The following is a 135,917-nucleotide window of genomic DNA, read 5'->3' as shown; positions in this document are numbered from 1 at the left end:
GGATGCTGCTCATCTTGGACGTTCCTCCAGATCTTGTGCCTGCTGATATTGCTACCATTATTGTTGCGTTCTCCTCCTGATTCTCTCCGCTGGTGCGGTCTGGCACGTCTGTCAGACCATGGCACATATATACTTCATCCATACACCATACCTCGCTGCCATGTGAGCCATGTACTTCACTTTTTTGGTTGGTTGTGCAAACGTTCTTGATCGGTCAGAGTGGTCGCATGCCTCGCTTCTTTGTTTGTGGGGCAGGTCGCAGGTCCCATCTGACACAATTTGCATGTAGTCATAGAGTTGTTGCTTTGACAGGTGGGCCACTTCCTTATTAGGTGTCTGCGTGTCTCTTTCCTAATGGTGGGTGTATTTTAGCGGGGTAAAGGGTCTCTAGATGGATGCTTATTCTTTCTCTATTTCTCAATCTTCCTGCTATTACGTTCCCCCTCTCTCTCCTTTTGCTTCTTTCTTTCACTATGATACACTTGTTGTTATTCGGTTTGTTGGGTTCTGATCCCTTCTTTGGCGTCTTGCTTGTCGCTTCTTGTTTGCTCCGCTATCCGATCCAATGTCGACGTTGGTTATCCTCCTTCTCCCTGTATTGTTTGGTTGTTCTATGCAAGGTTCTTTTACTGATTTTGCTGCTCTTTTGGTGTTTTTACCATCTATTTAGTGTGCACGGTTTGCACGCGGTGGATGGTAAGTTCAAGGGCTCCTGATTTAATTGCTCAGCAAGCTTGGAGGCTGCTTGGTTAGGAGGTGAGAATTTTCCCTTATGACTGTGCATATGTGTTGTTCCAGAATCTTATATCACTCGTTCCTAAGATTCATACACTGCTTCGATTGGTGCGCACGTGGTGCCATCTAGTAATATCCAAAGCATCTCCTATTCAAATGGCAAAAAAGAGAAGATATTATGCTCAAGAGGAAATGAGATAATTCATCTTTCAAGGAGAACTAAACTTCTAAACCACATTTTTAATTCTCTTGAATAGCAATGGTTCTATTTAAATTTAATCTCCATTTTCCTCCATTTAAATTTAATCTACTTTCATTGTAATATGCACTAATAAAATACCCATACTTTGCAACCGAATATTAAGTAATGATAAGCTATTCACTATTTTGCAAGCCATTGGGAATGAGCCAAATAGGCCTAGACTTGAGATCTCTTAAAACACCCGGTAACATTTTATTTTGGTTTTCTCAATAATTGTTTTTTTCCCTCAAGAGACACATGTAGGGGGAGAGAGAGGAGACATGCGTAGAGATGGCAGCGGGGAATTCACCATCGGGGGTCACCGTCCCCTTCGATCGACCACCAAGGTCAAGATCAAGGCGGCTTGCCCAGCCCTAGATTGCAATTCACTCCACCCTGCAGCCTTCTATGAGAAAGCACAAGAATCCACTATCAATCTTACCTATTCCCTTGCGGAGGTTAGACACCAACCTTCACAACTTGCTCTCGGGCGATCCACACGAATCGGAGGCTCGCGGGCGACGCCTATCCGTCTAGGTGATCAATCTCCAAGAGTAATAGGCCACCTTGACTCCACATGCATCCATTAACGCCCGAGAATGAACACTCTATCACTCACTAACCTTAACACTCTCTCTAAGACATGATCCAACGATTAATCTCTCTAGGAGGTGTATTGGGTTAGTGGGGAGGCTTGAGAGGTGCTAAACTTGCCCTAGCAACTAGAAAACTCGAACAAAAAGCCTCTCTAACGGCTAGAACTCAAGAGCCCCTTTTATAGGCTGGCAGACGTCACATAGCTGTTGGAAAAGAAACCTAACCGGACTGTCCGGCTAGGGGGCCGGACCGTCCGGCCGACACTTAACACATTCACTCCGAGCAGGGGCCGGACCAAGGTCCGGACCGTCCTGCCACCGGACTGTCCGGCTTGGGGCCGGACCGTCCACACACTTGACTTGAGCAGGGGCCGGACCAAAGGCCGTACTATCCTGTCACCGAACCAAGGACCGGACCGTCCTATCACCGGACAAAGGGCCGGACCAAGCAGAAACCGGACCAAGAACCGGACCATCCTATCACCGGACCAAGGACCGGACCGTCCTGTCCCTGCTTCAGGACAAACAACATAGGCTATAACTAGGGATGAAAACGGATCAAATATGGTCGGAAACTAGCTCTATTATATTCGTTTTCATATTTTTTTTCGGAATCGGAAACTCGGATATGAAAACGGAATCGAATATTATCGAATACAAATACAGAGCGAATATGAATCGAAACGAATATGGTGACGAATATTAATCGGAACATAAAAACCTCTTAAACTAAGCTTCACATATCATTGAAGAAATATAACTCATTATTTTTAATATAAGTATATAACTTATCAATATTTTTAAATATAAGTGATTACTAATACCATAAAAAGAAAAATCCGTGGCGGTTGTGTGGTTGTAGATGCCTAGACTGCTTGAAGCTAGTTAGCCAGAACCACCTAAGACTAACACTAGTTGGGCCGTTGGGATGGTTCTTTAGGTCGAGCTGATTTGATTGAATGGTTAATGCATAGGTCTGGATATCCGGAAAAAAATCTGGATAGTATTCGACGGATATCCGAATCCGACGGATATCACCTGTACCGTATTCGTTTCCATATCTGAAGAAAAAAATCCGAATTCAATTCCAAATCCAAAAATTTTCGAAGCTATCCGACCGAAGTTATCTGAATCCGAAAAACAATCCAGTCGGACGGAAATTATCCGAATCACTTTCAACCCTAGCTACAACTGGACCTAAACTTACTCCACTCGGCTTAGGCTTACTCCAGGATGCATGCAGAGATTCCAGTGACCCCTCTTAGTAGTACGGAGTTCCTACGACTCAAAAAGAAAAAATAAAATACGCCTTCGTCTTCGTCTTCGTAGAGCCATCGCTTCGGGTCACACATGCTCTAAGTTTGATCAAGTAATCTTTCAATCAAAATGATCTCTCATCTTCTCTGCAATCACAACTCATTAGCACACACATGCTTGGCTAGCATTGTCATTAATCATCCAAAACTTCGTTTAGGGCTAGATGCACTTTCAATCTCCCCCTTTTTGGTGATTGATGACAATTCTAGTCAACGCATGACAATAACACATCACACATGCAGAGAAGCAATAAATCTAGCTCTCTCTAGATGTGTGCTACTTTCAACAAGCAATTATGCATGAAACGAACACACAACACATAGCAAGGAAATTAAATGCGAGCTAGCCTACAGTCAATACATCCCAGCAACACAAAAGTTCAGAACACAGGATAAAGGGGGGGCCGGACTGTCCGGCTTCAGGGCGGACGGTCCGGCCGACACAGACTCAGAATCATTTTGACCCCCTCTCAATTCTGCAACTTCTCCCTCTTTGGCATCAATACACTAGAAAAGGGAGCAAGCAGGGGAATGAGATGGTTAATCCTCATCTAACGGGACAATCTCAGTGGCGCCAGAGGCGATGCTCGCAGTGTCATCCTCTATTTGAATCTCATCACTCTTAGTGGCCTCCGTCTCTGCAGCTACTTCTGGCTGAGCTGTTTCTTCCATCTGAGGTGCACCAAACACAAACTCCTGCTGAGTAGAGTGGCCACCTGAAACCTGAGGCTCTGGGGTCGCCTGCTCTGGAAGCTGTTATGCCTGCTGTTTTGGCTCCCCCTCTGCCTGTGCGTCTCCCTCCTCATCGTCTGCTGTCTCGCCCTCATCAGACTCGGCCTCCTCTGAGGACTCCGCTGCAGGCACCTCGGACTCCTCGTCGTCCTCCTCAACGTACTCCTCCTCCTCGGTGTTGACATCACTATCAACAGGAGCAGGGCGAGAAGAGGATGCGCTGACGTCACGGACGATGGTACGAGCAGCCTCATAGGTAGCAAAGGGATCCTCGTAGACCTCACCCTCGGACTCAGAGGGAATCTCATGCCCATACTCACGCAGAAGCTGATTATCTTTCTTTCGTTGGATTTTACTTTCACTGTTGTCTTCTTGCAGATCCCAAAAATAGCAGAGAGTGCTTTCTTGAAAGGAGAAAGCGATCCTGAAGATGGGGGCTCAGGAATCTGTGAAGTGGAGGGGCGAGCTGAGGCACAGGACTTTCCTTTCGCTTTGCTGACTTTGGGGAGAATGGGCTTGTAATTGCGGTGAGCACAGTCAGCTACAAAACGCAGACCAGTGACTGTCTCAATCATCAGATGCAGGTATGGAGCATATGCAAGTCCACGGGAGGCATCCAGGATGATCTGCTGCAGTTCATACCAGATATACTTCATGATGCTGAAAGGAGGCGCATTCTCCCTCATGCGCAACAGCAAGGTATGGTGCCTGGAGGTAAGGGTTGTCTTGTCGCCGCTCTTGGGCGAAACAGTAGTCTTCAAAAGCTTGAGTAACAGATCGTAATGAGGAAGGAGCCCCTTGGTCGAGCCAAGTGCCCCTGCCGGCATCCGGTCTGTATACAAGGTGCGAACCACCTCTGAAGACATTGGGACTCTGCATGTATGCTGGGCTTGTTCAGATCGAGTGCATCGAGTCCCAAGATGATGGCAAATTGTGACATGATCTCAGTATACTCTTCCCCTTCAGTCAGCCACCGCATCTGCTGTTCTATCCCATCCTCCGTCTCCTCAAAAAATACAGTCGCAAAGAACTGTCCAATCAGCTCCTCATTCTAATCCTTCTCCAAGCACATGATGCCACCGACATCCTTGTCGATGCACATCTTGATCACTTGCTTAGCTACCAGATTAGTAGAAGCCTGCAAGTAGTCCTAATCCACCCATTTCATCTCTGTGAGAGAATTGGTCCTGCCGAGGAACACTGAGTTGTACCAATCCACTTGCACCTGGGTCTTGAAACGGTAATCTGCTTAACACAGGTACTGCTGTTCTGGAGCCTTCAAACGATCAACTCTGGTCTTTCCCATGCACCTCATGTAGTCAATGCTCTTCCTTGGAGTCTCAAACTGGTTACAGTGCATCACAACCCTTCTTTTCCGTAGCTCAAGGGGGCGGCCGCTCGACTCACGACAGGAAGGTCGAGAGGAGCTACCACCAACTGGTTCCTTCCCCTTCTATTTTTTGGATTTCTTGGACTTTTTAGCTTTCTTGGCTTTCTTGCTCTTGGCAGGAGGGGATGAGGGGGAGACAGGTGAAGCGGTCTCTCAACCTGTCTGACTGCGAGTGCGGGGATGCGGAGGAGACTCAATCACAATCCCCATGGAGCGCTTACGGATAGCAGCTCGCTTGCCTCCCCCTTTGGTTGCCACCTTCTTTTCTTTTGTCATTTTCCTTCTTGGCAACTCAACAGGAGAGGAATCCTCATTGTCTGATTCTGTAGATAGCTCCTGACGAGCCTTCTGTAGATAGTCATGACTGAGGACAAAAAATGCAAGAATCAAGAAGCATGAAAGAATTGAAGTATGGTGGAAGGTGGAGCCAAAGAATTAATCGGACTGGCTGTGGGTCGGACAGTCCGGACAAGCACACAACAGTCCGGTCGGAGCTCACTGTCTAGCCAGAGAAACTGAGCCGGACCGTCCAGTCCAAGTGCTCTGCCAGACCGAGAGGGCCGGCCGGACCGTCCGGCCTTGAACACCGGACTGTCCGGGCAAGAATAGGTGGTTGAGTATGTGATTTTGGCCAGTAGATCGGTAAACTAGACATCTAACGAAGTGGTTTTCTATGGTCGAAAGTTGTTAGAACCTAACAGATTTAGAGATCGGGTTAAAACAAGGTGAAAACCCTAGAAAGAGATTGAAACCAATACCTGGAGTTGGGGAATGTCGATTCCGCGTTCGGGGGCGTGTTCCTCACCACCAATGCAGCGAAAAATCGCCTCTTTGGGGTGAGAGGGAGTTAGGGTTTGAGGGAGAGAGGAAATGAGAGAGATTTCTTCTCTCTGCTCGGCCTGGGGGCAGATAAGGAAGTCGCCGGCCGGACCGTCCGGGTAGGGGCCGGACCGTCCGGCTGGGACTTTGCGAAGCAGGCCGAGGGGGTTGGCCGGACAGTCTGGTTGGGGGCGGACTGTTCGGTCCAGACTAGATTCTGGTGGAAGTAAAAGAGGCTGAAGCGAAACTGACTCTAAGAAGATTTGGCTATTCAACTTGAGAATCAGATTAAGCAATCAGTACAAAACTATGATTCTCAAGTCAACAACCATTTTCGCAATCTAGAAATCAAGTTTTCGCAAAGCACTCAACAATTTTCGCAACCAAGCTTGAAAAAAACAAGAATTTTGAAATTTTGTTTGGGAATGTTTGAGCCTTACTCCTGGTATTTAAGACCAATTCTATTTAATAATTGACCTCTAGAAATACGAAGACTCATGTTGTTCTAACATGTGTATGAAATTGACTTAACTATTTGAAAAGTCAAGCCGTTTTTTATGCAATGTTGCGAGAATCCAAGATATTTAGTTCATTTCTCAACTCACAAAACTTTTTCTCATCTAAGGGCTTGGTGAAGATGTCCGCTAGTTGGTGTTCGGTTCTCACATGTGTTATGGAAATGTCTCCTTTGGTTTTATGGTCCCTCAAGAAATGGTGTCGTATATCGATATGTTTGGTTCTTGAGTGTTGGACTGGGTTGTTGGCTATTTTGATAGCACTCTCATTGTCACAAAGGAGGGGATCCTAGTCATGGTGTATCCGAAATCTTGGAGAGTTTGTTTCATCCGTAAGAGTTGGGCACACCATGCACCGGCGGCTATGGATTCGGCTTCGGCGGTGGATAAGGCGATGGAATTTTGTGTCTTGGATGACCATGAGACTAGAGACCGCCCAAGGAATTGACAAGTCTCTGTGGTGCTTTTTCTATCAACCTTACACCCGGCATAATCCGAGTCGGAGTAGCCCACTAGCTCAAAATTGCATCCTTTCGGATACCAAAGCCCTAGGTTTGGAGTGTGAACCAAATACCTTAAGATTCTCTTAACGGCCACTAAATGACATTCTTTTGGAACAGCTTCAAAGCGAGCACACATGCATACACTAAGCATTATGTCGGGCCTAGATGCGCAAAGATAAAGGAGGGAGCCGATGATTGAGCGATATACCTTGATATCTACCTCCTTACCATTAACATCAAGGTCGAGGTGTCCATTTATCGGCATTGGCGTCTTGATGGGCTTGGCGCTGTCCATGTCAAACTTCTTAAGGACATCTTTCAAGTACTTTATTTGCAAAATGAACGTGCCATCCTTGAGTTGCCTTACTTGTAAGCCGAGGAAAACTTCAATTCTCCCATCATGGACATCTCAAACCTTTTGGTCATGATCCTACTAAACTCTTCACTAAATGAAACATTAGTTGAGCCAAATATTATGTCGTCGACATAAATTTGGCATACAAATAGATCATTCTTAAATTTCTTGGTGAAGAGAGTAGTGTCAGCCTTCCCGATTTCGAAACCGTTCTTGGTTAGGAAATCGCGAAGACACTCATACCATGCCCTTGGTGCTTGCTTGAGCCCATATAGAGCCTTGTGTAGCTTGTAGACGTGGTAGGGGTGCTTTGGATCTTCGAAGCCCGGCGGTTGCTCCACATATACCAATTCGGAGATTGGTCCATTGAGAAATGCGCTCTTGACGTCCATTTGGTATAACTTAAAATCATGGTTAGCGGCATAAGCTAATAGAATGCGAATGGACTCAAGGTGAGCAACCGGTGCAAAGGTTTCACCGAAGTCAAGTCCTTCGACTTGAGTGAAACCTTGGGCCACTAACCGTGCTTTGTTTCTTGTGACGATCCCATGCTCATCTTGCTTGTTCTAGAAAACCCACTGGGTCCCGATGACATTTTGCTTGGGCCTTTCCACTAGAGACCGCACTTCATTTCTTTTGAAGTTGTTGAGCTCTTCTTGCATGGCCATTACCCAATCCGGGTCTCCAAGCGCGTCTTCCACTTTCACTAGTTCCAAAGATGAGACAAACGAGTAATTTTCACAAAAACTTGCAATTCGGGATCGAGTCGTTACCCCTTTCCTCATATCACCAATGATGTTGTCCACCGGGTGATCCCTTTGTACTGTTTGATAAATTCGAGGATAGTGCATCGTGGGGGTCGGAGCCGATTCTTGCTCACATGTGCCCATGACATCAATCTCATCCCTAAGGTTTTTATTGCCACCATCACCATCAACTAGTACGGAATCATCTTCGGTTGAGGATTCTTGTTGAACATCTCGTTCTTGCTCTTGCTCCTCCTCAACCTCCCGGGGTCTTACATCATCAACTGCCTTGTTGTCTATATCTTCCCGTGAAATTCCAATTCCTGCATCATTCACTTCAACTTGCTCTACTTGAGAGCCATTAGTTTCATCAAACGTCACATCCCTTGAGACTTCAACAATACCAGTGGTTTTGTTGAAAACCCAATAGGCACGTGCGTTTGCCTCATATCCTAATAGAAAACCTTCATCTACTTTGGATGCAAACTTAGATGATCTAGGCCTTTTGTTAAGAATGAAACATTTGTAACCAAAGACACGGAAGTAGGATACGTTTGGCTTTTTACCGATTAGAAGTTCATATGCAGTTTTCTTGAGAAGCTTGTGAAGGTATAGACGGTTGAGCGAGTGGCACGCGGTGTTGACGGCTTCGGCCCAAAAGACATCCGGAGTCTTATACTCATCAAGCATTGTCCGAGCCATCTCGATAAGTGTCTGGTTCTTCCTCTCCACAATCCCATTTTGAGAAGGATCATATGGAGCGGAGAACTCGTGCTTGATTCCCTTTTCATCAAGAAACTCTTCAACTTGGGTATTCTTGAATTCTTCTCCATTATCACTCCGAACTCTTTTTATCTTCACTTCAAACTCATTTTGCGCTCTCTTCGCAAATTTCTTGAAGATTTTTTGAGTTTCGCTCTTGTCATAGAGAAAGAAGACCCAAATGAAGCGAGAAAAGTCATCAACAATTACTAGACCGTGTTTGTTACCTCCCAAGCTTAGATAAGCTATTGGTCCGAAGAGGTCCATGTGAAATAACTCCAATGGTCTTGTAGTCGTCATGATGTTCTTTGCGGGGTGGAAGGTTCCAACTTGCTTTCCCGCTTGACAAGCACTACAAACTCGGTCTTTCTCAAAAATGACATTAGATAAGCCAAGAATGTGCTCCCCCTTTAAAAGATTTGACAAATTTCTCATCCCGGAGTGACCAAGGCGTCGATGCCAAAGCCATCCAAGAGTCGATTTGGCGATTAAGCAAGATTTAGAGTTAACTCTATCATTGTCGAAGTCAACAAGATAGAGATCCCCCTTTAATCTTTCCTTAAACACTTCCGATTTGTCATCTCTCCTAAGCCCATTACCTTTCCTTTGTTGTCATCTCCAAAGATAATGTCGTCGCAATTTCCTCCATTCTCGTCGAGTGAGATAAACATACTCCTTTCTCCGGTCATATGCTTAGTGCATCCGCTATCGATCACCCAACTCGAGCCACCGGAGGATTATGCCTACAAGAAACATGTCAAGCATTCAATTTAGGTACCCAAACTTGTTTAAGTTTGGGTCCCTTAACAATAGTGATCAACTCCTTTGGGATCCATATGCTTGGCCTTCGCTTCTCTTGACTTGATCCAATGAATATAGCAACCACACATCCACGGTTGTCCTTCATGATCACATGAGAGCCATAGCTAAACCTGATTCGAGCTAAATCCTCATGAACTAAGGAGAGCTCAAAGTCAACCTTTCTGCTCAGCTGGGGTCGGACTGTCCGGCCCGTAGGACCAAACTGTCTGGCTTGTACTCTCTGCCAAGCAGACAACTCAGGTCGGACTGTCCAGTCATTGGGACCAGACCGTCCGGCCGGACCCTTCTGCCAGACCGAGAAGTCTGATCGGACTGACCGACCCAGACCAGACTGTTTGGTCTGCCCTCTCTATTGAACAGAGGGGCCGGACCAAACCGTCCGAGCCGGGTCGAACCGTCCGGCCTGCCTTCTTTGTTGAACAGAGGACTCAGGCAGGACTGTCCGGCCCTGTTCGGACTGTCTGTCCTCAGGGCTGATTTTTATGTCATGTTCAGCAGTTGACTCCCTTTCCTTCACAAATGCAACACATGGTTTACCATTGATCATTAATCTTTTTGGGCTTGCATTTGAGTCGAGGGAATATCCAAGACCCCTCTTATCCTTGTTGTTATAAGAGGTGATTGCCTTGAAGAGAACATCCTTGGATTGGTAAGTTCAAATGCATCTAAACTTTACCAAGGTCTCCAACCTCTCATTTTCTTTCTTCAACTCTTTGAGAGCTGCATTGTTAGTCTCAACAACACTTAAGTCAATAGTTTTGCATTTCTCACAATCAAGAATAGTATTGACTATTGTGTTGTCCTTAGAGTTGGAGAGGTTGTGCTTAAGATTGTCAATTTCATTCTCAAGACCATTGTGCCTCACATTCATGGACACAATAGTTTTCTCAAGGATTTCATTGACATCCTTAAGATTGGTTATGGTTTGATTTGCTAGCGTGAGCTCCTTAGACAAATCAACCAACTTTTCATCCTTTCCAGCAAGGACCTTTTCAAGAGAGTCATTTTTTATCCTATCTTGAATAAGGAGATCCTCTTGCCTCTCGAGATCCTTCCTTTTCTTCTAGCACTTTTATAAGTTTAGCGATATGAATGAGAGCGGGTTTGCTAAAATTTCTAAGCAAAACATCATTATTATCATGGTCTATATCATCATCATCACTAGAGTTAACATGATGCTTGGGAGCTAGATATACCTTGCGCCCTTGCGCCATGAGGCACAATGCCGTATGATCACCGTCGTCGTCGCTCAAATTGGAGAAGAGCCGCTCCGTGCTTGATGACGATATGGCCATGGTAGCGACGCCTTTGCTCTTGGAGTCGCTTGACTTGGGCTCCTCCTCTTTGTCGGTCTCATTGTCGCTTGAGAACACTCTTCACCGATGTGAGCTCTCCCGTGCCTTTTCTTGAAATACTTGGTCTTGCCCTTGCCCTCCTTGTTCTTAGCGAGCTTGGGGCAATACGCTATAAAGTGCCCAAACTCCTTTCACTCATAGCATGTTTTCTTGGATTGCCTCTTGTATCGGTCCTCGTCCTTTCTCCCATAGCTCTTCTCGCAGAGGAATTTCTTGAATTTGTGAACCAAGAGAGCGAGTTCTTCATCCTCACTCTCCGAGTCACTTGAGCTCTCTTCTTGAAGCTTGGAGTTAGTCTTCTTTGCCTTGAATGCAATCTTCTTGTTCTTGGCTTGGGCGGCATTGGTGGCGTATTTCTTAACTTCCTTGGCTTCTTCCTCCAAGAGTTCATACGAGATGATCCTCGAGAGCACGTCACTTGGAGTCATTCTCTTGAAACCGCCTGACTCACGGATCAAAGTCACCAAGGTAGGATTTCTTGGTGAAATTGCCCGGAGCAAGCGCTTCACCACCACATGACCCGTCATGTCTTCACTCCCAAGGCCACGGATCTTGTTCACTATGACCATCATCCGATCATACATCTCTTGAGGTGTTTCATCATCTTCCATCACGAACCTCCCTAGCTTGCCTTTAAGAAGTTCAATCTTGGATTCTCGAACCCATCTTGATCCTTCATGAGCAATACGGAGCGTGTCCCAAATCTCCTTGACTTCATCAAGTTGATCAACCTTGTTGAATTCCTCCGGGCTCAAGGAGTTGAGAATCACGCTTGCCGCTTGAGCATTGCGGTGGATGAGGAGCTCTTGCGCCGGAGTGAGATCTTCTTCATCTTCCGGCATATCCTTCACACCTGTGCACACAACTTTCCAAACACTTGGATCCAATGAGATTAGATGAGGTCTCATTTTATGTTTCTATGTCCCATAGTGAGTAACATCAAAGGAAGGTGCACGGCCGGAAGAGATATAAATGTTATAAGATAAAGTATTGAGTTTAGAGTAATCAAACTCAATAGAGGCTCCCTTTTTAGTAGAGCCTTCTCCACCATCTTCATCTTTACGGTTGTTGTTGTTGGAAACATCGCTAGTCTTGTCTCCCATCTTGGATCACTTCAAGCTTTTAAGCCTTTTCAGAAGAATAGACTCTGATACCAATTGAAGTTCCAGAGAGACAGCCTAGAGGGGGGGTGAATAGGTGTCCTGAAAAATCTTTCAAATCACAACGGTCAGTACAGGGGCCGGACCGTCCGGTCGGTACTCTCGGGTTGGGCCGAGAGCTCTGGCCAGACCGTCTTGGTTAGAACACCGGACCGTCCGATCAGTGAAAAATGCAGACTTAACAGTTTACCTTTTCGGTGATGTTCTTGGGAACGTGATGTGATTATGTGTGTAATAAAACAGTAGAAAGATCGCAGGAACAAACAGAACACGAAATCATAAGAATAAAGATACGAGAGATTTATCCCGAAGTTTGGATCTTTCGATCCTACTCTCTGTTGAGGCGCTCCTGCGAGCAGGATCTCTCTTGATCCTTTCCCTCTCTTGGCTTCCTCCCACAAGGCCAACACGGGTCTCCGAATTCACAACTAGGGACTAGTAACCCCTTTGATCGACCACCAAGGTCAAGATCAAGACGGCTTGTCCAGCCCTAGATTGCAATTCGCTCTACCCTGCAGCCTTCTATGAGAAAGCACAAGAATCCACTATCAATCTTACCTATTCCCTTGTGGAGGTTAGACACCAACCTTCAGAACTTGCTCTCGGGTGATCCACACGAATCGGAGGCTCGCGGGCGACGCCTATCCGTCTAGGTGATCAATCTCCAAGAGTAATAGGCCACCTTGACTCCACATGCATCCATCAATGTCCGAGAATAAACACTCTATCACTCACTAACCTTAACACTCTCTCTAAGATATGATCCAACGATTAATCTCTCTAGGAGGTGTATTGGGTTAGTGGGGAGGCTTGAGAGGTGCTAAACTTGCCCTAGCAACTAGAAAACTCGAACAGAAAGTCTCTCCAACGGCTAGATCTCAAGAGCCCTTTTATAGGTTGGCAGACATCACATAGCCGTTGGAAAAGAAACCTAACCGGACTGTCCGGCTAGGGGCCCGGACCGCCCGGCCGACACTTAACACATTCACTCCGAGCAGGGGCCGGACCAAGATCCAGACCGTCCTGCCACCGGACTGTCCGGCTTGGGGCTGGACCGTCCACACACTCGACTTGAGCAGGGGCCGGACCAAAGACCGTACCGTCCTATCACCGGACCAAGGACCAGACCGTCCTGTCACCGGACAAAGGGCCGAACCAAGTAGAAACGGGACCAAGGACTGTACCGTCCTGTCACCGGACCAAGGACCGGACCGTCCTGTCCCTGCTTCAGGAAAAACAGCATAGGCTACAACTGGACGTAAACTTACTCCACTCGGCTTAGTTTTACTCCAGGATGCATGCAGAGATTCCAGTGACCCCTCATAGTAGTACGGAGTTCCTACGACTCAAAAAGAAAAAAATAAAATACGCCTTCGAGCGTCTTCGTCTTCGTAGAGCCGTCGCTTCAGGTCACACATGCTCTAAGTTTGATCAAGTAATTCTTCAATCAAATCAAAATGATCTCTCATCTTCTCTGCAATCATAACTCATTAGCGCACACATGCTTAGCTAGCATTGTTATTAATCATCCAAAACTTCGTTTAGGGACTAGATGCACTTTCAGCAACCGTCGGTCGGAGAGGCGATGACTGGCCGACATGGTGGGGGGTGTCCGGTGGAGAGGCGGCGGGTGGTGCGTCACGGCGGCGGACATGGGAAGATGTGGGCAGGCGGGGCGGCAGACTGACTGTGGAGAGTTAGGGCTATCTCTTTAGAAGCTATATATATTGTGGTTATTAGGCTTCATTATTTGGGTCAAACATATATAAAGTCAAGAATTGATCCCTTCTATAATACAAAACGGCCCACCGTCGGGGACGAGGATAGGGAGTGGTGCACCGTCCCCGCCATCTTCGACGGGGATAAGTTTTATACCATTCGATCCCCATGGGTTGATATATATCAAGCATCCCCGTCTCCTAATAGATGAATTCACTGTAGGGATTTAGGGATCGGTTTTCCATTACCATCTCTCGACATGCAACTACATTAGGCAGTAGAGAGGTGATCTGTGACACCATCATTTAAAATTGCATCGTCTCAGAGACTTGGAGAGTGAAGATGGTACATGTCATAAAATTCTAGACACTTACACATACTTAAAATGATATTAAATAAAAATATTTGATAGGGCTACACTAATAATACAGAATGCATCGCAACTTTTGTTGCTATTGGGCTCATTCGCACCTCTGGGTGCTAATAAGTCTAATCACTGCACGTAAAACAAAAAAACCATTATTAGTATATGATTAATTAAGCATTAGTTTTTTAAACTTGATAAATTTGTTTTTTTAACAACTTTTATATAATTTATTTTTTCAAAAAATATATCATCTAGTAGTTCGGAAAACGTACACCCGGAAAAAGAGAAAAAACTTTAGCTATGCTGCCTGCGAACCCATTACGTTTAAGGGGTAATATTATTTTTACAAGGCAATGAAAATATCAACCGCATAAAGAGCAGACTAATATATTGTCCCAGCCTATCCATCTCAGATAATTTCAGATTGTTAATGGTAGTGCATGATTCACTTCTTGACAAATACGCTATGCAAGTGGAGACGTTGCTATGTTGTAGCACATGCTGTACACATGCGAATGCCACAACAATATATACAAGATTAGGACTCCAATACACATAAAAAATATATGGATATGGCATTTAGATCAACACAAAATATTTTAAATGCTGCATATATGTGAAATAAATGCAGAGGTGATTGTTTGGCTTATTCATCCAGGAAAAAATAAATGACATATTTATAAATACAAAATTTTATATACATGTTCTTAGTGATCTAAATGTCAATGCTAAATATAATCTATGATAAAAAAACCAAAATATACTCTAAATTTAAGACTGAAAATTTAAATTTTGGTTTATAAGTATAAAAAAAACGAAAAGATGACACTGATATATTTTGTGATATTTGAACCAACAAAAAAATATGCAAGCAGCAAAACATTCCATGAGCTCACATCTGATCGCGCACTTCCAAAAGCAACAAAGAAAATTCAACATTCCCAACGAAAATCAATGAACTAACTAGCCAAATCATTCGTTCTAGACAAAAGAAAATCCCACCGAATACAATTCCCCCTCCATTTCCTAACCTTTTAGCCCTTTTGCCATACAATTTCATCTGTCATAAGCTTTTTTTACTGTTTAGGGGCTGTTTGTTTGGAGTAACTTATCCATAACCATAAGTCCCTCGATTTAGTCTCTTTTAGTCTCTAAAATACTAAACAGAGGGATTAAAATAGACTAAAACTATCTAGGTCCATAAGTCTACAGGAGAGGTGTTAAAAGGGACTAAAAACCTATAGTATACTTACTCTAGTACTCTATGTCTATAGCTAGGTTTTAGTCCCTTTTAGTCTCTCCAAACAAACATGGTAGGACTAAAAGGAACATATGTTTTAGTCTTAGGACTAATTTTAGTTCTAGGACTTATGGAAACAAACAACATCTTAAGCCTATCACTGCACATCAATATCATACTTACCGTTGGAAAAAAAATTGTTTGGTTCGTCAACACAATCGACCTCGTATGCCACAGCTCAAGTTATGCACGTTTAACTAAAAGTCAAGCTTTGGGCCTGTTTGGGGAGCTTTAGGCCCTGTTTCTTTCAGTTTAAGATTATTATAAGCTAGATTATTATAATCTGTAGTAGAATAAGTTATGAGTTGTTTCTTTTCTAGATTATTAGAGCCTAGATTATTGGGTTTGCAAGTCTAAAGAGAGTGGAGTGGCATAGTGGATAATTTTTCACCCAATAAGCTAGAAAAAGCTCACCTAAATGAGCTTATCATATTATAATAAGCCGGGCTCCAGATTATAATAAGCTACTTCAGTAAGTTGTCATTTCAGCTTACTCCCAATAATCTGGATTATAATAATCCTAAGATGAAAGAAACAGGGCCTTAGATTCTGAGAACCAGCTGCTTGATAGCCAGCTTCTGAGAATCTAAAGAAGCTCAACCCAGCTTCTGGATTCTTAGTTCATTTTCCAAAATATGGAACTACATATTCTTAGAAGTTGTGCATCGTTTGGAACATTTCTCAAAAGCTACGGCTAGGAGAAGTTTCCAAAAAGACCCTTTGTCCTGTTTCAATGTTAGCTTTTGGGTAGCTTGTGTGGCTTTTAGCTGTTGATGTAAAACCGGTAAACCCGATAAACTTCTGGTTATCGTTTATGACTTTAATGAAAAACAGGGCTATATAAGCTTGGTATTAAAAAAACAAACTAAATCAGGTGTTCATTTAGTTCATGTCATAATGTGATGAGATTCTTTTATTATTATCATGTCATAATGTGACAAGATTCTTTTATTATTATAAAGGTTTCATACATCATTGACTCATATAAGTGAGATAAGTTTATAATATTTTAGCTAAAATGTGGCTTCAATTTTATTGGCCATAAGTTTAGATATTACCTAAGATTGTAAGACAATCTTAATCTATTAAACTAAAGTTATATATATATATATATATATGTCATCCAAACGGTTAAAGACTATCGGAAAACCACCGGAGTAATCACGAGATGCTGCAAACCCGCTCACACAGACACCACACCACAAGCCCAGCCGCGAGTACGCCGCAGAAGATCCGAGGAATCTCCGACCCGTCTCCTCTCGGCCGCTCGGCTCCCCTTCCGAGGTTAAACTCCCCCACAACCCGACACTCCTCCGCTCCCACTCCCACTCCCACTTTCCCCACTCCTCTCCTCGCCGCCGCCTCTTCTTCTCGCTGCCCTAGCTCCTCGCTCCCAGCCTCTCCACGGCGACGATGGCCTGGCCGCCGGCGGCGCTGCTGCTGCTGCTGGTGGCGGTGGCCGCGGCCGCCGCGGTGCTGTCGCCGGCCGTCGGGGTGGCGTCGGCGTCCAACTCGGAGGGGGACGCGCTGTACGCGCTGCGGCGGGCGGTGGCGGACCCCAGCGGCGTGCTGCAGAGCTGGGATCCCACCCTCGTCAGCCCCTGCACCTGGTTCCACGTCACCTGCAACCGCGACGGCCGCGTCACGCGTCTGTGAGTGACGCCGGCGAGCTCCTCCTCCTCCCCGATCTTAGCTGCCGGTTTGATGCCTTCGTTCCGTAGTGCTTTCTACTTTTTTTTCCCTCCCTTCCGTGCTTATACGAGCCGCTGTCCCTTCCTCGTTTTTGGATGTGAGATCTTTGTGCTAAAACTATAATGCTAGATGGAGTAGATGGAGCACTATGTTTTAAATGTGCATGCTACATCGGTAAGTCAATTGCGAAATGTAGGTGATATCTGTGCGATTTCTCTTCTGACCTGAGTTGTTGAAACTTGAAAGGGATGTTGGCGATTTAGGGATTAATAGTTCATTCGGTTCCGGTGAAACCGTGATTTAAATGGCAAAGAACGCAGTTTGTAGCTTATAATTTGATTTCAAAATGTTGTGCAGTTATCGTTCCAACAACAATTTAATAATTTATATACTGATTACAGGCATGTAGTTTTGGTATTACTAATATTTTGCATGTTAACAATGTCAACATGTTATAATTAGCTGATGCTACCTATAAATGGAATTCGGGATGTACTCCCTGATCCTGTGAGGAAATATTGCTTATGCAAGCTATACTTTGCACTCAACCGTTGCAGCATCTTACTGCTTTTACCATATGACTGGGTTTTTGTGGTTTCTTATATACTCCATCGTAGTGATGCAAGCGAGCTGACCCACGAGCCCACATATAGACCAATAGACCATTATTGTGGGCTGGCCCACAGGTTGACCCACAAAATGACCTATATGTGGCCTCGTGGGCCAGCTCATTTGCACCCTTATTCCATTGGCTTGGATTCTTAGAAGCTATCTATTCGTATAGTTTTTTTTTTTTTTTTGCATGGTGAAAGAAAGAAATTGCTTCATAGAAGTGGTTTCCTTCGATGCAGGGTTCACCGTGAGTCCTTGACGTCATCACTCTACAGAAAAATATATAGTGGAGATTTGTTATGTTATGGTTACCTATGTTCTTGGTTCAATTTTTATGGCTTCTGTCCATCTTCATATTTTGCTCCCAACATAAAGATATAAACTCTTTTGTTACGCCACATGTGTATGTTGATTACCTGTCCATGTATATGACACATATTTTTCCTTTTGTTCCTTTCGAGATGTTAACTATGATATTCTCTAACAATTTTGTATCTTGTAGAGACCTGGGTAACTCAAATTTGTCAGGACATCTTATTCCTGAATTGGGACACCTTGAGCATCTGCAATATCTGTGAGTCTTTCTACATATGAATGCTCTCTATTTTCTGGAGTGTTAAAATGTAGAGTTGATCAGCAAAGGTTCTCTGATGGTGGTGAACTTGTGATCACTGACACTGATAAGCTAAAACTTGCATGGCATGTGAAGTTTGCATTACATATATTCAGCATTTGCCAACACTGCCAACTGCTTGTCATGTAGAATATTCTCCCAATTAGAGCTAGATATACTCCTATGTTGGAACCTGTTTCCTTTCTCTGTCACTTGTTTTTTGAACTCATAAAGCTTCTGTGGAAGTCATTTAAATAAATATCAGGGAAGTGCTGAAATATAATTTATTGACTTACTGATTTGATCATCTCACTTCCTGATAGTTTCCTTTTTCCTAGTGGAGTAGAAATAAAGCATTTTTGGAATACTATTTTAATGAGCTGGGGAAATGGTTCTTTTTGTTAGTAAAACGATAAACCAGAATCTAAACGTTGGGAGTCTTGTCTGTATGCAATATAAACTCAATACTTTCTCCCTTATCCATTTACTGTGCAAATCAGCCTAGGACAATGGCATTGAATTGTCCTCTCTATGTTTTTCCCAATGAGCTGTTTGTTCGGAGATTTGTGCTGAGATTGCATCATTAAATTTTGTATCAACTTGTTTTATAAAACATGCTTTGATCATCCTGATCTTCCAATGATATTTTACTGAGATTGAGCTTGACATTCATGTTGATGCTCTAACTAATTTGTGAAAAATTGTTGCAGAGAGCTGTATAAGAACAATATTCAGGGCACTATCCCAGCTGAGCTCGGGAGTCTGAAGAGCCTTATTAGCTTGGACCTGTATAACAACAACCTTACTGGAACCATACCGAAAGAACTTGGCAAGCTGAGCTCCTTAGTATTCTTGTGAGACTAGATACTTTAGTTAACATATATATTCCTGCACCATTTTCGCACATATGCAAGTATCACTTTGTTTAGTTCTTTTTATGCATGGTCCATTGGTCCTTTTATGCTATGTTAATTATCATGTTTTTTTTTAGGCGGCTTAATGACAACAACTTGTCTGGTCCAATCCCGAGGGAACTGACAAAAATATCTAGTCTCAAAGTGATGTAAGTGCTCTGCATCGCTGTATTCACATAATTATATGGCTATTTTACATAATATTAATGATACTTTATCTATATATGCTTCCAGAGATGTCTCGAACAATGATCTTTGTGGCACAATTCCATCTACCGGGCCTTTTGAACATATACCACTGAACAAGTATGATATAAATGCTCGTTACCAATTTATTTTACAATTATGTTGATTCGTTTTGTGCATTTGCAATGTTCTGCTTCGGCATAAATGAGAGGAATTGAGACACTCATTAGCCATATTCCATCAAGCCAAAACCAAATCACTTGGAAGTCATAAAATTGATTATTTGGGAATGTCAGCTAAGTTTTTGTTGTGCAGCTCATCTTTTGCAACAATCTCATTTGATTATTATCTTACACATATTCCTATGTCAAATAAAAAAGGATCTGCTCTATTATTTTTTTTCTGGAAATCTTTATCTACTATGCACCACTCATTTGTCCTGTGGTATGTCACAGATCTGCATTATTATTATTTATTTCTTTTTAGTAAACAGTAATAGTTGAACAGAACTAACTGGCAGAACAAATGGCTTATGAAGTGTCATGGTTTTTTTCCCTATATATTGTGGACTTCTTCATTTGATTGCCATCATCGCTCCAGTTTGCATTGTTTGTAAGCCATTCCTTTTTTCATCTTTGCAGCTTTGACAAAAATCCAAGGCTGGAGGGCCCCGAGTTGCAAGGGCTTGCAACATATGACACAAACTGCTGAAAGTGCCAATCAGTTCCCATTGTCTGTGTGATATAGATCGATAGTGGATTAGCTTTATCGGAGTACCTGGTCAATGTGCAAGCCTGGTTGCTTTGCTTGTACGAGTTACTGCAAGTAAGGACTAGGCTGCCGATCAATACATGTAGTGTAGATAATATTTATCGCAAGTCTGAGGCCCTCAGGCCTCAGCCCTCTAAACCGATGATACCTGGTAATGTATGGTTGCTTTGATGAAAGAAGTCTTGATATTTATTGCTAGTATTTAGTTGCCCTATTCAGGTTTTGTTCAAAATCTGTACCCTCATCTTTGACTATTGAGATGCCACATAGATACAGGTATCACCCAAACTGATGTGCTGAAATATGTACCCTTTTTGCTCCCTCAAATTATAAGGCACGCACATATTTTTAAATTCAAAGTTCATAAATTTTGACTAAAAATCAGTCTAAAGGTATAATATGTTTATTGGTAAGAATATAATATTGTTAGATTTGTATTTGGATGTACTTCGTATGCCGTTGGTTTCACTATGAATAATGATACACTACTTTGAGAGATTGAGAATTACAGTTTGATATTGAAGACCATGCAAAGTCAAACTGTGCCCTTATAATTTGGGGCAGAGTAAGAACTAAAGGCTGGTTGGACTGAATAGTATTATTCTCTTCATTTGTGCTTAAAATGTGAGAAAGTCTGAAAAATGTTATTGACAATCGTATGAAGAATTTGTCTGAGAAATGTCATCGTCGTTAGGGTCCCATCCATTTTTGCCGTTAAATACACCGTTCATACTATATCAGTTAACTGGAAAAATATTGATAGAAAACTAACGGTGATGATATTTTTTAGTCAAATTCGTTTGTACGATGATATTTTATAGAATCACATTTGTTAATGATATTTCTTATAATTAAATGTTTATCAATGATATTCGGTAGATTTCCTCTTAAATTTGTTCACATGTGGACATATTTGATGTGCTTCCTTTGTCGTCCATGGCCTAATGGAGCGTAATTATACAAGTATGGACAATTATACTTGGGAATACATATCATACAAATTGTTGATGGAACCATGCTCATCGAATGCTAAGGGCCATATATCAAACAGTTAGATTCACAAGAATCAGAGGAGATTCCCGAGTTTCTAAACTTGTTAACTACACTTTACAGAGAAAAAAAAGCTGTTCAAGAAAATTGTGTAACAAGTAAAAATTACTATAGGTGTATGATGGATGTTGAATTCTTCTGCTAAGCTGTACAGAATACCTATACTTAAAAGAGTCCTATAAAACTGGCTGCTGGTAATTGCTCGACTCATCAAAATTGTGCGAAGATCCTGAATCATGCGAAATTGGAACATTTGTGGCTAAAGCCAATAACTGCCTGTCCAATGCTGCGTGCTAAAATTTGCAGTCTGCAGTTTTTTTTCTGCAAGGAGTTGAGCTTCACATGGAATGCGGCTGTTGATCGAGATGCAATTTTCATCTGACCAGACACCAGCTACAGAACTGTTATGTACTTTCCATCTGGAACTGTAAGGCAGAGACTATATACAGACATCAATCAATAATTTTTTCGCCGGTGGAGAATAGGTTCCAGACCAAAGTTCCAACCAGATAAAGCACAACGGATACTTTGAAGACATCATCCCAAGAACCTGCATTTATTAAGAATAGAGATATAAATCACATAAAAGACTGCAAAAAATTGCAGCCCATCGTTTGACCTTATACTTTCGCAAGTCTGTTTTTCACACTTGATTGTAAAACCAATCATTTTTTAACCTAAACTTTTAAAACCGGGACGGTTTTACCATAAGACTAATTTTAATGGTAGTATTTACCATGTCTACGATGACAATAACATTGTATGCTATTTTAGCTGCTAATATGGCAGTGACTCAACATGCCAAATATTCTTTCCCCTAATTTCTTCACACAATATAGTGAAGAGACAGAGGGATGTGACAGGAAGGATACAAAACCGTATGATATGTGAGGCAATGCCAAGTTATTGACCAACATAGCTCAAAATTACCAATTTGATTTCTTAACATGACTAAAAATAATCACGGGTAAACTTTGTCCAGTTTTAAAAGTTTATGGTGAAAAATAGCTGGTTTTATACTTGCACGTAAAAAATAGACTTCATCGGAAGTTCAAGGGCCAAAAATGGGCTTTAAAGTTAGGAGATGGGATTTCACGCCAAACCGTGCTGCAAGATGTATCCTGTTGCTGCTGTGCCAAATACACCAGCTAAAACCCCAGCTGTGTTAGAAAGACCAAGTAGCACACCCTGCAAGGCAGAACATATGAGTTCAACTGAAGCTATAATGTTTCAGGCAGAACACTGAAAGTGCATTATTTGATGAAACATTGTGCTAAAGAGTAGATTACAGCATATCGAGGACCGATATCTTGGTGGTTCGAGTATAGACCAGACTGCGAGAATGCATCAGTTCCCTGAGAATAAGAAAGGGAACATGTTATGCTTGAAATGCCAAGGTCAGATCTTTGGATGGCCGTTCAGGTACAAAGCATAGTTATCCTATGACATAATAATGGCAATAGACAAGAAGTCAACCAGGCAATTACCTGGCTACATGCCATGCACAACACTGCCATTGCAGGTGAGTCGATATGGCTCAGTTGTGTCAGAAAAAATGCTGGCCCTAAGAATCCAATTGATTGCATGACCTGCAAGAAGTGGGCATAAAGAAGATGAATCACGCAACTGGATGGATTATGGATATGAAGTAGGTTAAGCTCCTCATTGTCATCTCCAAGCACCATTTCGATGCACAACTTCAATATTCAAGCATGCTTTGCCAATGGCAGAACAATGACATCATACTCAGTCATTTTGTTTGAACTTGATAGCTCCCCAGGGAATGGGTAAATTTCATGACTTCATTGGTAAATATATACACCTGAAATGCCAAGGGATTAATTTACCTTACGAACTGTTGTCACTGATAATCCTCTACTGACAAGAGTATCTGCTATCCAACCACCAAAATTTGCAGAAACTGCCATAGTTAGCCAAGGGAGAACACAGAAAAGGCCGGATTCCGTGAGGTTGAATTTGAGAACCTGTTTTTAAATATTATTATATACAAGGGTATGCAGTTCAGGATCCTCAGGTGAATACTATAATGCTGATCATACCTGGTTGTAGTATGTAGGCATCCATGTGAGCAAGATGAAAGTTCCCCAGTTATGGCAAAAATGAGATACTATAAGCGCCCAAACAGGCGGTTTTGATAATATTAGTCCCCATGGAATTTCTTTAACAGGCTCTCCTCCTGTGCTTTGACTGGTTATAAGCTTCTTCTCTTTAGCACTAATTCCAGGATCCTCAAGTGGACTACTATACGCCTTTTAAAGAAGCAGGCCACAAATTTAGGAGATGAATAAAACTATTAGAAAAAGCAATGCAGTAATTCACCAACACTGAGTGAAATAATGAACAGAAGACAGAGATATACCTTTCTTGCCCATGTTGTAAACCAGACTACCCCCAGAGACCCAAAGGAGTAGAAGACCGATGGCCAACCAAGGTTATGTATCAGCAGTGGGGAAAACGCTAGTCCTGTCACTGATCCAAGGTACATTCCACTATATACAAGAGCCAATGATCTGCTTCTCTCTGATACAGGAACCCATTTCGAAAGGATATTATTCATTGCCGGCATGGCAACTCCCTGGGGAAAGGTTTAATATGTTTACCATATCAATACAAGGTGCATAAAAAATTCAAATACTGCAAAAGTTACCATGACTAAGAATGCATACAAAAGAAGTCAAATTTATTTTGGTGAATTAGAACTGAAGTGATTTAGTCAGGTATGTTCTGCTAAACTGCTACCCCTTGTATTGCAAAAGAAATCCCCTCTTTGAAACACTGAAACAGTCTGAATAATATACAATGATGGAAGGTGTAATAATACCCTGCGGTACTGTGGAAACATGAAAAGGAATTTTGGGGCACCCCAGATTTTCAACTTCACCATAAAGTTTGCCCCACATAAATTCTATTTTCTTCCCAAATGTTCTATAATTTGACTACAGTTCAATTCCCCAAATTTTCAACTTCACCTTGAAGTTATCCCGACATAAATTCAATTTTCTTCCCAAACTTCATTTGGCTACAGTTTAATAGAAACTTCTGATAAGGGGTCTACATTAGCATTTGCACAAAACTTCTATGACATCGGAAAATGTACTTCTTTAAATGCATATGAAAATATACTTAGTTGGATATCTCTATTTGTTTTAATCACATTATGTTTTCACCCTAGCCCCATCTCAATTTATATCATGGATTTGCCACCATGGATCACCAGTTCACCACCAGCCATGCCCACCACTAGCATCGTCATCACATGCCCTCATGTCTCCACCATTACCTGGATCTCCTGCTCACCCCTTTCCTAAAAGTAGATAGATATAATTTGAATTAGCAATGCTCACCTCACCAATTCCCATGAAAGCGCGCGTCACAAGGAGGAACGGCAACCCCAACTTCGCCGCAACCGGAGTAAGAGCTGTGGCTATTGACCACCAAACAACACCGAACCCAAGAACAGTCTTCCCTCCAACTGTATCTGCCCATATTCCTCCTGCTATCTGAAATGACAATGCATCGAAACCATGGGATCAAATGAACTCCCAACTGCTCTTCCCTGAATCCTGGATACAGATTCTCCTGGACTATTAGTACTGCAAACAGACCTGAGTTAGCAGGTAGCCCCAGAAGAAAGAGGACTGAATGAGACCAACAGTCTGCGGGTTCCAGCCGAATTCTGCGGACATGGGCAAAATAGCAATGCTCATGTTTACCTGCAAATAGTGAAAAATGTAAATATCCCAGGAAAGATTCAAACTGCCAAGATATCAAGAAACTGCATCTTGTAATTAGGGTTTGGCTCACCTAGGGCATTTACATTATCAACCAATCGAATGGAATTAAAAACAAAAACAAACAAAAAAATGGAATGGAATGGAATTGTGGGGAAAAGAATCTAGGGTTCATCAGGGCGTTTAGACATACGCGGTCCATGTTGCAGAGGAGGAATGCGGAGAAGCAGAGGAAGACGATGGCCCAGCGCTTGGGGAACTGTCCCTGCTCCTCTTCCTCCTCCGCCGCCGCCGCGGCGTCTGCTGCCTGCGCCGACCCGGAGAGCAGCAGCCTCCTCACCGACGCCAGAAGCGCCCCGGCCTCGCCGTCGTCGCCGTACCCCCCGTGCCCCGCCCCTCCGCCGTGTCGCGCATCTCCCGGGCCCTTCCGCGGCGAGGTGTCCGACCGGACGTCGGTCCCTCGGAGCGCCCGCCTCCGGAGCATCCTAACGACGCATAGCCCACCCCCAACTCCCCGGTACGGCAGGCCGCCGCATCCGCATCCGCAGCCACCGCCGCCGCCGGGGTCGAGGAACCGGCGCGAGCGCGGGGCCGGCGGCGAGCCGGGGCCCCGGAGGGAGAGGGAGAGCGGCAGCAGGTGCAGCATCATCGCCTCCCGTCTCGCTCGTCGGCGCGCACCGCGCCTGCCCAGATATTCTTGCTCGCTCGCTCGCTCGCCGGCCTAGCTAGGACGACCACGTGCTGACTGCTGCGTGGTGCGCCGGCCGAGCACGCAAGGGAGCTCAGCTCAGGCTAAGCTCGGCGTCGCCTCGGCCTCTGGCTCTGGCTCCAGGTGAGGAGATGGAGACGCGCGAAGATCTTTTCCTCTCCCTCGCGTCGCGTCGCGTGGCAGGTCAGTCAGCCAGCGCGAACGGAGGCGCGGCGTGGCGTGGCGCGGCGAGGCGTGGCGAGGGCGAGTGGCTGTGGTGAGCCTGGCCTGACCAGGGAGAAGATATGCGCGCGCGCGCGCGCGCATCTGGACGCGAAGGTGGCGTTGATCTCACATCTACTCTCGCCGACGGGCCGGAGGACGAAGGGCCTCTCTCTCATTTGGGCTGCGGCCCAGTGGATTATGCATTTATGCGCACGCGCGCGTGGATGGACTCGTTGATTTTTTATACACGTTTGACTATTCGTCTTATTTAAAAATTTATATAATTATTAATTATTTTTATATTATTTGATTTATTGTTAAATATACTTTTATGCATATATATATATATAGCTTTACATATTTGACAATTTTTTTGAATAAGAAGAATAGTCAAACATGTATAAAAAGATCAAACATTTAAAAACGGAGGTAGTAATTTTGTGTGGTCTAGACGAATATGTTTACGTAGTACTCCTTTCGTATTTTAACATGTGACGCCGTCGATTTTTATCATCCGTTTGACTATTCGTTTTATATAAAAAAAGCTTTTGTAATTATTATTTATTTTTCTTTTGTTTGGATGTATTACCAAATATATTTTAATTATAGTTTATATTTTTAATATTTGCACATATTTTTTTAATAAAAAGAATGATTAAAAGTTTAATAAAAAGTCAACGGAGTCATCTACTAATATATATACACATATTTAGAAAAGTGAGTCGTAAAAAAACAGGTTTAGAACGTACTAGTCAATTTGACCTCTACGATTAATATGAAAGATAAAAATAATTACATCAAATAGTCGATCGGCCAGTGAGCCGATAAGACCAGCCAATTATCCTATGACCATCATAGTAAGGCAATTAACTATGTTATAAAACACAACATGTGCAACTGGCAAGGATTATCAACTACCACGAACTAATAATTAACTAAGATCTATAAAATATCCAATCTATCTTGCCTGCTCGGAGTAATCTTTATAGGTCAGATCAAACCGATGCAGCATCGGACTACTCCCAACAATATCATATTAGATACTAAATAAATTAGAATTAATTATCATTAAGGAGTTGATTAGCCGATAACGGTCACCGGGAGATAGCAAACATAAAGTTACAAACATAAAGTTACTGCAAAGACTTTCTAACCTTGCCTAAAAATATGGATCTAAATGAATCTAGGCATATATATAAATTAGATACATTTATCAATTGATGAATTTAGACAATGTTAAAAAGTCTTACAATATAAAACCAAGGCAGTTACTTTGATAGGTCGAATCAACCAATGCAACATAAATTACTTAAAATGATCGACCGGATAAATTAAAAAGGAAATAAAAAAAACAGTCGTCGCTCGCCTCCGCCGCTCGTCCCCGCCGGCCACCGCCGACGCCACTCGCCCCCCTGTCGCTTCTCCGATGCCACACATCCTGCTCGCCGCCCGATCCGCGTCGCCGCCGTGCCGCTCGATCACCTCCGCCCTCGGTCCAGATCAGACAGTCGCAGTGCGCATCACGTGTCACCGCCAGAGACTGTTGCGGCGCCGGAGAGGAAGGACCATGTGCGGGCCATGGCATTGGGCTGATCTGTTCTAGCTTTGTTGTTGCTGGGCGGTTGCCGGCTTGTCGCCGGAGTGCCCACGGCCGACACCCATGCGAGGTCGAGGCAGTACTGGTAGTGGGAGATGACGACGTTCATATCGGCGATGTAGCCCTTGCCGCAGATTTGGTCGCCGTAGATCGAGCACGTTCATGGTGGCGCCGAACCCCGGTAGCCTCTTGGTTCTTGGTGGCCGGGCTTCCAGTTGCCAACGAATGAACGAACACGTCGTGCGCCGACGGCTGCTTCTTCTTCATCGGCGTCATCCACCGCCGCATCCCACATTGCCGCCATGAACGCCATCGTCGCCTTAAGGTTTCCATTCTCACCCATATCCTGAAAATCGATGAAAAATTAGATTGTCTTCTACTATGAACAATTCAAATTTCTATCTCATATTCTATATAATAATTACAATAATATCTAAATTTTGTTTGGAAATTCTACGAATTGGCATAAATATATATTTTTTGTCCATAAGCTTGCCATAAAAAACTTAAATACTTTTAGTAAAGTGTGTCCATACATTGTTTACAAATAGATACATATGTTGCATAGTTTCTTATAACTCAAGTAAAACTTTGAGATTTGAATACCTCGTAATATTTTTAAACTCGTATGCACCTAAAATTTTGATAGAATGTTACGTTTAACATGATAATAGAGAATGTAAACTCACATTAGCAATTTTTATGCAAAAAATTAATTTTCTATTCTCTACTTGTGTGAAAGAAAACATGCCATATGAAAATGCTGCAAGGAATAGCAATTAAAATATAAAAAAATGTAATTAAATAAAAGATCATGATTTTACAAAAAAAAATCCAAAAAAACCATCAGATTTGGATGCATTATGAGGGGAAAATACTAATTACAACTTTTTATTCCAGATTAAAAAGATAAATGTGAACCATATATGTGTTTTTCCCCCAAGTCACATGATGGGCCCGCGTGTCAGGCCTGGGCCGACGGCCCAAGAGTGCAAGAGAACGGAGGGAAAAGGGAGCAGGCCATGGAGGACTTTGGTCCACTGGTTACAAGGAGCAATGGGCCAAAAATGGCCCATTCGTGAGGGGAGAGGAAAAAATATTTTCTTTTTATTTAATTACTGTTTAGAGTTTTTAATTAACCAAAATTAGTTTAAATGCTCTGAAAATTAAAATAATATTTTTTTTAATCATTTGGAGTCATAATGAACATTAAAATAATATTCCAAGAACAAAATCTTTTGTTGTGAGAGATTTTCAGTTAGGTATAGTGCTTCAATAATTTCTAAATAAATTCTAAAAATGCATCGAAGGGTGAATTTATTTAGAGGAAAATTCCTGGACGTTTTAGTTTACCTGGGAAATTTTATTTTCCATGTTTACTTCACTTGTTAATTCTTTTACTCTTTTAATATAAATTCTAGAAATAAATTATTATTTAATCGTTTTTCCCATAAAATAAGAGTTTCAACAACTCCCCGTGACATTTGATGATTGGCCTCTTATGACAAGCTAAATTTCATCACGATACGTCATTGGGTCAGTTTATGATGATTTTTATGGTAGTTATAGTGATGACCTTATTTTCGTCACTAACCAGCACTGCCTATACTAAACGTTATAAAATAGGACTGCGTAGTAATGAACTGATCCAATGTCACGAGAAATTTGTCATAGAAAATCATATTTATTGCCGTGCCGGGTGGTGCAGCGGGTCCTCATGGATCCCCTCGCCGGCCACGCCGTAGTTGTAGTTCCTGATCATCCGAATCCAAATCAGCAACATATAATTCTTGGTGACAAATAGACATGTGACTCCCCATAGTGTTTCAGTCTCCGCTAGAGGCTCGTGTGCTTGCTTAATGTTTAAGAAATGTGCTGTTGCTGCCGTTTTCTTTTCCTATATTGATGTATTTAAGCAAAATGGTTTTGCATCTTGCTGCATTTTATGTTTTGTCTTTTGATAAGAATATCTTACTCTAGACATATGCATGTCCTTGCAGTCTAGACAGATGTTGTCATGAACTACCTATGTAGGCCATATACCTCAGATGTGAACTCTGGTTAATTACAACCACAAGTGGCTTGGATATTTTGATGTTGTGATAACAGGGAGGTTGATGTCCTCTAATTGTTCCTGTTTGTACTTTTGTTTTGTTGTTGATATCTGTTCTGAGAAACTATTCTGATTCCTAATCTGAAGTCCCTTTTATCAATTCAGCTCATAGCCAGGGTTCTTCCATGATGGTAACCGTGCAGGACTGTTTGAAGTTGAGCCTGATTCTGGAAAACTTTTAAATGCTGATCTACATGTTAGTAATATAACTTTCTAATTACTTTTTTTTTATATAAACTACATATTTCTAAAGCTCTGAATCTTTTGCAAAGATTGGAAGCCCCAGATCGGGTCAACAGCCCTCAAGACCAGTTCACAAAGTTTACCAGTTATTTATTTTCCTGACAGAATTAATGTTCACAATAATTTTGGCCATATAGTGATTTTACAAAGTATTCAGAGGCCAAAATGACTATTGCAAACAATCCCTAACCAGTTAAACATTCTTTTTGAGGTGTATAACCAGTTAGCATTAGTTCTATGTTTGATTTTTGTGGCATGTTTTGAACTTTTCATCATCACACAAAGAAATGGAAAAAAACACATGTCGTTAAAAAAAGAAACGGAAAAAAGAACGCATGTCGTTGCAAAAAAAAAAAAGAAATGGAAAAAGAGAAAGAAAAGACGCACACAAGCAACGCCACCGCCGACGCCGCTCGCCCAGACAATCACAGTAGAAGGACGAAGCACAATGACTTATGGTTAGACTATTTTTTGCTTTTATTAGGATGCAATCAACTGTTTAGTTTAACAGACATCATGTTTCTATGTTTGAATGTGAAAATTAGTCCATTTTACTCTTGATATGTTACTTTATGTTTATATGTGTAATTATTTCTAAGGCTTGTTTGTGTTGGTTAGTTTAGTATACAATAACGTTAGTGCTTTAAAATAACTAAATACCTTTTTAAATATAATTCTGTTGCAAAACACGTGTATTTAACTAGTACGTACTGTCGTGTTTTTACATGTGACGCTGTAGTTCATAATCGTGTAGTCCAACCGTGAACCATCATCAATCACTGAAAACTGTCAAAGTGTAATGCTGGCGCGCATGCACTAATTAGAAGGGCCCTTGGAGCAAACAAGAAAGATGGGGATTTTTTATACGATTGAAATCTCATGAAAAAAATTTCTTCGGTGCTCCTTCGGAATAAAGGAATGAGTATTTGAGATTCTTACAAAATTCATACAATGGCTGGTTTAGAATTTTGGAGGATTTTTAGCATGAGGTTATTCATGAAAATATTTTTTTTCACTCTCTCTGAAAACCTATAGTTTTCCTATGACAATAAATCTAAACAATTCATGTGTTTAGAATGATTCAATTAGACACGCCATTTCGAGTTCTAAGTTTTTTTCTAGCTCCAGAGTTTTTGGATTACTGCATGGTAGAATGTTTTCTCATTATTTTTAATTATCTATTTCGTAGAATTTTTTAAATATATAACATAAGGATTTTTTGTATTAACTCAACAACCCCCACTTCCCTATATGAAATATTGATGATTATTCTATACAACAATAGTCTATTTGTATTTTAATAGATGATACAATTGATTTCATATTACACGTTTGACTGTTGGGCTTATCAAAAAATTATATAATTATAATTTATTTTATTATGATTGGATTTAAAACTGAATATATTTTAAATATAACTTACATTTTTTTCTATATTTGTATAAAATTTTGATAATACGAATGATCAAATATATAATAAAAAGTTAACAACATCATCTATTAAAATATAAAATATGAAAGAAGCAAAATACAAAGGATTTAGTATTTAGGATCTTTGATATTAGATTGCACCTGTTACAAATTGCTAGGACTATTTTATAAGAAGAAGAAAGTACCAAAAACCCCAAAATAGCAACTTTATTTTTCACTCATCTCATACATATCAATAAACGAAGCTAAATGTCTAGAAGACCTACTTTACTAAGCCCCGATGCAATTGTTATATCACTTATGGTTCTAATATATTTGTTCTATACTTTCAAAAACTCCAATCCAATGCAATAATTGCTCAAACATGAACGTATTTTGAGTCAAACAAGAGGAGTTAAAACGGATCTTATGTTGTGAGGGAGGGAGTATTGATTAGTGGGTACACGAGGAATATTTAAGGGATAACATTTCTTGATTTATGGATTGTTTTTATGTAAGATGTAGAAGTTGATTTATTTTAAGATAAAATATAAACTCTAGTTTCACCTACTCGTTGGTTGCCTTATTGGCAGGGAAAAAAACAAAACGTCAGCAAAGATCCTTTTTTTTTATGAGTGTCAGCAAAGATCTTGATTCTGGTAATGATACGGTTTTTTTTTAATTCACACGAGGCTATACTAGAATTAACAACTATTCTATCATGGATACCTAATACGCACTTATAAATTGAACAAACGTAAGAATACTCGCCAAAACGAAGAGGAAGGAAATTCTAATGTAGATGTACTTCTTGGTCCGTCGTTGACTCTCAAGACAGAAAGAGGCAATATATCATATTTTTCGTAGTTTGACATAGATTATTTGAAATAAACACCGGATTAAATTCTATTACAGAAATAAATACTCTTCACAAAAAGATACTTCGTCCGTTCCATACCGTAAGATATTTTAGCACTATCTAGATTTATCCATAAATAAATGAATATGTTATATATGTGTTAACATCCATATAAATCTAAAAAACGCTCGAACATCTTATCTCTATTATTATAAAAAGAAATAATGATTCCGCAAGAATCTCGACTACCCTAGGCCGCTAGCCGCTAGTCCGAGCCGAGCCACGCCAGGCTGCCCGCGCAAGTTGCTTTAAAATTGTATCAATTTATTTTTTAAGTTTGCACTATTTAATACTTAATTAATTATCCACTTGTGAGATATCTTGTTTTTATGTGATCAACGTCCCTTCTTCAAACTCAGCGTACGTTCCAACTTGGAGCAAAACAGCCAGGCCCAGCAGAGAGACATCGCACTGCTGATAATACAGGTTAGCTGTTACTACCTGATTACAAGTTGATATATCAGTGTTAGGAAACCAAACAGAGGAAGAAAAGGATGCCCCGTCGTCCAGTTGCTGCAGGGAGGAAAAAAAAACAACGATGCTATACGTACATCCCATCCTGGCCGTACAACCCACGTACGACCGGGACGGATGCAGCAGCAGTCGACAATGGGCACCGCATGCATACGGGACGGAAGGCAACATGCGGGCCGATGGAAGCAGCCGTGCCTTCCCGGTGGTACGCGTAGCATTTTCGAAAAAAAAATACTCAATCGAGTATTTTCCATGTGGGACTAGCTGCCAGGCGTATGCCTATTTCTATTTAATGCGTACTTGTCGCACTGAACCAATCAATCAGAGGGCCGCAGAGGGCCCTGCCACCTTCCGCGACTGTGAACCGTTGATCTACTCGCTCGTATATTCTCTCCGTTTTATACAAGTTTGTCTTATTTTTTTTATATTATAAGATTTTTAAGTTTGTCTTAATTTATTTTTTATTAATGTATATGTTTTATATATATATAAGATTTTTTAGCATATATATTAATCCAAATAAAACCAAAAAAATCTTATAATATAAAACAGAGAGAATACTTCGTATCATTTTTTTCTATTTATGCTCACAAGTATTGATCATTCGAACACTTTTATAATTTTCTAAGTTTATTTAAGCCCATTGTAACATACAGATGTTTTGCTAGTCATATAAAACAAAAGTAATAATACAGTATTGCCATTTTGTTTAGCTTTCCATTCGTTCCCAACTCTCATTCCCTTTAATTTTCTCCCCCTTAAAAGCTGAATATATCTCACCATTCGAGAGGCTATGGAATCATCGATCGCGAGCAACACGCGTCTAAATAGGTTCATATCTTATTAACACTAGACACAACGTAGAAAAGGAAATAGATAAAGTCTTTTTGATGGAGGGTCTAATACCTTAGAGATTAGCACCCTTGTCTTTTTGCTTATGTTTATATTTATAAGCTAAAATTAAAAATTTTAATTTTTAGCATTAGATTTGGAGTTGATTTTGTAGTTTTTTTAAGTTTATTTTTCAGTCTTAGCTTTTAGATCGCTAAATTTATATATATATATATATATTATTTTATTTATAAATTATTTTCATCGTAAATTTGTCATTGGGTTTTTTCATACAGAATCTCCTGTCCAAGGCCCTGGGGTTGTACTGCACGCGCCTAGTGACAAATGTGCTTATCAATCCCATTGTTTAATGACAAATGTGCTTGTCCAAGACGGTGAGATGTACTTGTCAATCCCATTGTTTAATGACAAATGGTGCTGATACTATGGGCCATTCCTTCCCGAATTGTTTACTCTGTCCATACTAAAAATAGAAATATTTCTAGTAATCTAATTTTGGATCACAACATAAGTATTTTTATACTGATTTTTATAATTTCAAATTCTATAGCAGATCAGATGCTTAGAAAGATAATATATAAATTCAAAAATTTAAAAATTAACCACTGATCGACTAAAATGGTATTATTTTATACTGTTTTAGTTAACCTAAAAATACTTATATTTTATTTTAGAATGACCGTGTCGATTCATTTGTCTGCTACAACAAGACAGAAGTCAGATATTTCGATCCGTGGGCAACTGTGTTTGTCATCCTATCATGGTATTATTAGCATGATATCGTATCAATTCATTTTAGCACATCAGTGAGTTGGAACGAAAGCAGCTGGTTTCCATGGTCCAAAATAAGTTTAGTTTTTTGTGTTTGATATAATGTTAGACTTTTTATTTTATTTAAAATTTTTTTGTAATTAATATTTTTATTGTTATTAGACGATAAAACATGAATAGTAATTTATGCGTGACTAATTTTTTTTGAGCTTTTTATAAATTTTTTAAATAAGACGGATGGTTAAATGTTGAACAAACAAAAAATAAAGTTTTTTGGGGCAAAAATAACATATAAAAAGTTTAGTGAGAATGGACATGAAAAATGAACACATGGCCTCCGTCGTGATCGACGTCGACACCAGTACCTCGAAAAAATATGAAGAAGAGGAAGAGGACAACTATTATTTATATTTAATTAATCATGTGCTACTGATCATCAACCAGTTTTCCAACCCATGCTCACTTGTTTTTCGCAAGTATGATTTTCGAACTGCTAAACGTCGTATCTTTTGTTAAAAAATATTGTAAGAAAATTATTTTAAGAAATCATATAAATCTATTTTTAAGTTTTTTATAACTAATAATTAATTAATCATATGCTAATTTACTGCTATGTTTTTATACGCTGTTAACGGTGAAATTTTTTACTACATGTTCAAAAATGATATATACACACACACCTGAGAATAAAGAATATAGGCATTTGTTTACAAGAACAAAGCTCTACTGCAATTACAGGAACACCGGCCCATGCATGCACTTTCCAAAACAACGGGAAGAAGATTCTTCTAGAGTTAAGAATATAAGCATTTGTTTACAATTAAGAAGATTCTAATGGATGCGCAGGACCACGCTGATCGAGAGCCTGGAGGGAAACTACGTGAAAATAAACTACAATACGCACCCGTACAGGTATGACAATGGCTGGATTGTCCACGTACTACGTGCTCGATCGATAAAACGTGATCGCTGTGCAACCTGGCGACGGAAAAAATGAACGCGGTCAGCATTGGGGAATTTAACTTTTTGCCACTCTTACGAATGGTTAAAATAAATTTATCACTCATCTATGATATGTGGACCCTCATAAGTCTATAACATGTGGATCCGATGACAAATCTGTTATGAACATTTGTAAGAGTGGCAAAAAATTAAATGCCCCATCAGCATTCGGCAGTGTGGCAAAATTCCATCATTCACGGGTAGGTATGTTCAAGTTTATCCGGGTCCAGCTGAAAAATCCTAAACCCAACCTAGTATGATCGGCCACCAGGCTAAACTTAAAGAAGTTGGACTCGAAAAGAAGTCAAATGGCTTATAATATGAATTTTGTATTGATTAGATCATTTTTATAAGTATCTGATTATCTCTAAAATAATTGGAATGATTGAAATCATGAGAATGAGTGAAAAATATTTAAATCATAGTATAAAATTTAAAATTTAAAAATACTAGAACGGAGAGAGTATACATACTATCATGGTAATCCACTAGAACGGAGGAGAGAGGGGTGATGCATGGTTCATGGCCGTCTGTTAGTTAGTAGAATAAACCTGGCTAGGGCGCACTAAGACATGGGGCTAAGTCTCTGAAGCCAATTGGCATGGCATTAATTGAAGTATGAGGGTTCAACGCCAATATGGGTTGCGTTGATCATAGCCATATCATCGTGCCATGAGGGCACCATTATCATCGCCTATAGGCCCGATGTAATGATGCTGTATGTTAGTGTGTAATCATGACATCTGGCTTCATTTTAAAATAAGCTTTAAGCTCGAACCATTTTCTAAACAAGTTTTTCAAAAAGTTCAAACTGTGAAATTGTTTGTATAATTTGAGACATGAAGAGTAGCCATGGACATACAGTTACAAGTGGAGCACATCCAGTGCCACATATGTATTACAATGTAGTCTATTATATATCTATTCAACAGTGCACCGACTACTTTTACTTATTGGACAAATTCTATGATCCAGAATCATCTGCGTTAATCCAACAATCCATATCGTTTCCTATTGATAGAGTTTCTATAAAGATAAAAATATGGACTTTTCAATTACAAACTTTGTATATATTAAAGACTTTATATGCATTAGAAATTATCATACCAATTATAGAGTTTTTATATATTAGAAATTATCTTTCTAATTAGAAACAGCACAAACACTTTGTGTGTGTAAGAGGCTTTATATAAAGACAAAGTTTTCAATTATAAAGTTTATGTGTATGTGCATTATATACCTTTAAAATCAAAGTTTGACCACGGCATCCATCCGACTCGCGCGGCACCATAAGCCGGATGCCCAGATGTCTAAATCACTAAGAATAACATCAAATAAATATTTGTTAAGTAGGAATTAATATTTTGAGTTTTAGGAATATTGTGTTTACACCATGCTTAAGGTGAAATAAGTGAATTCCTTAATCGATGACGTATTGCTGCATGCATGGTATTTTCTTAATCATCGAATAGGAAATATGCACCTCTTCAGATAAATAATGAATGTGAAATACAAACAGTGTAAACATCACATATAATTTCACTTCATTAAAACGATGTAGTATACTTTTGAACTAAAAAAATAATGTTAAATATTTGCTGATATGTATTGTATGGTCAATTAATACTTGATTTAAATTTCTTTTCATGTAATACAAAGGAAACAATGATATTTATTTTTAAACTCACAAAATATTAGATATTGAATTACATGTTATTGAAAGTTGCACAATCGTCATGTTCATTTGACATATCCGAACAATAATAATTGTTTATTTAATATAAGAAGACAATAAGTTGTATGAGATGCAAATCATATTTGCATAAAGTTTAAACAAAAAAAATTGTGCTAATATAGATAATATAAATGAGTTGTTTAATTAAAAGTATTGTTATAATGTGTGAACTTGATTTTGCAGTGACTCTGAAATCAGTGTCTGGACACTTGGTCTTGCTGGAATTACTATACAAACTTAAAAACATGCATTTGCAATATGTGGTAACATATAATTAATTTTACAAAACTACAACAGTCATTATTAATCGGTGGCTCACAGCTATTCTGTCCGAGCTTATTTAGATAACTAAAATAAAAAATACTCGATAGATAGACAACTTTGAATGCTGGTTTATGAGATTACGTTTAAAAAGATATTAGGATATCTTACTAGCATCATTAAACATAGCAGTAGCGTTAGCACGTACCGATATATCACCACTACTGCGTCAATCAAACGCAGGGCCATACTGGTCCAGGCCCAGACAGACCCAGACACAGGCCCATCCTCCGAGCACGTGACGGCTATGTTTAGGGGTTGTGGGGCTAAATTTTTTACCAATGTTTGGATACTAATTTGAATTTAAAGTATTAAACATATACTAATAAAAAAACTAATTTCACAAATGAGTTTTAATCCATGAGACGAATTTTTTTAATCTAATTAATCTGTAATTAGTGCATGTTTACTATAGCATCATATATACTAATTATGAATTAATTATGCTTAATAGATTCGTCTCGCTAATTAATCTAATATTATAAATAAGTTTTATTAAAGATCTACTGCCTTAGAGCAGGAGCCTATCTCACCAACCATGGAGACGTCGGTTGCGCGCGGCATCGCCGCCTATAATAAGAGCGCGCGCTTGCCAAGCTCTCTCCACCGCTCCAGATTTCCACCGTCTCCTCTCTCTCTCTCTCTCTCTCTCTCTCCTGCACACCGCTAGAGGCGGCAGCAGCAGAGATAGAGAGAGAGTGACGAATGGCCGGCGCCGGCGAGCAGGTCGGCGACGCAGCGGCGGCGGCGGCGCCATTGCTGGCTCCGGCGGGGCGGCGGGCGCGGGAGGGGTGCCCCGGCTGCCGGACGGAGGAGAGGTGCAAGGCCGACCCCGGCATCCCCTACCTCAGCTTCTTCTACATCTGGATCGTCTCCCTCTGCGCCTGTAAGCTAATTTACACAAGCTCTATTATTCATTTCTTTCCTGCTTAATCTGTTTCGTTTATTATACTATTTTTTTTTGTCTTTGCATACACTCTTTAAATCCGTTTTATTATGCATCTGATTAAAAAAATAGAGCAACTTTTAACCCATCTGATCTGCGTGCGCTTTCTCTTCTTGGTCGATCAAATCGATCGATCTCTTACTTAACTGTGTTCTTGGAGAGTACACATATATACGTGGCACCTTCTAGGCGCACTCAACTCAGCACTCACGCACGTACACCTGTTCTACGATCCGTGCTTTATTGTGTACTATCTATATATAATATGTATATATATATATATATATATATATATATATATATATATATATATATATATATATATCTTGCTCCCTACACTTTGTAACCACTAAAAAATATATATATTATATATAAAATATTGCTGCTAGCATAACTACCTCTTGGCTCTTCCTTCTCTTTGCCTGGCCAAAGTATTCGTTTCTTTCTTCTCCCCATGCTGATGCATCACGCATCCAGAACGAACGAGCTGCATGGGGAGTTGGGGACCAAATGCAATATAAACAAATTAATAATAACTAATTTTATTTTAGACTAGAGGAGCAATTTACTGTGCAGTAAAAAGAGGGGCCATAAATTGGTTTTAAGCATGCATGGTGGGGGTTGAGCAAGTTTAAGCTTTAAAGAAGGGTAATTAAAAACGGCCTCGAGCGTAAATAATAAATAAACCATTCGTTGAAGGAAACGAACAATTTTGGACAGGAGTTCGATCTTCGTGTGAAGAGAGGATGCATGCGACTCGTCAACTGCCCCTGCTGCCTAGTTTCTAGACACTGACTAGTGGGGCCCTGTGGTCAGTCTAAGGCAGTACACAGTCCGGGCTCGTTTCAGTAGGGGCAGAATCAAAAGAAAGTATGGTCTTCTGTAAGTTGTAGATATAAAATATCAGAAAATCAAAAGAAAGTATGGTCTTCTGTAAGTTGTAGAAAACCAGAGAAAATTTTGCGTTCACTTAAACCTCTTGGAAAGTTTTCTGGTGTGAATTAAAATTTCTTGGAACAAAATAAAGCCTCAGTTTGTTGGGGGCAGGGTGGCCGTGTGGTGGTGTTGAAGTGGATTGAACGAGACACAAGCCACCAAATTAAAGCTTGTGCACTTGGCACAGAATTTTCTTTTAGGGTAGGCATCCAGTTCCCAATCCTCCAAATTGTGTCCACCATGAGAATAATAAGTACCCTCGGTTGCCATTTTCAATCTATTCTCTGCCACTGAACACATAGTCCGTCCTCCTCTCTTTGAAACAACGTCTATGAATCGATAGGATTATATATGTATATAAATTTTTTATTTATAAATATACTGTTTGTTTTTCCATGCAATCACCCCGGTTTGCTCTACTACTTAACAAAGCAAAAAAGAATATTTTCGAATTCGGAAGGAGTACATCAGAATGTAAAATAATTTCTATTTTAAAACAGAGATAAAACTATTCTCGACAGAATTGCGCCTCATCCACAAGTGAATACAACTAGGGTCGGATAACGAGCCAGCTCGGCTCGGTCCAGCTCGTTAAGATAACGAGCTGGCTCTACTCGTTATCGTAACGAGCTAAAAACCCAGCTCGGCTCGTTATAAAGCTCGAGCTGACTCATGAGTCATGCATAAAAAGTTATCCTAAATAATTTTTTAATAGGTTATACAAGTAAATTTTTATTTCAAAATGCAAATCATATAAAATTGTATTTAAATATTAAAGTTTGAACCAACAAATTACATGGTGAACCTATGAAGTACGGAACACATGCATTCTAAGGTGAAATCAATGAACGCCGGTGAATCTTATGTCTAGCTCGTTAGGCTCGTGAGTAGCTCACGAGCCAGCTCGAGCTGGCTCGTTAGAAAAATGAAACGAGCCGAGTCGAGCCGAGCCGAGTTTGTCACGAGTCGTACAAGGTAAAATGAATATTTTCGAATTCAGAAGGAGTACATCAGAATGTAAAATAATTTCTATTTTAAAACGGAGATAAAACTATTCTCGACAGAATTGCGCCTCATCCACAAGTGAATACAACGCGTACTAACTCCGTTCCGAAATAAGATCATTTTTTAGTTTTTTGATACAATGTTTTAACTCTTCATCTTATTTGAAATTTTTTTACGATTAATATTTTTATTTTTACTACTTTATGTATGACTAAATTTTTTAAATTTTTATATAAATTTTTCAAATAAGATGAATAGTCAAATGTTGAATATTAAAAAACGAAAATAGTGTTACTATGGAACGGAGGGAGGACATAACGTTTCTGGGAAGCTAGTAGTACCAGTAGAACTTTATGTCAGAAGGAACGGCAGCGATTGGGCAGGCAAACTCCAACGTGCGAAGCTTCCTGGAAATTTACCCTGGCTGTGCCCGTGGCCCTGACCGACCAGCGACAGCGACGGATCAGTAGCGTCGTTTTTTTCTTTTTACCGCCCGGTAAATATAAAATCTGCAGTTAAACGAGGGCCACCGACGACAGACCGAGAGACAGATATTTCGTTGCACGTACCGGCGTACGGATGCAAATCTTTTGCCGGTTTTAATTCCAAAAACTTTTTCTAAAAATATCATATCGAATTTTTTATACCTAAATAAAATATTAAATATATATGAACAATAAAACTAATAACATAGTTATGGGGAAAATCGTGACACGAATCTTTTAAGCCTAATTAATACCGGATTAGCCATAAGTGCTACAGTAACCAATCTGTGCTAATGACAGATTAATTAGACTCAAAATAATCGTCTCACGGTTTTCCGACAGAATTTGAAATTTATTTTGTAATTAGACTACGTTTAATACTTCAAATATGTGACCCTACGTGTTGAGGTGACATGTTATAGAAAAATTTTGCGAACTAGACGCTGCCACAAGGACTCTAGAGGTCAACGATATTTCCGCTTGATCTCGAGAGCATCCTAACCGCTCATCTATCTCATCCTCTATCCTAAAAATAGAGGATGTATACTGTAAATTGAGCTCCAATAGAACGGTCATCATATCATCTATCTTTAGATGACATCCATATTAGGAGAGAATCTTCATATTTGGATGATCTCTCTCCATCCTCCAAAGAGATATAGAGAATGTCATATATATAGATGATCTAGTGGGGTACAAAGAGATATGAAGGATGAAACTAATTTAGATGATTATCCAAATAAAGATATGGATGATCAAATTTAGATGAGCTGTTGGGGATGCTCTGAGGCCCGTTTTAGATAAAAAAAATTTTCTAAAAACATCACATCAAATCTTTAGACATCTAAATGAAACATTAAATATATATGAACACTAAAACTAATTACACGGTTACGGAGGAAATCATAAGACGAATCTTTTGACCCTAATTAGGACATGATTAGCTATAAGTGCTATAGTAACCAACATGCGGTAGTGATGGATTAATTAGACTCAAAAGATTCGTTTCGCGGTTTCTAGTCGAAATCTGAAATTTATTTTGTAATTAAACTATGTTTAATATTTTAAATATGTGTCTAAATATTTGATGTGATGTTTTTATAATTTTTTTCAAACCAAATAAGGCCTAAGCGGGAATTTAGGACCTGTTCAGTTCCCGAGGAAAATTTCTTGTGGTTACGTCGAAACTTTTTATTGATATGAAAAAAATTTAGACATAAATCTTTTAAATTATTTAATCCTCGTTACCACATACAAGTTGGTGTAGCATTTATGGTTAATTATGAACTAATTAGGCTTAAAAGATTTGTCTCACGATTTTCCCATAACGGTGCAACTAGTTTTTATGTTAATCTATATTTAATACTTTATTTAAATGTCTAAAGATTTAATGTGATGTTTTTGGGAAAAAACTTTTAGGAACTAAACACACCCTTAGAGGGCGACATTTGTTTAACCTACTTAACTTGTTTAGGGTTGTTATAATATTTTAGGAGCTAAGATTTGGTTAATAAAAATTAGGCTACATTTTAGTTAATACATGATAAATTTGCCACTTTATTATATCACTGACATATCAACCCCACTTATTGAAATTTGACTAACTTGAGTCATTGACAAGCTAAGCCAACATGTGAGAACCCCTTAGTTTTTTCTTAATTAGGTTTTACAAAACCACATTTATTATGGTCTACGTCCTCCCTTCCCGATAAAATATCAGTTTCTAACAACGAACAACATTCGAGGTGTCCACCTACATCCTTAAAAGTTGATTCTTTTTAAGGACCAAGAGAGTGAGATACATAAAAAAATAGAGGTTTTAGTGATTTTCGCAAGTTACAAATAACTCTAAGCATTATGATAGAAGAGTTTTACAAAGCCATATCATTAACTAATTTAATGTGATACAGTAACAAACTAAAAATGCTTAATTTTGTACGGTCTATACTACTTTTGCAATGGGATGGTAGGGACCCAACCATCTATTTTGTTTTCATTACCAACTGCTCTATGTCACTTAGTGTTAAAATAATAGTCTTTCTATATATCATTAATATCTTATTTCATCTCTATAATACAAGTTTACCCCTCTCAAGGAATCTATAAAATATTTGATGTGCCGTTGCAAAGCATGGGTACTTTGCTAGTATATCTATAAATAAATATATAAATCTGACATAATCTTCTATTTAATTTACAACTTGTAATTATATTACATCAAAGAATGATTATGGTTTTATGAAACTCTAATACCATAATACTTGTAGTTATGTGCCATGTAAGGAAAACTAGGATCGTGTGATTCATAATACCTGTGATTTTAGGGTTCATTGACACGATGTTGACGTCGAAAATGTGATCGATGGCGTGTCACATACGAAGGCCTGGGAGTCAATCTTAGATACCTCCAGTGCAGGACCTAAATTCTTAGAAGGTGCGCGGACGTGCCAGTGATTTTGATCCTGCAACTGACAAGATAAACAGTAAAGCAAGTCAATCGGCTATCGAGCCGATAGGTAACGAAAAATCCAGCCGATCGAATATTGGTGTAGCAGCGTTTAGCCGATTGGATGAACGATCGGCTGTAAAAAGCTTGGATCGGCTAGATACTCAAATAGAAATAAACTTGAATTAAATATTAGACCAACGTAATCCGTCAAGTTACTTATTAATCTTAGTCGATCGGACGAGCGTTATATCGAACTAGACGTACAGAGATAGACTTAACCAAGACAGTATTGCTCGAGCACGATATAATTATAGGAAACATGAAGATGGATAAGGCTAATAAGTAAACCGACAAATTATTTGGAATAGACAATGAATCATATGTCACGATCGGCTAAAACCAACTTGCATGTAATTCTCATAAGTCGATGCAACATAAATAACTGTCTCTAACAGAATCAAGCCGATTGGTATAAAAATAACACAGTAAGACAATCGGCTACTCTATTGATGCAAATATGATAAACATGTAGATCGGCAAAAATCATCGACTATAGACGGGAGACAAACAACCAAGATCTATAAAATGTCTAGCCCAGATTGCTAAGAATAACCATAGAAGATCGGACTCAACCGAGACAGTTCAAGATTACGCTTAGCAATGTCATGCTAGATACTAAACAAATCTAGATTGCTATCAAGCCAATGAGTCGATGACTGATAATTTATTGGCTGGTACTCCGATAAAACAGTGAGCAAAATACATTGATCTGATATAAACTATCTGATAAACGCAATCTACTAGATCGGACCGAACCGAGACAGTACTAGATTGAACATGTCAAATATCAAACCAACATAGATTGCTCAAAATGGTCGACCAGATCAACTCAAAACACAAAAGTGATATAAGCTAAAACTGATACGATAAATACAATCGCATAACTAGATTAGAAGATTGGACCTAACCGAAACAGTCCTAATCTAGCCAATGCGATTACCGTGGCCCGGTGGAACGTAGGACTTACCCCTACGCTGGAGATCGAAGCGATGCAGCCCCGTGTCAGGTGCCAAGTTCTGCCGAAATTGAAAACCTCGGACAAGAGGGTGGCGATGCGCCGAAATTTGATTGATCTGATTGTAGATGATTTACAATGACCCCGGACATACATATTTATACCCTCGGATGAATAGTAATCCGTATCGGACATGACCCCTAATAGATAAAAAGAAATAACAAACTCTATCTCTCAACATGACACGGTTTCTAATAGATAAAAGGAAATAAACAAGTCCCGATCAGACTCTAATCTCTTAGAGATAAAATCCTAACTAACTCTGACTACTAGATAAAATTACGCCGCCAAGCCTTGGTCTTCATGATTCCCTGTTGAATTCGAACTCTTCAGGATAAAATTTCTATCGGCGATTGCCCCTTTTCCTATCCGAATCCAATACGAAAATTTACCAAATTTGGGTGTTAACACACGCAAGATTGCTAAAACGTAAACTTTTAACATAAATGTAAGTGTAAACTTTTAACATAAATGTAAGTGTTAAACAAAGAATTACAAAACATGAGAAAAATAAATGAATGATTATTTGATTGGCTAAGGGCATGTTCAATGGTAGAACCCGTTATGGGCTTTATCTCAAATCACGTCAGTAGAAAAAACTCATCATACAAAGGACAGTCTCTCAAGCTGATTATTCATAAGTATAGACTAATTAATTTCTCGTTTGCATTCTATCTGGTCAGCGCCTATGATAAGAATCAACACACGTACCAAGCAGATTTTTTGGCTGTCTACTCGTTTTATACAACAATGTTTTGTCAAGTCCATGCAAAACAACTCATTTTCTCTCTTCTATCGTCACTCTTTCATGTCAACGAACATGCAGCGATAGAGATGGCAATAAGAGTCTTTTGTACGTGCCCTAACATGAAAAACACAGGAACTAGATCAGTGATAATGAGTCAAAGGAAAGTTTCCGTAGGTCGAACTTTGTACTAACTTTCCTCTAAAATCTTCCTCTCTCAAACCATTCCATAGCAATAATTTAATAGGATCCTTTGTTTCAAACGATCAGATAGGATTTGTTTTTCTTCTACAGGATCCAAATTGTACAATTTTCTCTGTTTTGATTTACATATCAAAGATGCCCTTATAGTTTACTCTTTTTTCCTACCTAAGTAGACACGTAAGCCTTGTGATTATGTCAAAACGATGGTCAGGACAAGTTCTTGTACCGGCAGAAAAATCCGATCGGACGAATGAGGATGGCCGGCCGTACATCATCTGGATCGATCGTCACTTGTATCGTTCTATCGCTGTTCGGAAGTTGAGAATCTCACAGCTATGACCCGACACAGTACTGTCTGAACTCCCTCTCTCTTGGTGTTAAATACACTTTTTAAATACTTTTAAAATAAATATCCTAAAATTTATTTTTAAAATATGTACAGTCCGACGCGACAAGATAATGTTGTTGTCTTTGTAACACCAGCGTGGTCGGCATCGCTAGAAACACTATCATCACACCTATAAATTTCGAATTACGATATAATAGTGTTATATTAGCACATCGGATGGTACTGCTAAATAGTGTAGATTTTGAAGATAAGTTTTGGAACAATTCATTTTAAACACAAGTCTTGAAAATGTGCATTTACTAAAAGAATCATCATGGATACATTTTTTGATTAAAAAAGAAGTTAGCCATTTCTAACACTTAAACTTGATTCGCCATACTATTTCTTTACCTTACTCCCCGTTCTAACCAATTACAATATTTCCCTAATTTAGTTTCTTCGCTCACGCAGTTATATCAACCCGATCACAATTTTCTAAACCTAATCTTAGTTTCTTTGAAAAATGGTAAAAGTTATATTGTTTTAAAACGGAGGTAGGTACATTTTACCTAAACGAACACGTTTTTACCACAAATTGTTGTTGATTGGCTACAGTTTTTAATTAGCGAGATTATGGCCGGGGTGGTGTGGTGATCCATGTGCCTGCAGGTAGGGAGGGACATGTAGCCTGTCATACATTGGTTGGGTGGCTTGTGTCGTGTCACCTACAGTACTACGTATACGTGGAGGTGAGGAAGTCAATGAGTCCCTAGGCAACCGTCCAAGAACCTTGAACTATGTTCATATTTTTTATATTTTAATAGATAACATCGTTAATTTTTTTATATATATTTAATTTTTTCCTTATTAGAATAATCATAATTATTATTTATTTTGTTGTTTTTTGATTTAGTACTAAATATATTTTAATTATAACATATTTTTCGTATATTTATGTAATTTTTAAAATAAGACAAATAGTTATACATGTAATAAAAGTCAACACGTTATCTATATTTTAAATATAGAGGAGGGAGTACTACTTTAAGTATTATACTAGCTTTATTTCAAACTATAATTATTTCGAGTATAGATTAAAGAGGTGTAAAAAGATTTTTCTTTTATTTCATTGATCAATTTTTAAAATTTGAACTGATTAAATTCTCCTTCTAAGCATATATTGACTCGTTGAAATGATTGGAATTGTGAAAATCAGTACATAAATGATTATATTATGGGATAAAACTTAAACATTAGAAATACTTATACTTGGGATGGAGGTATTATATAATTAGCATGTTGGAAAAGATTATGAACGGTCGTACGATACGATGCAGTGTGTGCCAGGGCATGATATGGACTTGACTGGCCGTATCAATGGAGTGGCTGATATATGGCACCGTTTGCTTCCCAAAAATTTTCACCCAAAAACATCACATCGAATATTTGGATACCTAAATAGAGTATTAAACATACATAAATCGAAAAACTAATTGTACAGTTATGTGAGAAATCGTAAGACGAATCTTTTGAGTCTAATTAGTACACGATTAACCATAAGTGTTACAGTAACCCACATGTGCTAATGACAGATTAATTAGGCTCAAAAGATTTGTCTCGCGGTTTCCATGCCAGCCGTGAAATTCGTTTTTTCATTCTTGTCCGAAAACTCCTTCTGACATCCGGTCAAACGTCTGATGTGACACGCAAAAATTTTCATTTCACTAACTAAACACCCGTGTGTCCACTTCTATCAACCGGGTTTGATGGGTGCATGGATCACAGCATAATATGCGATCACGATGTGATCTCATTTCAGTCAACAAATATAATACTAACAATTTTGATGCTACGGAATGGCATCATAAGGCGTGAAATTTGACCTTACAAATATTAAAGTATTGTCATATAAAACAAAAAAAAAATTGATAGGACAAAACGCCTTCTGAAAAAAAAAAGAGAATAAACTTAATAGGTGTTCGTACATAAAAAATTATTGTTTGTAGTAGTTAGACGAAAAGGACGTGCAGTTCATAAGCTTGTTTTTTAGATAGGTCTATTAAATAAGAAGCACTTCCCTCGATCACTTGAACGTTTTTTTATACTACCTCTCCCAAAACAAACTTTATTTTTTATTTATGTGTTCAGCGTTTAACTATCTGTTTTATTTGAAAATTTTATTAAAAAACTCAAAAAAATAGTCACGTGTAATGCACTGCTTATATTTTGTTCATCTGATAACAATAAAAATATTAATCATAATTTTTTTAAAAATAAGACTAAGAATCAAACATCGTATCTAAAAATTAAAAGATAAACTTATTTTAGACGATAGATATAGATTGCAACTATAGAATTTAGTAGATGAGTACACTACGTTGATGTTCACAATGGCTTATGAAAAAGAACAAGTGGGATATGACATCTGGGTGAGGGTGACCGATATAATAATGAGAAAAGGTGTAAAGATTATATTAAATAATTCATGCAGTACGCTACTACGTTACCAAATAAATTAGTTTATGGAAGATACAATGTGTTTCATACTACCTCCATATAATAATCTTATTTTTCGTTTTTCCATGTCCAACATTTGACCATTCGTCTTATTTGAATTTTTTTGCGATTAATATTTTTATTATTACTAGATGGTAAAATATAAATAGTATTTTATATATGACTAATTTTTTTAAGTTTTTGTATAATTTTTAAATAAGATGAATGGTCAAACGTTGGACATAAAAAAATAAAAAATAAGGTTATTATGAGACGGAGGAAGTAAGTTATTGCATGGGATGCGATGAAGCGCTTTTTGATCCGGTAGGTGTCAGAGACTTGTATATCATTTTATTGAACCGAGATTTTGATCCACGTTGGTACAAATCTTGTATGTGACTACCGAGGATTTAAAGCATTTTATTAGGCTGGTAGTTCGTCACTTACCTCGTAGAAGACAATCAAGGAGAAAAAACCTTGTAATATTTGTTCGGCTTCCTTCTTATACTTTGGATATTAAGATTTAGGGGTTGTCTCTGGTGTATTTTATTTATAGTAGAATTTAATTCACACCGTATATCTGATTAAATTATACTACCAATAATATTAGGTGTATTAGATATTTAAAAGGGTAATATCGTCTTTTTTACTGTGATCCTAAATTACCTAATGGGCCGATTCAGAACTGTACGTCACAGTGTGATATTAGACTGAACTTTTATCAGCATCTTCCGGAGAAAGAAGGGGTTGAGTTTAAGCTGTTTCATAATTTCAGTGGTACATTTGGAACATAAATTCAATTTGGCATGAAACGAATAATTATTGCAAAACTCTTGCTACTAAGTCTGTCGCCGGTGTGGCCGCGCCGCAGAAGAGGACGAGGCTGTCGCCGACGTCACCGCACCGCACAATAGAGGATGGCTGGACGATACAGATTGGACGAAGAAAGCTGGACGATGAAGATTGAACCAAGATGATATTAAAAGCGATCAAACAATTAACATATAAAAATTAAATAATTAACAAAGTACAAAAATACCATTTTAAATCAATGGACGAGATTAGTGGCAGTATAATACTACCAGTAAAATGCACCGGAACGTTCCCCTAAGATTTATTATTGGTAACAATGGTAGGCCCAAAGGGATCATCATGAGTTCATCAGCCAACCATTTTTTAAGGGTTCTGTTTTCCCCAAACCTCTACATCCAACCATATGTATGCATTCTTTTTAAATTAGAGACCTCAAACAACCCAATCTGAAATTTGCTCATCTTGAGATTTGGACTCAGGTTCTTGGGATGCTACTTATATTACTGCAACCATTAGAATACATACCCTTTCGAAATTCATCAGCCAATCATATGTGTTTTTGTTTTTAACATTATCACTTTACCATGTGTTCCATCTGTTTCAAAATATATAAGCAGTTTTGAGTATGAACCTCAACCATAGTATACCATTAGCTAGAATCAAGAACAATATTGTTTCTCTACATACTTAATACTCTCTCCGTTTCATAATGTAATACGTTATAGCTATGTATAGATTCGTATATTGATTAAGGTATATATTATTTGTACATATGTCTAGATTCATTAGCATTTATATGAATCTAGTCAATGATAAAAAAACCTTACGTTATGAAATGGATGTAGTATGTGCGTGTGTGTGGGAGCAGTGTGCATGTAATTAGCAGATAAGCAAATTCAAAGGAGAGATTCAAGCCAACCCTCTGAAGCCACTGCCTAAATTTAGCCGGACAAAACTAAAACAATGCAAAAGGGAAGAAAAATCTAGAGATCTCATTCTCCTTCGGAGCGTAGGAATTTTACAGGATTTTCACATAAAAAGGTCCTATTCCTCCAAAATTCGTGCGAAATTCCTCTAGACCAACAGGCACATTGTAAAAGATCAATGCTGCAATTAAACACCATTGATCAGTTCTTGGCAAAGAGAGGAGGACAATGCTGCCCGGACACTCTTACAAACCAAGCATCTTGATGTGGATTCAGACAGCTACACCTACAAAGAGAGGAGCAACCAATCTTCCCCAACCAGCACACATCAGGCGCCGTTGTCCGCCATGGCGATGACCGGAGGCAAGGATGTGCCATTGCTGGTCGGCAGGAAGGTGTATCATGAAATCTGCCCTGGGTGCAGGCAGGAGAGGAAGGTGCAGGCCAACGACCGGCCGCCATACCTGGATTTCCTCTACACCTGGATCGCTTGCTTGTCTGCCGGTATGGTGTTTTTTAAGATGATGGAAGTTTTATCGAACTCGATTAATTTCATCAAGGTAATACAATTGTCTGAGAACACTTTCGGCCTCTGCATAGCTAAGATGCACACAGCCATGCTGGTATGGTGTGTGTCTCATCTTTTAGAGGAAGAGGTTCAGTTAGGATGCAAACCTTCATTTGATCATCATCTTGTGAATCTGCTATTTGGATGTCACAAGTTGCTGAATGTACAAAATGGCCACTGCAATTGTTAACGCTGTGATAGTGGTTATGATTCATCTGATATTTAGGAGCGGGTGATGAATCGATGATCGTGATATTGCGCATTTGCGTGTGTCAGCAAACTGGTAAAAATCTTATCAGATAAGAGTCTGGTTGAGAGCCATGGTATAGGTTCAGGTTCCTTAGGTGGTTCTTTTGGGAAAATACAATGTTAAGAAAGAACTCCAGCTTGCCAATTATTCTTCCTCGGAGGTTGTTAGATAATACTACTAGTTCAGACAGATCTATCAATCGTGGAAGCGTTGTCAGCGAGTCGCCGTCAGTTAGTATCACTGACAAGAGATTCAGTTTTCAAACCATTAGGAATGGTCCAAAGGAGATGCCCTTGTTCGTCCATTCATGGTTATTGGCAACAACTAACATCGGTGACCGTTGCATTTTGGGAAATTTGGGTACATATGATGTCTATTATTGGAGAACTTGTCATAATGGCATGACAGAATCACCATATGCATTGTGATAACTATTTGTTAGTCTCATGTATTTGTCGAAAGCAAATATGTTTTTGTTTGTTCAATTCAGTTGTATCAAATGTTATTTTAGCTCTATCTGACTAATACTTCGGTCTGTTTCCTTTCCAGCACTACCAATCCAGTCGTTGTTCCCTTATCTCTACTTCATGGTAAGAAGAAATATTCTAAAGTTGAACCGTGGTGATGAACATACACATCAAATATATGAATTCCATATACTATATTGTGACTGATTTTTATTCAATTTTGTTATGATGCCACAGATCAGGGACTTGAAAGTGGCAAAGCAAGAGCAAGACATTGGGTTCTATGCTGGTTTTGTCGGTGAGAATCATCTCCTCTCACGGCTTGAAAATTCACTGAAAATATGATATTAGCAAAACTTGAACTAGATGTGTTGATTAATATGAAGTTTTCTACATTACCATAGAATTGTTAGATTGTTTGTGTTAATATTGTTAATTCACTAGTTAATTACTAGTTACTAACTGAATGGTAATCCGTGTTTAAGGGGCTGCTTATTTCCTTGGAAGAACTACCAGTGCTGTGCCATGGGGCATGTTTGCTGACAAATATGGGAGGAAGCCATGCATTGTGATCAGCATCCTCTCAGTGTATGGATCACTCAGTTAGACCATGAAAAACATACTTACTCTCAGCTGAACAAAAGTAAAATCTTGTTTTACGCTTTCCAGAATTGTCTTCAACACACTCTTTGGCCTCAGCACAACTTACTGGATGGCAATTGTAACTAGAGGATTACTTGGATTACTCTGTGGACTACTAGGACCAATCAAGGTAATTTACAATCTTGATCGCTGATGCTAAGCACATGACACTGAATTTTTGCATATTCATATCAGCATCATGCATTGTCCAGGCCTATGCTTCAGAAGTCTGCAGGAAGGAGCACCAAGCTCTTGGAATTTCTCTTGTAAGAAGAGCTCCATTCTTGTTTTGCATTTCAAGCTTCTAACGCATCTCTATAGGAAGAAAATTTAAAAGATTCTCCTATTTATATTTACTAATGGATATTTATTGTCAAACATTATGTTACAGGTCACGTCTTCGCGAGCAATAGCTCTGGTTGTTGGACCAGCTATTGGTGGATTTCTTTCACAGGTGAGGTTAAATACACTTTTATGATGGAACAAAAGTTAAAGTTTATAGAGTTACTGAAGTAATATTGGTCATGCCTCACTTCATCAAAGTTGACTTGTTATGAGAGTAGAAGATAGAAAGAGACATCTGACAAAAAAATCCAAGAAATATTTGGTTTGATCCTTCAAGTTCATGAAACCAGTGCTAGGCTCAACATTGTTGGCTTGGCTAATATTGTGCATCTTCTATCATGTATCAGCCTGCAAAGAAGTACCCAAACATTTTCTCTGAAGAGTCTATATTTGGGAGGTAAATCATCATTCATATTGCTTCGCATTAAGAAATCTTTGTATGGTTGAAGAGTAGAAGATAAATCTGTCCAAGTTTTCTTCTGATTTTAGGTTTCCCTACTTCCTCCCTTGTTTCGTCATATCGGTACTAGCAGCAGGAGCATGTGTTGCTTGCATTTGGCTTCCGGTATGTCACACCCTAACCCTATGATTCTTTACTCTGAATCTACTCACTAGAAGCACAAAATACATGTAAGACAGCATACATTTATAAAGTTTCCAGTGTAAAGTAAGTTGCTTAAAGTAAGCCCTTTGTTCTTAGGAAACCCTTCACATGCACCATGACGACAAAGTAGAAGCCATTGATGCACTGGAGGGACAAGATGCTAAAGAATCAGAATCAGGGAGAATGGGCCATACAAAGAGTTTGCTCAAGAACTGGCAGCTGATGTCAGCAATTACCCTCTACTGTGTCTTTTCTCTCTATGATACAGCTTATCTTGAGGTAATATTACATTCAGAAACAGTCTAAAAATTTTATTATGCTGATATCCCATAGTATTTTCTCCTATATTGAGAAGACATATTAGCAACAACTGACCACGTTAATGTCATGTTTAATAATGTAAATTCTATCTTCAGATATTTTCACTCTGGGCTGTGAGCAGCAGAAAATATAGGGGGCTAAGTTTTACATCCCAAGATGTTGGTACCGTGCTAGCTATCTCTGGTATGTGTGATTTTTTTCAAGCTTTCGTGCATGATCGATGGAGAGAAAACCAAATCTTCAAACATGTTTTTATAGGAAAGTAATCTTCAAAACAAATTAATAAATTAGCACCATACGTAGTATACATCTTTTCCTCTTTATGTATAGGTAGCATTTTGTCTAAATTCCTCCCATCAATAACATTTGTGTTTGAATTTATAGGTTTTGGTGTTTTGGTCTACCAACTTGCGATTTATCCGTTTCTTGCAAAATATGTTGGGCCAATCAAGCCATTCCGCTATGCAGCAGTAAGCAAGATGCATGTTTTGTGTTGACACATTTCTTCTCAGTGTTGAATCTTTTTTTTGAAAAATACCAAATGCATGTTTGATTCGCAGGTCATGTCTATACTTCTCCTTGCAACATATCCATTCATGGCCAATCTGTATGGTCTGGAGCTCAAAATACTCATCAACATAGCTTCGGTTTTGAAAAATATGTTTGCTGTGAGTTATTTCTTTTTAATATACATTCTGGACCATTAAGCAGGTACATTAGGGAAAACTTCCATTTTTATTTGTTTAGGGATTGATCACCCTTCTGGATCCATCCCTAACAACATAAAATTCATGTTTCTGAATCCAGTTAACAGATTTAGTTATGTTTAAAGAAAAGGATTACATCATTTTAAAATAATAAATGTATTATTAGGTAAAACGAGCTCAAAGGAATTCATTACATGATTTTATAGCTTGTGATGCATCTTTGTATGTAACAGGCTACAATCACTATTGCGTGCAATATTCTGCAGAACACTGCAGTGGTATGTATGACAATCCCATCTAGGGCATTCTTTTTTTTGTCTCAATGCATTCTCTCTGAAATCATCATGTAATACTCTCGTACATCTCTAACAAAACATGTACAGACACAAGAACAGAGAGGAGTTGCAAATGGGATCTCTGTCACTCTGATGTCCATCTTCAAAGCCGTAGCTCCAGCAGCAGCAGGAATTTTGTAAGTACTATTCCCTCCATTGTATATTATAATATTTTCTGTCATTGTCTGGATTTATTTGTGTGCTGATAAATCTATACAAATCCAGAAAGTTTTATAATATGGAATGAAGGGAGTACAATTTTTCTTTTACGGTTAGAAGTTCACGCTTCCTCTCTTTTTCTTCTTGGAAACAATCAGCTTATTGTGGCTTGTTGCAGGTTTTCATGGGCTCAGAAGCACATCACCGGGTTGTTATTACCAGGTAAAACACATGGCTCTTCCCAGCAATGTTGTACTTCTCGCATTACTGTTGATGGCTATGCCTTCACTTCTATCTTACAAAGGGAAAAGGTTTTAAAAATATCATCATCATGGAAATAAACGAGTTGCAAAATACCATTATCTATTAGAATAACATGCGAGGCTTAGATCCACATGCCAATGACACGATGATCTTTTTTTTCAACTTCGAGATTTATGCAACGATACCAAGCAAATCGATCCATCATTATCAAGTGCGCCATGCTAGTTACCTGACCCATCATGCTACATGCAGGTGATCAGATCCTGTTCCTGATGCTGAACATGGTGTGTGTCATTGGGTTCATCCTAACATTCAAGCCATTTTTTGCCTTACCGGATGAGATATGATGGTGTGTAATTAAGAACAAATTCCAAAACTCGTGTGGTTTAGGTCTGGATTCCAATCTGCATGGATTCATGTATTGTACCTTGTTCTGTTCAGTTGTGTAAGTAAAACTTAGAAGTAGGCGATCTTTGATTTCTATCCAAACCATGAAACATTGGATGGTTGATGCCTAATAAGAAGTTTACCTCTTGTTTCGTTGATTCCGTGCTACCAAAATCTTTGTTACATTAATGGCTGAAGAAATATACCTACCCAATATGCTTACTGAAGGAGATTTCAGCGGGCAGGGAAAGGACAAAATGTCTCACGTTTTCTACGCATAACAGCTAAATAATGTGTTTTTAATCTATAGAAAAAATTGCTTTAACAATCATATAATCCATTTACAAGTTTAAAATAATTAATAATCAATTAATCATGTGCCAATGGCTCACCTCGCTTTGGCTATCTTCGTCAGCTTCTTTTTTCTCTCGCTCTCAAACTCACCCTATGGAATCAAGAACATTTTATTCATGCATAATGATAACATGGAATATTTAAAGGTCATGAGTGCATGGTGAAATCAGAGTTTTAGAAGTGGTTGACAAATTGTCGATACAAGAAGAAGATATTGTACCACCCGGATTAATATTGGTTAAAATGAGGATCTGCAGAAGTATGGATGGTGTTTGATTACCAACAGGATGGGTACACCCTTATTACCAACAGGATGGCTACACCCTTAAAAAGTCAAAACGTGAGGGAGTAATTGAATAAACAAAATCACAAAAGGTCATAGTAATGATCTAGAAAATCTTTCAAGGAAAATAAGCATTATCTACAAGAACCAACAACTGAGAACTACTTGAAATGAATAGGAGTGTTTTTTTAGATCAAACACTTTATTGTCCATGAATTTGTAATTACCTGATAATAAAAACACTTTAAGGGAGAAGGGGATGGCTTGCCTGACTTTAAAGTGTTCTTCCTCTTCTTATAACCCAGACAGCTGACATTTTCTACTTCTTGCAAGTTGCAACTTGGCACGTTCGGACGTTCGGTTCTCCGCAGTTATTTGTAGCTAAATTGATGCCTGGATTAAATTACTCGTATGCTAGCTCCGTTTCTAACAGTTCATTATCAGAAATGGTCTGGGAGAAAAGAGCATGATATCCTTCATTAGATTAGTGGGAAATAAGTGGAAGAATTTTGAATGTGTGGTGGTTGGTCCGAGAAACAATACTCTATGAATACTAATTATGTTGTAAATTTTGAAGCCTGTAAATGTTTACATTTAAGAAAATATAGTTTCAGAGGTTGGAAGTAGCCAGTTAGCAGACAGATTCAGTTCAGGACAAAATGTTTACATGGCGCGCAAAAAAGGAGTGGGATATAATCCGCCAAACGGAGTACCGGGTTTTAATTAATACACAGACGGTTGTTTTTCTTTACCCATCCAGGAGCCTATCTCAAATGTGTAATGTACGCACCAAAACACTCGCTGCATTTACCCACCACAACAAAAAACAAGCAAGCAGGCAGAGGTGCCCAGGCATCCTGCTACCTCACCCAACCCTGTTGGACACCGTTTGATAGATGGACTTCAGCTGTGTGTTCCACTTGTCTATGGCTTGGTATTTCCTCATTCCCTTTGACCTGCAAAATGCAAATCGGATCACATTCAGAAAAATCGATCATGTAGAACATTGTGAAAAACATGGGGAATACGCACCTGTCACCGCGTTCTAGTAGCTTGTTCACCTGATCTATGTGACCCTGGATGCGGTTATCCAGAATGAGCGAGACCAAAAGCTGCTCCACATCCTTTTCTGGGAAATTTAGCTCCTACATGCAAAGCATTGATACAACAATAGATGCTAAGATATATGTACACTGTAAAAAAGGCAGACTTCACAAAAAGTAGACCTCCATGAGGAGCAGCATAAGGTATACTGTGATTTTAAGCGCACATGATTTCAATTGAAGTGGCATCACCTAGTTTTGGCACACAACAACAGAAAGATCAAGCTTCAAACATATTTCTTTCAATTTCCTAAAATAGCACAGGTATATACCCAGGTTCCATGTTACTAACAATTTTCATACAGCATTTGTTATCACTTATCACAGGAAATTTATCGTATTCTTCTGGTGTTAGAGAAAATGCAGATTGCCTGGTGTTGGGCAAAGGACAGATCGTCAAGATAATAAAAATCTTAATCTTTAACTCACATCAAGTTTCGTCAGCAAAATTTATTATGAACATTTAAGTGAGAATAATCACCTGTGAAATGAATGGAATCCTGATTCTTGTATATGGCTTAATAAGCTTGAGCAGAACTTGAGTTCTAATGTTCTTCAATAGGTCCTCAATGTAATTACGGATGAAAGGGTCATCCATTATTGTTCTTCTATTGCTCTGAGTTTTTTAATGTAAAAATCACATCAGAAATTCAGAATCAGTAAACAGAATGAAAAGCTTAGAGTAATTGCAGAGAATAACAAAATGGATACTGTTTAAGAACAAATAGCTTAGAATTATTGCAGAGAATAACAAAATGGATACTATTAAGAACAGTGACCTTTAGGATCTTTTCAAATTCCATTATGTCATTCTTCTGATATGCTGCAATCAAGTTTGTCATGGCGAGGATCTCAGGATCATTTTTGTACCTGAAATCATCAAAGAATTACAGGGTGGCATGAAATGAAGATACATGATTTAAGAGAGGGTAGTCAAATGTCTTACGGCTTGGCCTCTTGCCCATCAAAGGGATTCACTTCAGATTCCATCAACATATTTGCAAGAACAAGATATCTGAAAAACAGTACAAAAAAAAAGGATGAGGGGGTTCTAAATATATCAGTATATGAGGTTAAGATGGAAAACAGATGCAGATGATTTGATTACTTCAGGCACTGAATTCTCCGTGGATTGCCAGCTTCATCATAGTTTTTGAATGCTTCAAAGAAATCAGTTGCAGCATCTGCCCACTGTCTTTCAGCCATGTGCATCTTTCCACCACATTCACGAATTATACCCATGATTCTTGGATGAGGTATTGCTGATTTGATGGAAAGAGCCTTCGTATATAGTTCCTGCAGCAAAGGTTCACTTCAGAAAGTGCATTTCGTTTTAAAACAGCCTATGGTAGGATTTTAGCATGGTATAACCCAATATGGATCAACATATGAACATAGTACTATGAAATGAAATAGGCTAAACACGATTAACGATGCTCAAACATATATCCAAGAGATGTAAAAAGACAGGCTGCGCTTTCTAAGTTTCATTTTTTAAAGATGTAGAAAACCAAAAAAATTATCGAGGAAGTTGTGTATAGTCAGTATATTATCTGATTTTGGATAAGCATATTATTGCAAATTATAATTGTATACAATGGAAAATATCCCGGTATCAATCACATAATGACCTACCCAAATTATTTTGTCAGCTCACCTTAAATATAATTTGTTGAAACAAGCAACTATCCAAGAAGTTAGTAGGCAAATGCATGTCACTTAGTACATCTAACAAATGCTTTAACAGCAATAAGCAAAAGGATGAGAAGTTATCTTACATTTGCGTATTGGGAGCAGAAAACTGTGGTCTCTAACAAATATACAGCTAGAGTACTGCAAAATTAAACAACTAATACAAAATATTGAAGGGTAGTAACCTGTTTTCCATTGAAGAATCACATGTAAAAAGATAATAGCAGGCAAATGTTTTACCTTGAGTTTTTTGTTGTTCTTTGTTTCAGTGTACATTTGGATCTCAATAGCATAGACTTCCAAAAGTTGTGTGCCTTTCTTCTGATCATCAGAACCATCTTCTCTTTGACATGATTTATGCAGTTCCTTCAGAATCTATCATGAAGAAGTTAAAGAGCAAAATAATTAAAGTAATCACTGCAGAATATGTAAGGAAAAACCATTGACAAGAGAAACTTGTATAACCACCTTGCTCATCCGACCATACTCCCCCATGTCAAACCAAATTTTGCAAAGCTTCAGATTTGTTTTAAACCATAATCTCTGCACAGAAAAGAATAACAATGTATTGAGAACAATCTTTTGGTACATAAAAGTTTGGATGAGGCAAGAATCCAACCTCATTTTTTGCCTCTTCAAGTGCTTTCAGTGTTGTCTGATAGAATTCTTGCAGAAGAGAGAAGTTTTGACTAGCTGATCCAGAGACAAAATCCATTATGTTGTTTATACATTTCTCACTGTAGTTACGTGTCACGGCAGATTTTATGTATGTCAGCATCTCCCTATAAGCATCCATCATTTCTTTGTACTTCACAAGTCGATAATACAGCTTCACTGTTTGTTTCAGAGCTTTGAATCCCCTATAAGAAAAAAGTTACAGAAATGACATCAGAAACCAAGAAATGAGTGGTTGTTGAATATAAATCAATGAAGTGGCCAGATGAAGCTATCTTTTTTTATTTTAAATTGTAAGAATTAAGACAATTATCTTGGCATTTTTTAGTAACAGAATATAAAATTTATCTGATTGAAAACCTTTGCAGCATACAGGCACTGTGCTAGCATCAAAAGCATATCAGTACATGAAGGTATGGAGTTCCTGAAGCTTAATAACAGTTAGCAAAGCTCACACATAAGATTGAGCATGTTCATCATTCATAAAGACAGTTGGATGCCAATAAACTTTAGAGTTCATATTGTCCTGGAACTCTATATTGCAGATGGAACAATAACTAAAAACGACACCATTATACCTATATGGTTGATCCCCAGTAAGTGTAGTTCTTGCTAAATCTTTCCCTGGTGAAAGCCACACCATCCCACTTATTCTCTAACTTTAAATGATTATTCAATGGTGTAGACGGGTGTTTAATTCATTCTGCTAAGCCCAGGATATTATACAAGCCCACAAGCAAATATCCCACATTTTGTGAACCGCCCAGAAGGCAAGGGTTTAATGTCTAACCAACAGTATGCCCACAGACGTTCAAGAATGAAATATAGAATGTGAAAGCTAAAAATGCAGCATCATCAGAAAGAATGTCTTCAATAATATATTTCTTTCATTTTGCAGCTGTCATATAATTTGTTGAAAATGACACTTTCCCTGTCATATAATACAAACTTGGCTCCTAATCTCCTATATATTGCTGTCAATTTCCACATCATGGAGTAGCAACTAGTATAATGTTAAAACTTAAAAGGCTTACCATTCAGCCTTTTCAGGCTCCATGCGTACTACTTGATCAAAGCCAGCAAGTGCACCCTCAGGGTCTGTCTCGACCATACCTGTAATAAGATGTTTGAGCAATATCATACAGCAGCATATGCATAAATAGCATTTGTCTCTGTAGTAACAAAAGATGAATGAGTTTATGCAAGAATCACCATGCTCCCATCTCACAGATCATACAAAGTGGTTTCGTTTCATAAATAAGAAGTAGGAGTCACCACAATTCAAACTTCCTCTCTTGATTTTTGTAGGGCATATTTTATTTTGAAGAAGACTTCAAGGTTAAACTTTGACCATTCATTTCGCATGAAATATATTTTTAATAGCTATTAAACTAATATTTTTAAAATATATTGAAAATATGAATGCACTGGTGTATTTCTTACACTAATAGTATTTGTAATTTGAGTAATCACTGGTCAAAATCTAAAAAATTTTACTTTTTAACATCAACATATATATACTCATTTAAAACAAAGTAGTGGTGATGACAGTAAATCCGTAGCAAAGCAAAGGCGTTCAGCCAGTGCCTTAGAAAAATCAACGTAGTAGTATTTTTCATTTTTCTACTAGATAGCACTTGTGTGATTAATCTGGTTCAATTGGTCATCATGAGACAAATGGCAACAACTGTGCTTGAGGATGCCATGGCATCCAACCATGCACCTTGGCATCCCCAAGGCGAGGTAAAGTGTGGTAATCCGGAGTACCAGAGAATACAAGCAAAAAGAAGAAATCGAGCTTACCAGAGCAAAGGAGAAGTATCATTGTATCAATGAAGACAGTGATGACACTGCCAAGTTAATAGTGCCATCTTCCATTCTTCCCTCTTCTTAACCATCTGCTCTTCTATACTTAATCCGCCATAGGCCAGTTGTTCCTTCCCCCGACTCAGCTACTTCATTCTCTAATAGGCTTGTTGTACCCGGTCTTGCTATTGACTCCCTAGCTAGCTCAGAAGGAATGCCTAACTCTGTTGGGACAGATTGGACAACTTTTGCTAACGCCCCCTCCCTCACGCAATCACGTGACACTGCCAGCTGATCAAGGAGCCCACCCAGGAGCTCGGTATGGATGGCAAATGTTTTCCTGGGTGACCACCTAGATGGCTACAGCAAGGTGAGCCTCTGCCAGCACCCTCATATGAAACTATGAGAAGTGGGAGCCTTCTTTCTAAAAATGACGCTTTTGGGCACAGGCAGCCTATATAATATATCCCATTGCTTTCCTCTTGCACACCACTGCACTATCTCAGGTATATCCACGGAAAGAAGGATTTCATAGAATTTTTTGTTTCCTTTTTTTCTGGATCCCATGCAGTCCATTGTTCCTATAACTATGGATAAATTTCCCTACCTATATGGTTGCTGTCTACGAGCGCAATTGCTAAAGAAACTTTAGTTTCCATATCAGTAAAGTGGAGCATAGTGCATAGTACTCTTCGATGCTTTGAGGACAATTGCTCAGGCCCCTTCCTCGATTTTTCCCTTCCCTGATTGAAAAAATGAACCACCACCTGCCTGGCACTATATGAGCTTAGGTATGACATGCAGGCCAGACCTGCTGCGCCTAGGTTCTTAACTAGTTAACTGCCAGAGTGAAGAAAAGGGTGGGTCGGCATTGTCTAGGTGGTGCCACAACAACCATGATTGGGTTTGTGCAAACATGTCATTTTTTTCTTTTGAGGAAAAAAGATAGTACTAAATCCGCCCGCTAAGATTATGCGCATAAATTCGTGAAGCCCTCTGTGTATAACTTGCGACAATAATTCAACCTCCTTAACTGAGAAGAAGGCTATAAAATTCTACATTGATCTATAGATGAAAATGGTGAATTCCAAGAAATCATTGATCCTGGCATTCATGTAGTCATGAGTCATGTAAATTATAACAATGAAGATTATCATTCATAGAAGTGGAAACTAAGTTATTTTAATAAACTACTTCTTTCCAAATGTTCCATAAACATAAAGGCTTAGACAGTTCAATAATTCAAGAAAATGATGCACATGGTTGGCTAACTCTTTGTATTTTAATAGTGGCATGATCTATAAGAGCATGGAACAACAATTGTTGGGTATTTGGTCTTCTTACAAATTAAATTTCCCCTTTAGTTGGAAAGCATTTTTTTCATGGGACCAAAAATTTGGTCTCAATAACAAAAGTAACAGTAGGCTAACCACACAGTTACACAAACTACTTGAAATCAGTGGAAGTGAACAAGAAGTACTTTTGCTTTCTTCCAATTCCAATCCAGAGTATTTGAAATATTTGAAAATACTTAACATTTTCACTGGCACACTAGTTGACATAAATGACAGTTTTCTCGGCAGTTCTCCACCATACCCCATCAACAGAGTCACAGATAAAGTGGCAATCAGACGCAAAATCACTACGTATGCGTCGTAATTCAAAACGGGACCCTCGGAGAACCACTAAAAACCAGGGATTACGCAGCAAGCAAGAGGCTGGCACACAATCCTAGTTGTCTCTCTTCGAACACGATGCTACCACACTACACAAGGTTAAAAAAAAACGGAGCTGGAAGATGGGCAACCGAACCGAACCTTTGGAGTTGTAATACTGGTTCTCTATATCGACGTCCTGCTCCTCGGGCTCGTCGTCCGAGTACTCGAACCCGTAGTCCTCCATGTCCGCATCTGAAAGGGAACCGATCACACCGCGAATAAGGGGGGGCGCGGGGAAACGACAATCCAGCGAGGGCACAAATCGGGAGAGCGAGGTTTACCGGAGCCCATGGGGAGGGGGCGGCCCGCCGCGGCGGAGATGAGGCCACCTGCGCGGCGACGGAGGAGAGGAGAGGAGGGGGAAGGGCGAGGGGCGAGAGCTAGGGTTTCTGCGAGGTCAGGGTTTGCGATTCCGGAGTGGGGCGGGGAGAGAAGAGGAGGACGGAAGGGAGGAGGGATGCCAACTTTTGCGTATAAGCACCTGGGAGGATGAGGTTTTAACACACGATGCTACTCTGTATTATAATTCGCATTATAAGAATTTATGTATTTATCTGAATTCATTCGTACATTAATTTATATATTTCGTATATGGAAATGAATTATTACCGCACATATAAATATAGACAAAGTCAAAAGTCTTATAATATGAAATAGGATGAATAGTATCCAAATGGATAGATAGAGCAAAATCTCTTTTGTGTGTTTCTCTTTCCCTAGATATTGTCATGTTGTGGTTTTTTTTACGAGACAAGCACAAATGCATGTCGACAACGAATTTGGGTGCACGCACTCATGCACATCTCTTCCACACAAGAAGCATTTTTTGTTTACAAGATAGCACATACTTCAACTCACAATAAATCAACATCTAAAAACAAAGACTAAAACAGTAAGTTTGGAAATATTAAAAAGGTAGTATTATTGGTTACAGTTCATGCATGTAAAAAATGAAATACAATTAGTACATGGGCTCGGTAGAAAATTCAACTAACTCAGTATTTCTAAACTTTAATTACTATAGGCAAAACCGAGTTGCACAAACTTAGTACATAAAAACTAGCGTCTTTACCTATTTACACTTTTCACATGAAAAATAACTCATGTACCAATATAAAGTATGCTTATCCGCAGGGTGTAAATAAGAATTTGAGGTCTTGGTGCAAAATAGACAACTAGGCCTCATAATACTATGTCAATGGTGGTGGTGCTCACCTAGGTATGAAAAAATATATAATGAGAGTAAAAACGGAATATTTAGTATCTAGGACGTGCATTTTCATAGTCACTATAAACTACAATGCTTTGAGGTTGTCCTGATTATTGTTCAACATTTATCGGTACCAAAAGAAAATAGGCAAAATTTGCTACAGGGCATCAAAAAAAGTGTAATTAGCCGGTGAATACCATAAGATCACGAATTTGCTACAGGGCACCATAAAAATATGATAATTAGTTGGTAAACACTCCAACTATTATTTTATTAATTTCAGAGTCAAAAATTTTAAAAATGACAAGATTGTCCTCGGTGGCGGGGTCACCGCCGCCCTCACCGTAGCTGGGTTGCTGCCGCTGCCGCCTACTCAGTCGCCCTATAGGCTAGGGTGTGTCGCCGAGACCGACAGGGTTTGGTTCGACTGAACCCAGTCGGTATAACAGGTTTGCCACCAAGGGCAATCCCGTCATTTTTAAAATTTTTACTTCAAAATTAATAAAATAATGGCCGAAGTGTCTACCAGCTAATTACGATATTTTTATGGTGCCCTGCAGCAAATTCATGATCTTACGGTGTCCACTGACTAATTACACGTTTTATCGATGCCGTGTAGCAAATTTTGCCAAGAAAATAAATGTGTTATAGCCAAATTAGTAGGGTGAGAGGAGAACTTTTGAGAACTAGAACAAGAGATCTGAAAACAAGTTTAAACAATGTGCAATGACTACTGCTAAGAACCTTTTAATTGCAATTTTTTTACCTTCCTCCTCATTTATCTTTTCAATTTTTTTCTTTTCTCTTCTCTTTCTTTATTTTCTTTCTCTTTCTTCTTCTTTTTCTTTTCTTATTTTCCTATCCCTTATTTCCCTTCTCCTCCGTTTAAGCCTTATATATAGGGTTGGCAACAAGGCGGATTAAGACCAGATTGGTCAAGAACAGCCCTAACCCCGACGAGACCCCATCCCCATTGATGACATGTGGCACACACATGGATGTGGCAGTTGCATGACGGCGTGTGATAGGCGCTAAGGCGACAGCCACACGAGGGTGCGGAGGTGAGCGTACGGAGCCGATGTGATGGAGTGGGGATAGGCACGCAAGAGTGAGAAGGCATCGAGGACACGGAGGCGGCTGACATGTGAGGGCGCAAGGAGGGTGCAAGCATAGTTGAGGTGAGGGGCAGTGGCGTTGGAAGTGAGTTGAAAATTGGAGAAATTAAGGTTAGCTAGTGTCGAAGAGTTTATATACGATGCTCTGTCAACTAAATGCTAAGATGCTGGGCCTATTGGCCTTCAAAAGTAATTTTTTAGTGGACTAATACATTTTGGGTCCGTGGGGAAAATATTTCTTGCCCCTCCTCGACAGATCCCAGTCTCGGCAGGGAAATTTATCAACCCTACTTATATATAGTGTAATTATGGAATAGTGAACTCAAATTGAATTGGACGTGAATTTCATATCCTATTTAGACGAAACATATGCTTGTTTTCTTATTTAAAAGAATAGAAATGAGATCCTAGCACTATTGCGATTCTATTTTATTGTTTATTGAATTCTACTTGGATTTTTTTAAAATAAAATAAGTTGCTCCATATGTCATCAGTCCCGGTTAAATTGTGTCATGCACTTCAAACCCCCTTGAGAAAAGATCAAGCAAGTTGTGGGAATTTGCCAACCCTACTTACATACTATGCAATTCTAGAACGGTGAATTGAAATTTAATTGGACGTGAATTTCACATCCCATACAGTGAAACATTTTTTTTAAAAAAATAAGTAGAAACAAAATCCTAGTGCCATTGTGATTTTATTTTTATTATTAATGTTATTTCTACTTGAATGTTTCAAAGAAAAAAGCTAACTTGCTTTGGGCATTAGGACCATGCAAGAAAAGATCAGACTGGTTCTCTGAATTTTACATCCTATATTTAGCTGAAACATCTAATTATTTTTTCTTTAGAAAGAGTAGAAACGAAATTCTAACGCTACACTGATTCTATTTGATTCTATTTTTGTTATTAATTATATTTCTATCTAGATTTTTTAAACAAAAGTAAATTGCTTTGTGTTGTCATCAGGCCCCGCGAGAAAAGATCACGACGAAAAAATTAACCCCGCGAGCTGACGCTGGCTAGCACAAGAAAAAAAAAACCGCCAAATAAAGAGCCGGAAATTAACACCACGAGCCCAGGAAAAAAATTAACCCGGCTCGAGTGAAATTGAACGTGTACGGATTGGGTAGAAAAAAATTAACCCGGCTCGAGTGAAAAAAAATTAACACCACGAGCGTTGAATTTTAGCGAAAATGCCATAACGACCTGACGCGATTAGGATTAACTACGAAATCAATTTGGCCCACCACTCTAAACGAAATTGGCCCACCTCTTTTCCAATATTGAATTCGACCCATATATAATTTAGCCCAATTCTGGCCCACCACTTTCCTCGATTGAATTTGGCCGATCAGATAATTTGGCACATCTCATTTCTGAAGGGGAATTCGGCCCAAAAATAAAATTAGCCCAACTTTTTTCTACGGAATAATATGGTCCAATGATAAAATTTTCGAGGGGAAATCGGCCTAGAAATAAAATTGGCCCAATTTAGTCCATCTCCTTCCTGTCTTGAATTTGGCCCATAACAGAATTTGGCCCATTACATTTTCTTGATTGAATTTGACCCATCGGATAATTTGGCCCAATTGTGGCCCACCTTCTTCCTCTCTTGAATTTTACCCATCAAAGAATTTGGCCCAGCACATTTCCTTGATTGAATTCGGCCTATCCAATAATTTGGCCCATCTCATTTAAGAGGGAGAATTCAGCCGAGAAATGAAATTGACCCAATTTTTTCATTGATTATTACGGCCCAATGGTAGAACGTTCGATGGGAATTCAGCCCAAAATTGAAAGAGGCCCAATTTTGGACTACCTCTTACTTCGCTTGAATTCGACCCATCAGACAATTTGGTCCAAATTCCGCCTGGCTTTTAGTGGGCTGACTTCTCGGTGCGCGGGCTGCTAATCTCATAAGCGGGTTAGTTTTGTTGTGGGCTACGGCCTTTCTGGCCTATTTGGTTGTGCCATTGAGAGGAGTCTTGGCTGAGAACGAGAGTGGTAAGCAGGACGAGTACTTTCAGGTGCATCCGCCGTTGGGACGGAGGAATTTGGTAACGATTTGTTCTCTCTAATCCATCCGGCTCGAATTATTACTGTCCAGATGCGCCAAGGTTAAGAGGAAAAATCATCTCTTCTTTCAAATTTAGTTCAGTGCATATAAATTGTTAGGACATACTCCAAATCTCCTTATGCAAACGTTTCATATACGAGACTTTGAAATTATCTTATCATAGATTTTTGGTATGTTAGAAAATATTGTTCCAATTTGAAACATTTTTTATATATTATACTTTATATAAAGATAAATATATACAATTTAAATTATAAAATTACTACGAATATGTAATATATATCTTTAAAATCAAATTTCAATCACAATTTTTTAATCGCACCGTTAGAACACGACAATAATACCATGACACCAATAACTAATCCTAACCCTTAAACTAACACTAACAAAAAACTAAACTCATGCTAATCCAAAACTACCTCTGTAAGGGTGCCACCAGCAAAATGTCCATCTCCCTACCCGCCCCAGGCCATGCGCCAGAAATATTGTGCTCTCCCCCCTTGCGCCCTTACAAAGGGCGACAAGGGGCTAAAGTGCAAAATTACGCCCGTGCACTAACGGTCGTCGCCGCCGCCCTATTTCCGTCTATCGCATCAGCTATCGTGCCTTCCAGAGGACATTTTATAAGACGCCCTCTCGAAGGGCGCGAAGAGGTTAGATTTGTAATATTTTTTGAATGAACATCTAGGTCTATAAATATTTTTAAAAATAAAATAATAAATCTATATTTTCGGTTGAGGAATTTAGAATATAATGGAAAAATTGTCCATGCGTTGCACCGGTTCAAGTTAATTTTAATTGCGTAAATTAAAATAAGTTTTGATAATAAAATGTTCATCGAGTCAGGAATAGTAAATTCTTGTCTATGTACAATTGAATTGGGAAACATACATTGTATTAGAAAGCTTATAATTGAGAATAGAAAATTATGCTCAACGTCGAAAACAAATTAAATAAGACATATGCTCTTTTGACAATAAAGTGAGACAAAGGTACACAACCTGTCATGTCATTTTCAACAAGTTCTCTGGATCCTACTCCCATTGATTTATTTTATTTGGTGTAAATATTCAATTTTAAACAGTGCGTGACGACCACTGCTAAGAACCCTTTAATTTACCTTTTTTATCTTCCTCCTCATTTCCCCTTTCAGTTTGTTACTTTTCTCTTCTTTTTTTATTTCTTTCTCTTTCTTCTTCTTTTCCTTTTCTTCTTTTCCTATCTCTTTTTCCTCTTCTCCTCCTTATATATAGGGTTGGCTATGAGTTGGATTAGGACTGGATTTACGAAGAACGGCCCCAACCTTGATGAGACCCCCCTGACCAGGGCCATATGTGTGGACGGCACATGGCACAGATATGGAGGTGGCAGCTGCGTGAGGGCATGTGATGGCCCCGTGAGGGTGTGGAGGTGAGTGTGCGGAACTGATGTGAGGGGTAGGGATAGGCACGTGAGGGTGAGAAGGGAGCGAGGAGACGGAGGCGACTGGCATGCGAGGGCACAAAAGCGGGTGCAAGCATAGCTGAGGTGAGGGGCAGCAACGTTGGAACTGAGTTGAAAAGTGGAGAAATTAAGGTTAGCTAGCTAGGGTTGATGGGTTTTATATATGATGCTCTGTCATATGAGATATTGGGCATATTAGGATTTAAAAACAGAAATTTTAGTGGACTAATACATTGCAAGGCCGTGGGAAAATATTCCCCTCCCCCTCCTCAGCAGATCAATTCTTGGCGAGTAATTTGCCAACAGTACTTATATGTTATGTAATTATGATGGAATGGTGAATAGAAATTAATTGAATTGGACATGAATTTTACATCTATTCAGGCGAAACATATGTCTGCCTTCTTATTTAAAAAAAAAGTAGAAACAATATCCTAGCGCTATTGCGATTCCATTTTTATTGTTAATTGGAATTAATTGGATTTTTTTAAAACAACAGAAATTGCTCCATGTGTCATCGGTCCCTGGTAAATTGTGTCATGCGTCGTCGAACCCCGATCAAGCCAGTTCTGGGAATTTACCAACCCTACTTATATATTATTCAATTATGGAACGATGAATTGAAATTGAATTGAACATGAATTTCACATCACATAGAAAAGTAGAAACATAATCCTAGCGCCAATGTGATTTTATTTTTATTGTTAATGGTATTTCTACTTGAATGTTTCCAACAAAAAAAAACTAAACTGCTTCGGGCATTAGGCCCATGCGAGAAAAGATCAAACTGGTTGTCTAAATTTTACATCCTCTTCAGTCGAAACATCTAATTATTTATTCTTAAAAAGGTAGAAATGGAATTCTAACATTAGTGTGATTCTATTTTTATTATTAATTATTTTTATTTAGATTTTTTAAAATAAAGGTAAATTGCTTCGTGTGCAATCAGACCCAGGGGAAAAGATCATGTCGAAAAAAAAATTAACCCCGAGAGCTGACGCTGGCTAGCACAAGAAAAAAAAAATTAACCCCGCCAAATAAAGAGCCGGAAATTAACACCACAAGCGCAGGAAAAAAAAATTAATCTGGCTCGAGTGAAATTGAACGTGGACGGATTGGAGAGGAAGAAAAATTAACCCGGCTCGAGTGAAAAAAAATTAAGCCAGCGCAGAAAAAAAAATAACTCCAGGAAATGCCAACGACCTGACGCGATTAGGATTAACGCGCAATCAATTTGGCCCACCGCTCTAAACGAAATTGGCCCACCTCTTTTTCTCAATTGAATTCGACCCATATATAATTTGGCCCAATTATGGCCCACTACTTTCTTCAATTGAATTTGGCCCATTATATCATTTGGCCCATCTCATTTCTGGGAGGAATTTGGCCCAAAAATAAAATTGGGCTAATTTTGGACAACCTCTTCCTCGATTGAATTTGACCCATAAGAGAATTTTGCCCAATTTTGGCCCACCTCCTTGCTCTCTTGAATTTTACCCATAGGAGAATTTGGCCCGGCACATCCTTGACTGAATTCGACCCATGGGATAATTTGGCCCATCTCATTTCTGAGGGAGAATTCAGCCCAGAAATGAAACTAACCCGATTTTTCTGTGGATTAATACGGCCCAATGATAAAAACTTCTTATGAGAGTTCGGCCGGGAAATGAAATTGCCCCAATTTTGGCCCACCTCTTACCTTGCTTGAATTCGACCCATTGGACAATTTGGCCCAAATTCTGTCTAGCTTTTAGTGGGCTGACTTTTCGCTGGGCTGTCCTGTTGTGGGCTTCAAGATGGGCTGCCTGTGAATCCGGTAAGCCGGCTGCTAATCTCATCAGTGGGTTAGGTTTGTTGTGGGCCACGGCCTTTCTGGCCTGTTTGGTTGGCCCATTTGTTTGGTGGGCTGCATGTGTGGTTCGCGTGAGAACGAACTGTGTGGGAAGCAGGACGCGTATTATTATGCCCTTGCAGCTCAGTCCGCCGCTGGGACGGAGGAAGAACTTGGTAACGATTTGTTCTCTTTAATCCATTCGGCTCAAATTATCCATGTCCAGATGCCCTAAGATTAAGAGGAAAAATCATCTCTTCTTTCAAATTTAGTTCAGTGCATATAAATTATTAGGAAAGACTCCACATCTCCTTATGCAAAATTTCCATATATGAGAGATTTTTCTAAATTAGAAATTCGTATGTTTGAAAATATCGTTCTAGTTAGAAACACTTTCTATATATTTTACTTTATATAAAGATAAATATATACATTTTTTAATTATAAAGTTACTATGGACATACAATATATATCTTTAAAATCAAATTTCAATCATAATATTTTAATCACACCATTAGAACACCGACAATAATACGACGATAGCTAATTCTAACCCTAAACCTAACCCTTAAACTAACTGTAACATAAATTTAAACTCATACTAGTCCAAAACTCTCTCTATAAGGGCGCCTAGGACGCCGCCTGCAAAATGTTCATCTCACTGCCCTCTCCCAGGCCGTGCACCCAAAATTTTGTGTTTCCCAACTTGCCGTCCATATATAGGGCGACAAGGGGCTAAAGTGCAAAAATAATGCCTGCCTACTAATGTTCATCGCTGCCGTCCTATCTCTGTCTGCCACATCAGCTATCGCACCCTTCCAATAAAACGCCCTCTCGAAGGGCGCGCAGGGGTCAGTTTTGCAATAACTTTTAATGAAAATCTAGGTCTATAAATATTTAAAAAAAAATAAAAAAACAATATTTTTAGTTGGGGAATTTAGAATATAATAGAAAAATTGCCCACGTGTTGCACCAGATCAAGTTAATTTTAATTATGCAAATTAATATAAGTTTTGATAATAAAATGCTCGTCGAGTCGAGAATATAAATTCTCGTCAACGTACAATTGAATTGGGAAATGTCCGTTGCATTAGAAAGTTTAAAATTAAAAATAGTAAATTATGCTCGATATTGAAAGTTAAACAAGATAGGTGCTCTTTTGACAACGAAGTAAGACAAAGGTACACAACATGTTATGTCATTTTCAACCAAATTCTCAGGATCCTATTCCCATTGATTTTTCTTATTAGGTGCAAATATACAATTTAAACTGTGCGCAATGACCACTGCTAAGAACCCTTTAGTTACCTTTTTTACCTTCCTCCTTATTTCCCCTTTTATTTTTTTTTCTGTTCTGTTCTCTTTTTTTTTGCCAACCCTACTTATATATCTTGTAATTATGGAACGGTGAATTGGACTTGAATTGGGCATGAATTTTACATCCTATCCAAGAGAAACATATGCTTGCTTTCTTTTTTTTTTAAAAAAAAAGTAGAAACGAGATCCTAGCGCACTATTGCGATTCCATTTTTATGGTTAATTGGAGTTCTAGTTGGATTTTTTTTAAAAAAATAAAGTAAATTGCTCCATGTGTCATCGGTCCCTGGTAAATTGTGTCATGCGCCATCAAACCACCTTGAGAAAAGATCAAGCCGGTTGTTGGAACTTGCCAACCCTACATATATTATGCAATTCTGGAATGGTAAATTAAAATTGAATTGGACATGAATTTCGTATTCCATACAGGTGAAACATAAGGTAGAAACATAATCCTAGAGCCATTGTGATTTTATTTTATTTGCTAATAATGGTATTTCTACCTGAATGTTTCAAAAAATAAATAAAGCTAAACTGCTTCGGGCATTAGGCCCACGGGAAAAAAGATCATACTGGTTGTCTGAATTTTACATCCTATTCAACCGAAGCATCTAATTACTTTTTCTTAAAAAAAAGTAGAAACAGAAATCTAATACTACCGTGATTCTATTTTTGCTGTTAATTATATTTTTATTTAGATTTTTTTAAAAAAAAGTAAATCGTTTTGTGTAGTCAGTCCCCGCGAGGAAATATCATGACGAAAAAAATTAACCGCGCGAGCTGACGCTGGCTAGCACAAAAGAAAAAAAAAGAAGAAATTAAACCCCGCCAAATAAAGAGCCGGAAATTAACACCACGGGCGCAGGAAAAAAAAAATTAAGCCGGCCCTCGAGCCGACCAAAAGAAAAGAAATTGAACGTGCTATGGCCGATGCGTCACGCTGCCTAAAATACGTTCCTCAAGTTTAAAGTATCGCCTTATCCACTGCGCCACCAAGCGGTTTTGCGTGTAATTTGAGCGAAAATTCCACAACGACCATGACACGATTAAGATTAACGGGCGATGCAAACACTTCTCCTGTGTATAATAGTTAAGAAATCAATTTGGCCCACCACTATAAACGAAATTGGCCCAATTAGACCTAGCGATAATTTGGCCCAATTCTAGCCCGTCACTTTCCTCGATTGAATTTGACCCATCAGGTAATTTGGCCCATCTTATTTCTGAGAGGGAATTTGGCCCGGAAATAAAATTGGGCAAATTTTGGACAACCTCTTCCTCGATTGAATTTGACCCATAAGAGAATTTCGCCCAATTTTGGCCCACCTCTTCCTCGATTGAATTTGACCCATTAAGAGAATTTGGCCCATCATATTTTCTTGATTCAATTTGACCCATCGGATGATTTGGCCCAATTGTGTCCCACCTCCTTCCTCTCTCGAATTTTACCCGTAAGAGAATTTGGCCCAGTACATTTCCTCGATTGAATTCGACCCATGTAATAATTTGGCCCATCTCATTCCTGAAGAAGAATTCAACCTATAAATGAAATTGGCCCAATTTTTTTGGATTAATACGGCCCAATGATAAAAACTTCAAATGGGAATTCGGCCCGAAAATAAAATTGGCCCACTTATGGCCCACCTTTTACCTCGCTTGAATTTGACCCATTAGAAAATATGGCCCAAATTACCTCTAGTTTTTAGTGGGCTGACTTTTCGTTGGGCTGTCATATTGTGGGCTATAAATCCTCCGGTAAGCGGGCTGCTAATCTCATCAGTGGGTTAGTTTTGTTGTGGGCCACGGCCTTTCTGCCTGTTTGGTTGGGGCATTTGTTTGGTGGGCTGCACGTGCGGTTCGCCGAATATTTTGGAGTTTTAATTTTACTTTTTACAAATTTAATTTTGCATTTCAAAACATCACAAAAAAAAAAACTCCCGCTGAAGGACGGAAAGGTGACGTGGCAAACGGCCACTCGAGCGCGAGGGATGGCTGAAAACGGTGGCATCGTGAATTTTACATTTAGCCTCTTTCCGCCTTTACAAATAAGAGAGGAGTCTTGGCTGAGAACGAGAGTAGGAAGCAGGACACGTATTATTATGCCCTTACAGTTGAGTCCGCCGCTGGAACGGAGCAAGAACTTGGTCTCGATATGTTCTCTCTAATCCATTCGGCTCAAATTATTCATGTCCAGATGTGCTAAGATTAAGAGGAAAAACCATCTATTCTTTCAAATTTAGTTCAATGCATATAAATTATTAGGACATACTTTATGCAAACTTTTCATAAGACTTTCTAATTAAGGAATTATCTTACCAATTATAGAATTTCCGTATGTTAGAAAATATCGTTTCATTTAGAAACACTTTCTATATATTATACTTTATATAAAGATAAATATAATTTTAATTATAACGTTGCTATGTATATGCAATATATATCTTTGAAATCAAATTTCAATCGTAATTTTTTAATCATGCCATTAGAACACCAACAATAATAACACAACACCAATAACTAATCCTAACCCTAACCCTAAAACTAACGCTAACACAAAACTAAACTCATGCTAATCCAAAACTCCAAATTTTGATTTATATGGCTCAATAAATCCTTCATATCAAAATCTTATAGCACGTAAAATTTCTCCATTTTAAAAGATTTTCAAGCATTTGTTTGAGATTATATATACATATATATATATACACACACAGTGTGATAGAGTACCTACAACTCTCTATATAAAAAATCTACATGGATATAAATATTATATATACACAAAATATTATAAATATAAACTTAATATAGATATATCTTTATACATGTAAAATTTATGCATATAAAATAAAATTTCCTATTTTGTAAAGTAAAGGAAATGTAAAAGAAAAAAGAAAAGTGCCGCGCGCGGGGGATTAACCTTTTCCGGCAACGATGGGTTGTGGTAAGCCGGCTGCTAATTTAATCAGTGGGTTAGTTTTGTTGTGGACCACGTCCGTTCTGGCCTGTTTAGTCGGGCCATTTGTTTGGTCAGCTGCAATTGCGGAGTTTGGCCCACGTCCTCGATTGAATTTGACACGCAGATAATTTGGCCCAAATATAGCCCACCATTTTCCTCGATTGAATTTGATCCATCAGACAAATTGGCCCATCTCATGTCCGACAGGGAAATCGGCCCAGAAATGTATTTGGTCCAATTTTTTCTGTGGAATAATATGGCCCAATGATAAAATTTTGGAGGGGAATTCGGCCTAGAGTGAAATTGGCCCAATTTGGCTCACCTCCTTCCTCTCTTGAAATCGACCCATTAGATAATTTGGGCCAATTTTGGCCCACCTCCTTCCTCTCTTGAAAACGACCCATCGGAGTATTTGGCCCAACACATTTCCTTGATTGAATTCGACCCATCGGATAATTTGGCCCATCTTATTTCGGATGGAGAATTCAGCTCAGAAATGAAATTGGCCCAATTTTTTCTGTGGATTAATACGGCCCAAATTATAAAACATCCGATGAGAATTTGGCCGAAAAATGAAATTGGCTCAATTTTGGCCATCCTCTTTCTTCTCTTGAATTCGACCCATTAGACAATTTGGCCCAATTCCCGTCTCGTTTTTAGTGGGCTGACTTCTTGGTAGGCCTGTATCTCGTGGGCTTCTTTTGGTAGGTTGCCATGTGAGTTTGTTGGGCTGTTAATTTCGAACGGGCCATCGTTTCGGTGGGCTGCATGTGTGGTTCGGCTGATAGAGGAGTGCATCGAATATGTCAACTGAGAACGAAAGTGGCACGCAGGACGCGTACTATGCCCTTGCCGCCTTGCAGTTGACTCCGCCACGGGGACGGAGGAGGACGACGAACTTGCTCCATTTTATATGGTTGATTTTTTTTTATAATGTTTGATCATTTATTTTATTTAAAAATTATGAAAATATTATTTATTTTACTTGTGACTTACTTTATTATAAAAAAACTTTAAGCATAATTTATTATTTTTATATTTGTACTAAGTTTTTGAATAAGACGAATAGTCAAACATTGCAGAAAAAAAAATCATACATCTTACATTATGAAACGGAGGTAGTAGCGATTTGTTCTCTCTAATCCATTCGGCTCAAATTATTCTTGTCCACATGCGCTAAGATTAAGAGGAAAAATCATCTCTTCTTTCAAATTTAATTCAATGCATATAAATTATTAGGACAGACTCCACCTCTCCTTCTACAAACTTTCATATACGAGAGACTTTCTAAATTAGAAATTATCTTGCCAATCACATAATTTCCATACGTTACAAAATATCGTTTTAGTTAGAAACACTTTATATATATATATATATGTATGTATTATACTTTATATAAAGATAAATATAAATTTTTAAATTATAAAGCTACTACGAATACGCAATATATATCTTTAAAATCAAATTTCAATCACAATTTTTAATCACACCATTAGAACATCGACAATAATACCACAATAATAAAGTTCATGTTCAACACCATGTTACGGTTGTGCTAAACATAAGATCGATGAAGACTTTATGCCATTATTATTGGATGCCTAAATAGTCAAATTACTAACAATAATATTACAGATAATCTATGTTAAATATGAATGAGTATATGATATTCTAGTAATATTTTGTTAGCACCATGCTTTTATGTGAAATAAGTAAATTTCTTGATATGTTAAATGATACATAACTGTAGAATATGTTTTAAATCATTGAAAAATATGTGCATCTCCGTATGATAATGAACTAGAAACACGACTAAGGAAATATATCAATAGTAATTTCACTTTGTTAAAAAAATTCATATACTTTTAAACTACAAAGAATTCATATGATAACAATTTGCTGATTTAGATATCTTTTTACGTAATATAAGAAGACGCAATGAAACTTTTTTTAAACTCATATAAATTTAGACTTCAAATTATATGGTATTTGAGAGTTTCATAGTTATTTTGTTCCTTTAATATATAAACAAACGTCAACAAAATTTCAATTATTATAAGAAGACGGAAAGTTATACGTGACACAACTCATATTTGTATAAAGTGGTTTTCATTAAGTTTAGTTTTATAGAGTTCAAATTTTATATTAATATTAGATAATATGAATAAATTATTTTATTAAACTTAGCCTTGTAATGTATGAACTTAATATTGTAGTGGTTCATAAATTATTGTATCAATTTATTGTTGCAATGTTTCTCAAATTACCATATAAACTTGGCTTTGACTACAATAACCGTCCAAACTTAAAAATTTGTAACTTATTATAGTGTGGTCCAATCTATAATTAATTGTGCAAATATACAATAGTTAGTATTAACCGATGGTTTGTTGCTATTTTGTAAGAGTTTGTTTAAATAATCAAATTAATAAATGCTCGATAAACAAACAAATTAATGTTGTTTTATATATGATTGCATTTAAAACAAATTTATGATATATTGTTTACATTATTTATTGAGCCGTAGAGTTCGCACGGGTATAATATTAGCCTACCCTAGTGTACGAACTACTTTTACTCATCCTACGTACTTCATTGATCATTCTACAAATCCGACGACTGAAAACATCTTTGTAAGATCAGATAGCTAGGACGGACTTCACCTCCGTTACATAGACTTTCCATATATCGGTGACTTTCTAAATTAGAGATTGTCTTATAGTTTTCATATGTTAAAAATATCTTTCCAATTAGAACAATTTCGATATATTAGACTTATATTAGGACAAATATATAATTTTTTAATCCTAAATATCTGTAAATATGCAATATATATCTTTAAAATAAAAATTCAATAACAATTTTTAATCACACCGTTAGAACATTGACAATAATACCGATACAATAAAGTTCATGATCAATATCATACCATAGTTGTGCTAAACATAAGAACAATAAAGTTTCTAGACAACTATTAATGGATGCCCAAATAGTCAAATCACTAACAATAACAATAAATAGCAGATATAAAACTTTGATAGATAGGAATGAGTATCCGGTGTTCTATAAATATTTTGTTAGCACCATATTTTTATGTAAAATAAGTTAAGAAAATATACTCCATACCATTGTATCGATTCAACGATCTGCCATTGACTTTGTCGAGTTCTAAGATATACCCTCGGTTAGCAGTTTTCTCTATAATGTACCCTTGGATCCTATGCATTTGTAATAAATGTCCAAAATGCCCTTTAGACATACCAGATTGACTATTAATTTATCATGTTAGAAGATCTAGAAAATTATGAAAATTTTTGACTAGCATCCTAATAAATCATTATAGTTTATGGGTATGTTTTAAGATTATTTTTCATATTTTTTTTTTGGAAAAATATTTTCTCGATCTTAAAACATAACCACAAACTATAATGATTTGTTAGGATGCTAGGCAAAAATTTTCATAATTTTCTCGATCTTCTAACATGATAAATTAATAGTCAATCTTATATGTCTAAAGGGCATTTTGGACATTTATTACAAATACATAGGATCCAAGTGTATATTGTAGAGAAAACTGCTAACCGAGGGTATATCTTAGAACTCGACAATGTTAATGGCAGATCGTTGAATCGATGCAAACTCAATGGTATGGAGTAGATTTTCTCAAATAAGTAAGTGACACATCACTGTAGAATATATTTTAAATCACAGAAAGATATATGCACCTACCGGTAATAAAGAACTGAGAACACAACTAATGAAAAATATCATTAGTCATTTCACTTTGTTAAAAACTGTCATATTTTTTAATACTACAAAAAAACGTGTGCGATAAAGATTTGCTATGAATTATATGATTGACTTAATATTTGATATAAATATCTTTTTATGTAATATAAGAAGACACGAAGAAATTTGTTTTTAAACTCATAATAAATTTAGACTTAAGAGTTACAAAGTTGATTTCTACTTTTGTTATATACAACATCGACACAATTTCATGTATCATATAAAGATACAAAGTTGTATGTGATGCAACTCATGTTTTTATAAAGTGATTTTCATTAAATTTAGCTTTGTAGAGTTTAAATATTATGTTAATGTAAGATAATTCGAACAAATTATTCAATTAAAATTATCCTTGCAATATGTGAACTTGATATTGCAGTGATTCTAAAATTAGTATACCAATTTGTTGTTACAATGTTTTTGAAATTAGCATATAAACATAACATTACAAGTTCTGCAATTACTGTTCAAACTTAAAAACTCTTAATTATTAGAATATAGTCCAACCTGTAATTAATTATACAAAACTATAATAGTCATTGTTAACTGATGATTTGCTGCTATTTTATCATACTTTAAATAATTAAATAAACAAATGCTTGATAGATAAACATATTCAAATGATTGGTATATGATTGTATTAAAAAGAATTTATTGTATTTACATTATTAAATTAGGTCGTAGCGCTAGCACAAGTATATTGCTAGTCCGTATTTAAGTTCAATAGTAGCATCTAAGTCCCTATGTTTCTCGTGTTATGATGGTTTTGACGTATTGACAATTTGACATAATGATCTTGCTCCCATATGTCATAGGACATATGAATGGCAAGTTATCACTTGTTACTATCAGGAGGCAAGTCCTAAAAACTCAACTGCTAGCTAGATGCTGCGCGGTTCAAGCAAACATGATATGCATGATGCTGCGCGGAATTGTCATTCTTGGTAAAATTATTGAAACATGTGAAAATTTGTTTGAACTAGTCAGATTATCTTTTCAACTTAATGGGACGCAAAACTCGGCATAGTAGAAATTAGTATTTCCTCGTTCTAGGCACTATCTAAATTCATCAATGGATCAACGAATATATTTTATATATGTGTCTATATTCATTAGCATCCATATGAATATAAGAAAAGCCAAATCATCTTATAATATGAAATGGAGGTAATAATTATTTTTTGCAAGAAATAATAGCCTAATACAATCACTAACGAGTAAATGTGTTGAGGATTGAGACAATATTAATGTGATCCAAGTATTTGTATGATATGGTCAGAGGACCAATTTGCGTATCCTCTAGAGGAGTCGACGAAAATAGAACCTATCACCACCAGCATCAGTTGCAACTTCTAATAGGAGTAAAGATTACGGTTGGCAAAATATGACAAAAATAGTTGTGTATTGTTCACCATCTCCAAGGCCTGACGTTATACCATAATGCAGACCATAGTTACAAGATACTACTTAAGTATCAAGTATCAAGAAAACATCAAATAATTCTCCTTCCGTTGGAAAACTGTGACCCCCATTGTGATGCAGTTCACTGCCATTTACATGGAGATCATAACAAAAGCTTGTCAAATGGTACATTGTTGAAGTCTAAATACTTTACAAAGGAACACACAAGGTGCAGATTCTGCTAACAACCCATCATCTCATCGCTCAAAGCCCCCAGGCAGAGAGTATCAGCATGCCTCTTGAAGGACAAGGTTGGAGATGATCATCCCTACTAAATCAGTAAACAAGCTGGGGCTCGAATTCAGCAAAATCGACGGAGCCAGATTCGATCGGGGGCATGAGGTACGCAGCAATGATCTCCGACACCAGCGCGGCGATATGAGGAATCCTCTTCAGGTTCTTCACCAGGGGGATATCGTCAGACTGTCCTATAGCAAGGATCTTTTGGTTGATCTCAACCATCCTGTCTAGCTTCCTCTTGAATTCAGGGTTCTCAACATCAAGAACAGCTGGGAAAATCCTTGCTGTTGTGCGGTTGGTCTGCAAAAATATGCACCGGATACATCATCAGCAGCTGTCTTAAGATACACAGATCTTAAATATTCTCCTGACCCCTAAACAGTAAAGTTTAAAAATGGTATGTAGCCATTTCTTGAGGACAATGTTTCAGTGTTCAGCAATTCTTTCGGAATTGTCTGAACTACAGTAAAAAAAGATTGCCTAAGTAAGAAAAGGCGGTTAATTTTTCTTACCTCAATGATCACATGCATGTCGAATTCTTTGGTGTCCAGGCCAATTCCTTCATAGAATGCAGTGCGCTGGCAATCATTTAGGTACATGGTCACATACACCTGCAAAAGGTCCCATGCAAATGCACCTGTTAGAAAATAGGTAGCAAAATGTTGGTCCATGCAAACAACACTGGAATAGCTTGAGATTACCGAGAGGCAGAAGAACCGTGACCAGAGCTTCGCCTTCCAGTCGTTGAGGAACTGCGGCTGCGCCTTGAGCAGCGCGGAGAAGAAATCGCCGTGCCGGTTCTCATCCTGGCACCAGTTCTCGAAGTACTTGAAGATGGGGTACACCTGGTACTCCGGGTTCGCCTTGAGGTGCCTGAAGATGGTGATGTACCTCCAATACCCAATCTTCTCCGACAGGTAGGTCGCGTAGAAGATGAACTTGGGCTTGAAGAAGGTGTACTTCCTGGCCTTGGTCAAGAACCCGAGGTCCAGTGCCAAGTTGAAATCAGACAGCCCCTTGTTCAAGAACCTGGACAGCACAAACCATGATGGCAATTCAGATAACTGCTTACTCAATTTTAGTTGAAATGGAAGCATCAAAAGCTTAAACTTTTTTTCTTTCTAGCCACACCACAGTTCAATGTGAGTTGCAAACTTTGCAATGGCTGCTCGCAATCACACTGTGTGAAGGAATAAGTTTAGAGTGCGTTGCTACATACCCAGCGTGACGGGCCTCATCCCTGGACATGAGCGAGAAGATCTCGGCCACCACCGGGTTCGTTTTCTGCAAGAGAAATGGAGCATTGGCAGGTGCTCGAAGAAATGCCTACGAGAGCAGGCACAGCGAAAGCAAAAGTGCGACGAACCTTGAGCCTGCGGCCGAGCTCCTTGTAGAGCAGGAACCCGGAGAACTCCGCGGTGCAGGAGCGCTCGAGGAACTCGACGAAGATCTGGCGGAGGGGGCCCTCCATCTTGTCGGCGGCGGCCTTGAACTCCGGGTTGCGGACGAAGTGGGTCTGGTTGTAGTCCGTCTTGAACTCCTGCAGCAGCGCGTCGAACTCCTCCTGGTTGAGCTGCTTGTTGATCTCGGCGTTGAAGAGCCGCTCCATCTCGTCGAAGTCGGTGGTGTAGAACCGCGGCGTCAGCAGCGTCTCCTGGATCTCCGTCTTCCCGCGCTTCTTGGCCGCGGGCTTCGCGCCCGCGGCCGTCCCCGACGACGACGCCGCCACGCGGAACCGCACGACGCGCCGCCCGAGGGCGGCAGCGGCCGAGGGTGCGACGCGGGGCCTGGCGGAGGCGGCGTGGCGGCGCATTGCCGCCGGGTTGAGGAGGGAGAGGTCCATGGCGGCGGAGGATGCCATTTGGTCGAACACCTTGGCGGTGGCGGGAGGGAAGGGGAGGAGGAGGTTATACAACATGCGGGTGGAATGGATGGATGGATGGATGAGATAAGGTGGCGATGAGGTGCAATCTACGGCTATCTAATGAGCGCTCGCCATGTGTACCCTCACCCCAATCTAACCGCTCGCTCTCTTCTTTCTCTCTATTTTTCGTTATTAATCTTTTATTAATATGCAACTTGTGTGATTATCGGCTTTTTCTAAAAAAAATCTTTTATTGTTTTATTGGCACTAGTAAGGATTGGACATAGGTTGGTCCGTGGGTAATTTAGAATCCACCCTAGTTCAACCAAACAAACTAAGTTTTACCGTGAAATAAAATTTAGTTCATTTGTTTTAACTTGAGTTAGGGCTGTCAAAAAAGCTCGAAGCTCATGAGCTGCTTGAGCTCGGCTCGCCCTAGACTCGGTTCGAGCTCAGCTCGAGCTCCTAACGAGCCAAGCCCGAGCCTGATCCGAAGCTTGCGATCTTTCTCGAGCCGAGCTCCAACTTCTCACGAGCTTACCCATATATATTATTTTTATTGTTTATTGATAATATAGTATATTAAGAATAAAATATTATATATTTAAATGATAAATTAATTTGTATTGGTATTATATATTGATTTTAAATCTTATTTATAATTTATTTTATATTATTGACTTGAAATTATTGCTTTTATTAAAAATTATCATCAAAATAACTATATCATATGCTTAAATCAAGCTCGAGCTGAGCTCGCGAGCCTAACCAAGCTCGAGCAAGTTTGCCTAAGGGCTCGAAGTTTTAGTAGGCTCGAGCTTGTGTCGAGCTCGAGCCTATATAGGCAGGCTCGCTCGAGCTTGGTTCGTTGACAGCTTTAGAGTCGACCTTAAAATACTCGCACGTCGATCCACAGCCATCTCTAGCACCTAGCAATTGGATAGCAATCATATCACAAGTATTCTTGAAGGCTGAGAGGTATCAAAATCTTGAAAAGTTGTCTATAGAATGTAGTAATCACATAATTTTTTTTATTTTATTAGTAAGAGCATCTCCAACCGTCTATCTACTTGTCTCTCCAAGCTAAATTTTAGCCATTCAAAATAAAAAAGAAATTCCAACAGACTGATGTTAAAGCCATCCGGTTGGCCAAATTTGGCCAGCCTTTGCCTGGCCAAACCGGCTTGCCAAACAGCGGGCCCACATGCTGCTGCTACTCCTCTGGTGTTCTACGCAGTCGTCGTTGATGGGTCGTCGAGCAGCCGGCGCCGGTGCCGTCGAAGCCATCCACCTTCCCGCGCCTTCCGCCGCCCCACGCCTGGCCGCTGCGCTGCCGATACCGGTATACCGCCGCATAGAAAGAGAGAGAGGGAGCCAACCGACGGTGGGCGCGCCACACGCGGGACAGCAGGCCGAGGCGGCCGGCAGCGGGTGCGCCGCGCGCCGGACAACGGCCTCCGCGACCACGCGCCGCGCCGCGCCGCGCCGCCGCCCGTCGGCCTTGCCGTGCCGCCGCCTGCTCACGGAGTCACGGGTGGGAGAAAGAGATTGATAAAAGAAAGAGAAAGAGGATGAGGAAGATATAAGGGGCTGACATGCGGGGCCTCGATGTTAAAGACTCAGAATAGAGAGGATAGATGAAGAGACCGTTGGAGGGAAAAACAAATTTGACTTGCTAAATAGAATAAAGAGTGGCCAAATAGATATTTAGAGAGTGTATTTTGGCCATACTGTTGAAGATGCTTTACCATAATCGAGAAGAACATAATGGTCATAAATGTCATGTTTAGTTTGATGCCAAAACATGTTTTTCCAATTTTTTTGGTAGTTTAAATAGGAAATGTGATAGCTTGGTTTGATCCCAAATAATTGACAATGTCCATGCTTCATTTGGAACAATTTTAGAACTTTTTTCACTGAATCACAACATTTTGGCTAAATATTAGTAACAAACCAAACATCAATAATAAAACTCTACCCTGCCAACAATTTGGTGGCACCAAAATTTACCAAGAATTTGACGCTACCAAAATATTAGTACAGTAGAGAACCAAACATATATGAGAAAGAAGCAGGGTTCCCTTACCTTTTTCCCGCGAAAACCGCGGTACCGCGCTCCCGCAAGGTAACCGCAAAACTGCAACGAATTTAAAAACAAAAAAAATTAAATTCAAAATCGTGCGGTAAACGCGGTTACCGCTCGGTTTTGCACGGTTACCGCGCGGTAACCACGGTAAGTACGAGCTGAAACGGCATGAGAGCGGTGGAAACCATGGTTTTCCACACGGTTTTTGCAGCCGAAACTGCGGTTACAGCGAGAAAACCGCGATTACCGTGAGAAAAACGTGGGTGTGATGTCAAATGCAAAAAAAACATTAAAAAATCTTGAAAAATACATGAAAAGTAGGAAAATATTTTCTGACTATATTTGTGAGTTGGAACATAGGAAAATTGAAAAATGGAACATGTTTTAGGGAAAACAAGAAAATTTTTATATGACATTTTCTAAATTCTTGATATTATAACATACAAACATACATGGCATATGACTCATATTACCCTTCACCTAATAATTCACACCAATAACAAGTAACAATTTTATTTTGATTGCTGCGTCACAACTATACCTACTACCAATTATTACTAATGTACACGTATAATTTTTCTCCATACATATTTCCCATATATCCATCATTATATATTTGTATTTCAAAGTTATTTACCCTAGTGTCTAGTGTAAATTAATAATGACTTAACAACAAAATATTCTTAACCATCTTCCTATGAAATATTATTTGCAATAGGCTATTTTTTAATTTTGTTTTCCGAAATTCTTGTTTATGATTTTTAATTACGTCGGAAATACATTTTTTTCATAAATTTCTTTGACAAAACTATAATGTATATCAACATATACAACATATATTTTTTTATTAAATTTCCTCATTTTTTAAATTCTCCTAAAATTTAAACTCGGTTACCGCGGCTTATCGAAACCGTGCCTTCGCGGAGGGCGCGGTTACCGCCGCGGTAACCGCGGTTTCGGTAACCCTGGAAAGAAGTACTACCGAAGCAATTGATTTCGTTTTGTTGAATAAGTGTTCAACCCGATAACATGAGAAAACACAGTTATAAAAGACAATATGAGTAACGTAAACAAGATCTACCCTTCCTTGAAATATCTTTAAACCATAGTATTATACACAGATGTAGTTTATAGTTTGTAGTTTAGTGAAAAGGACACGGATATGTGAGTTTTGAAAATGAGAGAAACAATGTGCAAGCTTTCTATGTGCGGCAATGAATCTCTTTTGTCTTTTCTCAAAGAGAAAAATTGAATAATGGAATAAGATTTTTTTGGCAGGTATGTCCGATTCAAGTACTGGTCAGGATGGAGCCAAGTGTATGGCCAGGAATACCCCTGGAATATATATTGGGGAGAAATTGGGGAGAAAAACCAATATCTAGTGGATGGCATATATATTGCATAGTCGTAAAAAGAAATAGTACGTGCATGCATGATGAACCGCATTTGTTGTTAAATATCACCTGAGAGTTGGAGGGAAAAAATCTCAAATGAATTCTCCTTGGCAAACAAGGAGCTATAATCTACAAGCAAATTAAACTGGTTATTCGAAGACCACAATTTTCACGTCAAAAAGGTTGCATGTCAACTTAATACTAATCATGTTACGCATGTTTTATTTCAACAGAATCTTTCTTGGCTTTTACGTGTGTGTTTTCCTGATGACTAAACGGTGTATTTTTTTTATCTTTTTTTTAAATGAAAGCTCATGATCTCATATTTCTAAAATACATTTTCAATTTAGTATCGGTTAATTTCATCATTTATACTATTAAATAGATATCACAAAAGTTTTAAAAATTCATCTTCATGTTTATCTATAAAAAGAGCGTCGACGAGAGATTGTTTATGTTTTGCTATGCCTAAAAGCATTTCCATCGCCTTAAGAACGGATTAGGTCAAAATAAGTCAAAAATAGGTTGAACTGCTAGCCACAGCGGCAGTGACGAAATTATGAGAATCGAAAAGGGATAATCCCTTGTATGCACTTCAAATTTTGGTTAATCTTTTCTATGTCTCTGAATTTTGCTTACTTCCTTCTGTACCCCAAAATTTGGTTTTGATATCTTCCATACCTCTTTCGTCAGTTGACCGTCTAATTTCGATAAAATTAACCATTTTGCCCTTTAGATAAACATATAAATTTATGAATTACATTATTAAAAATGTAAAAGTTTATCTCATGAGACTATTGGTAGTTATGAGTTTGCTATGTGATACGTTATTTATGAAAAAATATTTATAGATAATAAAATAAAAAATATGTATTTATTTTGTTTTTAAAATTCATAAAATAAGGAGTATTCATATAAATATATGATTACCAATGTTCACGATATTTTTTAAGAGTGTTCCCGATAAAAAATATTGTCCTATTAAATTTCAAATAAAAATCAATTTATTGAATTGTTTTATTTTAAAATTTATGTCAAAATTTTCTGCACTAATTATGTTTGTCTCATTAGTTACGTAAAATACACATACTATGCACTCAAATAAAAATTTCAATCGTTTTTCAAGCTTATATATATTCAAACCTAAATCATCAAGGATATTAAGGTCATTTGTCATAAACTTAACAGTAAAATAAAGAAAAATCTAATGCCAGGGGCATGGAAGGGATCAAGTTTAAATTTGAGAGGCATAGAAAGGATCGGGTAAATTTCAGGGGTGAGTAAGTTTGCGGGTGTATACAGGGAATTTACCCAATCAGAAACATGGACAATTCTAGGTGCAGGCAAACCAAGTTAACACCCTCGTCTTTACACGTTTATTTATGCTTATAAGTCGATATTTAATTTTTTAGCTTAAATTTGGAAATGATATTGGATTTTTTTATCGTCTTTTACTTTTCAGACTTTGCTTTTAGATCGCTAAAAACATACATATGAAAGCTTTATTCACAAATTATTTTTTGTTTGTAAATATGTCGTTTAGTTTTCTCACTGAAAATGCCAAAAAAAATAATCCCCTAATAGTCCCTCTAATTTTTCTCACTGAAAATGCCAAAAAAAATAACCCCCTAATAGTCCCTCTAATTTGATAATTCTTATCATTTCGGACAACTACATGTTCTTATAAATCTATTTTGGGTTATGATTTTCTATTAAATATATAAAAAATTAAATAAATGTTTACGTTTATTAGAGTGTTTTTAATTCATCTATACCTGCTGTCCTATTGTTTTTAATCTAAATATTTTAAAATTTATTAATAGTTAAAGTTAAAAGTTTTACTGTTTGAAACTATCATGAAAATGGGGAGCAAATATCTTTTGGTGCCATATCTAAAACCACGAAATTAATGCAATTGAACCAATTTTGGCCGTGTTAATGCTGGTGTATCTGTGCTCTTTCTTGCAAACAATCTGAATGTGTAGCCGGTTTGCACCCACATCTCTGGTTTCTCTAGTCTTTGCAAGTGCCAAAATGACCAAAAAAAAAATTTAATCTGCAATAACTCAACGCACGCACGGTCGTCGTCATCGTCAGTTAGTCACCGTTCCGAATCTCCATGCAGGCTCGCCGCCGGCGTTCGCTCGCTATCCTCGCCGCGCGCAGCCGGAGGCGGAGGACCACCACCTCCTCCGGCCTCCTCCAGCCTGCGCCACTCACCGCCGGACATGAACGGGTCCGGCGCCGCCGCCGGCGCCCGCCGGTCCTTGATGTGCACGCTGATGTCGTTCTTCTCCATCTCGTCGTAGTCCAGCCCCTGCAAGATCGCCGGGATGATGCCGCCGGCACCGCTGCGGCCCATCTCCAGGTCCACCTTCTCCTTCGCGCCGCCGGTGAGGTCGGCCAGGTGCCTCGAGGACAGGTGCCCGCCGTCCCCTGGCTCCTCCGGCGGCGCCGCTACCCATGACCGGAAGTTGTTCATCGACGGCGGGATCCCGGCGCAGAACACCTCGGCTATGTTTGCCGGCACGCCCCTGTTGTACGGGTTCTCCTTCTTGTCGTACCTGTACCTGAAGTTCTCGTACGTCGTCTGCAAAGAACATTTTTTTCAAAACAAAATCAGTACTGATAATAATGAGTTCACATCGAGTACGTCAATAGGTGATCTTTTGGTTTTTTTTTTGAAAAAAAAAAGACCAAATGACATGTGTATAACAAAAATAATTTATAAATAAAAAGTTTATATATGTGTTATTAATGATCTAAAAGCAAATGTTAGGTAATAAACTATGATAAAAAACTTTAAAATTAACTCCAAGTTAAGTTTGAAAATTTAAATTTTGATTTATAATAATGTAAGTATAAACGAAAAAAAATGATAAGTCTTGTTACTAGTGACCATGATGATGTTGTCACGAAATAGATTATCTTTGTGACAACAAGCAGTGGCGGAGCTAAGTGTACGAAGAGGGGTTTTAGGCATCCGGTCTAAAAAATTTTAGTTTAAGTTGATGTATTTTCACCATATATACCTCTCTCAATTTAAGCTTAGACGTCCGTGGCAATCTAAACTCAGTTTAAAGCATTAAAAACAAACGAGTGACACATCTCACTATTTCGTTCTAGCTCCACACTTGACGACAAGACAACTATTGTATATGCATTTTATTTAAAAGTAAAAGAACACAACAATTGCGTGACTTGGTGAGGCGTCTGTACCTGGTTTGTGCTCATGAGGTAGAGGTGGAAGACGGTGAGGCCACCGACGAACCACACCGAGACGAAGGTGTACACGATGAGCACCACGGACAGCGGCTCGCTGGCCATGGATTTCAGCAGGGAGCCGCCATTGTTGTCCTCCTCTGCGACGATGTTCAGCCATGACACTGCGAAGACGTAGACGCAGAGGAGGGTCGACGTCGAGATGAACAGGAAGAAGAACCGGTAATTCCGCTGCGCAAAATGCGAAAACAAACCTCAGCCTCATTATCATCATTCAGAGTTCCATTTTTCAGCTCATGGCACGCGCACGAGACAAAAACGTCACTGTGTAACAATTCATCATATACAGATACCAAAAGTTAGCTACTCTAGGAAGGGAGAAATATGTTGGCTATTTTCAGATCCATTTTGACTTTATTGTGTTAAAAATATTTATCATTTAGTATAAGATTTGATCAAACGTCAAAAATTTTAACAAGCAATTTCGTTAAAATAAGTTTATAAAATAAAATAAGTCTATGATATTATGATAGTATTTTTCAAGAAAAATCTATGTGTATCATTTTTATTGTATTTGAACTAACCATTTAGAAACTGTCAATGGCCAAAATTTTAGCAGTCTGACCAAATATTAATTAAAAAATAAATATTTTTGATAAAGTATTTAAAAAATTAAATTATTGTCGCTACAAGGCCCTATTCGACTTAGCGAGCAAGTTGTGCGGATTTCCGGCACGCGGAGATAAAATCATTAGTGGTCGATTAACTAAGTGCCAACTATTATAAATCGATGAATTGCACCAAAACACAGTTTGGAAAACATTCTCATACGAGACAAAGAAAACGAGTCGAACGGGGGGCCTAATTAATTCAGTGTCAGCTTAATTAGAACTGAGTAAACAGTTGGGGGGGGGGGGGTGGGTGCTGACCAGGCCAATGCACTGGCCGACCCAGGGGCAGTGGTGATCGAACTTCTGGACGCAGTTGTTGCAGACGGAGCAGTGGGAGGCACGCGGCGGCCTGTACAGCAGGCACGTGTCGCAGTACTTCACCTTCACCACGCACCCGTTCACCGCCACGTCCCTGCTCCGCGGCAGCCGGAGGTGCGGGCTCGCCGCCGTCACCCACTCCATCGACGCCGTCCTGCCGACGTCTCCGGCCTGCTCGCCGTCGCCGCCGCCGCTCTCCGCCGGCGGCCGCGCGTTCCTCGGCACGATCCCGGGGTCCCTGCTCGATGTCATCAGCAAGAATGCCAAATCCTGCAGGCACAGTTGCGACAGATTATTCAGACAAAAAATAAACATGAGCAGGTGTGACAGATTATATTCAGATAAAAAAAAGTAAGCAGCAGCAGCTAATGGTGATCGATTGATGAATCTGTGACTCACTGCTAGGCCGAGAACAATGGTGGTGATCAGCACAGGAATGCCAAGAACTCGCTTCTCTGAATTGCTGGAGCTGGTCATCTTTGTGATGCATTGGCAGCATAGGCCTACCAGAGGCGCCGCTATTAGAACAGTCGACAGGAAGAGCGAACCCGCATCCGGCCCGAAGATCAGGCGCCCGCAGCAGAGAAATTTCTGCAAATTTTGAGGGGAATCAAGTTAGTCATCTCAAACTTCAAAGTTCAAATGGAAAAAAAAATGATCAGCAAATGTGAAAGAGTATAATGCATATTTGTAAACTAAAAATAACTTCTAAACAAAATTTTTATATACGTATTCCTGACGATATAAAAATAAAGCTAAACATAATTTAGAAAACTCAAAATAAACTTATAACCATAAGGAGAAAGGAGAGAGGGAGAGGAGAGGAGGAGGCGAGATGAACGAAGAGCAAATTACGTACGTTGCTTCCTGGCCAGACTTGGTACAGCCTCCTCTGCCTTGGCTCCCCCATCAAAACGCCGCAACGTAACCTCTCTTCCGAAGCCGGCAAACCTCCGGTCGATCGCTCGCCCGCGGCGGCGGCGGCGGCGCGCCTATCTATAGCTACCTCTCTTCCCGACCTCCGGCAACCGGCGCCGGCGCCGTCACAACGCCGCTATGAGAGGAGAGACGACGGCCGAGGACGACGCGAGGCTTCTGCCTTTCAGTCTCTCCGCTGCTCCCTATCCGTATCCGCCTCTCTGATCATCTCCTGCGTGCCGCCATGGCCACGGCCTTGCACAGCTCGTTCTCTCTGTCTCGGGCCTCTCGGCGAGGAGGAGACGGAGGCGGCGGCGGCGAGACTGCTTCTTTTTTTTTTCGCGGGAAAGTGGAGACGGAACGGGGGCGGGCTTAACGACCGGGGTTGGGTACCCGCCGGCTACGCGTACCCAGCAATGTGCACGGCTGCACGGCGCGGTGACAGGGTGGATCCATCCGGCGGCCGGCGCCGGGGGGTAGGTTGCGGCCCACCTGTCGGCCAGTGAAGTTAGGTTGGGGTGCTGTGCACCTACCTAGCCTTTCACGTTCTAATATTCTCTCCACCTAAGCCAATGATCACTCAGAGCATATATTAATTAATTCGCATAAGAAGATTATCGGGTCATTAATTGTTTGTTTTGGTTCGCAGAGGAAAAATAGTTCATTTTATGTTTTTTTTATGAAAGGTACTCTATTTAGTGTACTCCGGATTTAGATATGCCTTCTTAACATAAGATTCCTTAGCGAACGGAGTGTTGCCGAGCTGGTTAGCCTTTTTAAGGTGAAATATTTTCACCCGGGTTTAATTTTTAAACTTGACATAGATGTTCACATTTACGACTAATTATTATTGAGTGGTAGACGATGGATTTATCGACGGCGAGGCATCAATAATAAATTCGTAAATCTCAATATATAGCGGCCACTCTTGAAAGTATTTATTTAGAAGATATGATAGGTATGTTGATCATTATGAACACATGTGTTTGTAATACACGTTAAAAAAATAACAAGATATATAAAACTATACCTTGTTGGGAGAGCATAATGGTCATTGCCTGCACGTACGTGATGTAGCTCACACAACAGAAGTAGAATCAGAAGCCACGGTAGTACGTGCCAACAACTAATGTTTATCTTTTTTTTCCATCATTTTGGAGATGATAAGTATTAATTGGCATCAACTTGATCTTGATTTTGGATTGATGCTTTTGGTTGTAATATATTTTCCTAACTGATTCTGCCCTCCCATGACAATATGACATGCATGACCAGGTCTAATCTAAAGTCTAAACCCTTCACAAAATTAGTAGCCACACATATGTGTAATTTACTCCTACTCTGCCTGCAGGCAAAGCAATTAAGGGGCAATTAATTAAGCTCTTGGCACACTTTGTTGCTGTTGTTTTGCATGCTTTAAAACCCATGTGGTTTGAGCTTAATTTGGTCACAGGTGATGTGCAATTAGGCCGGGGGACAAACGGCCCTAGCTTTGATCGAACCAATCAGCTGCAACTAATCCCTGTGGGCAAAAATTATTTGGGATGCTCAATCGATCAGTAGCTTCCACTTGTGTAATCTTGTGTAGCTCCCGGTTTGATTGCCCAATCACCTGGCAAATGGCACCTGGATGATTATGTCAACTCGATTTCATATCTTTTGGGTTTAAAGTTTGTTTGAGATTATCACTATACGATAGATGCTACCAATTTGCTTTCTTTTTCTGGTGACACGATTGGAACTTCCCAAGTTCCGATACTTCTAAGAGAACCGTAAAAGATGGTCAGTGTTGTACAACATTCATCCCAAAAATAAATGATCTTTTTAGATTGGAATATTGTCCCAAAATAAGTGGTACTATTTATCCAATTAAACATATCTTATTTAGTTTTTTCTCATTTTACTCCCAATCATCATTCTGTTCCTAACCATCCCACATGTAATAAGTGGTACATACGTCATTCTTCTCCACCTATAATTTGTCCTCTCACCTAAAATGATCACTTTCTTTTGTACGAAACAAGTGTTTTCTAATATTTAACAATGTGTGTTAAAGTTAGGTACGTTTATTTTAAGTCATATTGGTAGAAATACCTAAGCTCAATGGCTTGACCGGAGAGGAAAAATAATATTTTTTGCGGACGGCAAAGAATAATGTATCTGATATTTTGTTTCTGACTAGAGTAAACTGAGATGTTCAATAGACCTGCTTTTAAACTTTTTTTTTGTCCTTAAATCGACCCAATTGTATGATGGTAACTAAGATTTTTTATTTTTTTAAACATTTTTAATAAATAATTTTATTACTAAATCTCGGAGGAAAATATTTTCACCATATGAACCTTTTTGCCATTGGCGTGGCAAGATAACGCTGCCACACACCGGCGTGACAGTGTTGTCTTGCCACGCATAGCAAGCCTGCCACGCCAACCAGCTTGTGCGGCAGCGTTGTCTTGTCATTAACACTGGTTTGACGAAAAAGTTTATACGGTTAAAATATTGTTTAACAAGGTTCAGTAATAAATTTATTTATTAAAATGTTTTTAAAAAAATTCGGCAACTAACCTGTTCATAGGCCACTTGGCCCGGCTCCGACCCGAGCAGCTAGGCTCAGCCAGGCTTATGTTTCTCAACTTGAAATCCGCTACATAAACATTTAATAGTTTTTTGGGTGCAAAACTTTTAAATATAACTATAATATAATTAAAATGTGGTCGTTTAAGTTAGTAGAAAAAAATGAGAAAACCCACCATAGTGTTGTTCTTAGTTTGATATTCTTCCATATAAGTTGATTTGTTGAAAATATACCTCTCCTAATCTATTTTGATTTGACTTTGCGTCATATCACCGCTGCTTACATATTCTCACGGTCTTTTTCCATATATTATGTATGACCTAACACAATCTCATGGTTAACATGGCTACGAAGCATGTGACATCAATTGATCTTGACAAACAACTATCTCTATCGCTACCATAGGAATTGGATGTAGATGTCGCGTGCATAAAACTACTCTAATGGTGATGTTCGGATGATCGAACTCAATCGACATTGTCACACTCTCGTTAAACTCATGTTACCGACGTCAAAAGGTGTTGTCCATGAGTACACTTGACTCTAGGGGGATCTGCTCTATGAGTAGGAGGTGCCCAAGAACTTGGTTCAGAAAAAAATTTAGCCAGAGTTTATCTATTTTCGTCATATATATATACCCCTTTAATTTAAATTTAAGCACCCGCGACAATCTAAATCATGCTCAAAACACTGAAAAATTAAAAATAAAGTGGATGGCATCCCTTATATTTCGTTCTAGCTCCAACTTGCTTAACTCGCAAACCTAGTATTCAACTATAAACACTAAGACAGAGATCACCTTCATCGACCTATCAACCATAACCGTTTTTATTCTTGTCAAGAACATAAAACAAATAACCCGTTTAACCCGCTGGCCCAACCCGGCCTACATTGGCTTTCTGCAATTTCAGTTGGGTTATAAAAGAAAAATGTCTCAAACAGTGGATGAACACGAGCATTGCGCTTAGAGCAGATCCCCCCTAGAGTCTTGGGCGATCTTGGGCTTGACACGGCAGTTGGCCCGGTCTAATTACACTGTCATAATGTTTTATTATTATATCCGTTTAATATTAAACAATGTTTTGGTCATATGTATATTCATATGATTATATAAATACTACTAAATATAAATACATATATAAAATATATTCATTGATTTATGTATGAATCTAATTGGGATCAAAAACATATTTAGGGAGTAGCACTTACATATATAAATAGAGTTTATATATGTCGCTATTTTTTAAAGTCATTTATGGGTGTGTTGGTAGATGCTGCTGGTAGCTGCACATGCCCAATTGAATTTTTGTAAATGCTCAAAATGTGAATTATTCCATGTCAACACATATTGCGCTTCCTTCGCACATACAAATGGAATACTTGAAGTGTCAAGACTCAAGGCTGACCTTAAACACGCACGCACAAAACCAAGGTTACTCTAAAAAAAAGGAATTAATGCAGCCAAAAGAAATGGAAAAGAAAGAAGAAAAACAAAACAAACCAAAAAAAAAATCAGCACCAATCAGACGACATTAACCGCGAACGGTGTCCGGACGGAGTGCGCGCCGTCGGACCAGGTGACGGCGCCGTGCACGTACCCCTTGCTCGGCCCGGCGCCGCCGCTCGCGAAGCTCACCTGGTACGCCGCCGTCGTCCACCTCCTCGAGAACACCAGCCGGTCCGGCGACACCTTCACCGTCAGGCCCGGCGGCGCCTCGACGGCCGCGGCGTACGTCGCGTTCGGCGGGCCCACGTTCATGGCGGTGCGCGACACGGTGACCGCCTTCCCGGCGAGGAGACGCGGCACGGAGATGGACGGGTAGTTGACGCCCGCCGCGATCAGGTCCGGCGACGGCGCGCCGCGCGGGCAGGCGAAGCCGGCGCCGGCGGCGCCCGAGATCTTGCGGACGAGCTGCTCCTTGTAGCCGTAGTAGCAGAGGAAGTTGAGGTAGTCGCGCGCGGTGGTGTCGAACACCAGGCCGGGGCTGAGCGCCCGCAGCGGGCTGATCTCCCCGGCGCCCATGTCGTGCCCCGTCGCCGCGGCGCCCGTGCTGCTCGCCACCGGCTGCCCGAGGTTGTTCCTCGTCGTCGCTGCAAAGATCGATCGATCAACCACGCGCAGGTCGATCAGATACGCTATGCTCTGCTCTGCTCTCCTCGCGTTCTCGAATCTTGATCGCGTTGCATTACATACCTGTGGTCATGAGAGCTGATCGGATCATGGACGGCGACCAGCCCGGGTGGGCCGACTTGACGAAGGCGGCGGCGCCGGCGACGTGCGGGCAGGCCATCGAGGTGCCGGACTTGATGGCGAACGGCGACGGCTTCTTGCCGGCGGGCACATCGTCCTTGTCCACGGTGGGTATCGTCGCGGCGAGGATGCTCACCCCCGGCGCCATCAGATCAGGCTGCCACCCAACCAAAATCTTATTAACCACGCAGTCAAAATGCAAGCTTTACTACCATGGTCAATTTCTTTTAAACCGATTATTCTCAACTTTTTTTCTCATACGACGCTTACCGAACTATTAAATAATATTATTTTAAAAAAAATATCTACATATAAGTTCATTAAACTATATTTCTAAAACATATTTTTAACTTTATATTCCCTCCGTTACATGCTAATACATGAATATATGCAAACTCAAAAAAAGTCTTAAAACATAAAATGGATGAAGTATTTAATTTCACCGTTTATATAAAAAATCGCATCATAACCAAAGCGTAGTAATGCAAAAATGCTAATTAATCGTAGTGATCATTAGTAAGACGTCAAGATTAATTACTCGCTAATAAGCAATTAGCTAACCTTAAGGATGGCCTCGGTGAGGCCGCCGGGGCCGCGCGCCGAGAAGCTGGCCACCACCGGCGCCGGCTTGACCTCCTTGGCGTCCTCGGTCGGGAGGATCACAGCCGTCGGATTCCTGCACCGGAGCAAGATCAACCGTCGGATCACGTGAACGGCTCTAGCATTTTTGGGTTTTTGCCGGCGACTCACTTGGTGGCGTTGATGTACTCGAGGATCTGCGCGCCGGCGTCGGTGCCGACCTGGGAGAACGGGAAGCCGCCGGCGACGAACGGGTTGGCCTTCTCGGCGTCGTCGATGAGGACCAGGCCCCTCGCGCCGGCGCTCTCGGCGACCAGCTTCTTCACCCGCCGCGACACCATCGGGTCCGTGCCCACGCACACCACGATCTTCCCCGCCGCCTTCTGCGCGTCCAGCGACCCGGGGTAGCAGTTGCTGCACGCATGGATGGCGTTGTGGCCTTGTGAGCGTGCGCGCCGCTGATGTGCTCGGCTATTTGCCGCCGCCATGGGAAGTGGTTGCTGTGAGAGAGACGAGAGAGGTTGCTACGCGTACGTACCTTGCCTCCGACACCGGCGTGTACCGGCCGGCCACCTGTGGCCCGAAGACGAGAGGGTACTGCCCTCCGGTGATGCTCTGGTTGGAGAAGTTGATGGCCACTCCCTGCCATTGACGACGAGATCAAGCAAGGTTCCTGCGTTGGTGCTGCAAGGAGAAGAAGTGGCTGATTACCTTGATGATGGTGCCGTTGCCGAGGACGATGCTGGACTGGAAGGAGCGGTCGATGCTGGAGGCGGCGACGGTGAGGATCCAGGGGGCGGAGTTGACGACGGTGTAGGGGTTGGGCCCGTCGTTGCCGCCGGAGCAGACGACGAGGACGCCCTTCTGGTGGGCGTGGAAGGCGCCGAGCGCGATGGGGTCGGTGAGGAAGTCGGACTGGAAGGCGGAGCTCATGCCGATGGAGATGGACACCACGTCCACGCCGTCGCCCACCGCGTCGTCGATGGCCTTGAGCACCGCCGAGCTCGCGCACCCGCCCAGCGAGCACGCCTTGTACACGGCCAGCCGGCTCGCCGGCGCGCCGCCCTTCGCCGCGCCCTTGGCGAGGCCGTAGTAGTCGGCGGCCGCCACCACCGCGCCGGCCGCCGTCGACGCGGTGTGCGTGCCGTGCCCGACGGCGTCCCGCGGCGAGCCCCCCGTCGCCGTCCCGCCGATGCCGAGCGACGACGTGTTCGACGCCCTCGCCACCGAGCCGGGCTGGCCGCCGTAGTACCGCGCGCCGATGAGCTTCTTGTTGCAGTCGCTCTTCTTGAAGTCAGGGCCTTCCATGCACACGCCGCGCCACCGCGCTGGCACCTCCCCCATCCCGGCGTCGCTGAAGCTCGCCGACTCCGGCCACACGCCTAACGGCCATCACACGAAGACGTCAGAGCTCCGAACACAAGACAGCTATCACCTTGCCAGTCAGTGTCACAGTGACACGTCTGACTCTCGCTAGCACGCACCGGTGTCGACGATGCCGACGATGACGTCGCCGGAGGCGCGGCGGCCGAGGCGGTCGGAGCGGAGGCCGGACTGCACGTCGAGGAAGTCCCACGACCGCGTCGTGTGCAGCTCCAGCGCGCGGTCTCTGAACACGGACACAACCCTCTCGTGCCCTGCAACAACAACACAAAAAAAAAAGATCCCATCACCGAGGCTCGATCACGGCGATCGCCGGAGACAAATCATCCAGGAAATGGATCGGGTGGTGGCGGTGGCCGGACCGGACAGCGCGACGGCCTCTGCCTCGGTGAGCTCGGCGGCGAAGCCCTCGAACGCGTGGCGGTAGCTATGCGTCAGCGCCGCCACCTCCCCCTGCTCCTCGCCGGCCGGCGCGACGGACGTCAGCATCTCCACGTGCCTCGCCCGCACCGCCGCCTCCTCCTCCACCGCGCCACCGCCGCCGCCGCCGCCCAGGTAGACGACATACGACTGCCAACAATTACACCAAACAACAACTGATCACAACCATGGTAAAAAGCATCCCAAGAACTCAGTTGCAATCAAACTAACAATTAATCTACTCCAAACTCTTGCAGGATCATGCAATCGAACAGTGGTCGATCAAATTCATCTACCTCTCTGGTCTGGTCTGGCTCGGCTGAGAGAGGTACCAGGAGGCGGTAGGCGAGGACGAGGATGACGAAATGCGCGCGGTTCACCATGGATGGAAGCTCTCCTGATCTCAAGGTCAGCTTCAATGGAGCAACACACGTACACTAGTTCTCTACTACTGCTAGATGGCTAAATATTTTGTGCTCGTGCAGAAATCATCTGAGCTGCAAGTGCAATTGCAAGTGAGGAGATGATATGATATGAAACTCCTCAGAATGGGGCCCAATTTGTAGCTGGAATTCTGCCTTGCTTTTGATATCTGCAGAATCAGATTCATCTGAACTCTGACTGGTCTCTTTATGTACCCTTCTTCCTTTTGATGATTCTTTAGCTCTCTCTTTTCCATGGGAGCATGGCAGACAGAAGCTTCTCATGGTGATCCGCTTCTCGCCGTCGTCGTCGTTGTCATCACCTGATCGGCCACATGGCTGGTTGAGAGACCAAAACGAGATTAAAAATAATAATAATTCTGCCCAAATGATTGTTTTTCTCAAGAGGTTGCTTGGCTGTGAGGAATGGAATATGTGCGATCTGACACTGTCTCTACTTACTGGTGAAGATGAAGCCTTGCTTTGCTTTGCTTTCCACTCCTTTCCTCCTGCACTTAATTAGGCTTATCGTTTCAGTGATCTTTTTTATTCACTTGGAAATGCTCCTGGTGTTTCACTCTGAGCTTTAGTTAGTGTGCATTGCTTCTTGGTTGATGCCTGGATATCTCCAGGTGGCTGCTGATCAGAAAGTGATGTGCCACAAAGTCAGTTAAGGGTCTCTGCTGTGCTGTTGCTGGGTTTAACTAACAAGTTCTTGCCAACAGATTGGGAATTGGCGTTAATAGTGTCGGTGCCACGTATCATGACAATTGTTGACAAAGCTGAGGCAGGATGCCTTCTTTCACCTGGCTGTCTTCTTTCGAATCAGAAATAAGAATTGCAAAGACCATGTATATTATCAGGTTTCCTTTAGCTAGTGTCAGTCGTTTTCTGGTGGTTGAGCTCACATCTCAGGCATCATCAGAACACCTTTTCGCAACAGATTTGCTTCTTTCTTCTTCTGATCAGTGCCTCTTTTCTCTCTATCCTTCTTTTGTTCTTTCGTATCGATTGTGACCGTAATATCCAATAGTGGGATCGATCATCGACGACGACGATTGTTTAAGATCCAAGACGATGATCAGATCATACGGATCGTGATTTAAGGGTTTGGAAGCAAAGTGAGAAAGTAACAAGAGATGTGGAGTTACACTGACCATCGGTGCCGGCACATGAGAAAAAGTGTCTTCTACAGCACACCCGGCTGCCTTTGGTCCTTGAGAAGGCAGCGTAGCAATGGAGTGATCTTGCTTGATACCTTGTTGCCACCGATCAGGCCATGATCTCGGTCATCTTGCAAAGAAGAAAGCCCGAAATGTTTGTCGGCGCAAATGGTTGCAGTTCATCCTTTTGCTTTGGTTGTGTTAGTTGTCAGGCAGACAGAAAATCTGACACCCTTCCATCCAAAATTCAGACAAGGTATTGCGGGCGATTGTTTGGCTTATTCAGGTAAAAAGCTAAACGACATATTTGCAAATGAAAAATATTTCTATATACGTGTTTTTAGCGATCTTAAAGCCATGACTGAAAAATAAACTGGGATGAAACAACTCCAAAATCTATTTCAAATTAAGACTGGAAAGTCAAATTTTAGTTTATAAGCATAAACAAAAAACAAATAGATGGGGCTGATTACCTGAACAATTTGAACTATGATTCGTTCAAGTCCATTATTACTACCATATTCTTTAGTTCTTTCAGCAGAAAACATCAAAATGTTTATAATTCAGTTGAAAATGTTTAATTACTCTTACACACACAAAAACTAATAACTGAAAAGGATTTTGTGAGGCACTGAGGTGTATGGTGAATTGTTCCTTCCTTGAGCATCAAAGCATAAGTGGCCCTAAAGAGAGAAGCGTGTTGTCAGTAGCACACAGGCAGGTAACAACCATGTAGCCAAGCAAGTAAGCAAACAAAGATTCTTTCCAGCAACTTAGGAAACTAGGAATCCACCTTATGAGACTGCCAGACTGATGCTGCTGAAAAAACATGGTCAGCTACGGCCATGTTTGGTTCCTACTTTAGAGAGCTTACAAATTTGTTTCCACAAAAGCATCAATGCTTACATTTGTAGTAATTTTGACAGCACACCGACAAGTCACAAATATGGCTAAAGAAGGTTAATTTCAGAAAAGTTTTACAACCACATCACAAGAAGAGCAACATGAGAAATGGAAAACGGCACTCTTCATATTATTCACATTTTTTGGACAAGATTCAAATCATTCAAATTGTACCTGACAAAGTGGCAAACAACAAACTCAAATTTGCTCCAGTTCTTTCCTGGTCCAGGTTTATCCTTGTGCTCTAATCTACATCATGTCAATTAAATAGTTGTAAGAGGCCCTAACAAAACACAGCAGGAAAGTGTACACAGGCAAATATCCCACAAATATACATGGCACTATGGCAGCACAGGAGGCTTGCTGACCACTGATAGTACTTGAGCTGGGAAACATGTACAGATATGATGGAAGCAATTGGACCAAGGGAAAAAAAAGGAGGGACATATAAGAAGAATTTTTGTGCAACGCTGGCTTTGTGTGTTTTTTAGCAATGACCGGTTTAACCATCTCTAAAAGAATATAAGAAACTTCATTGAGAAAGAAATAATCACATTTTACAGACGTTGCGTTTCATATTTAACAACAAAATTCGCTGATGCGTCAACTTAGCAAAGACAGAGCTGGATGAACAGAACACACACAGGTGTACAGAAGAACCGAGAATGGCTGACTGATATCATTGCTGGCTAGACGTTCTTGAGCTTCTTCATCTTGGATGGTGGCCATCTACCTTTCTTCCTCAGCCGCCTCTTCTGGACAAGGCGCCTGCGCCGCTGCCTCAGCTTCTTGGCTAGCTTCATCTTCGCCCTCTGCTCCATGATCATCTTCTGCTTGGTTTCAAGTGGCATTGTCTCGATCGAAGCTGCCGGTTTTGGCTCCTCTGGTTGATCTGTGCCAGCTTCTTCCGCGCCAGCCTCTGCCGAGGCATGCACAGAAACTGGCCTCTTATTGGTAAAAGAAGCACTCAGAGGGTTCTGAAGGGAGGCGAGATTCTTGCATTGAAGCCTTGAGGCTGCAGCAACAAAAATGATCTTACTGTGCATCATTTTAAACATGGAATTCAGAGTTCATCTGTGCAATTCTTTTTGTTCTTTGGAAACTGGTAAGATCTCCGGTATTTATAGAACAAAAGCTATAAATCTGGCTCATATATGCCACGTCATGGATAGCATCTACTGCTAGTAGCACTTGTAGCATTCTTGCTTATATAGTGTGACGAATTTTGAAAGAGAAAATATATGAAAAATCTACTCATTTATAGCAATAGGTAAGTCCCAAACATAGTGTGCTACTAATATCATCTCCTGCCAGTGACAATGCTTATAAAACATCTGATTTTATCATCTAAGCACGGAACAATCAAAGATTTGTGAATCTGTTGATTTCTCTGAGCAGAACTATATATATTCTCACATATCCTATAAAGATAAATGCACGTAACATCTCAAGAACTGATGCAGACAACATGTTTGAAGAAATTCCCTACCGACCCAGGCGCCTTCAAAAAGAAAAACAAAAGAGCCACGAATCTAACCAAGGGCGCATGTCTATACCAATCCTCCAGACGATTTACACATCACAGCTCGTAGTAATTGAGAGCATTGTACCCACTCAATATATAATCCATCAAAGAACCAACCCCCCACCCCTCAAAAGGGACTTACGGACAAGACTCCCGTTACAGAGAAGAAGGTATTCGCGGAGGTTACCGTGGACGGAGACGACGTTGAGAGAGGCGGCAGCGGCGGGGAGAGCTCTGGCGCGAGGCGGGCAGGCGGCGAGGAAGGAGACGGTCGGGGAGAGGAGGAGCGCCATGGCTGTGGATTTGGCTTCTCGGCCCGTCGGCCTATCCACCCGTGCGGCCGGAGGGATAAGCCCGCGCTGCTGTGAGGAGACGAGGACGCTCCAGCCGTCCGATGGAGAATCAACGCTCAAATTTAATCGAGATCGAGAATGGGGATTTTTTATTTTTAAAATAATTTTAATAAATAATTGTATTAATAATCTTTAAGATATTAAAAACATTTACATATGAGGTTTAATGATAAAATATTTATTAAAAAGTTTTAATATAAATAATTAAGAATGGACGTGTGCCCATGACTGTGCACCACATGTCAAAGATATGCTAATACTTTACTTTGTAAAACCTTGTACTGGGTTCATCCGAAAAATATTGGATATAAAAATTACATAATTTCTAACATAAGCCCAAAATTAAATAATTTGTATTAGGAACACATATTTTTGCCTCAAATTTAGGATACAAAACAACTGATTTTAGGTATACCTGAATATTGGAGAAAGACTTAAGCATCTGTTGGAGATATGTTTTCTAGCCTAATTCCCAAAATTGTTTCTAGCCTAATTCCCAAAATTCACCTTTAAGGTCAGTTTTAGATAACTTTTGGAGATGCTCTCATATGTGGAATTGAGAGTACAAATTATTATTGTGGAGCAATATAATCCATCACCTTTCGCCGCCGCTCTGATCATTGAGAGGTTGTTGGTTCGACGACCGAGGGGTGAGGAAATGATCACGAAGAGAGGAGGAAACGACGCATCGAGGATAATGTGGTAGAGGTTAACAATCCTAACTACTCCATCTCCGAGTCTTCAAGATTGATGCCACACTAGGAGTGGACATGGCGGCAGTCCTTGGGCGTGGCGTTGCTGCCACCACACTCACCACATCGCCATGTCTACGTGATGCCTAACATGGCATGTCATTTGTCATTGTGGAGTCTCAATACGGCCAATAGATCGTAGGTGTCGGCGGGGTCTCTTAGTCCCGACATATCATCCTGATCGCTCACACCTAGGGAGGTGGTTATAAGGTCTATGCCATCGCTTGTCGACTCTCCTTGACGTCACCGCTCAACTTCGAGCCATGGTTTGAGGTCTTCGATCTTAACACTACAAGCTACCCCTCTCCGAGGTACCATCATTAGAATAAAGCTAACGATGTTGCCATTCTTTCTTATGCTACATCACCCTTCTCGATCTCCTCGACCCGCCCATGCTCGTTGTCATGTCCTATATCATTGTCGGCTTTCACTGTTCCACATCACCCCTCTCCCTTTGGCGGGACAAGGACACCTACACGTTCAACATAGAGACCGAGGAGTGGGAGCAGGTGAATGACAAAAACCTTCTTTTCAATGGCCAAGTCAGGCCACCGACGATAAGAGCAACTTTTTTGTCTCCTACTCTAAGGCGAAGGATGTGGCGGTCATGTTCCACATCAATAACGTCTCCAATTCATCGGCGGTGGTGTCGGTGGCCACGCAAAACGAATACAACATCATGGAGCATGGGGCTTTTAATTTTTGTCACACTTTACCAGTTAAGTTTAGTACCGCTCACTAAACTCGATGAGAGAAAATTGTGAGTGACAAAAAGTTAAATTTTCCCATGGAGCTGACTGTGCTGGACATGTCAATGGTTCCTGATTGTTATTCGTTAGCCCTTATCGGCCACTAGGGATGGATGGAAGCTTCTGCTCCTTTAGCTCATTGGTTCTTGGTCGTCAACTCTTGTACGCCACTGGGGATGGAAGCTTCTGCTCCTTCAAATCGTCGTGCTACAACCGCCCAAGTTCACGTAAGATTATGGAGCGTTCCGAGATTCCCACCGTAGCTTCGACATGGAGATCAATGCTGGTGCTGCGGAGGATTATCAATGCTAGTTCTCCATCCGTGAAGCTTTACAAAATCTACGACGGGTCATTTTTAGGGTTGTCGGTGGGAAAAGATAAACGACATATTTACAAACGAAAAGTAATTTATGAATAAAACTTTTATATACGTGTTGATATAAAACCCAAATTTGGATAATAAACTTTGGTGAAATTTTTTTTTAAAATCAGCTTCAAATTTAAGGTTATAACCTAAATCTAAAGCCAAAAGATAGGAGTGAACAAGTCTCGCTGGCTGAAATTTATTTATTTATTATTCCTGACTTAATTGCCACATTGTCGCCACGTTTTTAATCCTACGTCAAAACCACTCCAAACAACAGTGCCTAGCGATAATTCATCCGGATTAAAAAAAATTGAGGATGCTAAATATATGTTTCAATAATTGAGTGGGGGTATTTCTTACTTTTTTTCAATAAGAATATGTCCACGTACATGCTCGTACGGCTGGTGGAGAATATTTATCGAACCAGAAGATATAGTATGCTAAAAAATTCAATCATCTTTAATAATATAAAATTTCATAATCTTTAATATAATTTCTTTTAGAGGGAAAGAAGAACAGCATAATCATATTTGCTACTAGTATAAGTGGCGTGCGCGCGTTGCATACTTGCATGCTTGTGGTGAACGGGCGGGAATGTTTTTTGGGCCTACTGGACGGTGGGCTGGTGCAGTTCTCTCTCTCTTTTAGCATATTTGATCGTGACTATTTTATTGGTTTTGAAAGTTTCAACTTCAAAATTGGAACTGTTGGTTTAAATTTTGGAACTTTCATTCGACTCCAAATTTTTAAACTCTCAACTCAAATTTAGAAATTTTTACTTAGATCAATACTTAACCTCAAATTTGGAAACGTTCAGTCCAAATTTTAAAACTTGTATATCAACAGATTATTAGAAATAATTAGCACGAGTAAATTAGAAATTAACAACATTCGGGGTGCCTCTAACTTAACCTCAAAGTTGTTGTGCACTACAACGTGACATAGAATAAGATACGTGGCATTTAAATTCCACGTTTATAGTCGATATTTATCCCAGTGTTTAGGGCCGCGTTTGAACGGAGGAGATAAGTTAACTTATCTCTGGCACAGAAAATGTAATAATAGATTAGTACATAATTAATTAATTATTAAAAATATAAAATAGATTAATATGATTTTTTAAAACAACTTTCCTATAAAAATTTTTTATAAAAAATACACCGTTTAGCAGTTTGGGAAGCATGTGCGTGGAAAACGAGGGGGTAAGTTAACTTGGAGGGAGGAAACGAACGCGGCCTAGGAGGATTCGGAGGCATTTACAAAGTATGACATTCTCTTCAGTTTTTTTTATTTGACGATGTTGAATTTTAGATTTACGTTTGACTATTCGTTTTATACAAATCTTTTGTGCAAATATATATAATTAGAAGTAATGCTTAAAATTCCTTTAGTGATAAATTAAATCATAACAAAACAATTAATAATTATATATTTTTTAAATATGACGAAGGATCTGGATCTAAAAATCAACGGTGTCAACTAAAAAAAGAGTGAGTAAACAAATATTGGTGTAGGTATTTATAAACATCGGCATAGAACATAGCATTGTTTTATTTAACACGCTTGTTGATTAGCAATATTGGCCGCTGATCAATACTTGCGTGGTTCAGTTTCATAATTTTGGCATCACTGGCTACAGTCCTGAGTTAGTAACTTATCCATGCCTATCCACATAAAGGGCCATAAAATCAACTTCCATTATAAGATGAGATTCAAAAACAGCAACAAATGCCGGCTTCATTTATGTGAGAGTTGTTTATGTACTCATGCTCCTGAAGATGGTTGTGATGCGAAGAAGTCACAACGGGGTGTGTTTGGTTGCTCGCATTAATCTAGCATGATCCATCTTTCCTGTCCAGGATGAGTATGATCTGGCTATGGAGATACAAAATTTGAAGAAGAGCGTGTGCAAGGAGCATCATAACTAATGTATTTGGGGATGCACAATTGAATTTTTATCCCAATGTACTTTGTTCAGATTATTATAATGATAATATACTCCCTCCATTTCATATCGTGAGATTTTATGACGTTGCCTAGATTTATTCGTAGATTAATATAAATGTTTTTATATATCCAGATTTATTAATATCCATATTTATATGAATATAGGTATGACCCATAACTCGAATGGGAGGAATAGTTCCTAAGTGAAATTTAGTTCAACTTCACCCTATGGACATTGTAAAGGATAACTAGTTACTACAGTACAACATTTTTTTATTCATTTAGTAGCCAATAAAAACCCATGGTTGTAAGATGGAGGTCAATAAAAAAAAGTTTGGATGTCACATTTAGCCGCCCGCACGAGAGAGGTATCAGGTTGCCTCACATTCGTTCAATTTCTGTGTCTTTAGGGAAAAAAAAATAAGAATATAACTTAGTGCCTGTTTGGATCCAGTAACTTTTTTTAAGTTCTTTATCATATCAAATGTTTGACGTTAATTAGGAGTATTAAATATACACTGATAACAAAACTAATTACAAAATAAAGGCTATTTCATTAGACAAATTTTTTAAGCCTAATTAAGCCACGATTAGCAAATGTTTACTGTAGCACCACATTCGATAATCATGGATTAATTAGACTTAATAGATTCGTCTCGCGAAATAGTCTAAAGTATGGTGTGTGTTTTATTAATAGTCTATATTTAATACTTTTAATTAGTGTCTAAATATTCGATGTGACAGTGACTAAAACATGCCCTTATAATAATGTCACCATAGTTTCAAGATTAATCGTGGTTGACGAGTTCTTATGTGCTATTTTGAATTGTTATCACCCTTCTAAAGACAATTCTTTTATTTGTCGGAAATACTTCAGTTAGTTGAGAATAGTTTGAGTTGCACTAAATTTCTGAGTGCGCAATTATCCTATTTTAACGCACGGACACCTGGCTAGTATAAACTTGAAAATGGATTTAATGTTTTTTCAAGAAACATTTTTTCACAAAAAATGAAATGTTTTGCAGTTTAGTAAGCCTGTTCACAATAAATGGGAAAGTAGCTTCCTCTGACAACAGAAATCAAACATAGCCTGCATCATAATTAAGAAGTTCAAATCAAATAGTAAACCATCATCGTTCTTCTTCTCTATCTATTAGTTATATGCTCGTGCATTTGCAACGGAGTTATGTTTAACAAGAAAATAGTTAGATCAAAGCACAAATTTATAAACACTAAGCAAAAATGATGTGGATAATATGTAACAAAGAATAATATATAAAACATTTCACATCCATAAACAAATCATATAATATAAATATATCATTTAATACTATAATAGAATGTCTCAGTAAAAGAAGCAATCATATGAAGAGGTAGACATGGCCCTCCTCCAGATTGACGACGACAATGAGGACGCCATGTTGCCGACGAGCTCCTTCTGCACTGCTGGCAGCCATGGCGCCATGGAACCTCATGCCACTGTCACAGCTCCGAACGACAATGGTAGACAACGACCCTCCTTCAGATCAACAACTACGACGTGCCCTTAATATGGAGATTATTTTGTAACTTTTGTTTTTTTTTTGCGTCAACATGTGTTTATTTTAAATGGACACCAGTTATGCGCAAAAGGGTAGGGGTGAGGAAGACTTGTGTGGTCTACTGTTTTTTATTTCTTTTTTCTTTGTGTGTGTAGAGAAGATGACCGATCTCCAGCTTGTTTTTTTTTTCTAGGCAGTTGCATCAGTATTTTTTGGATATATAGTTTGTTTGTTTCTCCTTATTTAGTAGGCATATCCGTTCATCCCTTTTTTATTTTTCTTTATTATCGCGAGCAGGTGCGTGCCTATGTAAAGAACTCTTTTTTTTGTGTGTTTTTGGTGGGTAGTTTGTGTTTCTACAATTGTGGGGGACTTTTTTGTTTTTCTTTCTTTCCATGTAGGTGTGTCATTCTTTTTCTAAGAGGGACACACGTCATATGTAGATGGAGGGGAAGGAGGATGACTCCATTTTAAGTAGTAGAGATACCATGAGTAGGTGCGTGTGTATGTAGAGAACTTTTTTGAGGTTTTTTTTTGGCATTTGTGTTCCTACTATTTTGGGGGGATTTTTTTGTTTTTCTTTCTTTCCGTCTGAAGGTGCATCGTTCTTTTTCCGAGAGGGACACACGTCGCACACGTAGGAGGGGAAGGAGCACGACTCCTCTTTTGAGTAGTAGAGATAGTTTTGAAAGGTTGGTTGCCCTATCGAGTCTACAAACTAATTAAGTGCACGTGCAGTCTGGCATAGACTCTTAGACACTACACATTTATTTAAATATAGTCATCCAATTTTTTCATTTCTACTTGTGCTTATAAGCAAAAATTTAAATTCCCAATCTTAAATTTAGAGTTGATTTGGAGTTTTTTCATCGAAGTTTATTTTTTAAGGCTTGGCTCGTAGAACGCTGAGAATACATGTATAAAAGTTTTATTCATAAATTATCTTTCATTTACAAATATGTCGTTTGTTTTTCCATAAAAAACCAAACAATCGCGCCTGTGCCTTTTACAATGGATGAGATAACAAAGTCGTTAACCATTGATGCAAAATAAATATTTGTTTCTTACTACCTTCGTTTCATAATATAAGACATTTTAACTATACCTAAATTCATCTATTGGCTAATGTATATTTTTTATATGTGTCTCGATTTATTAACATTCATACGAATGTAGTTCATGTCAGAATTAATGTCTTATATTGTGAAATGAATGTAGTACTAATCTTTTCTTTTTTTCCACCCTCGTGTAGCAAAGTTTTTATTTTATATATGTTAATAGTCATTCTTGAGCCATTGTTAATCATAGCAACCATGTTTGTCTCACTTCTCTCTTCCATATCATTAAGTATTTCTAATTAGCGAGATTAAGAACCTCACATTAATGGCCATAGAATATGCCCCAATAATGTCATATGAAATATAAATCATTTCATTATCTAAAAAATAAAGTTGAGACTATGGCTGTATAATATATTTTTTGCGCCCTCCCAATACATAAATAGAAGTTGATACTCCCTCCGGCTATAAATATTTAATGTTTTGAATAACATGTGACTAAGCTTTTGAAACTTTGACCAAATGTTTAGTTTAAAATCAAAAGAAACAACATGTGCAAATTCTCCTTAAAAAGTACCAGTATAATATATATCATAATTTTATTATATTTTATAGACTTAGTATAATATAAAATTAATGGTCAATGTTTTAAAGTACAATTAAATTCTGCCCTAAACGTCAAATGTTTATGAAGACATGAGCATTATTCTCATATAACTTTACTAATAGAACATGTCATCTATTTTGGCACCATCGAAAATGTAGGACATGGCATTAATTTTCTTCGGTTTGTCTAAATTACTAAAGATCACCGCACTAACTTTCTTTACACAATTAGTTAAAAATAGTAAACTATCACAAGTTGCCAACACAGTAGAAAGAATATAATAACCCCAACATAGACGTATAAATAAATTTCACAACGTTAAACTTCTATTATTTCTTTTCTAATATGTCAAGATAAAATTAGTAGAGCGAGCCCAAATTGAACTTGAAAATAAAAAAGGGAATTCTTAACCTTCATTTGAAAGAAAATCTATGGTTCTAGCTCCGATGGCCTCCCCTCCTCTTGTATCAGGAACACCCTAACTCCTGCAATGGACCTATGGATTAGGGTTGGAGGTTGAAGGAAAGGTAGGAGGGGGTGAAGGAAGAGGAAGATGGGGTTTCTCCATGGTTAGATGGAATAACCATGGGCGGTAGACATGGGTGAGCCGTCAGGAGGTGGCGACCCATAGCTGGAGCCGTGGGGGTGGAGGAAGGTGGTGGACTGCCATCGGTAGCAACGGCAAGGGGGAAACGAGAGTGGTTAACAAGCGGTACAGGAGCCAACAGAGACAAGGGAGACGATGGGGTGAGAGAACCTTGTTGCCGCTGAATCAAGGAGGAGGAGAGCAGGGGGGATGCTAGGTGGCGGTTCGTTGTGGCAATGGCGTGGAGAAGGCAGGGGACAGGTGAAAAATTCAACCAATAACATTGGAGTCAGAGCAAGGAGAAAGGAGACGATGGATTGGGGGTACAACATAATCTCAATGGAATTCAATAGTCCAAAATCTGCAAGTTTTTTGGGGGTGCTTCTATTAAATGTCAAATAGATGGTCCCATAAAAAAGACAATAGACTAGGTATGTGATTGAAGGGAGCGTAATATTAACAACACTTGTTATTTGCAAGCTAGAGTGCCTTGAATAAATCTAACATTATACTTTTCATGAGGAAGCTATACGCTTTTTTTAAAAGAAATCTTTTAGCACCGTTTGGGTGTTGCTTTGTGTAGTTCCAACTCCAAATGTTTTTGATGTTGGGTTTCCTAGCTCAAAAGGTCGAAGGAGTTGGAGCTACGGGTGGACTAAAGTCACTGACTAAAACATTTTATTCGACCAAAACCAAGCTCAAGACATTCTAATTCAATATACAAGCTCTACTTTTTTCATGATAAATAAACCAAGAGATATAGCCTTACCATTAGGGGTGTGCGTTCGGTTCTTTTCGGGTTGCTCAGTTTGGTTTCTTCGATTTAAGTTAAGATCGGTTGTGTAAAATAGAAACCAGATTAGCTGAAAAAAGCAAAAGCGCAATAAAAAATTCCAAAGAAAATCGGTTCGGTTTTATATCGAACAGGAGAAACCACATACATGCATGACACAAGGAGCAAAGCGTTGATGGGCCCCACACCTACGGACCATGTCACACATGCATGACACATAACACACTATGGTCAATGGGCCCCGCACCCACTTGGAAAAAGAAAATTCTGCGCATGCATTAGTTAATCACTTGGGACAAGCCAGCTAACCAATTTCTAAGAGAGGACTTCGGTTTCTTCATTGTCTTTGATTTGCATCGAATAAAAACCAATCTCTAAGCCGAAGATCAACCCAGATAAAAAAACAAACATCCAACCGATAATAAAAAAAACCACCACTTGGATTCGGTGTACAGTGACCAGATTATTTTTGCCCACCCCTACTTACCATACAAGACTAAAATACACCTTTATATTTTGGAATGGAGAAAATACACTTTATTTTTTTTCACTGAAGAACAACCGTCACTGTTTCTATCTATGGGTGGTAATGAGCCCAATTTTTGCCCGTAAACTTTAAGACTGATTCTAAAACAAGAGTGGACTAAAATTAAAATCTTGTAATATTTCAAGCTAAAAATTTTAAAGGGTAAAATTAGAGTTACGAAACAACTCTCCGAACTTAGCCCATTACCACCCGTGTACGTACCTATTACTATTTACTACTACCTCCGTTTCATGATGTAAGATTTTCTAGCGTATCCTAAATTCATATAGATATCAATGAATCTAGACATATATATATATAAACAACATACATTGGTTAATAGATGAATCTAAATATAGCTAAAACTTCTTATATTATGAAACGGAGGGAGTACTGACAACTACGGAGTACGGATTCATGAAGACAAACACACGCTGAGCCAGGCCAGCGTGCCAGGACGGGGTGCGGTACCACGCAGGTGAGAGAGCGATCTCCAGACGCCAAGGTCCAACCCGTCCCGTGTGTGTTCTCTTCACCCCCCCCCCCCCCCCCCCCCCCCGCACGAGTACACACGACACGACACAACGGCACGCGCGTCATCCCCCTCCCCTCCCCACTCCACCGCGGCCGCTGCCGCTGGCAGCACAAGCACAAGGCCACCCCACGCACACGTTCCCCTCCCCCCTCCCTACTATTTAGCCTCGCTTCCCCCCCGTTTCCGTCTCCCACACACCACCGCCACCACCCAAGCAAGCGCACGCGTTAGACCTAGCCGCCGCCCTCCGCCTCCGCCGGAGAGGGAAAGGAACCACCACCACACCCCCCCTGATTCCCGTTGGGGGGAGACACCAAGGTACTGCCTGGCGCGCCTCTCGGTCCCCCCCACCCCCCGATCGGCCCTGGGGTGGGGCGGGGGTGGGGGCGGGAGGCGACGCCGTCATCCGTTGCTCCCGCGGTCGGTAGAGCCCTTGCGTGGCGTTGATCGGGCCCGGGGCGGAGGCTCCGGACGCCGTCGCGGGGATGGTCCTGGGGTTTTAGGATCGGAATGCCGTGGAATTGTCCCGGGTTTGGTTGCTTGGCGGATTTGGGGGGGGGGGGGGGGGGAGGATCTCGTCGCGCCTGTGCTCGTCGGATCTCTCGTGGGCGTCGGGTTGGTTGTTGGGGTGGACGTTAGCTTGGTTTGGTTCGCCGATGGTTGTCGGATCTTGTGCTTGCTGTCTGATGGCCGTTTGCGTGCTTAGATCCTTGGATGTGTGGTTGCAATAGAGCGATTTTGCTGTACGGATGCCTTTGCTATGCAATCGGATTGGTGATTTGGTGATTAGGGGTTTGGAACCGTAAGGTTATATCCAGTGTGATGCTTCGGCTGATGTGCATGCATGCGGATAGCATCTATATGTCATTTATGCCATTGAATTGTGTGCAAAATGTGGCATGTATTTCTTTTTACATGATTGTCCTTTTGTCTTGTCTCGTTTGCTATGTTTACGCCCTAGATGTAATAGGAAGTGCATGTTTGCGCGCGAAATAGCATGAAATGCCCTACTAAATGTAGCATGTAGCTTTTGTTACTCTCATAATTCTTCGGTAATGCTGTGCTATAACTGTGCATATGTTTGCGTTGTGCTCATTTATGCATGCCATGAACTAGAAATGCTGAGTCAATGCCAACATAAAGTTGTTCTTAGATGATTATTCTTCCATTGTGCTGCTTTAGCTGTCACTGAGTTTACATTTCCATTCTTGCAGATAACTCTACCCAGGCTGAGTTGTGGCTGGTATTGGTGATATAAGCTTTGTTAGCTGTTTTCTCTTGTGTCTTGGGTCTTGATCTTTGATTACGCCTCATTGAAAAGACTGTACATGAGAAAACTCTTTGTTGAAACATTTCTCTTGTAATATGAATGTATTGAGTTTGTGACTATCCTTCTCCTGTGCTAGAATCATATATTTCAGCTTCAAAGCTCTTATGGTACTTTTCGAGTTTCCTATTGAGCCGAATACCTAGTGCATTAACTCTTAAGCTTGTGACAAACATTCATGCAAATTCGTGGATATTAATCCAGAACCTGGTGGCATATTAACATTGGATACTTGGTCAACTGGAAAATTGGAGCTCCTTATTCATGTCATCAATGGAGAGCCTAGCACAGTTAGAGCTTTTGTGTGAAAAGCTTTACAATTCTAGAGATTCTGCCGAGCGAGCACACGCAGAAAGCACCCTCAAGTGCTTCTCGGAGAACAGTGACTACATTTCACAGTGCCAATATATATTGGACAATGCTTCGACTCCATATGCCCTGATGCTGGCAAGTTCAAGCTTATTGAACCAAGTCTCCGACCGCAGTCTTTCATTGCAATTGCGCCTTGATATCCGTAATGTTCCTTTCCAAAATTCTGTCATGAAATCATATTTCATTTGAATTTTGGTTGTTGCTTTTCTATTGTGTCTGCATGAGAAGTCGGCATTTATGTCTCTACAAATTTATTTAGTTATGATTAGTTCTCTGTTGCATGTAACCACAAGAAGTAGCATCACTTGTTTTAGTTCCATACAGTATAAATTGCCATAGTTTAAATTTTTGTTGTTCCCTGTCTCAACTTATTTCTGTTGCCCTTGATGTCTCGTGCTTGTTTAATATATAGCTGGAGTAGAGTGACGAAATATTTATTCCTTACATTCTATTCTTGAGTTCATTTATTCCTCTGCAGTATATTTAGAATGTCCAAATATTTCTTTCCATTTATCCAATATTGTTTTATGCATCTGTAATGTACCTAAAATGCAAAATATATGCCTGTGAACAATGCTTGCATTTATTTTTGTGTAGTTTTGTGTCCTTGTCTACTGCTGATTTTAAACCAATTGCCCTTGTCTACTGCTGATTTTAAACCAATATATTGTGATCTGTTTGAAGGGAATTATGTCATAAACTATCTTGCTACAAGGGGACCTAAACTGCAGCCATTTGTGATTAAATCCCTCATTCTGCTTGTCTGTCGAATTACAAAATTTGGCTGGTTCGATGATGATAAATTCAGAGAGATTGTTAAGGAGGCAGCCGATTTCTTATCTCTTGTAAGTTTTTTGTCTCTTTCATTTGCATTTAGTTGAGAGCTCTATAACTTCTGCTAACATATTTATGGATTATGTACCTTTGATTTGAGTGGAATTTTATGGCGCATAAATCCTTGGCAATTTCTGTCATTGATACCTGTTTTGGAGCTAACTAATCTGCAAAAGATAACCAGCCTGCCAGGCAAATCTACATAAGAACCATTTGAAGAAACCATATGGATCACTGTTGTAGGCTTACTTCCATTCTCTGTTGCAAGTTAATTGATGCATACTAATTTGCTGCTTATGCTTTTCATTGCAGGCATCCCAGGATCATTATTTCATAGGATTGAAGATATTAAATTTTCTTGTAGCAGAAATGAACCAGGTGCCACCTAGAAACTTTTTTATTGTTATTATGGTTCCGTAACTGGTTTGATCCTAATCAATTTGATAATGCAATTTTGTCGATATGTAGATTAATTAAAATTTGATTGAAAATTACTTCGACAGTATTCAATTTTTTAATGTTTAGAACTGCACACCATGCATGATTTTTACAATCACATGTGCAGTGTTGTTTGCACCTATAAATCCCACATGCACATACATTAATAAAACCTTGGATGAGACAGATAAACACTACATATGCACCAACTTGTGCATGAATCAATTCATACTATAGCAACAAGTTCTTTGTTTTCCTTTGAGAAACTTAAAAAAGGGTTATAAGTTTGCAGAATAGACATCTATAACCGTAGTTAGTATTGATTGGAATTTTAATGGTTAATCCAATCAATGTTACCAAGTGGGAATTAACATTGATATCAGTGATTATTATATTAATTTCCTTTTATTTTAAACAGTACTGGAGGCAATATAATATGACACCTTACTAAATTGTCAGTGAGGTAGGGTGGGTAGCATTCTTTTTTACCTGCTTGGAGCTGTGATGCGCATTTCGATCTTTTTACTTGCCAATATGATTGCATGTCACTGTATTTCTTGTAGTGCAGAGTTCCAATTTAACATGAAATAACACAGATTACATGCTTGGTATAAGAAAGAATTCTAGTCTACAAATATCTTCTATTGACTATGTCTCTTTTTTCCATTAACAATTCTTTCTATGAATAGTTGGATTGGCCGATTGGACCATTAAGCTCTCTCTGTATGAATTGGCTCTTTCATACTTTTTGCAAGCTGTCTTCTGCTTATGAATTATGATATTTGCCAATATCTGGCTGGGTTATGTTATCACTTATATCTTTTCAGTATACATCATAGTGTTGAGCCCATTTTTATCCACTCCTCCTCAATTTACTTTGTAAGGTCAACTGTAATGCATTTAGTTGATTTTTGTGTCTGTTGACGCATGCAGGCAAATGCAATGCCTTTGACACTTCACAGAAAAATTGCTTGTTCATTCAAGGATCAGTTTCTTCTACAGATATTCCAAATTTCTTTAACCTCATTACACCAACTGAAGAGTGAAGGTAAATTTCAAGGACCAGTTGTCCAATTTTTTCTAAATAGATTGTATTGGACTGCCCACACTTTCTCATTTCTATCTTCTGATACAATTGTACTTAAACTGCAGTACCTGATGACTTTAGGCATGAGCCTCTTTCACTTGCATTAAGGTGCTTGTCTTACGACTTTGTTGGTTGTCCAGTGGATGAAAGCTCTGAGGAATTTGGTACAGTGCAGGTATATTGATTTACACAATTGTTATCTTCTCTGTGAAACAGTTGTCTCATGTAATTTTTACCTTAATGCAGCTTCCTGCACCTTGGAGGCCTCTCCTTCAAGATCCTTCTACTGTCCAGATCTTCTTTGATTACTATAAAGTCAACGATACACGTGTTTCAAAAGAGGTATACTTTGATTGGGTGATTTGATACATTTGATAATATAATCTCTGATTTGTTTACTAAGTGCTTTGTCCATTAACAGAAAAGAGCTATATTTGGTCCATAGTACCATGTTTAGAAACTAGAGCATACACTTAAATTGTATGATTTTTCATTAATACATTTGACAAACTTATTGCTAGTTGGCAACTACTACAGTACAAATATTTTTATTGACTTCCATGCAGTAACAATTAATTCCAAATGCTGTCTTTTAGAAGCAAAACCCCCTGAAACATCAATATTTTCTTAATGTATGGATCTCTAAGAGGCATATGCTTTATTCCTTTGAAGAATATCTAAGAACCAATATTTTCCTTGCAGATTTATCTTACAAACAGTGGTCACATTTTTCTTTCTTTATGAGAAATGTACCATGCTCAGTGGATTAGCTCTTTTCTTGACTCTTTCTCCCCATCTCCTGTGCACGTATTTATGTTTGCTAGCTCTTAATTTCTGCAGGCTTTGGAATGTCTTGTGAGACTTGCTTCTGTCAGGCGCAGTATTTTTGTTGAGGACCCTTCAAGGACACAATTTCTTTCTCATCTGATGTCAGGCACAAAGGAGATACTGCAAACTGGCCAAGGTTTAACACTTAGTCTTTTTGTTGCCAAGTTTTATTCTAGTTTGGTCCTGTTATAAATTTCACTAACTAGGACCAACTGTTTCAATTACAATCCTCTTTATGTAAGGGGAAAGCCACTTTTATGTTAAGAAACGTTTACACTAAATATGAGTTGATTGCCTCATCTCTAGTCACGATATGAAGTGCACACTAGAAGCCAGACGTGCTATTTATAAGTGAAAACATGCCTTTGGTTTATTATAAATACCATTAGTACTCATTCCAAATTAGATACTTGTCTGTCAACTAACTCCATGCAGGAATAAAAAAATGATCTATATCATTATGTAATTTATTCTGATGTGTGATCTGCAGGTCTTGCTGATCATGGAAATTACCATGAGTTCTGCCGTCTCCTTGGACGTTTCAAAGTGAATTTCCAGGTTGGATTTGTGTTACTTAAAATTAAGGAGCTACCTTTCTTGTTTGTTTTGTGTGAAGGATTTGCATATTGTGGAATTAATGAGTTGCTAGTTTTGTTATGTAACAACTGATGAATTAGTTGGCGACAATAGTGATGCATTAATTATGAATCATGAAGAGAGTTCTTTTAGGTGTTGTTTGGGTGGCCCAATTCTTGTTGGTACCCTAGCTGAAATGAATTGAGATGGCAGGGATTTTGTGGGGTCCCATACATAACTTACTGAAGTTATTTCCCCATCTCGTGGTTTTGTACTATTGTACTGCAGGAACAGTAGTTTTATGGTTTGTAGCGTGTGTCTTTTTGGCTCTACCAGGAGCACTAATTAGTCATACTGACATGCAGTTCAGTTTAAGGTTCTAAATAGTGGGTTGAGCTTTTATAGTGCATTGGTTTTGATGTAGAGGATAATGTAGTGAGCAGTTTATGGTGTATTTAATTCGTATTATATTCACAATTCTCCATGGTGACCTGTTGTTTATGCTTTTTCTTGTATTTGGTAATGTTTGCAAATATTACTTTTGTTGGCCTTTTTTTTGCCTTATAGACATTTGGTACCAATTTAATGGCTTTTCAATTTCCAATAAATGTCACAGTTATTCTCTGTTAAAGAAGGCATTCATAACAATGTAATAGTGTTTGTCAATTGAAGGTGGCCATTGTTCTGTATTTTCTTTTACCATTTTTCTATATCAATTCCGTGTACTGATGAGCTGTTGCATATTAATAACTTACTGTTTGTTTTTAAGTTGTATGCATTGCTTTATATGTTCTGAAACGGAAGGCAGAATTCAACTTACCACATTCAAAATTTGCCATAAATGATCATTCCGTCTTATTTAGAAAATCCATGTTTGATCATGAAAACAACATCAAACTGCATTATGTTTGTTCTATGATGTTTGCTTGCAATTGATGTATCTTCATTGAGTCATTCGGAATAATCCCAGCATTGACTACCAAATGATTTGGTTGTCATCAATGTTACTGGAAAATGCTGTCTGTACTTCATGATTCTTTAACAAGTTCTCTGTTACAATTATAGTAATATTCAAGCTATGGATGATCCTTTTTTGATAAAGTATGGGGACTTGCATTGCTGTACTTTGCAGTTGTCAGAGCTTCTGAGTATCGAGTTTTATGGTGAATGGATTGGTCTTGTAGCAGAATTTACAACCAAATCCTTGCTGTCATGGCAGGTCTGTTTCCGTTTTGGCTTGTCCTCTTAGCATTGGATTGTTCAACCGTTTTTCAATAGTTTAACCGTCTAATATTTGTTATACAGTGGGCCAGCAATAGTGTCTACTATCTTTTGAGTCTTTGGTCTAGGCTGGTGACATCTGTTCCTTACTTGAAAGGGGACACACCAAGTCTGCTTGATGAGACTGTTCCCAAAATCACGGAGGGTTTTATCACCTCTAGAATTAATTCTGTTCAGGTACTGACTTCTGCATAAGATGATGCAACTGCTTCTATCTCTGTTGAAGGAACAATGTTTGTTACATTCTGTTGTTTCTATTGATCTCAGGCTAGCTTTGCAAATGACCCATCGGACGATACTTTGGACAATGTGGAAGTTCTTCAGGAGCAGCTTGAGTCTCTTCCTTACCTTTGCAGATTCCAGGTTGCTACTTCCTATCAAGTTCCGGTTTCTAATTTAATATTTTCCTGTTAGTTCCAATCTATTAATTGTAATCATGTACTCCATATTTAATTTTTTTGGAAGCATCATGTATGTTGTTCTGACTTGTTTTAGCCCTAAAAGTATTTTAAGAACAACATATTTTTGAATATTTCCATTAATTTTTGAATAAGGTGGATGGTCAAACGTTGAGTCGAAAAGTCAAAATGTCATACATTAAAACATTAAAACATGGAGGGAGTACAACTGAATAAAAGATGCCTTGCGTAATCAACTGAATGATCTCTTTTTTGGGAATTAACCATGTTCCAGCTTTTCAGTTCAGATTATATGCATTGATTTTCTACTTGCAGCTTACTGCATGCACTTAGTAACTTTTTGTATCTGGTGCTAGAATTTGTTTCCTTAAATTGTCAAGAACTAACCAAATGATACTGCAACAGTGGATGCTTCAAATTTCAGTAGCATTATGTTGTTCATCTTCATATTGTGGACGGATTTGCAGAAAATATAGTAAAAAGGAGAAACAATATGACAAATTTAGAAATGCTGTTGGATCAGAAAGGCAAGATATCAGTTTTGTTAGGTTGCCATCATGAGAGTTTAATTATCTTCATTGTTCCTCTTAAACAGATGGAGATCTCTTATTATCATTTTTGCTGTTTTCAGCTAACTTATTATACCGATGGAATTCTTTTAGAATTAATTTTGTTTACGACTAACCTCCTTGCCAGTTGTATTGTATGACATGCCCATATAGGATGAAGCTAGATGAAGTCCCCTTATTGTTCTTGTTTTTTTGTCCCAGAGTTGCATTGTATGACATGCCCATATTATTATGATTTTCTTTTGCTGATTTGCAGTACCAAAACAGTAGTATTTATATCATAAATATTATGGAGCCTCTTCTACAAGCTTATACGGTATGTTCGTGCTATTCCTCAGTCCCCTTTTTTGGGCGCAAAGAATGCCTTTTAAAAGTCAAATGTTTTTACAGGAAAGATCAAGATTACCAGCTCCTGGAGATGCAAATGAGCTCTCTGTCATTGAAGGACAGCTCACATGGCTAGTCCACATAATTGCAGCCATTCTCAAGATTAGGCAGACCATTGGTTGTAGGTGAGAAACAAACATTCCTTTCTTCTTTGTTTTTCTGTTCCATTTGTTGTCTTTTCACGTACAAAGTTCCTTTTTTTCTGCAGCCAAGAATCACAGGAGTTAATTGATGCAGAACTTGCGGCCCGTGTGCTACAGTTGATAAACATTACCGACACAGGGGTGCACGCTCAGGTTAGATGAAAATGGTTTGGTAGTCTAACGTGAATGCTGAGCGAGTGTACTCATAGAAACGACAATTTCCTTTCTAGTATTGTCTGCGAATTATATAATATGATTGCATATGCAGGATAGACACAGCATCAAATAATTTCCTTTTTACAACCATATTGGTTTTTTGGTAAGAATTTACATGGGTCATTTTGTTTTATAAAATACACAGCATCAAATAATTAAGGAACAACTTTGAATTTTCTACTCCCTCCGTTCCATATTGTAAGACTTTTTGGCATTACCTAGATTTATCCATTGATCAATGCATATGGTTTGTATATGTGTACAAATTCATTAGCATCCATATGAATATAGTGAAAACTACAGAATCGTACATTGTGGAATGGAGGGAGTAATGATGTAATGCAACTAACTCACAACTTTATTGTTCTTGCCAATACTGCAATATAACTAACCAATTACTCGTTTCTCCATTAGTTGTAAAGCTTGGAGTTGCAGTGCTGCAACACATGTAGTTGTTGATGCTGTTTTAGCACTCATATTTATCATGAAATGCTACCGATGGGAGCTGTGAATTTTCACTAAATAAAAACAGGTTGGAATTTGGATTTATTTAAAAAATGTCTGAAAGAATTTCCCCATTTGACCTTAATCTTTGGAAATCACTTCCCTTTTAAGAGCCAGCTGTGTTAAACTGTGATTTCCCCTCTAATAAATATTGGTTAGAAGATCAAAGTATCCTGTTTTTTTGTGTACTCTCTAGGATACATCATTTTTTTCTTGTTTACTCAAAATCCCTTTTCATGTTTTGGCATGTCCTTTTTGTGGATTGCATTGGGCTGCTATCAGCATTCAGCAAACACATTTATGAAGACAATGATTTTGGCATGTGCTTTTCAGAAAAAGCACAATCATTTTTCTACTTTTGGATATAGCTGCTAGGTCAAACTTGAATGCATGTATTTGGAGCAATAACAAGGCTATACTAGAATCAGTAATCAATTGGATTTCAAATTGTATTATGTACAGCATGTAAACCACAACTGTCCCCAAAAACCAAACCTGTTTTTTTGTAATGCCACACTAAGGCTTTTTGATTTAGATTATTAAACATATTATGACTTGATTATATTGATAAATTAAATATGAAAAATAAACTTAACAGATAGCTTAAAACAAGTGGTCTAAGCAATGTGGTAAGATTTTTTTTTTGATAAAATGTATTTTCCGAAGTGTTGAGCAAATAATCTAGTTCAATAATCCAGTGAATAAGCTGAAAAGAACAGGGCCTAAGGCATATGGCATGCTCTCCAGTTTGTTCTTTACTTTGCTAACCTGTTTTACCTTTTATAACTTCATAGATTTGTGAATGAGTTGTACATTCTTTGCAGAGATATCAAGTATTAAGTAAACAAAGGCTTGATCGTGCTATTCTTATCTTTGTGCAAAATTTCAGAAGGTCATATGTAGGAGATCAAGCCATGCATTCTTCTAAGGTTAGAGGAAACCAAATAATAGAACATAAAAATTATAATTCTTTTTCATCTTGATGCACCTTTTTTTTTTTTTACAATTGCCATCAAGCTCTACTTCTTTGCTGCAGCAGTTGTATGCAAGATTGTCTGAGCTTCTTGGACTGAGTGACCATTTAGTTTTACTCAACGTTATTGTTGGGAAAATAGCTACTAATCTGAAGTGCTATGCTGAGGTACTTGCCGTTTACTGATTCTAGTACACTTTGATTTATATGCTGTTGCTAATCCTTTGTGTGGTTACAGTGCGAAGATGTTATTGATCATACTCTTTCCCTCTTCCTTGAACTTGCATCTGGGTAAAGTTGTAGCTACATGTATTCAGTTTATATATCTCATGTGTATCATGATGACAATTCTTCATATGTATTTCTCTTAACAGCTATATGACTGGAAAACTGCTTCTCAAGCTGGAGAGTACAAAATTTATCATCGCAAATCATTCTGTATTTAATCTTCTCACTAGCTTCCGTTTCAAATTTCCTTGTCCATTCCTGGTCTTAGAAATGATTTTTTTTTTCATTACTGATCTTTTCAGAGAGAGACATTCCCATTTCTTGAAGAATACGGATGTGCCCGCAGTAGAACTACCTTCTATTATATCCTTGGCTTCTTGGTTTTCATGGAAGACAGCCCAGTCAAATTCAGGAGTTTCATGGAGCCACTCCTACAGGTGCATAACTAATTAGCTATCTGTATACGCACTAGTTAAGTTTTGTCGCCACTCATGTTTTTTTTCTTTGTATTTTCTATAGGTTGCAATTAATTTGGAGGCAACCACTGATGCTGCTTTCCGGACAGATGTTGTGAAGTATGCATTCATTGGTTTGATGAGAGACTTACGAGGCATTGCAATGGCCACAAACAGGTGCATGGTTTGATTATATATGGTATGTGTATCCTGACTCTTGTTTTGGAAACTAACTACCTTTGTTGGTCTGATCCAGCCGCAGGACCTACGGCCTCCTCTTTGACTGGTTGTATCCATCTCGCATGCCACTTTTATTGAAAGCCATCTCACTCTGTGCTGATGAGCCAGAGGTAACTACCAAATTGCAATGCTTTCCTTGCATAGCTGTTGCATGTTCTTTCTGAAACAGTTTTAGCTTCTATATCTAGAACCTTATATTTCTGATCTTTTGTTCAGCTACTATAAAATTACCGCTATGTGTTCATGCAGGTCACCACACCCCTGCTCAAATTTATGTGTGAATTTGTTTTGAACAAAGCTCAGAGATTGACATTCGATTCATCATCGCCAAATGGGATCCTTCTATTCCGCGAGGTTAGCAAGCTGATTGTGGCTTATGGATCACGTATTCTGTTGCTTCCAAACGGCACCAATATTTATGGAAGTAAATATAAAGGCATTTGGATATCACTTGCCATTCTTTCAAGAGGTGAGTTTAAAAATTATGCTTTGAAAACACTAGTTCATTTTTTTTGTGACGCTTGATTTGTTTTGATGAATTTGATCCATTCCAATTTTGTGTCACCCTTATTGCACATCTTTCTTTTTTGAGAAAAATATGCTTTAGGCTACACTTTTGCTGTAAAATGATATTTGCATTCCAACAGATATTATCAGTTTATCCCCATGGACCATATAATCCTGGACTGCGAAATCTTCATTTTTGTTATCATTGAACTCATTACTGTCTCCATACTGATGTGATATTTGAGTTGAATTGTATCCTCAAAGGGCTTGGCATATGTCGAATATTTAAATTGCGTCAGATTGCAGTACATAGTAATTGAGAATGAGCTTTATGATGATTTTTGCTAAACTGAAATTTGACTTACAACTGGTTAAAGTTTGTTGTATATATGGTAGACATTCTATACTTTTTGGTTCCATGTGAGGTACAATTTGCGGATTTCCTTATTTAATAGGGCCCTATGTACTGATTTACTTGAATATGGTAGATAAAATGTTACTTGGAGCTTTCAGCAGTTCCTTTTTCTAATTTGCTTAATTTCTTAAACCACCAGTTCATGACGCATTGTTTGTAAACAGGTTTCAGAACAGCTTATTTCCTGTTTTGTTAACCCGCCCTGATTCAATTTTTGTTGTTGTGCTTTTAATGACAAAATGAAATTGGCTAAGTTCCTCAACTCCAAGCCCAACTACTGTTCTTAAACTGTATCTTCTTTAACCCCATATCTCTCACCAGCCACCGCAGACTAAAGATTTGTAATATCTGCTGTTTATATTTTCTTTTCTTCTGCTGTTCCTCTGACTGGAATCATTGCAGCTTTATGCGGAAACTATGTCAACTTTGGTGTATTTGAGCTGTATGGTGACAGAGCACTTGCTGATGCCCTTGATATATCTTTAAAGATGAGCCTCTCAGTTCCATTGTCTGACATAATGGCATTCAAAAAGGTATTCTCGTCAGTGATTTACTATTTTTTTGCTGTGTAGTGCTAGTGCTTTTCTTGGTATGTTTATTAACATCTCAAAAGTGTTCATGCTAAGTTTTATAGCGTTGAAGATGTAAAGTTTTCATTTATCACAATGAATGTGAAGTGAGAACCTGTATTTACGTACTTGGTGTGTTGATGTCTAGTTGCATGAATTGGTCAGATCCTAACCTTGTCAAGACTCAAGACTAATTTGTGTATTCTGTCATAACCAGGAGAAAGCATGAAATGAAATATGTACCGTCAATTGTGGCCTCCAGAGCCATCATGCAACCTAACATGGGATGCTGCATTTATTTTTCATTTTTAGCCCAAACATTTCGAATCATTTTTTCAAGAGCTCACTCCAACCCCTAGAACTGTAGTTGACAACAAATAGGCAGCAGCACGGTGTGTTTGAAGTCTACGTATATTTTTCTTTTACATGCTGTTTGTAGTCTCCTTGGCATTTACCAGCTGGTACCCTGCATGCGGGCAAACTACATTTATTTAGGTGATCTTGCATTTACCCACTAGGCCATTAGTACCATGCGTACAGGATTAGTGCTATACTGCTATGCTGTCCAACCTTTGTGTTTTTAATTTTCACATATGAAAAATTATAGGCTCTTTATCAAATTTTTCCTCAAGGTACTGATTTATAGATATGAAATATGATCATATGAAATATTGGACAATTTAATATGCTGACCATAGGGAAATTTTGATGTTCTTTTTATATGAAAAAACATATTATATATTCTTTTCAATTCAAATCTGTGGCCACGTTCGGCAGATAGGGGTAAGTTAACTTATCCCTGGCATAGAAAACGTAGTAATAGATCAGTACATAGTTAATTAATTATTAATTATTAAAAAATATAAAATAAATTAATATGATTTTTTAAAACAACTTTTCTATAGAAAATTTTTGTAAAAAATACACCGTTTAGTAGTTTGTGAAGCGTGCGCGCGAAAAACGAGGGGGATAAGTTAACTTGAGGGGGGCAAAGAACGCGGCCTGTATCAGAGTACATAAATTTATTAATTCATAGATATTAAGCTTAATATTATAATTTAATATGAAAAGAACATAAATTTTGAAAAATATTAAACAATATAGTTATTTTCATATTTTTAAATTCAAAATAAAATAAATTTACAAACAAAAACTACCAATTTTTTAGAAAAAAACAGAGGCTTGACAAATACATTGTTCCAAGTCTTGGCATTTACCAGCTGGTACACTGCATCTGAGCTTAGTATATGTATATAGGTGATCTCCTTGTAATATAGCCACTGGTACCATGTGTATAGGGTTAGTGCTATACTCTATGCTGTCCACCTTGTGTGGTGTGTGGTTTATCTGGCTTTTCAACACAGACAAAATACACATTGTTCCAGATCTTGGGTTATCCCACAATGATTTGTGGTTAACTAGCTTGTTCTTGTTTGATCTGTGGAAATATTCATCATTCGCTTTTTCTTTATTTCAGCTGTCGAAAGCATACTACGGATATATTGAAGTTCTGTTCAGCAACCATATCAATTTTGTTCTCAATTTGGATACAAATACCTTCGTGCATATTGTCAGCACTCTTGAATCTGGCTTAAAAGGTCTAGATACAGGGATATCAACACAGGTATGTGACTGCTTTTTACTGCATGAAAAATGTTCCTCATTTCTTGTTACAGCACCATTGGGGAATTAGGGCTTAAACTGCCCCTTTGGTTACTGGTAGATAATAATTGATGCCTTCGTGATATTCTATTCTCTTAGTTTCTTCTCTTAGATGTCATGTGCAACCGTGTTAGGACCAACATAGTAGTAGTCAACCTCTCTAGACCCACAGCACTTCGTGCATGTAAACAGTAGCGACAACAGTCCAAGTGTTCCACAGGTGTCTGTGGTTACTGTTCACGAAGGATTTTAGATTCAGGTTAAGATAATCCTGATTTGTTAATTATTTCTCCTCCCTCTTATTCCCTGTTCTTGTCTGTCTGCCTCCATGTGCTTGTTTCCATGGCCACCTTGATTAAACCAAAGGGCCCTTAACTATGCTGATCTGCTCATCGCATTGGAGTCCATCGTTGTTTTTTAGTGCTTGCTATTTGGGCTAATCTGGTAAATTGCTGTTTCCTTTTGGCAGTGTGCCTCTGCCATTGATAGCTTGGCAGCCTTTTATTTCAACAATATCACAGCTGGTGATGGCCCTCCTTCACCAGCTGCACTAAATCTTGCTCGGCATATTGGAGAGTTCCCCACTCTGTTTCCTCAGGTTTGTGTTTGTAGTTTCCTCTAGCATATTCTGAAAGCTCTTGATGTAATTACATTTTATTTTTGTGACAGATACTTAAGACGCTTTTTGAGATCATCATCTTTGAGGATGCGGGTAACCAATGGAGTCTTAGTAGACCAATACTGAGTCTGATAATGATCAGTGAACAGGTGTTTGTCTTTTTAAAACTTTAAATCCATGTTTCTTATCATTTTATTTTGCACTCTTTCCCTGTTTGTATTGTCTTTAGACCATAACAGTTGTTTTTCTTTGTGCAGATGTTTAGTGATTTGAGGGCACAGATATTAGCATCACAGGTTAGTGAACTCTCTTCTCTGATGTTCCACTATACAGTCCCATCATTCTTCTATTTTTCTTCTCTGTGAAGCTTTCTTGTGTAGGCCTTTTTATTTTATTTTATTGTATTTTCAAGGAGACCAAGTTACTTTTCAGTAAAAATATTTTCAATCTACCAATACATCTTTGGATTAGAACTGTATTTTGCGTCTATTACTGGTATGCTGTGTATCCAGCCTGTATCTATTAAGATCTGTGCTTAAATGAAATATATATTATTCCCTCCATTCCATATTATAAAATTTTCTGGTCTTGTCTAGATTTATTTGTATGCTAATGAATCTAGACACATATACAAAACATATACATTAATCCATGGATGAATCTAGACAAACCTAAAAAGTCTTGTAATATGGAACGGAAACTGTACATTTGAACACATAGATATGTAGCAATGCATGTGATTTTAAGTTCATGTATGAAATGGTGGGGGCAGATGCCCTGAGACGATGCTGCAGTAAACCACAAGTGCTTTGACATTATCCAGACATGCAGGATTTCATGCTTTAGGTATTTTAGGCGAGTAGATTATATTTCAGACATGCTGGAGTGCTTTGACATTATCCAGACATGCAGGATTTCATGCTTTAGGTGTTTTAGGCGAGTAGATTATATTTCAGACATGCTGGATACTTTAGTTACATTATGTGGACATCTTCCACTCTTTTGAGATCATTGGCCCGATATGGTGCATTCTACAGTGTTGACTTTTTGTCATTTTCAGTTAGTGCTGATGTTTACGTCTCATGTGTACCTAAGTTTTGTTAATATATGTATGCAAATAACAGAATTAGTAATTACTATCATTGAAGAACTAATGTACCTCTTGCTTGCAGCCTGTAGATCAGCAACAACGCCTTTCACAGTGCTTCGACAAGCTGATGGCTGATGTTGCTAGGAACTTGGAACCAAAGAACAGAGATAAATTCACTCAAAACCTTACAACATTCAGACATGATTTCCGGTTGAAGAACATCCAGGCATGATTTCCTGTTGAAGTAACAGCTGTTCAGGACCAACTACCAGCTTTAAGGAGGTGCACCTATGTGCTGTAAATACTTAGCTTAGCTTCGTTTTAGGAACCACCATTCCCTCGGGGGGAAAAAGTTAATGCTTTAACTCAGTTTGGTTTGGATTGGCTGATAGATGAAGGGTTCTCCTACTGCATGTGGCGGCGAAAATGCAGTTGTTAATCTCTTACGTTGTGTACTAGAGTGGTGAGTGGTGGTGATTGACTTTTTCTTTTCTTCTTTTTATACCTTAGTGGTAATTCCTTCTCTTTTGCTTGTACAGCAACATGCATTCATGTCAAAGCCTGTGATCGCTGTTTCCCCGAGTTGTTAGAGGGAAAGCAGCCATCGCTCAAAATATAATTCATTCGTTAACAGGTTAGAAGGAGAAAAAAAGGGTTGTAAATGATTGTGTTGCCTTTGGCTGTCAAGGCTCATGTTGAAAGTGTGGGGAGATGAAAAAAATGCCCCTTATTCTTCAATAATCAATACAGGTCTTGTTCAACTAACTTCTTTGCAGCTCTCCATACTTTCGCGTCATTGTAGCCCGGATGATTGCTGTGGTCAACATTTTGCTTTTGGAGGAGAGTTTGGTGCTCGACTCCGACGGCTCCTTGCCTGGCAGGTAGATGATCTTCAGTCTTGTCTATGGTATTTGTTTTGATTAATCTGGAGTTTAAATTGTCTAATTGAGTATATTTTCTCCACGCTCGTCAAGTGTATTGTAGGCTAATCTTAATGTAGTACTAGTTCTGTTCAGGTTTTGCTTGGTTTGACATTACTAAGGTTACTAATCCGGATTGGTTTCAGACTTTCCATATTTCCTGTCAAATTCTCGCAGATGACAGCATATATGAAAATACGAATTATAAATAGAAAATACATCTTAATTATCTTAGGTAATTAAAATAAAAAATATAATTTTTCCAGCACTATTACTTAGTTTACCGCTCATCTCTTTCATATCACAGGATGTTTTGACTTTATCTAAATTTATCCCTAGATTAATGTATATGTTTAGATGAGGCTGTACGTTCTTTACACAAAGTTTCTATACATAAGTTTATTATCTTATCCTTTTAAAATATATTTTATTTTTTTAATAGTTAATTCTATCGTTTATGACAGTAAACAACTATCCCAGAAAAATTAGAAAATCTTCCATTTTTATCAAGAAAGAATAACAACCAAAGTCTCATCGATAAGCGTAGTACAACAAATCAGACCGGCGGTTGAACCGAATAAAACTAGAACCGATGATCTTGGTCCGCTTAAATACTGTTGCTGCAATTGAACTAGTAAAAAATCGATGAACTGGTCGGTTTATCAGTCAATTGGCCGGTTTTTAGTGAACCTCTCTGGACTTTTAGATCGAACCATATTTTAATTTGTCCTATGACAATATTACACTATGAATTTATTTTGTTACCATAATATATTTATTTTTTAAATGTTTAGCCATGTAATAATAGATATATTGGTTTATATATATATAAAGACAAAACTAATATGTGCACCATCCATAGAATAAGCTATTCTATGTCCCCCTCTTCTCATAAGACCCAAACCCACCTTCCACTTTTTTATGGGTCCAAAACCTCTCTCATGGCTTGGTCAAACCTCTCCATGTTGGTCAAATCCGTCCTTTAACCTTTCTTCACACCACATCTCATATTTGCCCAGTCCCGTCTGTCTGAAAAGTGAAGTAACATGAAGGCAAAAATACAGTAACAATGTCATGACGGATCTAATTTTTTAAATCATTATTTTAACCACGGTAGTAAAAACAGTTTTAAAAAATAATATAAGATACATGAGATATTGCGCTCTAAAGATCGGAAATACAACCTTTTAGCTCTCCCATATATATTAATTGTATTGTAGTAATAGTATGCAGTCACACCTCGCGTTACTGCCATTCGATCATGATGTTATTATATTTATATCACGACGGTACTGTAATCGTGCAATAACAACGCATATGTTACTGCACTTATACCGCTATGCAGTAACAATACTCATATTTTATAATATGGTATTATTGCTACATAAAATGTATAGCGTTACTGTAGCTATTGCCATAACATTAGTGTATACTAATACAAATCCTATAGATATTTCTTAAGATTCAAAACTTTAAACAACTTTATCTCTCACCTCATATATTATTTTTTAAAAATGTTTCTACCGAATTGTTAGAAAGAAAATGTTTTAAAAAAAGTAGATCCCTCATGTGTATGTTTCGACGTTGTTCTTGTGAATTAGTTGTCGTGTTACTGTATTTTTTCTTTCGTGTTACTGTAGAATTCCTGGGAGACGAGGGTTGGGCTTAGATAAACAAGAGGGGAAGTCCATAAGGAGTTGAGCCACGTGATAAACTCTTTGACCAGACTTTAATTGAGATGGGGATAATTTCTGGGCCTAGAAGAGAGATGAGAGATAGGATGGGCCTTGTAAGTGAGAGGATGTAGAATAGCTTATATTAAGGGATACGCGTATTAGTCTTTATATATATATATATATTAGTAAATAGAAAACCGGCAGTTTGATCGATGACATGAAGTTTCGATCGATGACCTAAAGTTTCGACAGATGACCCGACAATTGGACCAGTAAAACGACGGTCAGAGTGGATCGACCTAATGTCCATAAGAGTCTCTAATATGTCGAGGACAACCCTGCCTCCTTGCCCTAAGACCTGTAGTAGTACTCTATTTTTTTTATATAACGTTGTTGATTTTTAGATCTACGTTTATCTGTTTATTTTATTTAAAATTTTTGTTTAAATATATAAAATTATAGGTCATACTCGAAGTTTCTAATAATAAATCAAATTATAACAAAATAATTAATAATTATTATTTTTTAATAAGACAGATGGTCAAACATAAATATAAAGTCAACGTTGTCGTATAAAAAGAATATAGAGAGAGTACATAAGTAGTTTGAATTCCTACGGCCGGTTACATAAAGGTCGAGCCAATAGAAAATATTTTGCTGGTTCCATCCATTTTTGAAAAAAGAAAATGACACAGTATATAAAGTGTAGGGTTCATGTTAGATTCTCTATTCATATCAGTGATTACTCCAACAGAACATCTATATTACATCATCCATATATATTTTATTAATATTTTATAACCACCCTCTCTCGTATTATAATTGCTATCTACTCTTTTGATTGAATGTTAAGATATTAAGAGAGGAGAGAGAACATTCATATTTAAAGTTCTTTTTTCAATATGAATGGTGCTCTATTTTTTAATGGAGAAATAGATGACCTGCTGGACCCATTTTCTCCTCACATCATTTATTTTAAGATGAATAATACGATAGATTTGTTGTATCTACTCTCATGGTCCGTACAACCATGCAATGCTCTGTCTGGGACTCTGGGTAGAGCTGATGAACTGTGAAAGACCAATATCTAGGTCATGTTTAGTTCTTAAAATTTTTGTCTGAAAACATCACATCGAATATTTGAACATTTAATTAGAGCATTAAACATAGATGAAACGAAAAACTAATTACACAGTTATGAGAGCAATCGTGAGACAAATCTTTTGAGCCTAATTAGTCCATGATTAGCTATAAGTGCCACAGTAACCCACATGCACTAATGATGGATTAATTAGGCTCAAAAGATTCGTCTTGCGGTTTTTAGGCGGCCATGAAATTCGTTTTTTTATTCGTATCCAAAAACCCACTTTCAACATCCAATCAAATATGTACCCAAAATTTTTATTTCCCCAACTAAGGGGTTGTTTAGATGTGGCTAAACTTTTTAGCCCCATGTCACATCGGATGTTTGGACACTAATTTGAAGTATTAAATATAGACTATTAATAAAATTCATCCATAATCTTGGACTAATTTACGAGACGAATCTAATGAGCCTAATTAATCCATGATTAGCCTATGCGATGTTACAGTAAACATTTGCTAATTATAGATTAATTAGGCTTAAAAAATTCGTCTCACGGATTAGCCCTCATTTATGAAATTAGTTTTTTTATTAGTCTATGTTTAATAGTTCAAATTAGTGTCCAAACATACGATGTGACTGCAGACTAAAAAATAAGTTCAAACACCACCTAAACACCCCCAAGTCACCAATACCAAGACTAAGGAGCCTATGAGTCTAGGAATAGTGTCCTGGCCAAGATCACAACCGGCTTAGTTTATACTCCCCCGTTCTATATTATAATATTTTCTGGGTTTGCTTAGATTCATCCATATATTAATGTATATGTTTTGTATACGTATCTAGATTTATTAGCACACATATATAAATCTAGACAAGTAGAGAAAGTCTTATAATGTGGAACACAGAGAACAATAGAGATAGATGATATATTTATTGTTTCACTTAGTATGGAGTTTAGCACATTCTTTTACTTTACAGTCAGGTATTGTTCAAGGTTCTATTGTACAAAACGAAAGGGGAATCTTGTAAAATATGGATAAAACCTGTGAAAATATTTGAATTTAGACCATGTTTTATTAAATTTCTATAATTTTGAGAGTAAGCTGAACTTCGCATAGGATATTCACTTTATACCATATTTTGTATATACTTTCATTTACATTAGGGTAGGTTGACATAGGTTTGAATCTGCATTAGGTCGTGCCATATAAAATATTGTAAAACATGTGTGAAACTTATGGAACCTTTTAAATTTGGACATTTTTATAGAATTTATTCAGATTGTATAACATTTCATGAAATTACTGTAGTTTTGATGATTTATCCTAGTGTTAAGTGAAACTTATTTCAATACAATCTGGTGTAAAGAAAAAAAATGCTAAATCTAGTTCAGGGTGAAACATGGCACAATTTACCTGGTGCAATTCGCTCAAAGTAGTATCGGTTGGTGAGTCTAGGCAATATTGTTGGAATATAATTTCTTGATTTGTGGATTGATTGCAGGTAAGAGTGTAGATTTATTTTGTGAGAAAGCTTTAACTCTATAAATTAGTTTATTTTTTGATGGGTAGAGTCCTATGCATGCCCTTTTTCCTTCTCCTTTAAAAAACGGATGCATAGTATTTTGTTGCACTATAACATTTCAAAATAGATATTGTAACTTGATATGGTACTACTATTATACTCTCTTTGTCTCTAAATAATTGACGCCATTAATTTTTTATACACATTTGACTATTCGTCTTATTTAAATTTTAATGTATATGCATAAAAGCATATTTAATAATAAATAAAATAATATAAAAATAATTAATAATTATGTGAATTTTTTAATAAGACTAATAGTAAAAAGGTATAAAAAAGTCAATGAGGTTAAATATTTAAGGACGGAGGGAGTATTAAATTATCTAGTTAGATCACGTATAGACGAGGCACAATACGTATACGTCCACGTGCAGCATGCATATATATGGGTACGATCCTAATCGAATTTGCTAATATCCTTAAGCAACTCTTATAATAAGTTTAGAGGGCTATTCGTAGTCCGACCGGTCAACGTAACCGTGTCGTCGGTCGATCAGCCACATGCCTGCATATTAGCATATTCTGTACTGCTTAATTAGCATGGGACAAACGTGCTGTACGTATCTTTGACGTGTGCATAAATAGAGATCTATTTATCAAAAGTTTCCTCATCTAGAAGAAAAATAGACTTATGTTGTTTGGATCAGAGACTTTTTTAAGTTTTGTTTGGACGTTAATTAGGAGTATTAAATATAGACTGATAATAACTAATTGCATCAATAAATGCTGTTTTATTAGATAAATTTTTTAAACCTAATTAATTCATAATTAGCAAATATTTACTATAACTAATTAGGCTCAATAGGTTCGTCTCATAAAATAGTCCAGAATATGGGGTAAGTTTTATTAATAGTCTATATTTAATACTTCTAATTAGTGTCCAAATATTCGATGTAACAGAGGCTTAAAAAAAGTCAGGGAAACAAACACCCCCTTAAGCTAGGAACTTCTTTAATCACTTGCCTAAGATTAAAAGGGCGTGCAGTACTCAGGGTGTAATGAATGAATGCTTTTGTGTCTTTTACAACCCTATTTAATCCTTTAAAATTTTAAACTCAAAATTTTTCTATTTTAAACATAGCTCTTAAATTTTGTTCATAAAAAAGTTAAAAAGAAAGAAAAGAAAAGAAAGGAGTTAAGGAGTAGACGGTTCAGGAGCCGGATCGAAGCAAAAGGAAATAGAGAAAAGGGTTACTTTTACTACCTTGTTTTATAATACTACAGTCTTTATAGTATTTTAAGACGAAGATTGCGTGCTGTCTCTAGTTCAAATCGCGTGGACATATGCAGAATTTTGAGTAAATATCGATGATGACGTGGACGGTGTTGAAGCTCTAGTACGTTTTCTCAAGGTTGGACATACTTTAATATTTGTCCTTACGTAGTGTGATATATGTATTTAAAGCCTATACTAAATGCCTTGAAAACTATCACCCTCATTTTCACTTCGGCTTAAAAACCAAAATTTAAAATTTTAACTTTACAATTAAAGTAGATTTTAGTTTTTTATTATATTTTATTTTTAGCCTTGACTTTTTGATCGCTAAAAACATGTGTGTAAACATTTTATTCATAATTCTTTTATTTGTAAATATGTTATTTGGAATCATCCCCTATATTTAGATTATTAGAGATAGCTAGCATGAGCGTTGGTGGTATCGATCTCCTACCAAGCAATATTGATTGTCCACGGTTTGCATGCTTAAAACAGGACTAATTATCTAGGAAACATATTTTCGGTCGTTTATGTTAAGATGTAAATTGGCTTTTAGTCATTTTTATTGTTAGCAAACCAAGTTGGAGTAGAAATATAAATGAGTTGTTGTCATATTTTACGCATGTGGCAATTAGGCATTAATTATTCGTCTTTTGGATGCATGAATGTGTATGACTATGCTGGACTCCATTTATTGAGCTTGTGTAATTAAGCATTAACTTTTAAGGCTATTCCAATGATAAGTTTTATTTTGTTGTTTTAAGATGTCACATCAACTCAAGTACTATCAAACCAGAAACCATCCCTTTCAATGAGCATTTTTTTTATTTCGTAGGCAAATTTTATTTAATTTACCATATGAACTATGGTTGGATTGAGCGGAGAGAAGTTAAAATAAAATTAGTTATGCTCCCACGCTGGTTTTAATCGGTTTCAAAGTGTTGAAAACGGTGTATCACCAGTTTATTATAAACCTCACATAATATTATTAGTTTTACTGATATGACACCTTATTTATTAAAAATGGAACCGGCGCTGTCAGTAGCCTAAGCGTGCACAATATGCATCTTTTGTTACTTTTTTTTTTCTCATGGAGGAATTAATAAAGACATTAATGATCTCATTCTTTATATTTTTATTTATGCCGTAATAATGGTGAACAAGCACTCCATCAGTAGACAGTTCAGATACACAGCCGTAGGGGAGACGTACATGCGAGTATCGGTCAACTGATGGACCATTTGGTAGGGTAGCCGCTACCGGTGCGTGACACGCGTCTGGCCGTCCGGCGTGCCTAGAACGAGGCAAAATTGCGGTGAGAAGGGAAGTGGCACTAGCTGTACTATTTTTATTAGAAAAAATTACAAATATGTCATTATAATTTAGGGAAGTACAATTGAGTAAAGTATATGGCCAGTTTTTAAATTTGTGGCGTGATGCCACTTAGGTCCATAAACTTAGAAAATACATGTTTAGGTTCATGAACTCGTTTTAACGTTTAAAATCATGGACTTGGATGGTACATTAAAACAAGTTCATAAACCTAAACGTGTATTTTTTAAACCTAAATGATATCGCGCCATAAGTTTAAGTCCTGGCCATATACTTTACTCATTATATTATTACGTACTTAATATGGGTCGTATGTTCCTCCCTACCTTTTACTGCATGCTACAAAATACCATCATTTCTAAATAAATTTAGTAAAGACTAAGATGCATAAAAAGATACTTCTTCAATTATGTAAGTGGTCAACTTTTGAATTTTAATCGATTAGATTATCTTTCTAAGCTTCTGATTAGGTCCGAAATCACTCAAAGGCTGAAACTATGAAAATCAGTGTAGGAATTCTTATATTATAATACAAAATTTAAATTCTAAGTACTTGTATTTTAGAATGGAACAATTAAAATAGCTACCCCTCCATTTAAAAACATGAATATATCCATTGAACCATTTTAATGGTCAACTTTAATAATTGAGGAATCATTGGTGTAACAAGTATAATAGAAACCGGGACAAAATTACTTACTACCTATGTCCTATGATAAGTGTATTTTTGAAATTCAGATTTATCCTGTAAAAAACACATTTCTGTAGTATTAGTTATTCCATTGATCACAACATATTCAAACTGCTCCCCATTTTAGGCCACCTACCTTGTACTCCATAAATCCTCATATTAAACGAGTGTCATTTAAGTCACTTTTTTATTCTAGTTGCCTTTATAATGGTAGAAATGTACATATAATATGATAGAGGGAGTATAGTTTATTTGACTTATT

At 38.8% G+C, this 135,917-nt stretch overlaps 9 protein-coding genes and 1 long non-coding RNA gene across 18 annotated transcripts; 4 read left to right on the top strand and 6 right to left on the bottom strand.

Annotated features, from left to right (window-relative positions):
* The first annotated feature begins 16,775 nt into the window (after positions 1–16,775).
* LOC102707361 (leucine-rich repeat protein 1) lies at positions 16,776–20,435 on the top strand. The gene is made up of 6 exons (XM_006645710.2): positions 16,776–17,085; positions 18,240–18,311; positions 19,061–19,204; positions 19,342–19,413; positions 19,499–19,570; positions 20,092–20,435. The coding sequence occupies exons 1-6, from the start codon at positions 16,847–16,849 to the stop codon at positions 20,159–20,161; spliced, it is 669 nt and encodes a 222-aa protein (XP_006645773.2). The 5' UTR covers positions 16,776–16,846; the 3' UTR covers positions 20,162–20,435.
* A 743-nt stretch (positions 20,436–21,178) lies between these two features.
* LOC102707082 (probable anion transporter 1, chloroplastic) lies at positions 21,179–25,890 on the bottom strand. Its single transcript, XM_015832736.2, has 10 exons — positions 25,217–25,890; positions 24,898–25,005; positions 24,637–24,792; positions 23,652–23,867; positions 23,332–23,541; positions 23,119–23,256; positions 22,759–22,860; positions 22,561–22,626; positions 22,375–22,459; positions 21,179–21,821 (listed from the first exon to the last, which is right to left on the bottom strand). The coding sequence occupies exons 1-10, from the start codon at positions 25,670–25,672 to the stop codon at positions 21,724–21,726; spliced, it is 1,635 nt and encodes a 544-aa protein (XP_015688222.2). The 5' UTR covers positions 25,673–25,890; the 3' UTR covers positions 21,179–21,723.
* Positions 25,891–27,203: 1,313 nt separating this feature from the next.
* LOC107304928 lies at positions 27,204–30,068 on the top strand. The gene is made up of 3 exons (XR_001550977.2): positions 27,204–27,858; positions 29,752–29,842; positions 29,919–30,068. It is a non-coding gene; the product is annotated as an uncharacterized LOC107304928 (long non-coding RNA).
* Positions 30,069–38,021: 7,953 nt separating this feature from the next.
* On the top strand, positions 38,022–54,988 carry LOC102706804 (probable peptide/nitrate transporter At3g43790). Of its 2 annotated transcripts, XM_040529429.1 has the most exons (18): positions 38,105–38,259; positions 50,058–50,285; positions 51,149–51,189; positions 51,304–51,364; positions 51,552–51,654; positions 51,736–51,838; positions 51,921–51,974; positions 52,100–52,162; positions 52,401–52,450; positions 52,543–52,618; positions 52,754–52,936; positions 53,074–53,161; positions 53,363–53,448; positions 53,539–53,646; positions 53,919–53,963; positions 54,069–54,157; positions 54,358–54,401; positions 54,696–54,988. In XM_040529429.1, exons 2-18 carry the CDS (start codon positions 50,129–50,131, stop codon positions 54,788–54,790), a joined length of 1,446 nt encoding a protein of 481 aa, XP_040385363.1. In that variant the 5' UTR covers positions 38,105–38,259; positions 50,058–50,128; the 3' UTR covers positions 54,791–54,988. The 2 variants fall into 2 exon arrangements, with proteins under 2 accessions (XP_006645771.3, XP_040385363.1); XM_006645708.3 differs by lacking the exon at positions 50,058–50,285 and having other exon boundaries at positions 38,022–38,259.
* Positions 54,989–56,129: 1,141 nt separating this feature from the next.
* Positions 56,130–62,912, bottom strand: LOC102712940 (COP9 signalosome complex subunit 2). The gene is made up of 12 exons (XM_006644000.3): positions 62,743–62,912; positions 62,561–62,653; positions 59,972–60,050; positions 58,882–59,122; positions 58,731–58,805; positions 58,503–58,637; positions 57,679–57,866; positions 57,517–57,585; positions 57,350–57,440; positions 57,052–57,186; positions 56,500–56,612; positions 56,130–56,423 (listed from the first exon to the last, which is right to left on the bottom strand). The coding sequence occupies exons 1-12, from the start codon at positions 62,750–62,752 to the stop codon at positions 56,333–56,335; spliced, it is 1,320 nt and encodes a 439-aa protein (XP_006644063.2). The 5' UTR covers positions 62,753–62,912; the 3' UTR covers positions 56,130–56,332.
* Positions 62,913–79,668: 16,756 nt separating this feature from the next.
* On the bottom strand, positions 79,669–81,794 carry LOC102712668 (magnesium-protoporphyrin IX monomethyl ester [oxidative] cyclase, chloroplastic). The gene is made up of 5 exons (XM_006643999.3): positions 81,269–81,794; positions 81,122–81,186; positions 80,604–80,931; positions 80,415–80,513; positions 79,669–80,202 (listed from the first exon to the last, which is right to left on the bottom strand). Exons 1-5 carry the CDS (start codon positions 81,761–81,763, stop codon positions 79,939–79,941), a joined length of 1,251 nt encoding a protein of 416 aa, XP_006644062.2. The 5' UTR covers positions 81,764–81,794; the 3' UTR covers positions 79,669–79,938.
* A 5,553-nt stretch (positions 81,795–87,347) lies between these two features.
* On the bottom strand, positions 87,348–90,367 carry LOC102706522 (probable protein S-acyltransferase 4). The gene is made up of 5 exons (XM_040530012.1): positions 90,317–90,367; positions 89,857–90,048; positions 89,398–89,727; positions 88,466–88,699; positions 87,348–87,836 (listed from the first exon to the last, which is right to left on the bottom strand). The coding sequence occupies exons 1-5, from the start codon at positions 90,365–90,367 to the stop codon at positions 87,348–87,350; spliced, it is 1,296 nt and encodes a 431-aa protein (XP_040385946.1).
* A 3,881-nt stretch (positions 90,368–94,248) lies between these two features.
* LOC102706245 (CO(2)-response secreted protease-like) lies at positions 94,249–98,598 on the bottom strand. Of its 3 annotated transcripts, none has more exons than XM_040524903.1 (10): positions 98,468–98,598; positions 97,880–98,344; positions 97,526–97,733; positions 97,265–97,417; positions 96,492–97,162; positions 96,319–96,422; positions 95,952–96,194; positions 95,763–95,877; positions 95,145–95,358; positions 94,249–95,041 (listed from the first exon to the last, which is right to left on the bottom strand). In XM_040524903.1, the coding sequence occupies exons 2-10, from the start codon at positions 97,964–97,966 to the stop codon at positions 94,473–94,475; spliced, it is 2,364 nt and encodes a 787-aa protein (XP_040380837.1). In that variant the 5' UTR covers positions 97,967–98,344; positions 98,468–98,598; the 3' UTR covers positions 94,249–94,472. The 3 variants fall into 3 exon arrangements, with proteins under 3 accessions (XP_040380837.1, XP_040380849.1, XP_040380845.1); XM_040524915.1 differs by having other exon boundaries at positions 97,916–98,344; XM_040524911.1 differs by having other exon boundaries at positions 97,880–98,328; positions 98,468–98,501.
* Positions 98,599–100,528: 1,930 nt separating this feature from the next.
* On the bottom strand, positions 100,529–101,940 carry LOC102705968 (50S ribosomal protein 5, chloroplastic). Its single transcript, XM_006645706.3, has 2 exons — positions 101,784–101,940; positions 100,529–101,086 (listed from the first exon to the last, which is right to left on the bottom strand). Exons 1-2 carry the CDS (start codon positions 101,887–101,889, stop codon positions 100,761–100,763), a joined length of 432 nt encoding a protein of 143 aa, XP_006645769.1. The 5' UTR covers positions 101,890–101,940; the 3' UTR covers positions 100,529–100,760.
* A 9,634-nt stretch (positions 101,941–111,574) lies between these two features.
* LOC102712204 (exportin-7-A) lies at positions 111,575–127,910 on the top strand. Of its 6 annotated transcripts, XR_005811350.1 has the most exons (32): positions 111,575–111,728; positions 112,625–112,847; positions 112,942–113,251; positions 113,794–113,954; positions 114,256–114,321; positions 115,315–115,429; positions 115,534–115,643; positions 115,715–115,810; positions 116,309–116,432; positions 116,787–116,854; positions 118,005–118,091; positions 118,178–118,330; positions 118,421–118,516; positions 119,398–119,457; positions 119,532–119,653; positions 119,737–119,824; positions 121,216–121,320; positions 121,428–121,532; positions 121,603–121,655; positions 121,739–121,802; positions 121,895–122,029; positions 122,112–122,224; positions 122,304–122,397; positions 122,537–122,756; positions 123,612–123,742; positions 125,256–125,402; positions 125,910–126,038; positions 126,110–126,208; positions 126,317–126,355; positions 127,232–127,431; positions 127,542–127,612; positions 127,689–127,910. XR_005811350.1 is itself a non-coding variant. In XM_040521911.1 (30 exons), the coding sequence occupies exons 3-30, from the start codon at positions 113,002–113,004 to the stop codon at positions 127,379–127,381; spliced, it is 3,180 nt and encodes a 1,059-aa protein (XP_040377845.1). In that variant the 5' UTR covers positions 111,575–111,728; positions 112,625–112,653; positions 112,942–113,001; the 3' UTR covers positions 127,382–127,910. The 6 variants fall into 6 exon arrangements, 3 of the variants coding, with proteins under 3 accessions (XP_040377845.1, XP_040377848.1, XP_040377843.1); XR_005811348.1 differs by having other exon boundaries at positions 127,542–127,910; XR_005811349.1 differs by having other exon boundaries at positions 127,232–127,612.
* Positions 127,911–135,917: the final 8,007 nt, after the last annotated feature.

This window comes from Oryza brachyantha, chromosome 1 (assembly GCF_000231095.2).
Source record: "Oryza brachyantha chromosome 1, ObraRS2, whole genome shotgun sequence".
NCBI classification, from domain to species: domain Eukaryota; kingdom Viridiplantae; phylum Streptophyta; class Magnoliopsida; order Poales; family Poaceae; genus Oryza; species Oryza brachyantha.
The sequence above is the reverse complement of the archived record's forward strand: the minus strand, read 5'-3'. Positions and strand labels throughout refer to the sequence as shown.

Coding starts and splice junctions, on each gene's coding strand:
- LOC102707361 (XM_006645710.2), top strand. CDS start 16,847: ATGGCCTGGCCGCCGGCGGCGCTGCTGCTGCTGCTGGTGGCGGTGGCC. Junction 17,086..18,239: donor GACGGCCGCGTCACGCGTCT/GTGAGTGACGCC, acceptor TGTATCTTGTAG/AGACCTGGGTAACTCAAATT. Junction 19,414..19,498: donor ATATCTAGTCTCAAAGTGAT/GTAAGTGCTCTG, acceptor ATATGCTTCCAG/AGATGTCTCGAACAATGATC.
- LOC102707082 (XM_015832736.2), bottom strand. CDS start 25,672: ATGATGCTGCACCTGCTGCCGCTCTCCCTCTCCCTCCGGGGCCCCGGC. Junction 23,868..24,636: donor CTTTCATGGGAATTGGTGAG/GTGAGCATTGCT, acceptor ACCTTTCCCCAG/GGAGTTGCCATGCCGGCAAT. Junction 22,861..23,118: donor CAGTGACAACAGTTCGTAAG/GTAAATTAATCC, acceptor CACTTCTTGCAG/GTCATGCAATCAATTGGATT.
- LOC102706804 (XM_006645708.3), top strand. CDS start 38,079: ATGGCCGGCGCCGGCGAGCAGGTCGGCGACGCAGCGGCGGCGGCGGCG. Junction 51,365..51,551: donor GTTCTATGCTGGTTTTGTCG/GTGAGAATCATC, acceptor TCCGTGTTTAAG/GGGCTGCTTATTTCCTTGGA. Junction 52,163..52,400: donor TTGGTGGATTTCTTTCACAG/GTGAGGTTAAAT, acceptor ATCATGTATCAG/CCTGCAAAGAAGTACCCAAA.
- LOC102712940 (XM_006644000.3), bottom strand. Junction 58,638..58,730: donor AGTATGGTCGGATGAGCAAG/GTGGTTATACAA, acceptor TCTTCATGATAG/ATTCTGAAGGAACTGCATAA. Junction 56,613..57,051: donor GGATTCCATTCATTTCACAG/GTGATTATTCTC, acceptor CTTTGCATGTAG/GAGCTAAATTTCCCAGAAAA.
- LOC102712668 (XM_006643999.3), bottom strand. CDS start 81,763: ATGGCATCCTCCGCCGCCATGGACCTCTCCCTCCTCAACCCGGCGGCA. Junction 80,514..80,603: donor CACGGTTCTTCTGCCTCTCG/GTAATCTCAAGC, acceptor GACCTTTTGCAG/GTGTATGTGACCATGTACCT. Junction 80,203..80,414: donor ACATGCATGTGATCATTGAG/GTAAGAAAAATT, acceptor ATATTTTTGCAG/ACCAACCGCACAACAGCAAG.
- LOC102706522 (XM_040530012.1), bottom strand. CDS start 90,367: ATGGGGGAGCCAAGGCAGAGGAGGCTGTACCAAGTCTGGCCAGGAAGC. Junction 90,049..90,316: donor AAGTCTGGCCAGGAAGCAAC/GTACGTAATTTG, acceptor CAAAATTTGCAG/AAATTTCTCTGCTGCGGGCG. Junction 87,837..88,465: donor ACCTCATGAGCACAAACCAG/GTACAGACGCCT, acceptor TGTTCTTTGCAG/ACGACGTACGAGAACTTCAG.
- LOC102706245 (XM_040524903.1), bottom strand. CDS start 97,966: ATGGTGAACCGCGCGCATTTCGTCATCCTCGTCCTCGCCTACCGCCTC. Junction 97,734..97,879: donor AGCCAGACCAGACCAGAGAG/GTAGATGAATTT, acceptor AATTGTTGGCAG/TCGTATGTCGTCTACCTGGG. Junction 96,423..96,491: donor GCAACGGCACCATCATCAAG/GTAATCAGCCAC, acceptor CGTCAATGGCAG/GGAGTGGCCATCAACTTCTC.
- LOC102705968 (XM_006645706.3), bottom strand. CDS start 101,889: ATGGCGCTCCTCCTCTCCCCGACCGTCTCCTTCCTCGCCGCCTGCCCG. Junction 101,087..101,783: donor CAACGTCGTCTCCGTCCACG/GTAACCTCCGCG, acceptor TTGTTGCTGCAG/CCTCAAGGCTTCAATGCAAG.
- LOC102712204 (XM_040521911.1), top strand. CDS start 113,002: ATGTCATCAATGGAGAGCCTAGCACAGTTAGAGCTTTTGTGTGAAAAG. Junction 116,433..116,786: donor GATACTGCAAACTGGCCAAG/GTTTAACACTTA, acceptor TGTGATCTGCAG/GTCTTGCTGATCATGGAAAT. Junction 118,517..119,397: donor CTTACCTTTGCAGATTCCAG/GTTGCTACTTCC, acceptor GCTGATTTGCAG/TACCAAAACAGTAGTATTTA.